The sequence below is a fragment of the Brachypodium distachyon genome, chromosome 1 (genome assembly GCF_000005505.3).
Source record: "Brachypodium distachyon strain Bd21 chromosome 1, Brachypodium_distachyon_v3.0, whole genome shotgun sequence".
In the NCBI taxonomy this organism is placed as follows: Eukaryota; Viridiplantae; Streptophyta; class Magnoliopsida; order Poales; family Poaceae; genus Brachypodium; species Brachypodium distachyon.
Genome location: NC_016131.3, coordinates 329564 through 440764, shown reverse-complemented (window position 1 = coordinate 440764; position 111201 = coordinate 329564). Strand labels below are relative to the sequence as shown.

The 111201-nt window shown below is 45.8% G+C and overlaps 16 protein-coding genes, 1 long non-coding RNA gene and 1 pseudogene across 33 annotated transcripts; 9 read left to right on the top strand and 9 right to left on the bottom strand.

Moving 5' to 3' along the window:
• Positions 1-339: 339 nt before the first annotated feature.
• On the bottom strand, positions 340-2138 carry LOC104581777 (heavy metal-associated isoprenylated plant protein 9). The gene is made up of 2 exons (XM_010230324.3): positions 1824-2138; positions 340-1706 (listed from the first exon to the last, which is right to left on the bottom strand). Exons 1-2 carry the CDS (start codon positions 1845-1847, stop codon positions 567-569), a joined length of 1164 nt encoding a protein of 387 aa, XP_010228626.1. The 5' UTR covers positions 1848-2138; the 3' UTR covers positions 340-566.
• Positions 2139-4040: 1902 nt separating this feature from the next.
• Positions 4041-8678, bottom strand: LOC100838523 (rhodanese-like domain-containing protein 8, chloroplastic). Of its 3 annotated transcripts, none has more exons than XR_001405879.2 (9): positions 7187-8678; positions 7026-7079; positions 6406-6555; positions 6043-6208; positions 5792-5883; positions 5583-5686; positions 5170-5466; positions 4790-5042; positions 4041-4389 (listed from the first exon to the last, which is right to left on the bottom strand). XR_001405879.2 is itself a non-coding variant. In XM_014898237.2 (9 exons), the coding sequence occupies exons 2-9, from the start codon at positions 7031-7033 to the stop codon at positions 4886-4888; spliced, it is 1065 nt and encodes a 354-aa protein (XP_014753723.1). In that variant the 5' UTR covers positions 7034-7079; positions 7187-7264; the 3' UTR covers positions 4587-4885. The 3 variants fall into 3 exon arrangements, 2 of the variants coding, with proteins under 2 accessions (XP_014753723.1, XP_010228507.1); XM_014898237.2 differs by lacking the exon at positions 4041-4389 and adding an exon at positions 6839-6929 and having other exon boundaries at positions 4587-5042; positions 7187-7264; XM_010230205.3 differs by lacking the exon at positions 4041-4389 and having other exon boundaries at positions 4587-5042.
• A 2793-nt stretch (positions 8679-11471) lies between these two features.
• LOC100837927 (heterogeneous nuclear ribonucleoprotein Q) lies at positions 11472-17132 on the top strand. Of its 4 annotated transcripts, XM_024456125.1 has the most exons (13): positions 11472-11681; positions 11756-11887; positions 11976-12667; positions 12787-12876; positions 12955-13197; positions 14234-14458; positions 14592-14703; positions 14792-14965; positions 15047-15231; positions 15313-15487; positions 15592-15653; positions 15737-15833; positions 16915-17132. In XM_024456125.1, the coding sequence occupies exons 1-12, from the start codon at positions 11576-11578 to the stop codon at positions 15803-15805; spliced, it is 2265 nt and encodes a 754-aa protein (XP_024311893.1). In that variant the 5' UTR covers positions 11472-11575; the 3' UTR covers positions 15806-15833; positions 16915-17132. The 4 variants fall into 4 exon arrangements, with proteins under 4 accessions (XP_024311893.1, XP_014752604.1, XP_014752603.1 ...); XM_014897118.2 differs by having other exon boundaries at positions 11756-11866; positions 15737-17118; XM_014897117.2 differs by having other exon boundaries at positions 15737-17118.
• Positions 17133-17389: 257 nt separating this feature from the next.
• On the bottom strand, positions 17390-20046 carry LOC100821843 (luc7-like protein 3). 7 transcript variants are annotated; one of them, XR_729837.3, is made up of 7 exons: positions 19722-20046; positions 19305-19380; positions 19020-19217; positions 18717-18926; positions 18237-18622; positions 18087-18144; positions 17390-18024 (listed from the first exon to the last, which is right to left on the bottom strand). XR_729837.3 is itself a non-coding variant. In XM_003557057.4 (5 exons), the coding sequence occupies exons 1-5, from the start codon at positions 19931-19933 to the stop codon at positions 18299-18301; spliced, it is 1020 nt and encodes a 339-aa protein (XP_003557105.1). In that variant the 5' UTR covers positions 19934-20046; the 3' UTR covers positions 17407-18298. The 7 variants fall into 7 exon arrangements, 1 of the variants encoding a protein (XP_003557105.1); XR_002961267.1 differs by having other exon boundaries at positions 17390-18011; XR_001405331.2 differs by having other exon boundaries at positions 17390-17940.
• Positions 20047-24507: 4461 nt separating this feature from the next.
• LOC100844753 (F-box protein At4g00755) lies at positions 24508-26469 on the top strand. Its single transcript, XM_003564121.3, has 5 exons — positions 24508-24773; positions 24862-25260; positions 25347-25522; positions 25706-25824; positions 25904-26469. The coding sequence occupies exons 1-5, from the start codon at positions 24635-24637 to the stop codon at positions 26202-26204; spliced, it is 1134 nt and encodes a 377-aa protein (XP_003564169.1). The 5' UTR covers positions 24508-24634; the 3' UTR covers positions 26205-26469.
• A 51-nt stretch (positions 26470-26520) lies between these two features.
• LOC100837316 (pentatricopeptide repeat-containing protein At5g52850, chloroplastic) lies at positions 26521-29774 on the top strand. 2 transcript variants are annotated; one of them, XR_002962343.1, is made up of 2 exons: positions 26521-28889; positions 29637-29774. XR_002962343.1 is itself a non-coding variant. In XM_024457676.1 (2 exons), the coding sequence occupies exons 1-2, from the start codon at positions 26642-26644 to the stop codon at positions 28300-28302; spliced, it is 1509 nt and encodes a 502-aa protein (XP_024313444.1). In that variant the 5' UTR covers positions 26521-26641; the 3' UTR covers positions 28303-28447. The 2 variants fall into 2 exon arrangements, 1 of the variants encoding a protein (XP_024313444.1); XM_024457676.1 differs by lacking the exon at positions 29637-29774 and having other exon boundaries at positions 26521-28036; positions 28189-28447.
• Positions 29226-31421, bottom strand: LOC100837010. Of its 2 annotated transcripts, XM_024457677.1 has the most exons (7): positions 31182-31421; positions 30921-31076; positions 30669-30783; positions 30502-30583; positions 30251-30302; positions 30083-30137; positions 29226-30003 (listed from the first exon to the last, which is right to left on the bottom strand). In XM_024457677.1, the coding sequence occupies exons 1-7, from the start codon at positions 31386-31388 to the stop codon at positions 29828-29830; spliced, it is 843 nt and encodes a 280-aa protein (XP_024313445.1). In that variant the 5' UTR covers positions 31389-31421; the 3' UTR covers positions 29226-29827. The 2 variants fall into 2 exon arrangements, with proteins under 2 accessions (XP_024313445.1, XP_010228113.3); XM_010229811.3 differs by having other exon boundaries at positions 30921-31421.
• A 261-nt stretch (positions 31422-31682) lies between these two features.
• On the bottom strand, positions 31683-33744 carry LOC100836696. The gene is made up of 2 exons (XM_014903052.2): positions 33627-33744; positions 31683-33538 (listed from the first exon to the last, which is right to left on the bottom strand). The coding sequence occupies exon 2, from the start codon at positions 33504-33506 to the stop codon at positions 31683-31685; it is 1824 nt and encodes a 607-aa protein (XP_014758538.1). The 5' UTR covers positions 33507-33538; positions 33627-33744.
• Positions 33745-33876: 132 nt separating this feature from the next.
• Positions 33877-39104, top strand: LOC100825490. The gene is made up of 10 exons (XM_024457675.1): positions 33877-34218; positions 34358-34447; positions 34562-35496; positions 35905-35993; positions 36484-36587; positions 36693-36789; positions 36868-36943; positions 37038-37152; positions 37221-37752; positions 38293-39104. Exons 1-10 carry the CDS (start codon positions 33990-33992, stop codon positions 38765-38767), a joined length of 2742 nt encoding a protein of 913 aa, XP_024313443.1. The 5' UTR covers positions 33877-33989; the 3' UTR covers positions 38768-39104.
• On the bottom strand, positions 38975-41561 carry LOC100842114 (glutathione S-transferase T1). Its single transcript, XM_003563944.3, has 7 exons — positions 41383-41561; positions 41217-41293; positions 41011-41071; positions 40675-40728; positions 39910-39989; positions 39455-39660; positions 38975-39370 (listed from the first exon to the last, which is right to left on the bottom strand). Exons 1-7 carry the CDS (start codon positions 41550-41552, stop codon positions 39194-39196), a joined length of 825 nt encoding a protein of 274 aa, XP_003563992.1. The 5' UTR covers positions 41553-41561; the 3' UTR covers positions 38975-39193.
• Positions 41562-44534: 2973 nt separating this feature from the next.
• On the top strand, positions 44535-52596 carry LOC100836389 (ABC transporter G family member 48). Of its 3 annotated transcripts, none has more exons than XM_014896972.2 (19): positions 44535-45213; positions 46175-46257; positions 46553-46637; positions 46745-47035; positions 47123-47213; positions 47328-48228; positions 48325-48485; positions 48610-48713; positions 48818-48983; positions 49072-49161; positions 49296-49402; positions 49555-49887; positions 50000-50290; positions 50383-50466; positions 50837-50970; positions 51128-51355; positions 51476-51647; positions 51715-51969; positions 52067-52596. In XM_014896972.2, exons 1-19 carry the CDS (start codon positions 44731-44733, stop codon positions 52334-52336), a joined length of 4329 nt encoding a protein of 1442 aa, XP_014752458.1. In that variant the 5' UTR covers positions 44535-44730; the 3' UTR covers positions 52337-52596. The 3 variants fall into 3 exon arrangements, with proteins under 3 accessions (XP_014752458.1, XP_014752459.1, XP_010227927.1); XM_014896973.2 differs by lacking the exon at positions 44535-45213 and adding an exon at positions 45638-45796; XM_010229625.3 differs by lacking the exon at positions 44535-45213 and adding an exon at positions 45850-46074.
• Positions 52597-53301: 705 nt separating this feature from the next.
• LOC100842425 (TBC1 domain family member 15) lies at positions 53302-57108 on the top strand. 2 transcript variants are annotated; one of them, XR_002961020.1, is made up of 11 exons: positions 53302-53741; positions 53838-53933; positions 54015-54118; positions 54244-54503; positions 54614-54736; positions 54818-54906; positions 54986-55091; positions 55186-55283; positions 56051-56311; positions 56392-56748; positions 56852-57108. XR_002961020.1 is itself a non-coding variant. In XM_003563782.4 (11 exons), the coding sequence occupies exons 1-11, from the start codon at positions 53640-53642 to the stop codon at positions 56870-56872; spliced, it is 1344 nt and encodes a 447-aa protein (XP_003563830.1). In that variant the 5' UTR covers positions 53303-53639; the 3' UTR covers positions 56873-57105. The 2 variants fall into 2 exon arrangements, 1 of the variants encoding a protein (XP_003563830.1); XM_003563782.4 differs by having other exon boundaries at positions 53303-53741; positions 56665-56748; positions 56852-57105.
• Positions 57109-61099: 3991 nt separating this feature from the next.
• Positions 61100-67029, bottom strand: LOC100827254 (annotated as a pseudogene).
• Positions 67030-68322: 1293 nt separating this feature from the next.
• LOC100834691 lies at positions 68323-69586 on the top strand. Its single transcript, XM_014897304.2, has one exon. It carries the CDS (start codon positions 68357-68359, stop codon positions 69479-69481), a length of 1125 nt encoding a protein of 374 aa, XP_014752790.1. The 5' UTR covers positions 68323-68356; the 3' UTR covers positions 69482-69586.
• Positions 69587-70293: 707 nt separating this feature from the next.
• LOC112270018 (glycine-rich protein DOT1-like) lies at positions 70294-72854 on the bottom strand. Its single transcript, XM_024457634.1, has 2 exons — positions 72333-72854; positions 70294-70550 (listed from the first exon to the last, which is right to left on the bottom strand). Exons 1-2 carry the CDS (start codon positions 72666-72668, stop codon positions 70452-70454), a joined length of 435 nt encoding a protein of 144 aa, XP_024313402.1. The 5' UTR covers positions 72669-72854; the 3' UTR covers positions 70294-70451.
• Positions 72855-83333: 10479 nt separating this feature from the next.
• Positions 83334-85746, bottom strand: LOC104581595. The gene is made up of 4 exons (XR_729624.3): positions 85406-85746; positions 84717-84951; positions 83912-84270; positions 83334-83726 (listed from the first exon to the last, which is right to left on the bottom strand). It is a non-coding gene; the product is annotated as an uncharacterized LOC104581595 (long non-coding RNA).
• A 12839-nt stretch (positions 85747-98585) lies between these two features.
• On the top strand, positions 98586-101045 carry LOC100835774. Its single transcript, XM_010229464.3, has 2 exons — positions 98586-100099; positions 100721-101045. The coding sequence occupies exons 1-2, from the start codon at positions 98704-98706 to the stop codon at positions 100828-100830; spliced, it is 1506 nt and encodes a 501-aa protein (XP_010227766.1). The 5' UTR covers positions 98586-98703; the 3' UTR covers positions 100831-101045.
• Positions 101046-104840: 3795 nt separating this feature from the next.
• On the top strand, positions 104841-106433 carry LOC104581568. The gene has a single exon (XM_010229420.3). The coding sequence runs from the start codon at positions 105094-105096 to the stop codon at positions 106327-106329; it is 1236 nt and encodes a 411-aa protein (XP_010227722.1). The 5' UTR covers positions 104841-105093; the 3' UTR covers positions 106330-106433.
• Positions 106434-111201: the final 4768 nt, after the last annotated feature.

Sequence of the window (111201 nt, the reverse complement as noted above, 5' to 3'; positions counted from 1 at the left end):
TTCCATCTTGTCGTCAAGTACCTTCCTCTAGAAAAAACAGAGAGTCAAATGCCTTGATCATGCTGCAATATGCATGAACCTCTCTATTATTTCTTCATGGGCCGATCAGCATTGCTTGGTTTTCCACTTCATCGATCTCTGACTAATTTTACGAACAAACGAACCAAATTTATTGATTAAGTAAGTTGTAAACACAAAGTTACATGATCGAGATCGCAGAAACTAACTTGTCAACAAACCCACGTACTAGATGATTTCTTCATGTATGGTTTGCATCTTGATCGATGTTTCTCCATCCTTTGGCCAGGATCAAATTAACCGCCAGTGACAAAGTCTGCATAATGCTAATTTGTGGTTGATAATCGGCGCGTAATGCAAACACATGACCAAATACATTGCTATATCGCCAATCAAAATAGGGGCGATTTATTTATTGATTTTTTAATTGGTCCCCTTAATTTCCCTTTAACTATACTAATGTACTCATCATGTAGTAAAGTAGCAGTACATATTCATCAAATCCAAATCCCCTGTCCAACTGATAATCTGATACGGATGGATGGATGCTAGGAGATGACGCAGGCATTGGGGTTCTCATCGCTGAACATCTGCGGCGGCCGCTCCATCATCATGTAGTTGCTCCCGCCGTAGTAGGACGGCATGGGCACTGCCGGGGGCGGAGGAGTCCATTGGTGCTGCTGCATCATGGCGTAGGCCGGGTGGGGAGGCATGGCTGCCATGGGGTGCATCCTTCTGGCCTCGTCGGCAGCGGCGGCATGATCCGGCAGCTGCTGGTGGTGCTTGTAGTAGTGGTTGTTGTAGGGAGGAGGTGGCCAGTACACCATCGCCCGCTTCATCATCTCCTCCGGCGCCGGCGGAGGGAATCCCTCCACCATCACCACATCCTCTTGCTTCTTGTCCGGTTTCTCGTCGTCGCCAGCCGCCCCGCCTTCCTTCTTCTCCTCCCCCGGCTCGTCCGGTTGCTTATTCTCTTCTTCTTTCTTGCCGCCGTCAGGGTGGTCTGCCGGCTTCTGATCTGCAGCAGCTTCCTTGTTCGCTTCCTCCTCCTTGGGCTCTGGAGGCGGTGGAGGCACGGCGGCGGCGATCTTGCCGGTGCGCCGGTGGATGAAATCGACGATGTCGTCGTCGCTGACGACACCGTCGACGACGACGGTGAGCTTGCCGGCAGCGAGGTCGGTGGTGGCGCTCCGGACCCCTTTCATCCTGAGCATCTTCCTCTGCAGCTGCTCGGCGCAGGCGTCGCAATGCATGTTCACAAGCAGCTCCACGCTGCGATCCACCTCCTCAGCAGCCTTGGTTTCCTCTTTCTGGGCTAGTTCAGCAGCAGGGTCGTCGGCCGGTGGTGGAGGCGGAAGGGGTGAAATGACGGTGGCGTTGCGCTTGGTCCTGTCGCGGAGGCGGTTGCAGAGGGCCTGCGGGTCCACGGCGCCGGCGCCGGCGGGGGTTAGCTTGACGGTGACGGTGTTGGCAGCCATGTCCGTCTCCACGGATTCGACGATCGATCCTCCTAATTTGCAGAAGCGCAGGATGGATCTCTTGATCCGCTTGGCACATCCCGTGCAGTGAACCTCCACACCAAGAACGATGATCCCTGCTGGTTCTGGAGGATCTGCAGCTGCTGGTGGTGCTTCGTCTTTGATCTTCTGCTCTTCTTCCGCCACCTTGGGATCAGCTGCTTCCTTCTCCTGAAGTACACATACATATACGGTGCTCGATCGGTCAATTGATTACAAAATTTCTATGGATGAATGGATCAACTGACCCTTAAGGCCTTAACATACATTAATTTTGGTACTACATACCTTGGTAATTACTTGCTCACCCATGGTCGATCGGATGGATAGGTGCTAGTACTAGTACTACCAGCTGATCTATTAATTGGTCTCTGCTACGTACAGCAATTGTGCTAGCAGGCGGGAAGGAGTTGAGGAGGCCACTGATGTGTGCCCTCCAACGTGATCGACTTATATATAAGGAGTACTATGCATGTGCACCTATGGCAATATGGTAGCTAGATTCCAAGAGGGTGACGACTATATATCATGGATTGGAAATAATTTGAGATTGAGGCCAGTGGTAGAGTAGATTCCGCTGGCCGGTTCTGTCGAAATTAAACAAACACTCCAATCTGCAAAGCACTTATATATACTTGCCGTTAATTAGCTAGCTACCCGCCCCGATTGAGGATTACTAATTCCCAATTGCACATGCACGCACGCACGCAACGCCCACCTAATCAGTCGCTCTAATTCATCTTTACTAGTACGATCAGCAGTGCACTGAATTACTAGTTTACAGTTACAGTACTGAGTTCTATCGGCTTCTCGTCGACCTAGCTAGCTAGGTACATCCGTGTTAATGTGTTGTGGTGAATTAATCGATGATATCGATCCAGATATATATACACTTTCGGTCTCTTTTTACCAATTTGTAGCTATCGATCGATCTTGCATTGATCTGCGTGCTCCTTTTTTCGAAACGAAAATATGCATATATGCCTTCAATTCGTCTCCTGGATCTATCTGACCGGCCGCCGGAACAAGCTCTACGACTAGCTCATCTACGCTTGGAATCTTGGCCCTCTAGCAAGGCTATAGCTACGCATGCAAATTAATTGATTAGCTTTGCTGCATCAGGCAGGGGCAAAACTCCATTTTAATTAATTTGCAGACGTACTAGCGCTGTCAGTCAATTTTCACATGTAATTAAGCATGAGAGAACGACGGCATGCGTGCGTGGGAGATTGGTAGCAAATGGCCGGCTGTTAATTCCTGGAGTTGGTCGGCTAACATAACTAACTACTTGAGAAAATATATATGACTGTTCGGTAGCGCGTGCGCGCAGGATCGGACGCTGTCAGGTTCAGGACTGAAGAAAACGACATTTCCTCTTTCTGGTTCAGTGTTCCTTAATCAGCTAGGATTCAGTGCTGCTGTAGCTCAAAGTTTGGAGAAAGAAAAAAAAAGAGAGCTGGCAGCTGCGCGCGATGATTTGCCAAAAGAATAAAGATGCATTGGATCGATGGATGGAGATGGCACATGGGTGGTCGGTCTACGTGTTGGGCGGGACTTTCCTTGTCATGCATGTACTTGCTCTTTCCTTTCCATTTCTTCCATCCTAAGTGTGCTAACACGATCGATGGCCACTTCATCGTGACTCATCACCTATATGTACATGCTCGATCTATCTATCTAAAGTCTTGGAATCGATGCATATATAGAAGGGCTATTAACTGGTCATACCAAACCAATTAATCCGTTGAACGATCGATGGGAATGAAAACCCTCCAACAGTGTATGTATATGTCAAGCTAGCTTTAAGCTCTAAGAATACTCACACCAAGCTTAATTACATGCATGCACTTGCTGAAATGGCCGGTCAAATTAATCTGCATGTATGTATACAAGATAGAGATTCCCTCTGATCTGATCCATGTCGACATATCTAGATGGGCAAGGCATGCACCCACATGTACGCAACCGCCTTTTAATTCCCCATGCATCAAGTTTTGCACTTACCATTAATTGTTTACACCTGCAGCTATTCTTGCCGCTCATCGAGAAATCTACAAGGACATGTACTTATTACGGAGATCCATGCATATGGGTAATAAAATAGATTAGCCCGTCCGATAAACTCAAAGTTACATCCCGAAAAGGTTACTTTAGTTCCAATTTACATCCCGATCGAGGTTACTGAGTGGAGTATATACTATGTAGCTTCGAGATTCTCAATGTGTGCGTGTACTTTGGTTCATTCGTCGATCGAATGTCTATCTATGTGTATATAAGATGGTTCTAGAAGAGCTTTAGATGCATGATCGATCAGCTGATTAATGCTTAACTGTAACAACTGCCATGTGTATATGCTCCTACATGCCAATGATCATAGGAATATCGGTACAGTCCAACACTACCAACCAAACCCATACGATACGACCAACTGTTCCCGGCCGTCCACTAATAATACTGCAACTATAATCGATCAGGAACAATGAAACTGCAGGTCTTAGAAAATGGTGAAGATTCAGAGTGCCTGAGAGTGCTGATTGGTAGATGAATCATAGTCCATGCATGATTAGTTAGTTGCATGTGCTTGCTGTCATGAAATCCAAAAACCTAACTAGCTTTTGACACCTGTGCTGTGCTTGCCTGCAGATCAGAACGATAAAATGTATCCAAGGCACAGGACTTTGGATCTTCTCCCTCTGATTAGGGTGCATGACAAGCTAACCAGCTGGGGAATTATAGCTAAAGGGTCACCTACTGCTGCTTCAAAGGAAGACTGCTCAGTCTGTAAAGCTTAATCAGGAGTATGGGAGAGACGCGTCCATCGATCATGTATGCTTCTTTAATTAATTAACTGTACCTGTCGATCCAGGGAATATACGCAGTCAGCAATTTAATTAAAGTTTGGCTGTTGGAGCTGATGCATGCGCAAGTCTAGCTAGCGTAAATTTGTTCAGATTCAGGGTGGTGATTTCCAGGTAATTAAGTGAAAAATAGAAAGCATTAGGTTTTCATGTAATTTGTTCAATCAAAATCGATCAGTGACTCAAGATATCATGCATCGACCGTCTCCAATTAAAGGACGACCGGCTTTCTCTTGATTTCAATAATTAGAATGAACCTGACTAATTAGGTAGCCAGCTTTACAGGCAGGCAGGCTGCTGGATTGAGTGATTCAAGAGAGGAATAACTCTTTAAATCTAGCTTAATGACTGATTTAATCATACGATGGAGCTGAGGCTGCTAGTTTGGATACATGCCTGTTCCCTTCATGTCTCTCTGTTTTACTTCAGCTAAGCCCTTGATTATTACACAGGGAGAGACTCTGCACTGCACTGCACTGGATGCTCAAGCAGCTAGCTAGAGATATGCAAGGTTGAGGAGGTGGCGTCGCGGTAGAGATGCCACTTGTCGTATCTCTGGTGTCCCGGCAGAAGCGGTCGCAGCCTTGGCGCGCTTCTGCACTCCAAACAGCAGCAGCCCCTCAGCTCCTCCAAGCACCACCTGCAGCACCTGCAATGCAATTCGATCTGCAGCTCAATCTATCTATTTATATATTACAAAACAATGCAATCTCATTATCTATGAAATACGAAACGGGACGCGATGCACTAATATAGGATACTGCAGGCGCACATACAGGAAGAGGCGGTTGCAGTCGATGCTGGCGCAGTTGCGGTGCTTCAGCTCCTCCACCTCCGATCCACACACATAGCACCGGCCCAACCAGCGCGACGGTGACGACCTCCCAGTATCAATGCCACCTTGTTCTTGTGCAGCATCTTCCCGTTCACCTTCTTCAGCAAACTTCGCCGGTGGCAGGGACAGTCGGTCGTCAAACACAAACAGATTGCCCACCCACTCCGCACATCCTTCACTCGTCAGATAGTTAGACACACCCCCTTTCAAAGTATACAGATTTCCAAACCCCTTCTTCCTGCCAAGCCAAGGACACACATATCATATAAGCACTATGTAACAACAAATTAATGGCACCTCAGGATATAAATATACACCAGCGGAAGAACTCATTACAGTTTCATCTTAATTCACCTAAGAATTGTTGAATACACATCGCATCTGATGCCACCTGTGCAATACATTAATATGTCTGTATTCTCTTTGTCTACACCATGTAGAGGATCCGACGAATCCATCTGCATATCCATTGAATAAAACAAGATTTCCATCTTGAATATAATATGCATTCCATTACAGCAGACCAGCCTTAATAAACCGTAACTAAAATCTGGCATATATACCTCTTGCTCCGACAGCCCAAACGAAGTGCTTCTGAAGCAGTCCACATTAGGCCTCTTAGCTCCTTCAAAATGCCCAATGTCCCATTCATAGCCTGGCAAAACACAACAAAGGCCATCAATATATAGGTAATTTACTACTCCAGACCAAATTGAGCGACCAAAAGGAACAAACAGATTCATCAAAATTGAGCTTCTTGGCAGTCAAAAACGAAGGGAACTGACTGATTCGACACTAACAGAAAATAGTTTACCGTTTCTAACATCAAGGAGCAAAACATTTCTCCCAGAGGTATCTCCAGCTGGCTCACTTTCAAGGCGTTTCCTAGCTTCAAGTTTTTCCCTCCACTCAGATGGAGTCAGTGGTGAAGCACGCATACTAGATTCCACCAAAGGAAGATGACAACTACCTCCTTCCAACTGCAAGTTTAGTTTCCAAATAAGATGTGTGAAAAGTTAATTGTAAATTGAACGTTATCCCTGGCCAGCTCTCAAGCATGAATACAGTAAAGTAAACAAATCTTTGCACCTCTACCAAACAAGCTCAGATAAAACAAACTGCAGTCTTTCATGATGAAACAATGTCCCCTGTGCAATAAACAGCAGGAAATGCTTACCTGAACAAGTGATGGTTTGTACCGCAGTTTCAAGCGAGGAAAAGCGTGCCCACATGGCGCTGGCGAAACTTGGACGAGTATATCAGAAAAGCGATGGTCTCTTCTAAGCCAGTCCGCATATGCCATTGCATCTTTGCGTGGACCACTGTACTGTGACAAGAGCAAAAAGTTAGAATAGGAGTTTATAAACAATGATGTTACAACATTGTTCAATTGTGTAAACATGGGTCCTAGCACATGAGCACGCATTAACTTGAACACTCAACTAGGATCCCTACGGCACATTAACCATCCTGAAACCTGCAGTGCTATATAATCACTTTTCGGACATTTCAGAAGAACGTACTGTATAAGTTAAGAGTTGTGACATTTACTATGGTGATAGTTGTAAATTCATTGCTGGCTAGTGTTAACAATTGTTGGGTTTAATTACCTGGTTGTGAATTTGGTATTCAGCATGAGTGTATTTACAGTGGAAGAACGTGCAGTCTGAAAACAGTTGCTCTTGTACGCATTTGCACGTGCTGTTAATTAGGGGAAACATTGCTGAGGTATACATACACACATGCTAATGTAAATGTGAAAAATAATGGATGGAGATGGCGCAGAAGCTCATATACCTGAGCATTGATGCCCTGCTCGTTCATGTAAATGCGGCCGTGTATGTCGTGTCCCTGTATAGATATGAAAAATGCAATGCATAAGTCTCTGTTTTCCTTCAGTTATTTGCAACAGTTGTAAACGAAGAAGGTAGGAATTGAAGGAAGAAGGTAGACAGAACCTGGAGGAAGTGGAGGTGCGTGGCCACCTCGGCGCGGGGATCCTCGACGGGAACCAGCTTGTAGAAGGTGACGACGACGAACTCGTCGTCGACGAAATGCTGATCTGCGACGGCGGCGCGGTGGCAGGAGGGGGCGGGGAGGGAGGAACGGAGGCGGACGGGAAGCGGATGAGGGGGTGCGGGCCAGAAGAAGAGGCGGCCGGGTGGGCGCGGCGGCGGTGGAGAGAGCAGGCGGAGGAGGTGGTGGTGGACGGCGGCCGCCATGGCTTGGCTGCACACCAACTGATGCTATCCTCTTCGGGCCAGGAAGATTTTGGGCAGCAGCCTCTTCTTCTTTTTAGATTTTAGATTTATTAGAATAAACAACTAGTAATATTGCACATAAATTTTGGAGATAAAAGTATTTGAGGTATATTTACGAACGTCCCGGCCGACGGGTGGGCGTGGAGACCGTGGCGTGGCGCCGGTCCCGGTGCTCCTTCGTCGTCCTACCACTCGCCCGTCCCGTCGGGATTCCGACACCAGGGTGACCCCTCTCCTCCCGGCGCGGCCGGTGGCCCCGGGCGGCGAGCTCATCCTTCGTCCGGCTCGTGCGGTGCGGGTGTTCGCACGCACCCCGAAGGTCGACGCGGCAGAAGATGACCTCCAACGGGCAATCCTCGCGGCGATTGCTGGCACCAACACGTTAGTGTCGACGGCGGATGTTGCGGAGGCGCTCTGCTCTATCTCCGACATCTCGTCGGAGGAGTTTTCGGTTCACGGCCACATGCCCGAGAAGTTCTTGATCTTCTTCGCCGACCGCGCTGCCAGGAACCGGGTGCTGCTTGATGGGAGTGTCCAGACGCCCTCTTTCAGGCTCGTCCTTTCGCCGTGGTCTCGTCGCGCTCACTCCTCCGCCGGCGGTCTGGGGTTCACGTCAATGTCGAGATTGAGGGACTCCCGGCTCATGTTTGGAGCTTGGCGGCGTCGGAGAACATCCTGGCGCCGACCGGGTGGGTCGAGCGCCTCGCCCCGGTGACCCAGACGCGCGCGGACATGGCCCTGTTCCGGTTGACGACATGGTGCTCCGACCCTGCGGCCATCCCCTGCGCCTTGGACTTCCACGTCGTCGAGCCGGACGAGGCTCCACCTCCACTGGACATGGCGGCGCCGGCTGAACTGGTTGTGCCCCCGAATGTGAAAACTAGGGTCTACCCTCTATTGGTTCACGTCACTTGGACGGTCGACTACCGCCGTCCGACGGCCGCCGACGGTTCGGATTCCGTCACTGCCGGCGACTCTGGACCAACTCCGGGTTGGCCCACCACCCGCCACTAGGACTACGTCCCCGGCTGTTGAGGTCTCCGGCGAGGTACAGGGCGCCTCCGGTGTGCAGTCTAACGGGGCCCACGCTGTCCTCTTGCTGGCTGGAAAGGAGAAAAGGAAAAGACGAAAGCGAGGAGGTTGGAAGCAGAGGGACGCAAGCCGGTCTGTCCCGCTGCTTCCCGAAGACCAGACGGAGCCTATCCAGGGGATTGGTCAAAAGCTGGCCCAACCACCTCGCGGGGAGATCGTGGCCACACCGAAAGTGCTTTCGGGATCCACCCCTTCATCGATGGACTCCCTGCCCTCCCCCTCGGTTCAGCCTGTTCTGGTGGCCCAGGCCCATTCCGCTGCAGATACTGTGGCGGCCCAGGTTGAGCCCCATTCTGAGGTTGCTGATGCGGCCCATTCCACTTCAGTCGTTTTGGCTCCCGAGGCCCACCCCGACTTTGCCCCAGACGCTGGGATTCTCTCGGGCTCGGCCTGCTCAGCGCCAGGCTCGCCACCCGCCTGTGACTTGGGATCGGTCTCACCCCTCCCTCCCTGCCCAGGCAGGGACACCCGACACTGGATGCTCGCTCGGGCTCACCTCGGGAGCTGGCCTCGCACAGGCTGGGACGCTCGCTCGGGTTCGCCTCGGGGGCGTTCGCTGTCGCCCGCCTTCGGCCTGGCAGGGGCGCACCAATCGGGACCCTCCCGTTCGCGCTCGTCCCTGCCGGCTTCTGCTGCTGCAGCACCCGCGTGTGGATCGCCATCCTTATGTACACGGCCAGCACCCGCGTCTTATTGAACGGGGGGGCCGGTCCGCCAATCTGGCACCGTAAGGGGTTACGTCAAGGAGATCCGTTGTTGCCCATGTTGTTTGTGTTGGTGATTGGCACGCTCAACCGGCTCTTCTCCAAGGCCTTTGAGCTTGGTATCCTTAGGCCGTTGGCACTCCGCCGTCTCTCGACGGGGGTGTCACTCTATGCTGATGATGTGATTATTTTCTGCCACCCTGATCGTTCTGAGTTGCTCGCGGTCCGCCACATCCTCGCTCTTTTTGGACAGGCATCGGGGTTACAGACTAATTTTGCCAAATGCTCTCTTTCTCCTATCAGCTACTTGGACGAGGTGGCGTTGGAGGCGGCTACCACGATGGGTTGCCCCCTTGCCCCCTTCCCGGTTGTTTACTTGGGGATCCCCTTGGCGTTCCGAAAGCCCTCCCCGGAGGCCTTTACCCCCCTGGTGGACAAGATCGGTGATCGCCTCCCTACCTGGAAGACTGGGATGATGACTAAAGCAGGACGCCTAACGTTGGTCAAGGCGGTCCTGTCGGCCATCCCCGTCCACCAGATGACGGTGTTAGGCCTCTACCGGAAGGTCCAAAAGCAGGTGGAGAAGATCCTACGTGGCTTCCTTTGGTTGGGCCTCGCAGATGCTCAAGGCGGCCACTGCCACGTAAACTGGGCTAAATGCTGCCGACCTTTACAATACGGTGGGCTGGGCATCCCTGACCTTGCCAAATCTGCTGTCAGCTTTCGCACCCGTTGGATTTGGCGCATGAGGAACGACCCCCAACGCCCCTGGCGGGGGCTCAATCTGCAGTTTTCCCCCACCGAGCGGAGCATCTTTTTTGCCTCAACCACGATGGTGGTCGGTAATGGCTCCTCCACGCTTTTCTGGGAAGACCAGTGGTTGGACGGCCAGGCCATTTCGGAGCTTGCCCCTGCTCTTTACCTGCTCACCTCGAAACGCACCCGCAGGTTGCGCACGGTCGTTGAGGCCCTTGCTGACCGACGTTGGATCCGAGATATCCGAGGGGCTCTTGGGGCGGTGGCCCTGTGGCAGTACATCCAGATTTGGAACTTGGTCCGGGGTGTCCAGCTCACGGACGCGGCAGATGTCCTTCGTTGGAGATGGACATCCGATGGACAATACTCTTCTAAGTCGTGCTATGAGGCTCTCTTCTTGGGGGGGGGGGGGATTACCTCGGACACCTGGAAGCTGAATTGGAAGGCTTCGGCCCCTCCCCGTGTCAAGTTCTTTATGTGGCTTGCTTGTCAGGATCGTTGCTGGACGGCTGAGCGGAGGGCACGCCATGGGCTGCCACACTCCCCCAGATGCTTGCTGTGCGATCAGTCCATGGAAACCATGAACCACCTCCTGGCCGACTGTCCTTTCTCCCGCTCTATCTGGCATGAGGTCCTCTCCTGGATCCGATCCACCTGCACCCCCCCGGCCGCTGGCGCCCCTTTTGCGACTTGGTGGCAGGGAGCTATCCGCTCCTCCCCTCCTTCTGCTCGGAAAGGCACTAAGTCTGTGATCCTACTCACGGCTTGGTCAATCTGGAAACACCGCAATGCTGCTGTCTTCGACAACACCCCCCCCCCCCCAACATCGCTTCCCTCCTCGACCTGATAAAGGCGGAGGCTCGGCAGTGGTCTAGGGCGGGAGATGTGGGCCTGGGGACGCTGCTGCCGCTGGATTCTAGTTAGGTGCGTTGTGTTGTAATCGGGTGTGGTCCTCCGTGACCTTGTACATAACTTTTTCTTTCTATCTATACATCGAGACGCAAAGCTTTGCGTTTTCTCGAAAATATTCACCTTTGTGCTCTCGCTTGTGAATGCTAACCTCACGTAGTCTAGGGACTTGATGTATAAGAGAGAAAGGAATATCGAAAGACTTATGGATTCATGACATGTTTTAGCTTTTGTGTAACTTAATCCTCATCATGTGCACCTTGATAACATAAAAAGCTCATGCTCTCTTTGGTTACCAGAAAAGAACATCTCATAAACCGCCAAGGAATTCCTGTTTACTCCTGACATCACCACAAACATCTACTTGAGAAAGTACCCATCGTTTTCCATGTTTTCTTTTCTCAGCAGATGGTGATTTTCAAATTGTGTCCTCTCAAATTTCAAAAAAATCTTATCTAAAAAAATGAAAAAGAAAAAGTCAAAAGAAGAAGGGTAAAGAGAAAGAGACAGAGAGAGAAGCATGTAAGTGAAAAATCTGTTGGCTTCGTCTGAAGAGATCAGAAGCAGGAGGATTTGGCGGCGCCGCTCATCCGAACCGAAGACAACCCTAGCCGGCGATTCCAGCATGACCTCCTCGCCGTTGCCCGGCCGCGGCCGAGGACGTCGAGGCCGTGGACGCGGGCGCTCACCCAGGACACCTCCCCCCTCCGCCCCTCAAGCCCCGGACCCAGGTACTATCTGTCGCTTCCCCTCCTCTCCCCGCCCTCCAATTTACCGAGGTTTCTCACGCTCGATCCTTTGCTAGATGCCGCCGCGTCTGCTGTGCCAGAGAAGAATGAGGTCCCCGCTTCGCCAGGCGCGGCCTGCGCTGCTGCGTCAGATACCAACATGGCGGCTCAACAATCTGTTTCTTCTGGTCGAATGATTCTCTTGTTTGGTCTCTGATTTCAATTACCTATCTGGCTATCCCATTTCCGATCCGAGGAGCTTTGCTGTGCTAACCGTTTGATGGAATGAAATGGCAGGTTCAACAATCGAGCAGAAAGCTGGGCAACAAAGTGAGCCTGACATGCTGTCGGCAACCATTAATCCAGTGCAGCATCAGGTGGATGGTGGAGAAGCCGATGACATGGTCGTCAAGGATGCTCCCCCTGCACAAGAAACACAAGCATATAAGCAGGAAGTGGCAGTTGCCGACATGAATGAGGAAGCGGCAGAGAACAAAACAGCAGAGGTGAAGGAATCGGAGGTGGAGGGTGGAGGAGCCAAGGATATGGTGACAGATGTTGATGCACAGAGTGCAACTGTTGCAGCGTATGAGCAAGGCAATGAAGGAGAAGTGGATGCTGAGCAAGAAGAGGAGGATCCCGAAGAGGTGGTTTTCGAGGAGGACGAGGAGCCTGTCAGTGAAGGGCAGGCTGCAGCTCAGGACACAGGAGAAAAGGATCGTGCTAGGGTGGAGGAGCATGAGCGGATGGTTATGTCAGACATGGCGAAGAATAGGCAGTTAAAAAAGGAGCTAGAGATCTTTGTGGGAGGGCTGAACCGTGACGCTGTTGAGGAGGATATTAGGAGCGTGTTTGGACAGGTCGGTGATGTTGTGGACGTCCGTCTCCACAAGGATTTATTGACAAACAGGAATAAGGGATTTGCGTTTGTGAAGTTCGCGACCAAAGAGCAGGTGTCACGGGCACTTGCTGAGATGAAGAATCCTATGGTAATACCTCAGCTCCTCTTGTATCATCTTGAGAAAATGTTAAAATACAGTGTCCTTTAATACGACATCATATCATTGTTTCTTTGTTCTGATGTCTGTATATTTTTCTTTTACTGCAGATACGTGGCAAGCGCTGTGGCATCGCTGCTAGTGAAGACAATGATACACTATTCTTGGGCAATATTTGCAATACATGGACAAAGGAAGCTGTATGTTTTCCATATATCTGCAACCATGAGCCCATAAAATTACGTAACTTGTTAAGTTTGTACCTTGTATTATTTCAGATTAAGAAAAGGCTGCTTGACTACGGGATAGAAGGAGTTCAAAGCTTAACCCTTGTTCCTGATACTCAAAATGAGGGACAGAGTCGGGGTTTTGCATTTCTTGAGTTTTCTTGCCACGCAGATGCGATGCTTGCATTCAAAAGGCTGCAGCAACCAGATGCTATGTTTGGTCATCCTGAGAGAACTGCAAAAGTTGCTTTTGCAGAACCAATAAAAGAACCAGATGCAGAAGTTATGGCCCAGGTGCCTGATCTGCTTTCACCATCCTCCTGTATTTAATCAGAATTTCTGCATAAGCAAGTTGCCCTAAATTTATAATGGTATGGTCAGGGAAAGAAGCAATAGTGTAGAAAGATTCGATCGTACCTTCTATAATGGACTTAATACTACTTAATCCCTGATTCATCTGTTTGCTATCCAAGAGTTATGGTTTACCATTATTTGTCATATTTTATGCATGTCACCTGCCATGCAGTATAATCCAAGTTTGTGCATTTCCTTGAAATGTTCCAGTGTGGTGATATATTGACCATGGTTGTTATTTGGATGTCCTTGAAATATCCCACGTTTTGAGGCAAACTATAATAGTATGCATGACTTACCAGTGACACCTTTATTATGATTGTGTTTTAAACTCATGTTAATGAGCTACTTAGGATGCTTATATGTATATTTCAGATTATTTAGCACGGATCATCTATTTAGAATTTAAATTTTACTTACTCCAGTCTGCAAAAAGATGATGTTTTGGACATTGTCAGTCTCCAAAATGTGACTTTGTCTATTAATTTCTACTTGCGTATAATGTTAATTGTTTTAATATGGAAGTATTTGTGGAAACGACTCTATAAATATGATTTTCGCACATCCAGTAAAAATATTTTACAAAATGTTGCTGGTCAAAGTTTTGCCCAAAGCGTTATGTTTTTGTTGACTGGACGGAGTAGTTCAGACTGGGATCATATTTCATCTTCTGCAGTGCATATAATCTGTTCGTACTTCCTTAACTCTAGATGTCTCCTTATGAATCAAGTTAATGCCTATTGACCAATAGATTATAGCCTCTTTTTTTCTTGCCGCAAAAAAAAGATTACAGCCTTTTTTCGTATACCCTTAATTTTTTATCCTGGTATTGTGGCGGGAAATGACCGACAATCTTCTCCAGTACCCTATTTTTACACTTAAGTTGTTTTCAATTATTTGTCCTTCATGTCCGTCCATTGTGCAAGTAGCCAAGTATATGGTTTGTCTTATTGTGAAATACTTTTTGATATTGCAGGTTAAGTCAGTTTTCATTGATGGACTTCCACCATACTGGGATGAAGATCGTGTTAAGGATCGATTCAAAGCTTATGGTGTGATAGAACGGGTTGTGCTTGCTAGCAATATGTCAAGTGCCAAAAGAAATGATTTTGGATTTGTAAACTTCTCAACCCATGAGGCAGCTCTTGCTTGTATTGAGGCCACTAACAACACTGAATTGGGTGATGATGGAAAATCGAAGGTATTTCCTGATTTAGAATGGTGCTGTGTTTATTTGCATGTATACCTCCTTATATTGAGGCCACCAACAACGTGTGCAGTGCACATGTCCTTTTGTTGATGATTAAGTGATTGTTTTTGTGTTATTACCTCAGGTAAAAGTAAGGGTTAGACTTTCGAACCCTTTACCTAAAAGTCAGGCTGTCAAAGGTGGAATGACTGGCGGGTTTCGAATTGGATATTCTGGGTTTGGTTTTAACAGGCCTGGTAAGTAAATGTGCTTCCTATCTTCTCTAATTTGGCCATTGCTGCTGCTATATGTAGATTGGTTTGTCATCTGTTTATGATTGCACAGGTAGAGGTTTTAGTAAGGGGAGATCTGCCCCTCGCCGGGCAGGTTTCCATGGTGGTAGGGGTTTCAGTAATCATGCCTTCGCTCGTGGTGGGAGATTTAATTACGCAGCGAATAACAACAGTTTCGAAGCTTCGCCCTCTAATTTCCAAGGGAGGCAGGGATCTGGGTTTCGAGGTGGACTGCCTAATTTACAATTTGAAACGTTATTCATTGTTTCAATCTTTTGAACACATTTTATACTGCTGACTATATTAGCAGGGGGTAGATGGCAACCTTCGTCAGTAAGGCATGGTTCCTTTAATAGTGGGTTGGGGAGAGGATACCCTCCATCTAGAAGGCCGTCATTTGAGCCTGAGGGTGATTTTGGTGGACCCTTCGATGAAAATCCATATTACTATGCAGATGTTGGACCTTGTGTTAAGAGGCCATACTCTCTGATGGTTTGTAACAATATTTGTTACTATGTTAAGTGGTAAATAACTTCCTTGTTACTATCTCTGAACTTGCATTTTGTTTGATAGGAGCCTGATCTTGGATACTTTGAGCCTGGTCCTCCTCGTGTTCGCTCTCGCTTTGACCATTATGAGCAGCCATTTTCTGGGGGGCACAGCTTTGATCAATATGATCAGCCATTTTCTGGGGGCCACCGCTTTGATCAATATGATCAGCCATTTTCTGGAGGCAACCGCTACAGAGGTTGTGATTGTACCTTGGATGGAGCCCAGACACGCCCAGACATATTTTACGATGTCCTTTGATACTTATTTCTGATAGTTACTCATGGTATGCTGTCATTGCAGATTCTTTTGGAATGGAGAATGTCCGTTCACGTGACTACTATGGCCCTGGTCCTGCTCCAGATGTAAGTACATGCCATATTTCTGTTGGCTATCCCCCATCTACGCGTCTAATTTTCCTTGTACTTTTCTCTCCGATGTTATGCAGCAATATGGCCGGGGCACGTTCCCATCACATTATAGAGGCGGGCATTCTGGAGGCGGGTATCACTATTAGGTGGTAACACTGTGTCTCTTGTCATCTGGTGCGACTTTCTTTTACTGGTCTCATTTTATAGTTGCATCATGTAGCACAAGCATCTGTTTATATCTGCAGACTGCAGGTGGTGCTCCAGGGCACTAGTGCTTGCGTTGGTAGTCAGAAACATCATGCCCTCTATGTTAGCTACTCCGTTTAGCTGTCAGTTGTCTTGAGAATTACCATTGCCGTGCAAAGCAATAATTGTTCTAGTTAAGTGACGTGTTTAGGGCCATGAATCTCCTTTGAGGATATTGCTGGATGCCTTGATGATATCATCTACTAGTAGCATGGCATGGATTTACCTCTGTATCTGACTGGTTGATTTTGTCGATTATGGATGTCAAAAAGGGACTTCGAACAATATATGTGATTTTGTTGAAAATTACCTGAGATTATTGATCTTGATGCGAGCACAGGGATAATTGATTTGAGGCTGTTATTGGTATATGATATTAAATGCTCGTCTTGGAGGTGTTGGATGATTATGTAGTGGATCATGCAGTATGCATTCATGTGAGGTTGTCTGCACGATACTGCAGTTTATGGTGTCACAAATCTTGGGAGTTAGTCAAGTTGTCTCAAGGTTCATTAATAGATTCAGGTTAATCCATTACAGTTTAAGTAGTTAGCCTCCTTAAGGTGTGTTCTGTAGGGGCATGTGTTTGTTTAGATGTGGGAAGACAAAAGTTCAGGATGGATTCAGTTGTTTTGGTGTTACAGTGCTTTTAAAATGGTTCTGGTCGATACCGTGCTAGGGAGAGTTGGATTTTCTGTGCGTGCAGTAATATTTGTCATATGGAAATGGACGAGATATGGGGATTTACAGAGATTCGATTGGATTCATTTTGGTTTATATCTGCTTGAATGAGTTGGGCATCGGGGGTGGGTATCACTTTCTCTTCTTTCTTTCTTTCTTTTTGTAGCTTGCTTGTGCTAACTGATAGTGACAGTGCATGTTCAACAAACTAGCGATGGTTAGCTGATTATCTTGTTGCTTAAGTTCTCTTTATGGATCTGCTGCCCTGTTTTAACACTTGGAACCTCTTTTGCTAACATAGTTTTTAAGTGATTCATTTGGGTGCTAGAAGTCGCAGATGCAGGTAAGAAAGGTTCGTTGATATGCTGTTGGGCCAATGAAGGCAGAGGTTTCCATCGGGTTTACGCCAAGCTTCGTATTTGTTAGCTACATATGTTTAATAATGTACATGTACAAAAGCGAAATATTTGATGGATGCATGTTTTTAGTATACTTTGTGTTGTGGAAAGACTCAGGTGCTTATTCATTTGTATTGTTGTTTGTTCATCTGCTTCCGTTCAAGTGAAATAAGCTGGATTCCACAAGTTTCAGGACTTGTGAAGTCAAAAAATTCTTGTTGCTTAGGAAACAGTACAGACCCATAGGTTAAAGCGCAACTTCGCTTCGCTTGCGAATCATACCAAATACCGTCGTGTCTGATTCACCCATTTTTGTTTTCCTTGAATCAAAGTGAGAATTGCGTGTTTTGCCATTAGATATAAAACAAGATTAAAGCAGCACAAAGTGTGTCACTTCGGAGCATATCAGTCAGCATACACTATTTGTTTTCCACTCCTCATATAACTCATTTGGCAAACACAGCATATAAAGGCTCAAACAATCGGATGATTTTACATCAAGTATTAACAAAGCATAATGAAATAGTGTAGGCCTGTTCACGGTTCTACAGACAATCCGAACTAATGTGCAATTTCAAATCTAGCACCGGTGACTTAAACCTCTGTTGTGTAGGTATGTACCGCCAACATACTTCAAATCTTCTGGTAAGAAAGGTTCTGATCCCTGCCTCTAATGATTGCAGACACATACCGCATGTACTAATGACCACCATATCTGAAGATACCTAGTGCTTGTCTCTTGAAAATGAACAAACGCATAATGTGATGCACAAAAGGTCTATACTAGCAATGGAGATTAAATGTACAAGATCGACTCTCCAAAAACCAATGCCTAGTAAAGTTTACCTGTTCTTCTGTCAAATAATTATTACCTCTGCCTAATGTTTCTTCCAGGTCCTACCAAACCATGTCCGGAGTACATCAATTTAACATGTAAGACTGAGGTCACGGATTACCTGTCATACGCTGATAGTATATCATAATACGACTTTCAGCTCTACCACATAACGATTTTTCAGTTCCTAGACTGAAAACACAACCTGAGAATGCACATAATAAGATTTATAAACAACGCACGAAATTAGATAAGGACAGATGGTACCTTCCTCTGTTTTTCCCACTAAAAAGGAAGACCATAGGGTTTCAAACTTTCAACAAAGCTGCTAGAGCAGAGTAAGGATTGATGATGACAACACTCAGATTTAAGCCCATTGGCACAAGATAAACAAGTAAAGGGGGCATAATGGTCTACCTCACGAGTTCCCATAACTTCAAATGTTATAATTTTCAGTTACTGACTGGGCTTCATGATTATTAATAACCATGCCTGCTTGGAGACCGGGACCTGCTCCTCATTCTCCCCGGGTTTCTTCTCGTATCACCATTCCAATCTCTGTGCCTCCCCCTTTCAGAATCCCTCCAGTTGTTATAGGAACTGCTTCTATAGTCTGACTCTCTACCTCCCTGCTCATAGGGTCTTTCTCTGTCACGGCTTCGCTCATAATACCGCTCACGATCATGCTCTCTAGGTCTCTCCCTAGGGTCATTCCGTTGGCCTCTATTATCATACCCTTTCTCCCTCTGATTCCGGCGCTCCTCTGCTTCCTTCTCCTTTGCAAGCCTCTTTTCCCTTGCAGCCTGAAAAGAAATCAAGTAACTATCAGGACTTGATGTGATAAAGCCGAAGATTGTTTTTCCTTTTCTTTTTTCTTTTGGCAGAACAATTCCTTACCTTGTATTCGACAAGAAAATCCCTGACCATACCAAAACCAATGTGTTGTTTGCCAGTAACATGGGACTGTGTCCTCTCAAGAACATCATTGATAACTAAAAAGGAACCACAAGTCTCACAGAGCTCCATCTTCTTCTCTTGTGGAAGCATGGCAGCCTTATTCTCTGCTTGATTAGTTAGAGCCGCCTTCTCAACATTCAGAAGGTCGACCTACAAGGCAGGGACAGAAAGGTTATTTCCTTGGTTCGCGGTGAGTAGTAGTAAAACAGAGAGGACATGGGATTTTGCGGGATCAGTCAGTACCTTCCTCATAAGTGCCTCAGCTTCATCAATTTTGCCAGTTTCACCAAGCTGTTCAATTTGCTCGAGTAGCTTCTTGATCTTCTCTTCTAGCACTGAGAGCTGCTCAGATTTGTCACCAGGGATGGGAGGTGGTAGTACCTCTACATCTTGAGCCAACCTGTCTCGGCCACGCCTAATTTTCCTATCCAAGTCTTGCACCTGCGAGTAAAGAGTTGAATCAAGCAAACACATGGTATAAGTGTGTTCATCCGATCCATCAGCAAATGTGAGGAGAAAGAAACTGACCAGTTTCTCGCAGCGGTGTGCGAGCTCCGCCTCGTACTTCTGGAGACAAGTCTCATGCCTAGGGGAGTTCTCAAAACTGATTTTTAGGAGAAGAAAATTAAACATTGTGAATACAACACCGAGAATGAAAAATAACTAGACATTGTTGCAGTATTGGTATATGAGTAAAAATAAATAAACCGGTGGTCTATGAACTTTCAGACAAAATTTGCCCAAGTTAGCGACAGGATAACCACATTTGCTCAACTTGTTTGGACTAAACTGCACACACATGACAAAATTCATAGATCACCAATGCAATTTTACTCTTGATATATTTACCTACCCTAAGAAATAAAAAAAAAGGTCCTGTGTCGAACCAAGGAATTCCACTAATAAGATAGATAGATAGATAGATCGATCTTGAGGGGTATATACCTTAGCTTGAGGTTGGGGTCGTGGATCTTGGGGCAGGTGCCGAGGTTGCTCTTGGTGTTGATGAAGAGGTCGTGGGGGCAGAAGCGCGCCATGAAGGGGCCGCAGACGTCGGGGTCGTCCCACAGCACCTCGCGGTGGTCCTTCTTCTCCTCGTCGGTCAGGTTCCGGGACGTGCCCATCAGCGCGTCCAGTAGAGCCCGCTGCGCATCCATCTCCTAATTCTTCTTCCCTGCTCTCCTCCTCTGTTCCGCGTAGCAGCAGCCAGGAACCCTAGTAGCCGACCCGACCGAACAAGGAAGAAGAAAGGGAAAACTAACTCTGATTGCTGCTGGGCTTTTGGGCCATTGACTCCGATCTGTTTCTGGGTCTGGTGGGCTTTGGGTTCGTTTCCAAACCCAACTGCTCTCGTGCCCCAAGCTCACCCGCCGTTCCAAAACATAAACCTAACATATTTTAATTTTTTATATTGTGTTTTTGGTAAGACAATCGTATTTAAATTGAATTAAAAGAAGGGTGTGGCTATTCACCTGATTTTGCCCCTGATTTTTAAAATCAGAACCGTTTGATTAATATCTATGATATTTTTCTCTTCTTTCTTTATCTAAATCTTAAAGGACAAATCGTAGGCAGCCGAGGAATCAACCTATCCTCCCTAACTAAAAATTAGACTATTTTTTGGATATGTTTTTTTTAAAACAGACGACACAGATATAGCAAAACCCTTAAAACAAACGCGGTGGGATCAACTGATGACTCATCTCGTTAAGTTACCGAGCAATTCAACTTCTCTACCCTCAGAAACTGTAGCGGAGAGAAGCTCCTGACAAACTTGCAGTCCAGTTCTTTTCAGCTTTTGGCATCTCAGCTTATTATATGAACTGTCTATTGGAAAGTCTGTAATACCCCTGCTCCGAAATTGTCTTAGCTATTTGACTAATTGTAATGCACGTATATCGGATAAAACGATAAAATAAAAATAAAAATAAGAATAATAATAGCAAAATATTAAAATTAATAATGCGTGGTGTCTTTGATACTTCAGAGTACCCAAAAATATTACATAAATGTTGGATTTCCACAAAAGGACGTTAAATATAAAAACGACATAACAACTAATCCGAAGGCACGATGCTTGCGGCAATAGCATCACATACTGTCGCCATTGTGCCATCATCCGTCGGTGCTTGAGCATCTACACCTGAATTCATGAACATATCCTCCTCTCTCAACCTCATCAAAATGCTGATCACGAAGCTTGCTATCACAAATGTAGTTATGGAGACATGCGCGTGCAGTAACTATCTTGCTCTGAGCCAACATGCTGTACCGTGGTATGCCAAGGAGTATTCGCCATTTCATCTTGAGAACACCAAAGGATCTTCCGTAGAGACGAATGGCGATTATTGAAGGTCTCTTTTCTTCCAACCGGAGGGTTATGCTCAAACTCAGGCACATGGTATCGCTGCCCTTTGAATGGTGCGAGATATCCAACTCTATTTGGGTACCCGGAGTCGACGAGGTAGTATTTTCCTAGCGAGAAGAAAACAAACTTTAAAAATATGGAACTTGGCAAACATACTAGACATAGGAAATAAAAATTATTACCTGCCGGTGGGTGTGGATAATGGTTATATTTGACCATAGCATCTGACCATACACGGGTGTCATGCACTGATCCGGGCCATCCAGAGACAACAAAAGTGAATCTCATGTCAAAATCACACATTGCCATCACATTCTGACTTGTAAACCCTTTCCTGTTCATGTATTTGATCTCCTCTTCTTTAGGCACATCACAGGAATGTGTGTTCCACCTATGGCCCCAATGGCATTTTTGAAATGAGGCCAAATTTTTTTCTTTTTAAGTCTGGGATGCACATGGCTGTGAGTTGGATCATTCAGTCTAATATAATCACCAGCCATGCGATCCACACATTCCAAAACCTCATGAAACTTCTTGTTAATGACAGACCTACTATGTTCAAACCGATCTGCTACATTGTCCGTGGTCTGACATGTCCCCAAAGTCCATAAAAAGAGTGCCAATGCTTCTTTGGTGGACATATTGCAAGTTGGAGTGAGTCCATACTTCTGAACCAACAAGTCATGTAATGGAACAAACACGGACGTGCGCATCCTGAACATAGAGTAGAAAACTTTTGGATTGTTTGCCTTATCTTCAACCCACTGTATGCCTGACATCAATGGTAAACGTCTTGGAGCATACGGAATCTTCTGTACCTCCTGTATATAACAAGCAACCGCAACCATGCACATCTCTAATTCCTCGTCTTCTTCATCAAAAGATTTGTCCATCTGCCACATGACCAAAATCAAATAATTAGACTAGACAAACAGCAGGTCCATACACAAATAAGGAAATCTGAAAAAAAAACAATTTGACCAAACAGCAAGTAGATACACAGATCTGAACACAAACAATAGGTCTATAAACAAACAGCAGGTGCATACACACATCTGAACACAAACAGCAGGTGCAAACAACATGTTCCATTGAAACACAAACAAGAGGTCCATACATAGCAGGAAATAGTCTCACAAGTTGAGAATTAATAAGGTTCAACACAAATAAGGAAATAGTCTCGCAAGTCGAGAATTAATAAGGTTCAACACAAATAAGGAAATCTGAATGCATATGTTCCAGATTTAATAATTAAATCTAATTATTATTATTCCTCTCCTCCCATGTCATCTTGAGCCAATCAACCCGCTGTTCAGGTGTGGCCTCTTCCAAGCAGCCTGAATGCATCACGGTACTCTTTCTTCATGAAGAGTTGGGAAGCATAGAAGTGTGCATCACTGTCAGGCACACCTCCATCTTGAACCACTAAAGCCATCATTTCTTTCAACTCTTGCCTCACTGGATCAACCGTCACTTGAGATGTCACGGAGTTTTTGCTATTCTCCCTCCTCTCAAATATCTCCACCATGCGTTCCAACGCCATTTTGGAAGAACTCTCGGTTGCAATCTTTGCGGCAGCGGAGGGACTAGGGGAGTAAGGACAGAGCCTCTTCTTCAGTTTCTTCAAACGTGGCTGAGCGGGGCTTTCATCATCCCATTCACAACCTGAGTCTCCTTCACCATCCAAGTTGACTTGTGATGGAGGTGGCACTCTCGCATGCTCATTGGTGACACTATGGAGATAAAAAATCTCTCACATTTTTTCCTCATCCGCAAGAGGAGCATGCCTAAACTTGGCTGCATCTGGACGTCTCTGTGAAGAAATGAAGCAACAATCGGATTAGTGCAACATTTGGTATAAAAAAACTGAAATGAATATGGAAGCACAAATACCTTTATCTCAGTTTCCCACCAATCATCACTAGCAGCAATGGTCTTGGTGACAGGATCTCTACCGAGACCCGATGCTTGCTGATTCAGTGACTTCCACAAATTATAGTCTTTCTTTAGTGATTCCCATCTGTTTTTAAATTGTTTCCGCTCATACTTCCTCTTTGTACGGTCATTGAATTTCGAAATCAGATTGGCGTACCCAATCGGGTTCAAACAACCAGTAGGGCGGTTATTTGCCCACACTTCTTCAATACACACATCCAAAAAAACTCTATGGGCTAATGCATCCCAAGTTGCTTTTTCACATTTTCCTTTCTCCATCTATGACAAAATGAATATGAACTCTCAAATGAATTTACTCAATGTCATAGCATGCATATCATATGCTTTCACCACAACAATGCAAACATTTGTCATTCATTGGATACAAAGATTCAACCATCATATTCTTCCTATAACATTGCATATAATTTTCAATCATCGCACACATTAGCCACTGTAAAGAACACACATTTGCCATGGGAAAACTATCACTGCAAAGGATGCAACAACTAGAGAGAGGAGAGAGGAGTACATACATGTTCTGCTCGGAGAGGAGCACGGGCGAAGGGAGAGGAGGCCGGCCGGGCGGAGGAGGGAGAGGTGCTCGTGGCGGCGGCGGCGCCTGGGTTGGGATGCTCCCAGGAACCCTAGGCACGCGGAGGAGAGGAGACGGCTTGGAGGGAGAGGAGCTCGGCCGGGCAGAGGAGGGAGAGGAGCACGGCCGGGCGGCGGAGGGAGAGGAGGCCGTCCGGGGGGAGGAGGGAGAGGAGCTCGGCCGGGCGGCGGAGGGAGAGGAGGCCGGGCGGAGAGGGCGGGGTCGTCGGGGGCCTATCCTGGCTTCATGGCCTCCGGTGGCCGGGCGGCGGCGGCGGCGCCTGGGTTGGGATGCTCCCAGGAACCCTAGGCGCGCGGAGGAGAGGAGACGACTTGGAGGAGAGGAGCTCGGCAGGCGGAGGAGGGAGAGGAGGCCGGCTGGGCGGAGGAGGGAGAGGAGGCCGGCCGGGCGGAGGAGGGAGAGGAGCTCGGTCGGGCGGCGGAGGGAGAGGAGGCCGGGCGGAGAGGGCGGGGTCGTCGGGGGCCCTATCCCGGCTTCATGGCCTCCGGTGGCCGGGCGACAGCGGTCGGGTCGTCGGGTGGCGGCCGGGGCGCCTGGGTTGGGATGCTCCCAGGAACCCTAGGCGTGCGGAGGAGAGGAGACGACTTGGAGGGGCGTTCGCTCGGAGGAAAAAAGAAAGTCGTGAAAGGATACGGTGACAATTCGGTGTAATTACGGTGTTCGGGATTTTTAGAAGCTCAAGAACCTGATCTGGACCAGCTTATTTCATACCAAGGATTTAGGATATTGGGCCGAGAAATTTATTTTCGGCTGCATCTTTTAGGTCCTCTCTGGACCCAGAAGCTGAAAAGAACTGGTGTGTCGACCGACAAATTTTACCGTGTCGTGCCGATTCGGACGTCCTCATCCATCTCCTGGACGGACGGAGGACACAGTAGAGGAGAGAGGCAGGCAGATCCTCATCCTCAGGGTCCGTCGGAGCTAGGGTTTCGCGGGGGGATGGAGACGCCGGAGGAGTTGGGGCTCGACTTCCTCGACTGCCTAGGCCCGGACACCTCCATCACCATCTTCGCCTTGCTCGACGACCCCGCCGACCTCGCCCGCGCCTCCGCCGTCTCCCGCTCCTGGCGCCGATTCGGTACGCGTCCCTTCCACTATTTTATTTCTGTCTGGATCTGCCCCGCGATCATCCTCGATTCCATGCCAAATCTATCAGTATTATGCAGTAATCGCGAATCAGTTCAGCAAGATCCAGTGCCTGCGGGCCTGCCCAGAGGTCTCCAACCTGTCGCACATCGAGGTAAGCAGTTCCGGCGGTACCAGCGCGATTGCACGCCCGGCCCCGGATGTCAGGGATCACAGGGTGTACATGCACCTTGGCCATGGCCTCCTCTCGCCCTACAAGCCCAGGGACTGCATCATCCACTGCATCGGCGCCTCCAGCACCGACAACTTCCCCGAAGAGACCATCGAGAACACCCTCGAGCCGGTCGATCGTGTCGAGACCAGGCCGTCTTATTGGTCCAGCGGCGGCCAGAGGGATCCCGCCGTGCCTGAATGCCTCATATACAAGCTTCAGTCCGATCTCTGCCTCGTCGAGGAAATCAGGATGCAGCCCTTCAAAGGTTTTTTGTCCTACCACTGCAATCGTCTTTGTGTGTGTGTGCAAAAGGGGTCTGCTGTCTTTTTAAACACCTTTTTCACTCTGCAGCATTTTTCCAGTATGGTGATCCAATATATTCAGCAAAGTACATCCGGTTCCATATGGGCTATCCAAAGTCACCTCTGCGACCTGAAACACTTGTATGTGATGATAATGAAGGGCAGCTGATTGCTGATTGCAACTATACGTGGACGTACACATCTCCAGGATTTACAATGTTGCAGGTCAGTTGAATGGAATTACTCAGCCGTATTCCTTTTAACCCATCGATCAAACATAGAATCTCGTTGGAACCACCTTCCGTACAAATGAATCAGATAGATAGCTGTGTTCTACAAGTGCTCATTACAGAGGTCGTTGGTAGAGAATCTAGATGTTTGGAAGCTAAATTATGTCTGCTATTCCAGGAAAATGTTTTGCAATCCTTTAAGCTACCACGCCCTGTTCTATGTATTGGTGGGGTGGTGAAGATTGAACTTATGGGGAGGATCCAGAAGCAGGCAATAGATGGCCTGTACTATATATGGTGAGTCATGGAGATAGTGTGTTTTGTTGCTGTGATAATTAATCTCTTCCATTGCACTGACACCTATGCTTGTTTCCAGCGTATCTCATGTCCAAATAGTGGGGAAGCCATTGTCGCGAGAACTTGGGGTCGTTCCTCGTGGGAACGGCGTGGTCCTCAAGTACTATCCGGACACTCGCGGATGTGTCGTTCCTTGCATGAGTGAGTCGTCTCGAGGTGATGGCGGTCGCAGCAAGTGGCATGGCCTCGCGTCGAGGATTTGGCACTCTGGTCCGTCTCGAGGATCGAACGTGTCGCTGTTCACCAGGCTGTTTGGTGGTCAGTTGCATTTGGTGGACGAAGACGATGAATCGGAGGATGATGAGGAGGAGCTTCCTTAGAAGATAATGTCAAGCCTCTTTTTCTGTTTTGTGTTTTCAACAAGAGACATACTTGTACTACATAAGAGTATGAGTGTCCTTTGTGTGATGCTGTGAGACAGACAGCAGCAGCAGTATTTGTTTTGTGTAAACCTGGCTGCAGTGCAGACAGCACAAAGAGATGCATCCATCGTCATCGCCTCAATTGTAATCAAATGGACCAATTTACTAGTATTAGCTACAAGGATGAACAATAATAATACATCCACGAATGAATGATTCTCAACGTTCTTCAATCTATCCAATGCCAATATGCATGAGCGAATGATTCTCAACGTTCTTCAATCATGAGTTGAACAATACGCCGATTAGCTTAGTACGGGGTATGCACGTATTTGGAAGAAACAAAGAAATAATTTCCAGTTGAGCGGCGGCAGCCTGACGAAGAAGAGGAAATAATGCCGCTGCGTCACCGCCGCCGCCTCTTCTTCCTCGCACGAGAAACACCGTCTTGTCCAGGGCAAGGAAGACGTGCTGCGTCTTCGTGGGCGGCGGCCGTAGCTGAGCACGCCCGCTCTGGCCGCCACGCCGCCGCACTCACCGTCTTCCGGCGCGTCCTCGCCGCTCACCCTGACGCCGCCGTCGCCGACGTGATCGCCTACTCAGCGCTTCTCCGCTGTCGCGACGCTGGATTGGCCCACCAGATCCACGCGCAGGCATGCCGCCGCGGCTTTGCTTCCTCCAACCCCATCCTCTCCTGCTCCCTGCTCGTCTTCTACTCCTCCGACCTCCCGGCTGCCACCAAGCTGTTCGACGAAATGGCGCACAGGGATGCCTTCTCCTACACCGCCATGATGTCGGCTCTCCTCCGCGCCGGGGACTGGGCGCAGGCTCTTGCACTCTACACTCGCATGCTTGCTGCTGCTGTGCCTCCCACCCACCACACCTTTGCCACCCTGCTTGCTCTCTGCGCCTCCAGGCGCCTGTGTCGCCATGGGAGGCAGCTCCACGCGCAGTTCCTCCGTTGGCAGGTCGACCTTAACCTGGTGCTCAAGACCGCACTCGTCCACATGTACTCCAGGTGCGGCTTCATGGACCATGCGCACACCGTGCTCTGCTCCACGCCTGAGACAGACGTCGTGCTCTGGACGGCCATGATTTCCGGCTACTCGCAGGCTGGAGACCTCCAGACCGCTCTTCAGATGTTTCGCTACATGGAACATGCCGCGATGCTGCCCAATGCCTTCACCTTCGCAGGGGTCATCACCGCCTGCTCATCCTCCGTCCAGCCCCTGGCGATACAAACTGGTCGGCAGCTCCATGCCCGCGTGTTCAAGTTCGCCCTGGAGCATGACATCTCTGTCTGCAATGCGCTTGTGGACTTCTACAGCAAGTCCTCCACCTGTTTGCTCGACTTGCTGCACACGTTCAATGCCGTCGACAGGCCGAATGTGGTGTCCTGGACCGCCTTCATTGCTGGACTTGCACGCCATGGCAGAGACGAGGACGCGTTTGCAGCGTTCGCTGAGATGCGGGCTGGTGGGGTGCAACCTAACTCATTCACCATCTCCACCCTTCTCAAAGGCTGCAGCTCCTCACAGTCTTTCCTACATGCTACAAAAATACATGCTTATGTGCTCAAGACCAGCTCTGAGTCTTTGAATGTGGCTGTTGGGAACTCGCTGGTTAATCTTTATTCCCGGTTTGCAAGAATGGACGACGCATGGGCAGTTGCGACAACAATGGCCTTTGTAAGGGACAGCTTCACATACACAAGCCTAGCCAAGGGATTGAATCAGATTGGCCTTCCAAACAAGGCTCTTGGGATGATAATTCACATGTTTCATGAGAAGGTACATATCGACGGTTTCAGTCTTGCCTGCTTCCTTTCTGCTGCTGCGACCTTGGCATCTGTAGAGCCTGGGAAGCAGTTGCACTGCTGCTCGGTAAAACTGGGATTGAACAGTCAGCTCTCGGTTTCTAACAGCCTTATCAATATGTACAGCCAATGCAAGTGTTTGGAGGATGCTACGTGTGTTTTCCAGTCAATCAAGGAGCCAAGTGTTGTGTCATGGAATGCTCTAATATCAGGGCTGGCATCCAACGGATGTTATTATGAAGCACTGTCCGCTTTTGAAGACATGGCATTGGTTGGGGTTCAGCCTGATGGCGTCACTTTCTCCATTGTGCTTTATGCCTGCAGCCATGGTGGCTTTATTGACATTGGGATCAGCCATTTCAGCTCTATGAAGACTTTGTTTGGTATTTCCCCACAAAGGAGCCACTACACACTCTTTCTAGATATGTTAGGACGAGCAGGTCGTCTTGCAGAGGCGGCATGCACAATTGATACCATGCCTGTGCAGCCAGACTTGTCGATGTACAGGAATCTGTTAGCATTTTGTGAGCTCCATAACGATCTGGTTGTCGGCGAAACCATTGCAAGGAAGGCACTGGAATTATACCCATCGGATACTGTCTTTCAGAATATACTTTCAGGCATATATGGTGCTCCTTGGAAAGATGAATTTAGTGCACGTACCCACATGATGCAGGGGGATGCAGATATTCAAGCTAAGGCCTAACAAACACGAGCTAAAGATCAGTTTCTGTGTACTGGTTCTTGGATTCTTTCTATATCGCTCCCAAGAGCCACAAGGATTATTTCTTGGGCCATTTCTTTCGACATGTCCACATGAGCATGAGGTGATAAGAAGAGTAATGCAGGATTCACTGTTTTTGGGGCGTTTCCCTCTTCAAATGTTTACAGAAATTGCACTTCATGGAAAACACCTTGAAATGTTCTGTGAAATAAATTATGTTCCGCTCCCTTTTAATTAATGCTCTTTTGGAGTCATGGTGGAGTATGGTATCCACTGCCTTCACATAGTCGTTCGCAAATAAATTCATCATCCCTCTCATACAACATCACATTTGAGTTCTGGTAACCGGTATGTGCTAAAAGCTGAATATTTGCACTGCCTTGAAGTGTTCTTTACCTGGATATTTTACTCCCATGAAAAGAAAAACAAATCAGGAATATGGATTCAATTTCAGGCTTCAAATAGAATATTTGCTACATATTGGAATAAATAGTTTTACATTGCTGCCAGGGAATATGGCATTGGGCGTGTAAGTGTTTGAACTATCCTGCAGAGCGCAGACCGTACTGTTTTGTGTAGTATACAGATTGTGGGGGTAGTGTCCCCACTGAAAGGAAATTCACATTGCACAAATAGGCATATATGATAAAATGGTACAGCAGCTGTCGCACAGGAATGCGTAGGCAGAATTTCTATGGTACATTTTCATCTAAGGTTATCAAGGAAATATCAGAACATAATAATAGCATCGCTCAGTATTTCTTACAGCAGTTTCCTGTGGGTATATACATCTCTATGCTATCAGTCATTTTCCTTTAGGAATGAAATGATGTTCATTTCTTTTTCGCAGGAGAAATAATAGGACAAGCCGTGGTGAGCAAACCAACATGATGTGTAAATTCAGAATCACTGACGTTGACAGTTCGCTTAGGTGCTTCAGTGATCCATCACTCGTGGTGTTACCGGTAATTGATTATCACCACAGGGTATCTTCGATGGTTTCTTTCTTCTGAATATAGACTTTTCAGTGGTATTAGTTAGTTACATGAACCGTCTGAATATGTTATACAAAATATTGAGCACCATAGTCAATCCTTGTGCCACATATGACCAAAAGTGGGTATAGTAGGCAAGTAGAGGGACGAGAAAAGGCTTCACACAGAATTTGTAAAATCTTGCAAAGGACTGAACTAGTGCTTCTGGATTCTTTAGGAAACCTGCATGTATAGTTCCATGATTAACTGAATTTTAACAGTAACAGTTTATATTAAAAAGTTGATGTTATGGAGCACATACATTCAGCTATATTTGGGAGTGTGTCGAACAAGTTGGTAACCAAATTAAGTATTTCCTGTAAGCATTGAATATTTCATGGAAGACTATTAGCAAGACGTATGGTTTCGCTAAATTGGACAAATATAGTTGGATGAGCAGGAAAAACAAGAAGCTCATTTGCATGCCTACCAATGCCATCTTTCCTGGTTTCAGCGGTGATTCGTCAAAGATATGAACTTTCCTGCAGTGTGGGTGAAAAAAAAATCCATCTCAGGTCAAGGGGAATATTTCTTCCAAAAGAAAATAATCTAGAGGCTAATTCCTTGTTTCAAACAATGCATGCGAGATATAATCACCACAGCATTATTGTTCCAAGAGCTTGCCTGACATGGATCGAAACGAGGAAACACAATATTATATGGAAATGGAGAATATGATACCTAATAAGAGGAGCTTCTCCATCTGCTGAACATATGTAGAAACTGCAGCCCTTGGCAAATGGGATGGTCTTACCGTTCCACTCTGCAACAAGCAACATGATGGTATCATTATCCTCTAGAAGATTGCCTGCCACTTTTCTTTCGAATCCCATGCTGCAGGGTCTTACCAAGGTGCCACATTACTGCAACAGTGGGTTCTACTCCTTGACAAACCTCGTCGATGGCAAATTTCACATTCTTCCCCATAGCTTCCATAAGCCTTGTGAAGTAGGTATGAGTATTCTGCATGCAACAAAGATAGTTTTTGTGAATTCTGAGTATGGAAACCTGGCTTTAGATTAATAGCTTGATGGTCAAATATGCAGAGGACTGAAGCATAAGATATTAGAGCAGATGAGAAAATGAGGTGCGAGTAAAACCTTGATGTCCAGTGGTTTATAATATGCAGTGTCCTCGATAATGCAATCAGGGGAAATCAGCTTCTTGAGCTGTGCGCTGTCCTTGTCATTGAGGGATGAGTAGAACTCCTGAATGACATCTGAGAGGGGTGAAGATGGTAAGGTGTTGCCTCTGCGGTAAGTATTGTTGACTCCACCAGTCGCATTTGGCCCTTGTATAGGCTTTAGCGAGAAATGTCGTCTTCTTCCCCACTTGACGGTAATCTGCTGTTGCCGGGACAGCGGACGCTGTTGTAGGTTGAAAGAGGGAGATTGGAAGGGGGTGCATGTGAAGGCAGAATTCATGTTTGAATGCAGAAAGAGGTGAGGCATAGATGAATGAGGTGTGATATAGAGGTTGGTGGGCACTTTTGATTGCTTGGCTGATGGTTGAAGAATAAATGCTAGTATACAGGGGAAGCTTCCAGGCATGGAATGTGTGCATTGCATTGTTAAAGCATAAATATCTGTTTGCTGTATGAAGTAAGGTATTGCTTCCTAAACTTCCTATAAAGGCAGGCCAGGTAAGAATCGTTGTGAAAAGGTATTGCTAATTTTGTTCTTTGGTTTTCCCTTTGCTATGCTTTGCATTGAGTTGCAGGGGGAGTATATGCATGTGCTTTGTTGTATACAGAAGAAGAAGAGAAGAGACCTGAGAAGAAAGAAAGCAAAAGAAAGAAAAAGAAAGAGAAGAAAGGGAAGAATGTACAGGGGAAGAGCAAGTAGCAGCCCAGAGTTATGCCGTCACTTGCGGAAGAAGCCCAGAACTGCTTTCTTGGAGGGAGGCTTGTACTTGATTGACTTGCCGACTCCTTTCTCTTTCGAGCTAGCAGCAGCAAGAGGTGGAGCTTCAGGAAGAGGAGGAAGAGCAGGAGTCGGGAGGATGTCTGGCTCCTTGATCTCGGAGACGTCCTTCCCCGTTGTCTCCTCCAGGTTGCTTGGTGCCATCCATGCTTCATGCGCCGCATCTTCTGTGAATACTCTTCGCATGGACGCCAGCTTATTAGGCGGCGGCATCACCATTGCCATCGCCACAGGTTGGTCCAATGGCTCCTCCTGTTTCTTCTCCGCGGTACCAGCTGACGGGCTATAGTCGTATGCAGGATCCAGGTCCAATTGATTGCCTACTCTCCGTATGGACGTCAGCTTACTAGGTGGCGCCACAGGTTGGTCCAATGGCTCCTTGTGCTTCTTCTCCACCTTACCAGCTGTCAGGCTATAGTCGTACGCGGTATCTGTATCCAATTGCTTCCCTTTGCCTGATGAAGCTGCTGCTATAGCTACTTGTTTTGTGATGCTCTCCACTTCGAACGACTCCCCGTCGTCGTCTGACACTGCCATCACCTGCTGCTGCTGCACCTTCATTTGCTGCTCTTTGTGACCATCACTGCCAGTCAGCAACATGTCATCGTCCGAGGAGTCACTGATGAGCTCCACGTCCACTGCTGCCACCATGCCCCCCTCGTGAGGCCTAGGCTCATCACTCTTTTTCACCTCCAACGTTGCTTCTGCTTCTTCCAAAGCTTCTTCTTCTGCTGTGGCTGCGGTTGCTTCTTCTTTGCTGGCATAGGCATGGGCACTGGCAGACGAGGAGGAAGATGAAGAGGAGGAGCTGCTCTTCCTGCTGGCCTCGGGAACACTAACTGGCTGGCCCTGCATCTTCTCAATCATGAAGTAGGGCCTGAAGCGGGACTGCCTCGAGTCACTGGGCAAATGCGAGCCCACCGCGAAGCTCTCATGCCGTGTCAACATCAACGGGTTCTTGCGCACCCCTGTGGATACCAACTGTGGTGGCGGCGGCGCATGAAGATGAAGACCATTGTTAGTAGCAGCAGCAGCATCATCATCATCATCATCATCGAAGAAGGGGTTGTGCGACGGGTAGAGCATGGAAGGAGCGGAGCCGGGGAAGTCTTCCTCATGGTAAGGCACGTCGAGGTCGAAGGGGTTCTTCCTGTCCGTGGTGTGAACCATCAGGTCTGTGTGGCGGCGCTGCCTGCCGGCAAGCCGTCTGTACATGAGCTTCTCCACGGCGGCGTTCCTCTCGAGCTCCAGCGAACCGATGTCCTCGATGCTCTTCTCATCCTCCATCGTCCACGCCACCGCCCTCACCACTTCCGCCTTGTGCTTTTTTTCTTCGGGAGGCTCGTCTTCCGATTCGGACTCCGAATCGTCGTTGTCGTCATCATCACCGCCACCAGCGTCCAGGACGGACGACATGGCGAGTGGGTTGTTGTTTTCTTCGCCGGATGAAGAGTCGCTCGAGTCAGAACCACCACCACCACCACCATGGAGGGAATGGTGCCTACTGGTGGTGGTGGTGGTTGTGTTGGGTCCGCGGATCTTCTTGTAGACATGGGCATGATCCTCGGGCACGTTGGGCTCGCTGTAGACGAGGACGACGCCAAGGAGGAACGCCGTGAGGAGCAGGACGGGGGAGGAGGCGAGGACCAAGGCGAAGAGGCTGTAGAAGAATGTGTAGAGGAGAGCCAGGAAGAAGAGAAAGCAGAGCAGCAGAGGATGGCGCCGGAAGAACGTGGAGGTTGGCAGCGTCTCAATCTCATCCATGGCCGCCCGGCTCACTATTAATTCCTGATCACCTGCAAAATGTCCGATACCTGGATTCAATCTTCAATCCTCATCGCTAATTAATAATTAATTAATTAATTATAGTGCAAGGATTGATACCTGGATGGATTTGCGATCCCTTCTTACTTTTGTTTTGTTTTGTTGATCCAGGCAGGCAGGCAAGGCAAGGCAGGCAAAAGAGAGATTCTATTCTAGTCGGAAAGTTGGGGAAAGAAGGAAGAACAGTTAGAGAGAAATACGATGGACCGCCCAATCCGGACTGACGAAGCACCAAAGTAATCGAGGCCCAGCCCAGTGCAGCCCAGTTCGGTCCGGCCTAGCAAAGAAAGGCAGGCCCATGCTGTCGAGGTCCGTCCCTTCTTCTTCCAGCGGAGCCTCACCTGCTCCGTTGGCTCTCTGGAATTCCCGGAGAAGGAAAAAAGGAAAAGAGGAAGAAGGTCTCGCCGTCGTCCTCGCTCGGTCATGGCGATGGCGCCCACCACCCTCGCCGCCTCCCCTTCCCTGCCCTGCTGCTCTCTCCAGCTCCACCTCGTCCGCCGCCCCGCCCTCCTCCTCTCGCCCCCACACCTCCGCCTCCGTCTCCGCCTCCCCGTCCGAGCTTCCCCTTCGCCTGACCCCTCGCCCGAATCCTTCGCCGGCTGGTCGGACGGGGAAGAAGAAGACAAGGATGCTGCTCCAGGACCATTTCGAGGTGACCTATCCCTTCCTTTCCTTTCCTGTCTCTACTCCCCATCTAATCTCCTAAAGCAGCAAAGGGATAAGAATTGTTACACCTGCTACCTGCTAATGACCTACAAATTCATGACTCTCCCATGGTAGCTCATTCTCAGGGCTTCTAGGACCTGGCCTTGCCGGACTCTTCTTCCTTGCTGGTATCACCTTCGCTGCAATCTCTATCAGAACCAACGGTTCTGCGAATGGTATGTTATGTCTCTCACCTTCCTTTCTCTTCGCTTACCCATTATTTCATCGTTACAATGCATGTATCAGAATCATCTTGAGAAGCTCTGGGCTCGCTTTCTCATTCGATGCAGGATCAAGGGCACAGCTCGAAACACAGACCCAGACTGCAGCTTATGACACTCATAATCATACTCGTGAAGAAGAGGATCATGTCCAACATACCCAAGTTTTGTTACCAAATGTTAGTGAGGATGCCACTCCTGCCAACGACGAGGATGGTGCCAAAAAGCACCCATTGTCTCTAGAAACAAATCAGATATCGGGGGAAGCACCTGAACATGACTCGTTGGAAAGCAGTGATCTAGTTCCTAATGAGAAGCACATTGCTAGTGATCAAGCAAGTCCACCCGATGATCTTATTGCTCCAGATGGCACTGAATGTCTGGGACCAGCTCCTCCCATGTCCAATTCAGCTGAATCTATGGCTACTGCTTATGACTCGTCTGACAAACTTAGTGGTGCAGACCCCTTCGAGGGAACTCCTAAACTACAAGAGACATTAGGCTCTGAAGCAGGTTCGCCTGAAAACCGGTATATGGATGATATGTCAACGTCAGATGCTATAGTGCTAGATTCAGGTCATGTTGTGCCTATCACGAAATTTTCGGACACGTCAGTCGAGGCTGCATCTCATCTAAATGAAAATGATACCGAGCAGAATCATCAACTCTCTAATGAAGACGAAATTTCGCCACCCAGATTGCCTGATTATATAGAACATGGGAGTGCTGACCAGATGCTTCCATTTGGCTCGAATGATTTACCCGCTGAACCAGGAAAAGTGCATCAACCTTTGGCATCAGATCAAGATGTAGGAGAAAGTCAACTAGAAAACCAAAATGAACTAGTCAAGTCTACAGAACCAGGCAAAGCTTTCTCTTCTGCTGGATTTCCTGCTCCGTCTCTGCTCTCTGCGGCTTTACAGGTGCCAGCTGGGCAGATTGTTGTTCCAGCAGCAGTTGACCCAACCCAAGGAAATGCATTAGCTGCGCTACAAGTTCTAAAGGTCTTTTTTTCCCAATGCATGCCTTTCTTTCTGAGGGAAACCATTCATTATTTCATTGTCTTCCAGTTAAAAATTCTCGTCAGATCAATTTTCATCATCGAGTTATTCCTTTAATTTGTTGATAATTCTAGGATGTTTGTAGAAAGAAACAGAAAAGCCTTATGTAGTCCTGAACATATCTCATTTATGTTTGAGGTTTTGGGCCTTCCGCTATCTTCTATTTTCTTCGTTGATAAGTAACTACCCTACTATATGTTACATCACGCCTCGCTGGTCTTGCAGAAATCACTAGAACCATCTCTAAGGAAAATCCCCATTTCATTTGCATAACGTAAACTTGTAGTATGGGGCTGGTTGTTACACAGACCACTTACTGAATTATTTTTCCAACATTTATTCTCTTTGAAGGTGATTGAACCTGGTGCTCAAGCTGGTGACTTGTGTACCCGACGTGAATACGCTCGATGGTTGGTAGTTGCAAGCAATTGTCTTTCAAGGTACACATTTTCCTTGCTGTATGTTCACCTTCCAAGTATTGCTGTATGTTTGCAAGCAATTGTATATATTTTCACCTTCCAAGCATTTTGTTGTATGTTTACTTTCCAAGAAATCTTATATATTCCACTTCTGTTAGTCCCTTTAGAGAAAATCCTGTTTATTTCAGTTGTTCACTAGTCCTCTCGCTGAATTATTTTACTTTTTCCGTATCATATGCTTATTTTGAATTACGATTTAGCTGTTTTAGGTTATCTTCTACTTCCTCTGTTCCATAATTCTTGTCGCTGTTTTAGTACAAAATTGAACTAAAACAGCGACAAGAATTATGGAACGGGGGGAGTATTGAATTTTCTGGGGAATATTGCTTGTCACAGAATATAAGAAAAATAGGACAGAGTAACGACATGAATTCACATTTTTTTTCCTTTTAACTTAAATTTGGCCTGCTAAGAAATTTCTTGCCTTAACCAGAGTATTGTCCAACTGCAGGAACACTTACTCAAAAGTTTATCCAGCAATGTATGTTGAGAATGTGTCCGAACTTGCATTTGATGATGTCACCACTGAAGATCCTGATTTTCCATTTATACAAGGTGAGAAATAGGAAATGTTCAGATCATCTCTATGTAAGCATGAGTAAATCACTAAATCTCGTCCCATACTGAATTAATGATATGTTTTATCTTATTTATCTGTAGGATTAGCAGAGGCCGGGTTAATTTCTAGCAAACTTTCAAGATCTGATACGAACCCTGAAAATTTTCAGAACAACCATTACTGGTTCTACCCAGAGAGGTAATGATCTCTTCCATGCATCCATGTGGCTCTCCATGTGCTGTATGTGTGACTCATAATCGACTTTCATCATTGTAGTCCCTTGTCACGTCAAGACCTTGTGAGTTGGAAGATGGCTTTGGATAAAAGGCGATTACCTGAAGTTGACAAAAATGTGAGAAATAGAGAATTCCCTACCATAAATAATTTGGTCTTGAAACCATCTGGTTATGCTCATATTGGTACTCTCTGTGTCTCTGTGTGACCAGTCCTTGTACAAGACATCTGGCTACATAGACATCGATAAAATAGATGCAGCTGCATGGCCTGCTTTGGCAGCTGACTTGGGTGCTGGAGACCAGAGCATTACCGCTCTAGCATTCGGTAGGCTTATATATATATTTTTCCTCGTTTTTGGCTCATGTATGATCACTAATCTCTATTCTTAAAAGGTTTTACAAGACTTTTCCAGCCAGATAAACCTGTGACAAAAGGACAAGCTGCCCTAGCACTTTCAACTGGTGACTCTGCTGAAGTGGTTATGGAGGAGCTTGCTCGTATCGAAGCAGAGAAAATGGCTGAAGCAGCTGTAAATGCACATGGTGCATTGGTTGCTCAGGTTGAGAAAGATATTAATGCAAGTTTTGAAAGGGAGCTTGCAAGGGAAAGAGAAAAAATAGAGACCCTTGAAAAACTAGCTGAAGAAGCTAGGTTTGAATTAGAAAAGTTGAGAGCAGAAAGAGAGGAAGAAAAGAATGCTCTGATTAGGGGCAGAGCTGCTGTTGAATCTGAAATAGAAGTTCTTTCAAAATTGAGGTCTGAAGTAGAGGAGCAGCTGCAGAGTGTGCTGAGCAAGAAGGTAGAGATCTCCTTTGAGAAGAATAGGATTGACAAACTTCAAAAGGAAATAGAGAATGAAAACCAGGCTGCTGTGCAACTTCAGTATGAGCTTGAAGTTGAAAGGAAGGCTTTGTCTATGGCTAGGTAAGAGTCTGCAATACATGAGATTTCCTCTGCATTAAAAATGTTGAGCAATACCCTAATCCCATCTTTAATTGTATGCACATTTCTTATCTAGCTGAGGAACGTTTTTTCTTTCTACTGCAATTTCTTATCCAACATATCACTAGCATTGCAGGTTCCTAAAAACAAGGAATTATGATACCTGCTATAACACATTTATAGGCTTCAATCTTATAGCAGGTATCATAATTCCTTGTTTTTAGGAACCTGCAATGCTAGTGATATGCTGGAAATGGTAGAAGAATAACAGTCCCCACAGCCGAGAGAAAATAGTAAATTCACTGGCAATTTCTATTTTAGGCACTGCAAAATTAGTTAGTAACTGTTTAACTTGCTATGTTGTTCAAGATCATCCTCTCAATTGAATGCTCCTGCTTGTACAATGATATTCATTCACACTGGCTGTATTGAGTTTACCTAATAGGCTCCACCCGCATCACTTATTTGATAGTATAACTGCCAACATTTCTCAAACTCACAAATACACACATTTTCAACCAGGGCTTGGGCTGAGGATGAAGCAAAGAAGGCCAGGGAGCATGCCCGCGCACTTGAGGAAGCCCGGAACCAATGGGAGCGACAAGGAATCAAAGTCGTTGTGGAAGGAGGGCTTGAGGATGATGCATCGGCTGGAGTTACATGGGCTAATGCCGGCAAAGAACACCCAGTTGACGAGGCAATCAACAGGGCAGAGTCTTTGCTCGAGAAGCTGAAATCCATGTCTGCCGACATGAAAGTCCGAGCTTGCCATGCCCTGCAGAGAGTAATGCAACATGTGAGATCTTTCATATCAAGCCTGAAGGAAAGAGCAGCTGAAGCAAGGCAAGGATGTATAGATTTTGGGGCTGCTGCAGCCTCAAAGGCAAATAAGCTGTCATCAGAAGCACGGGCATTTGGTTCAACCGTTGGGGACAAGTCCAAGAAGGTAGTAGAAGACTGCAAAGAGAAGTACGCACACCGATTCAAGACTGACTAGCCCTAAAAAAGGAATTGTCAAGTAAGCTTCATGCGGTCATGCCTTGTGTTTGCGTGTGTGTCTGTACCAACAATTCATAGCCGAAGAGAGAAGAACCGTGGCAGGAATAAGAGTATTTTGCAGCAGCAGGGGCACGGTAGCACCTGCTGCTGCTCCTACTTTTTGGGTGCTGTTGTAAAGAAGAAACTGGAGCTGGACAAGGTTACGTGGAATAAGCCCCTTTTGCTTTGTAACGTGATGAAATCAATGTATGCATACATCAGTCTTGTTGAGTAAATGCTGAAACATCACAGGAAATACCTACTATTTATATAAATGAGTATGATAGATTTTCTTACATTCATACAACGAAAGTACTCTTTACTCTTTCCTTGTAGTATAAGTACATTTGTTTGCAACAACGAGGTAAAAGGTGTGAATCGCTGTTCAGAGCTTCGATGCTGTTTTCAAGTGAGGAGCAGATGATAACTGTGCCTTCACTTTAAAGACGAGCTCATGGACTTCCTCAAAATGAGGGCTGGTGGCCTTCTTAACATTCTCTATCCAAGTACGGATCTTCTCATGAGGTCCCAGAATTCTGTCACGTCTATCATCACCAACAAACTGCAACCAACCATACTCCATATTTTTCAGATATTTAACCGATGGCAAAGATCACACATATTATCCAGGAAAATAAGTGCATACCTCTAACTGCATTATCTCGCACACAAGGCTGAGATCTGCAATTGATGGCTGGGGGTTGCCATTCAAGAATTTTGCATCACCTTTGAGCCATACATATTCAATTGTTCTCAGTGACCGCACCAGCAATTTCTCACCCTCTTTTGCAGCCTCGGGGCTTGTCGGAAGACCAAGAGAAGGACCCAAGACGGTGTTTAGTACAAAGGTTACTGCACAGTTATGCAAGGATCAGATCCCTCAAAAAGAAGTATGCAATGATCAACAGACCTCAAAGGGCTCAATTATCTTTTTACGAAATTGCCAAGATGGTCGAAACGAATTCGAACCAGGAAGTTTTTCCCTTCAGATCGTTTTTAGCGTGTTTTAACTGCATTGATGGATGGTAACTAATTCGTCCTATGATTGCAAGATTCCACTCGAAAACATACTGCTTCAGTACATTAAATAAGGTTTCTCACCTGCACCGCGGCGCAAATTTGAGTGATGCCAATCCAAGATGGACTCAATTTTTGCTCTGGTAAATAAGTCCGCAGGATACCTATGTGAGACAACAAGTAATAAAATAGTGACTTTACGAGTTGAGGCTATCAATGAACTGCCCCTCCTCCAAGAAACAGGGCAATGGACTTTAGTCCATCCTTTTTCTTTGCAAAGAAGCTATAGCAAAAAAAAGAAAAAAACTGTCAATGATCAAACTCTAGCATGTAGCAACTACAAAACATACCCTGGAAGTCCTTAGCTGTAACTGACTGAAACAAGTCAATTTTCCATGGGCTTCAAAAGTTATCTCCTCAGAACTAACCCAAAGGAGTTGACATTTCTGAACTATAGAATGGTGAATCCTCACCATCTCAAAACTAACAAAAAATATATTAACTCTGGTCTATTGCTGGGAAGTCAATCCTATAACTCATTAGCTCAGTTTTGACCATAGCAAAGCAATCTATATGGGCTATAGCATTCACAATCACATCCACTCCACAAAGAAAATAGCTAAAAGCTGACCAAAAAAAGTCAAACTGGTTACGCGTATTCTAAGACGCCGGTATATAAAGGTTCCAGGTGTCACCCATATAGTTTATGGAAATGTGTGGATAGAATGCAGAGTTCAAAGGTAATCGGACAGTAGAGGAGTGCATTATTGCCAGGGAAACCCAACTAGAAGAAAAAAATAAAGTAGAAACTACAAAGGAATTGAACTACAATACTACAGCCTAACGCACCAGTGATCTGGAACTCCGGGGAAGACCGACGCAAGATACCTCAAAATGGCATGACTGTCACAAAAAGAAGTGAAAGTCTGATCAGGAATTAGTTTTGAGACAAAAGTGAATTGGTTAGCATATTTTTGGGAAAAGTCTAGAGCTATTATGTAATAATTAAGTAATAACGTTAACGGGCTGCGTGTATTAGTCATCAGAAAGTGTACTGAAACGGTACACACAATCTTATTGTGAGTGTAGTCTGACTTTGAACAAGTATGCAAAGTGGATGGACTATCGGATATACTATGCTAGAGTATATAGTGAGTGAATCTTTAGGTAGAGTAGGTTGTATACCTTTCAAACAGTTTGAATCTTCCATCAACAATTGCTGGCACTTGTCCCATCGGGTTGATTTCTGAAGAGGAGCACGTTTAGTTAGCACAGTTAATTACACTAGACACTAGACAGCTCGCCATGGGCGACTAATCCGAGACCTTGAATTAATCCAGGGGAAAGAAAGAAAGAAAGAAAACAACAAGAAGGGGGAACCGAAATAGTACTGCTCTTGAATTCAGGGGTGAGATGTTGGGCCTTGAACAGATCCACCGTGACCTCGTCGAAATCGATCCGGTTGGCCCTGCAGGCACGCGCGTGGCGCCATTAGTGTGAAATTAAAGGGGAATTGATTGACGGGATACTGGATGAGAGGAAGGCGACGGTGCGCACCTGCAGAAGATGATGATGGCGCGGGAGGGCTGCGAGCGCCGGTCCGCGTAGACCTTGAGCGGCTGCATCGCCATGGCGGCTGGTTCCCTTTTGCCTAGCAGGAGAGCCGGCCGGAGAGGGACAAACAGAGACTCCTTCTGATTCCCTTGACACGCAATCAGTGACGTCATGTCGTCCGTCCACCATTCTTGGTAACGGACGCACTCTACATGAGAAATACCACTTCTTCAAAGATGTTAAAAAAAAGAAACACTTGTTCTACCTAACGAACCCGGTACTAACTACCCGGTCGTTGTTATGCATAATTCGTTTTTGATTACCTTAACTTTGGAAGTTTGGCAAAAAAAAATTGAATTTGTTTCACACGTAAGACCGTGAAAACGATGTTGGGTTGACCAATGCCACCAATTGAAACCTTCATAAAAGTTTAAAAAACTATTTACTGAATTCAAAAATAATTGTAAAAGAAATACACAAATCAATTTTTGAGTCATTTGCATCTCATATAAAAACAACTTTTTTGCGGAAAGAACACATATATATATTATAACGGTTTTGCTATAGACAAGTCGCCCGTTTTTTTAGTTAAAGATCAATCGACATGTTAGCCATCGGATTTTAATCCAACGATTTTGAAACGTCGATTGATATTTAAGATCCATTTCTTAAAAAACAGACGACTTAAATATAGCCACACCCATATTATAAAGGGACACATATATAGTTTAAAGATTCGCTCGAAGTAAAAAATACCTCAATCATAATAAAAATTACATCAATATCTCTGCACCATATTAGACGACCACTATCGTTGCCAGAACAAACCGATGAAGCGTTGTTGTCACCGCTATATACCTGAACCAGACCAGACCAGTGACGACCGAGAAGTCCTCATAAGGACCAGTGTTCTGAAGCCGTAGATAACTCGTTTCTAGGACATTGAATTCTTTTCCCCCCCCCAGAAATTTTCATGTACGATTTCTATTTTTTAGAACTTTTTGACACTTATAAGTATTTTCCAAAATATCGTTCATCTTGCGAAGCCGCCCCCCGCGCTCTGTCTGACTTTTTTTTTTGCGCTGTCGGTCACGGAATTTTGTATGGATGGTCGTCGTCAGCTAGGTAGCATCGAGAGCAACAAATTAACAAGTCCAAGGAACACTTTTGATTAATTTTGCGGCAGCCGGCCGCTCGGAGTACGCAGACCGTTGATTAGTGTCCAAGCCCCCCATTGATCGATCGAGTTCGTCCTGCCAAAAATAAAAATAAAAGATTTGATGAGTTGTTCGTGCGTCCGTCAATTTACGAATTGAATAGTATAGCTAATGGAGTAAGTAGCAATTTGATGATGAGCTGATCTCTAGTATTACGTGTGGCATGATGGATCAATGGAACGGCGTACGTCATGCATGGCGGCTAATTAGCAATCAGGAATCCGTTCCTGATCGAGGGGATGAATTAATGTAACTCTTGCGAATTCAGAAACTTTGGAGATAACTTTTGAATATTCGGAATCCGCCAACTGATGAAAAGTTGACCTGTCCCATTATAATTTAATTTAAGGTTGTTTCTGGTGGTTGACCGTGCATGCATGCATGAGGCGCTGTCATTTATTTTTGTCAATCTCTCGTATTCTCATTCTACTTCTAGAAGCCCGCCGTATCCTGCACGTACGTACGTATGCCATGATGGAAGATGCATGGACAATTCAATTCAATGAGAATTCTTTTCGATTTAATGTGAGATTGCTCACCATGATATATATGCCATGTGGTCAATTAATTCAATGGGAATTCGTACGCATTAATCTGTACAGACTTATTAACGGATCAGGTTACTTGCGCAAGGGATCAAGGACACGGTCGATCTGGAGCTAGTACTCGACTTAGTTAGTTGTTCTGTCCTTTTCGATCAGTTGCATTAACATATACTGTATGTGCACATGTATACAATATTAGTTGTACAATTAACTAACACATTCTTGGTGGTCAAGCTTTGCTGCGGTCATTATCCATCGGTCGATTAATTAATCTGGAGTAGTTATATCTGTGACGTATAGGAGTATCACTTATAAGTATATATGCAAAAACAACTTAATTGATACGTTTGCATACGTACAAAATGAGATTAAATTATTGCAAGTGAAAGGCATATCCTCTCTTTTCGCAAGTCACGTCGAGTTTTGTCTCTTCTAAGCTATACTAGAATATTGTTTCAAAATGGAAGAAGCTATACTATAAGTATATACTGTATGTACTAATTATATACAGATCGACACACGAGTGCCTTGAGCCCGGCCGGTACTGTTTACTTACCAATGATCGATCCGGACATGCGTATCTTTGTGTCAGCAATAAAGAAATCATGAATAAAAATTATTAGTGGTGAGCATATATACGTGCCCTATAGCTGGGCAACGTTTGAGTGTTTGACTTGCCATGCATGCACGGAATATATGGGATGTGACTGTGTGGCTGCTGGCTGGCTGGGGTTCTTGTTGACTAGTACTACTAGCTAGCTGCAGCGTGCATAGGCAACCAGCTGATGGATCGATGCATGCGGGCAAATTGCGGCATGCCTAGCTATCAGCTAAGCCATGATTCAACAAATCAATTGAGTAACTTGGCGCTAGCGTCAAGATCGATTACTGTAATTAAGAGTAAGACGTACACATGCAGGGTACTCGATCTACAGTACTCCGTAGCTAGCTAGGAAGATGCTGCTTTGACTTGTCATGTGCATGGATGAATCTACATACTACATATGATGTACTCCTTGTTGTTGACACGTATATTCCTAGTATAGGCAGCCAGCCGATGCATGAAAATGAAGCATCACATTCAAATTAAACTGTTGCTTAGCTTGCCGCGCGCGTCAAGCTCTAGCCACTGCACAGTATACGTATAAGATGGATCGATGGAGCCAGGAAGCTGCATGCGTAAAGAAAGAAGAAAGAAAGAAATATGCATGTTTGACTGGCGAAAAGAGCTGTCCATGCATGCTCATGACTTAATTTCATGCATGTGCACCTTCCACGGATACTACGTAATAGTATTAATCTGAGATCAGTTTTGATAGAGGAGATCAGCAGCCCCCTCTCAGAGCACATGCGTCGTCTCCATCTATATATACGTGTTGCAAGGCAGGCGTCTCTCCACAGCAGCTGCTTTAGCTATAGAATACTCTCTCTCCCCAGCAGCAAATTTACAAGATGATCACAGTGATCTGCACAGACAGCCATGCACATGCCTAGATCTCGTCAACTGCTCCACTACCAATACACTCAATATATACTGAAGAAGACTCTTCCTAGCTCTAATTAATTGCTGGTGTCGATCGATCGGGAAGATGGAGACGGCGGCGGTGGTGAGCGCTAGCGCTAGCCGGCGGCGGAGCACGAGCTGGGGGTCATCCATGACGCACTCGTTCCGGCAGCAGGCGGACACGGAGGACCCGTTCGGGCGCGCCCAGTCGCAGCAGGGCCACGACGACGACGAGGAGAACCTTCGCTGGGCGGCGCTCGAGAAGCTGCCCACCTACGACCGCATGCGCCGCGCCATCATCCACCAAGACGACGACGATGCCGGCGGTAATCAGCTGCTTGACATCGAGAAGGTGGCCGGCGGCGAGGCCGGCCGTGCCCTCCTGGAGCGCGTCTTCCAGGACGACAGCGAGCGCTTCTTGCGCCGCCTCAGGGATCGCGTCGACAGGGTCGGCATCGACCTCCCCGCCATCGAGGTCCGCTACGCCGACCTCACCGTCGACGCTGATGTCTTTGTCGGCAGCCGTGCGCTCCCCACGCTATGGAACTCCACCACAAACTTCCTCCAGGTACCGTAATACCAATCCATGCCGATTTTAATTAATTTTCATTTCAGTTTTCTAACGTTTTTTTTTATAGCTAGCCTTCCTCGTCTGTCTGAAAATATAAAGTGCGTGCACAATAATCCAAAATTTATACTCTCTCCGTTTCATAATTCTTGTCTCAAATTTGATAAAAAATGGATGTATCTATTTCTAAAAAGTGTCTAAATACATGTAATATTTCGACAAGAATTATCAAACGGAGAGAGTACAATCCAAGCGCTACTATGTCATGGCATCCATTTTGTACCAAACAATTTATTCTGGTCAAAGTTAAATTCCATTTGAAAAATAAACAAACTCATGTTTTTTTTTCGAATGAGATGGGTACAAATCGTGTGCTTGATGGGCCGGGCCAGTTATTACTAGGAGTAAAAGGAAAATGATTTCTTCTCTCACACAAGTCAATGTCTCGCTTGGATTTGGTTGCAACACAAGAACGCCCGTAGATGGGTAGGGTAGGGCGGCCGCCGTCGGCGAGGAAAAGGGAGTCTGGTACGGCGGCGGCGGACGAGAAGAAGAAGATGCGGCGGCGGAACTACTACAGCAGGTCCATCCATGGATTCCCTACCGCCGCTCTGCTTCTGCATACATCTCTCTAGCTATCTATACACAATTCCTCACCTTCTCCATCCAACGGAAATGGAACGAGTGCATCTGCATCTGCAGCTTTGATGAGATCTTCCCCTCTCCCCTCCCCACCCAGCATCCCCCCATCGATTCCTATCACTGCCTTTTGCTTGTATGCTTCTGATAATTAAGAGCACCAGTACTTCTTAATTAATTAATCGACGAACCTAGCAGCTGCTCATTGTCACATTTTTTACTGTAAGCATACATGGATTGCTTTGATTCTCTATGTGTGTCATGGTTGGATTGAGCATGACGACGATGCTGATTTTGCTTAATTACCTTACGACGATGACAGGGTCTTATTGGACGATTTGGTACCTCAAACAAGAGGACCATTAACATACTCCAGCACGTCCATGGCATCCTCAAACCATCCAGGTAATTAGTAAATCGTCAAATTCTACTTCCTTCCTGCTAGGTACTGTTTCTTATCAACTCGTTAAGACTCCTTATATAAAGCCCCAGTCATAGCAGGCCCATAAATCTCTCTCATACATCCTGAGTCAATATCAACTTGTTATTACCTTGCATCTAGTTTTCAGAATCTAGCAACCAACCTTCATGCAACAAAATCCACTCGTTGGCCTCTAAATAATTAATCACACAAAGTGAAAGAGTGGCCGATTGTACCTTCTCAAGCAAAGCATGTATTCAACATGTACGTTGTTTTCAGGATGACCCTTCTTCTCGGACCTCCATCTTCAGGAAAGAGCACACTTATGAGAGCCCTTACCGGGAAGCTTGACAAAAGCCTCAAGGTTTTAACTCATCTTGTTATTTTTTTTCTCCTTGCGCATTATAGCCACATGCAAACAAAAAATCATATAAAAAAATCACCAACCTATGGATATTGTAACCCACCCAGGTATCTGGCAACATCACATACTGTGGTCATACATTTTCGGAGTTCTACCCAGAGAGGACCAGTGCGTATGTTAGTCAGTACGATCTCCATAACGCAGAGATGACTGTAAGAGAGACATTGGATTTCTCCAGGCGATGCTTAGGCATCGGTGCCAGATATGACATGCTTGCAGAGCTCGCTAAAAGGGAGCGCGATGCCGGCATAAAGCCAGATCCTGAGATCGATGCTTTCATGAAAGCTACTGCAGTGCAAGGACAAGAGACTAATATTATAACAGATCTTACTCTCAAGGTGAGATTCTGACTGTTCTGTTAATTACATGGAGCTCTCTAACAAAAAGGCACTCATTCAGTCTAAGAAAATCTCTGCCACTGTCAGGTGCTTGGGCTTGATATTTGTGCCGATATCATCATTGGTGATGAGATGATCAGAGGAGTTTCTGGTGGCCAAAAGAAGCGTGTCACAACTGGTATGCATGCACATAGAATAAGCTCAACTGCTCAGTTTGTTGTGGAAATAAATTTGTCACTTAATTAATACAGTTTTACCATGCTTATCTGATTTTTACTTTGGTTGATGGCAGGGGAGATGCTAACAGGACCTGCAAGGGCTTTATTCATGGATGAAATTTCCACTGGTTTGGATAGCTCTAGCACATTCCAGATTGTAAAATACGTGAGGCAATTGGTCCATGTGATGAATGAGACTGTGATGATCTCCCTTCTCCAGCCACCACCCGAGACCTACAACCTGTTTGATGACATAATTCTGCTATCAGAAGGATACATTGTGTACCATGGGCCACGTGAGAACATCTTGGAATTCTTCGAGTCTGCTGGTTTCCGGTGCCCTGAAAGGAAAGGAGTTGCTGACTTCCTTCAAGAGGTCTCTTCCAAGAAAGACCAGCGACAGTATTGGTACCTTGAACAGGAGCAGTATCGGTACGTGTCAGTGCTGGAGTTTGCTGAACGTTTCAAGTCATTCCATGTAGGCCAGCAGATGCTCAAGGAGCTTCAAATTCCTTTCGAAAAATCGAAAACCCATCCTGCCGCGTTGACCACCAGCAAGTATGGGCAATCCAGCTGGGAGTCACTCAAGGCTGTGATGTTGAGAGAGCAGCTGTTGATGAAGCGCAACTCCTTCATCTACATCTTCAAGGTCACCCAGTTGATCATCCTTGCGCTCATGGCCATGACTGTATTTCTCAGAACAGAGATGCCCGTTGGCAAGATTTCTGATGGCACCAAATTCTTTGGAGCTCTGGCTTTCAGTTTAATCACCATCTTGTTCAATGGTTTTGCTGAGCTACAACTCACCATAAAGAAGCTTCCCGTGTTCTTCAAACATAGGGATTTCTTGTTCTTTCCACCATGGACATTTGGACTGGCAAACATCATCTTAAAAGTTCCTGTTTCGCTTGTGGAGTCTGCAGTATGGGTCGTCCTTACGTACTATGTGATGGGCTTTGCACCCGCTGCAGGAAGGTATCCATTCGTATATAATCCTTGTGGCCACTTGACCCTTTACCTTTTAAAGTTTTGCATTTAGAACTTCATTATTCATATATTTTCTCATTGTAGGTTCTTTCGCCAGCTTCTAGCTTTCTTCGCTACTCACCAAATGGCGATGGCTTTGTTCCGATTTCTTGGTGCTATTTTGAAAACAATGGTTGTGGCCAATACTTTTGGGATGTTCGTGCTCCTTATTATTTTCATCTTTGGTGGATTTATCATCCCTAGAGGTAAGCATGTTGTCATGGAAAAGTCATTTATATTTTGCTAGCTAGGCATGAGAACTCCGCTATCTGCACTTCAGTTTCATGTATATTCAATAACTATGTCGCTCCCTGATTTTGATGCGGACAGGTGACATCAGACCATGGTGGATCTGGGGTTACTGGGCATCTCCTATGATGTACAGTCAGAATGCCATATCGGTCAATGAATTCCTCGCCAGTAGGTGGGCCATTGTAAGTTTACTCTCCTTATATTTTCTTCTTCTTTAGTTTCTCTAAACTCAGACAGCGAGGGGACCCATATTTCAACTAATCCGATGTCTTTCTTTTTACTACAGCCAAACAATGACACAACTATTGATGCACCAACAGTAGGCAAGGCTATTCTCAAATCTAAAGGCTTGTTTACTGAAGAGTGGGGCTTTTGGGTTTCCACCGGAGCCATTGTAGGATTCACTATTTTGTTCAACATCCTGTATCTTTTGGCCCTTACATACTTGAGCTGTAAGCACCATTATTTTATTTTGGGAGATTATGCTTTGGTGCCTCAGTGAGCGAGGTACTTACTCTACATATGATCCCTTTCTTCCAGCTAGCAGCGGCTCAAACACACTAGTTTCAGACGAAGAGAATGAGACAAATGGAGAGGAAATGTCTACTATGCCATCTTCAAAACCTATGGGTGAGGCCTTCTTCAATTATACATATATTAGACAATTTCAGCCTCTACGATATTCCAAGTCAAGTTTGTTTATGGTTTGTTGACCCTTAATAGTAATACTAAATAGTCAACGTCTGCACGTGTATTTTCTACAGATACCAATGGAGCAGCAAATAGGCCAACTCAGTCAGGAATTGTCTTGCCTTTCCAGCCTCTTTCACTATCTTTCAACCATATAAACTATTACGTGGATATGCCTGCAGTAAGCCTACCTACCTTCCTCACAAATAGCTTGTTAGGATATGTGTTCGAGAAAAAGGACATAAGTTCCCCACTTTTATGATAAACTTATCTCCAGATGTGAACTGAAAGTATTTTAGGTCCAACGTTAAAATGTGGCATCTTGTGTTTCAGGAAATGAAGGAGCAAGGATTCTCAGAAAGTCGTCTCCAGTTGCTCTCTGATATCAGTGGTGCTTTTAGGCCTGGTGTCCTGACAGCATTAGTTGGCGTGAGTGGAGCTGGGAAGACCACTCTAATGGATGTCCTTGCAGGGAGGAAAACTACTGGAGCTATTGAAGGAAGTATCGAACTCTCCGGTTACCCCAAACAACAAGAAACTTTTGCCCGCATTAGCGGCTATTGTGAACAAACTGATATACACTCACCAAATGTTACTGTATATGAATCCATTCTCTACTCTGCCTGGCTGCGTCTTTCCTCAGATGTTGATGACAGTACGAGAAAGGTATTTATTCAAGCCATGTTTCTGAGTCAAGTAAAGATGCAGTGTTCTATATATTTGAAACTTCAAACAATAATTGTTTCTTACCCAAGCTAATTAAACTCCAACCGCATAGATGTTTGTGGAGGAAGTCATGGCCCTTGTAGAGCTTGATGTGCTGCGTAATGCTCTGGTTGGTCTCCCTGGAGTTGACGGGTTATCGACTGAACAAAGAAAGAGACTAACAATTGCCGTGGAGCTGGTAGCAAATCCTTCAATCATATTCATGGATGAGCCAACTTCTGGGCTTGATGCTAGAGCTGCAGCAATTGTCATGCGCACGGTGAGAAACACAGTCAATACTGGGCGTACAGTGGTTTGCACAATCCATCAACCCAGCATCGATATATTCGAGTCTTTTGATGAGGTCAGCTCTCTCTTTGTGTTTTTGTGTGGGAATTGTTTTCTAGCCATTTAGTTCCAGAAATGTAAGTAGCTCTCAACTGGTTCCATTTTCAGCTTCTGCTTTTGAAAAGAGGAGGGCATGTCATCTATGCTGGTGAACTTGGTCGCCATTCTCATAAGCTAGTTGAATATTTTGAGGTGAGTTCTCTTTTCTTAAACGTTCCAGTTTGGGGTTAGCAAAAGACTTTGCTAATTTTCAAATTGAATGGTTGGCTGGTTGCGCGACGCATGCTGCACAACCTTAGGCTTAGTTTAGCTTGTTTTCTCTGTTACCTATTATAGTTAGGTCCTTCTTGCCATTTTTCTTTTGTTTTGGTTGTACTTTGTGCCTTCTTGGTGTCCTATTCTAATTCAAAATGACACGTGTTTTGATTAGTGTTTGAGGAAACAAAAGTCTGCCTGTAAATATGATCAGAGAGCTCGGAAAATTATTTGACTAAATAGGCCTTGTATCCCTGTAGGTGTAGCAAAAGTAAAATATAATAACGAGGTTGTCATTCCATTGTAGGCAATTCCAGGGGTTCCAAAGATTACGGAAGGATATAATCCTGCAACATGGATGCTCGAAGTTAGCTCCCCTCTGGCTGAGGCTCGCCTGGACATAAATTTTGCTGAAATTTATGCTAATTCTGTGCTTTACACGTAAGAGCTTCAATTGTTGAACCAAGCATTTGTCTGTCACCATTTTGAACCACTGGTGGTTGTTTCCATAAAAAGAAGTACATATTCTCTGGAAATGGAATGCCAAAATGTTTTCTTTACTATCCATACTAAGTCTCCGTTTCTTTAATATGACCAGGAAAAACCAAGAACTTATCAAGGAGTTGAGTGTTCCACCTCCAGGCTATCAGGATCTCTCATTTCCTACAAAGTATTCTCAGAACTTCTACAACCAATGTGTCGCAAACTTTTGGAAGCAATACAAATCTTATTGGAAGAATCCACCCTACAATGCCATGCGCTATCTCATGACGTTGCTCAATGGCATTGTATTTGGCACGGTGTTTTGGCAGAAGGGAAAAAACTTGTATGATCCTATTTTGTTGCTATACTTGAGACTCGAGACGAGTGCTGATGAAAGATGATATATTAAGCTTCTACGGAGGCACTAATGCTTTTTCATGTGTCTGATTTTTGATGCGTGCAGAGACTCGCAACAAGATTTGTTCAACCTACTTGGAGCCACTTATGCTGCTATCTTCTTCCTTGGGGCTGCGAATTGCATCACAGTTCAGCCTGTTGTGGCAATTGAACGAACAGTTTTCTACCGTGAAAAGGCAGCGGGGATGTACTCTCCATTATCCTATGCATTAGCTCAGGTAATTTCTGGATCTTGTTAATTTTTCTGATTGAAATGTCATTAACATTGAATGTTGATTTGTGCAGACGGGTGTGGAGGTCATATACAACATCTTGCAGGGGATCCTATACACACTGCTCATATATGTGATGATTGGATATGAGTGGAGAGCTGACAAGTTCTTCTATTTCCTGTTCTTCATTGTTGCAAGCTTCAACTACTTCACATTGTTTGGCATGATGCTGGTGTCGTTGACCCCGTCTGCGTTGATTGCAAACATACTCATATCCTTTGCGCTCCCACTTTGGAACCTGTTTGCTGGATTCCTGGTTGTCAGAACGGTAAGCAACGAGATTAATTGTACACACGTCAATTGAATTGAATGACCAATCGTTTTTGTCATTGAAGAATTTTTGAATCTGAAATGGTTGGTCGCAGGCAATACCAATTTGGTGGAGATGGTACTACTGGGCAAACCCAGTGTCATGGACAATCTATGGAGTCGTTGCGTCGCAGTTTGGGGAGAACGGTGGTTCTCTTACGGTCCCTGGTGGCAACCCTGTGGTGGTGAAGCAATTTTTGGAGGACAATCTGGGCATCCGCCATGATTTCCTTGGCTACGTTGTGCTAGCCCACTTTGCCTACATCATTGCCTTCTTCTTCGTCTTCGGCTATTCCATCAAGTTCTTCAACTTCCAAAAACGTTAATAAGGCACTAGCAATTATTTTCATCTTTCTTTCTTTTTTTCTTTCCTGCAATCGGAAGCAATCTACCACTCTCTCTCTCTCTCTCTCTCTCTCTCTGGGTGTATATATATTATCATGTTGTAAAGTAGCCAGCCAGTAGGATTAAGAAATGCTCCATTGGGGTTTTTCTTTTGAGGTACATTTTTAGTTTTACTAGCAGAAAATTTTATTCTACTTGATTATTAATTGTCTTCATGCTTCCATTAGGGGCATTCCTCTTTTGTGTTTTGAGGCGCATGTTATCTTACTAGATAAGCTGTATTATATACGTTAAATATATGATTAGTGTGTTTTCTGACAGAAATTATGAGTTTTTTTTGGTTCGACACCAGGGGACGTGTCTAAGTTAAATAGGTTGACACGTCAGATTATTTGATTAGTTGGCATGTTTTAGATATAGCACACGCATTGGGACTGCTAAGAGCGTCGTCTCCCGGTGCAAATGTGGTACGGAGCATATAAAAAACTCAAAAGCTCTCACAACCTATTTTTTTTACGGGCAAGACAGGAGCTCTGTCATTTCATTAAGAAAGGGACCAAAACAACTCTCACAACCTAGCGATGTTAGTTTGAGGATAGAGTGGATCTGCACTACATGATCAACTATCGTCACATCGACGGCGAGCCTCCATCTCATATTAAATGTCGCAACTTTAAGATGTTTAGCTCTAATTTTGGCATCTGACTTGGAAGTTGAAAAAAGAAGCACCGCAAAGCCTTGTGTTTTTCTTTGACAGCAAGCCTTTTGTGTTTGTATTGATTGTAACCGCATTGACTTGAATATATTCAATGTTCAGATTAAGCTTCCTCCTACCCTAAAAGAAAAAAAAAGAAAGAAAAAAAAGAAAAAGGTAATTTCCACAGTTTGACTATGTCGATGAAAGTCTTTTTAGATGCCACAAGGACTCCTTCACCTTCCCGGTCTCCCAGGGGAAGAAGAAAGAGACGAGACGAGAGAGGAGGGAGGGAGGGAGGAAGGGCGGCACCAGCGGCCGGGGGTTGGACTTTGCTTGCAAGCCCAATTGTCACCCACCGCAGTCCGCATCCAGGATTCTCTTTGGAAATCGTGAACCCTTCCTGGCCGGCTGAGAGATTGGTTCTTGCTTCGGTGGGCAGGGCAGGGGTGTGTTTGATTTCTTGGATCAATCTGCTCTGCTGCTCCGGCTAAGACGTTCGAGGGGGAAGAAGATCAGGGGAACGCAAGTGCTGGCTGTTGCTGCTTACAACAAGATCGAGCAAGTCAAACAAGAAGAAAAGCAAGAGGATGATGATGAGACTCCGTGGGAGCAAAGATCCGGATTCCTCCTTCTACCAGCTGCGCCCCGATTGCACCCACAACGTGCCCGACACCAAGTTTAAGATCAAGGTCAGCTCTCCATCTACCATTCCCCACCCCTACTTTCCAGTCTTCCTCCCGGACCCGGATGGATCTTGAGCATGTGGTATTCTGTGTCGATTTCAGGCTGGCAAAACGTTGAGCGTTCGGAAATGGCATGCTGCGTTTACGCATCAAGGCTTTCTAGACATTGCTTCTGTCCTCAACCGGATACAGAGTGGGGTAAAGTTTTAACAACTCCAACATTCCCTCATTTTCACTATCCTGATCTCAGCTTGTCCATTTATTTATGTGGTTTATTAGGGCGTACACCCTGCAATTAGGGGAGAGGTTTGGGAGTTCTTACTTGGTTGTTTCGATCCTGAGAGCACCTTTGATGAGCGGGAGCAGATCAGGCACACAAGAAGGTACTACCTTCTCTGCTCTGCCTGCTCACCCCTTTCTGCAGTTTTCTTCACTACACAACTGAATGCTACCTTCAACAAGTACCTGCAGAACTTTCACTTTGTTTAACAGCATGTGATCTATGCAGAATACAATATGCTAGATGGAAGGAGCAATGCAAAGAGATGGATTCTCACGTTGGCAGCGGTAAAATTATCACAGCCCCAATCATAACTGAGGATGGTGTACCTATTAAGGACCCTTTGGTTTTGCTCGAAGCCACTTCAGACCAGAGTACATCGCAAGGTGGTTCAACTAGCAGCAGGAATGGAAACGAGGTAGACGAGTCTGTAAACCGTGTGATGGATAAACAAACTATCGAGTGGAAGCTTACGCTACATCAAATCGGTAAGGTGTAAGCACTGATAATTGTGTGTTTGTACTCCCTATTGCCTGCCACTGTCCCCAGTCTTATATTTTTATGGGTGTGTGCGTGTGTCATGGGGTGGGGATAATAGGTCTTGATGTTCTACGCACTGACCGTTCCATGGTGTTTTACGAGAAGAAAGAAAATCTCTCAAGGTTATGGGATATTCTAGCTGTTTACGCGTGGATTGACAAAGAAGTTGGTTATTGTCAAGGTTGCAACCTCCTATTTCCATAAAGGGCTTATTTATCACTTGAAAAGATTCTTATGTATGTACTTTTCACATCTCAAACAGGAATGAGTGATTTATGCTCACCGATGATAGTGCTACTCAATGATGAAGCAGACGCATTTTGGTGCTTTGAGAGGTTGATGCGTAGACTGGTATGCACTGCTTCTCCATCAGCCTTTGGGTGACCAGTTGTTTTAATTTCACTAATGGTTTTCCACTTGTGATTTAAAGCGTGGGAATTTCCGATGCACACAGCAATCTGTTGGGGTTGAGAATCAGCTTCAGCACCTTGCTTCTATCATTCAGGTGCTAGACCCAAAGTTACATGACCACCTAGGTATGTAACAAAGACATAGAGATCTGTCAATCAGTCATCCTGGGTTTCCATTTGATGTTAACTGTTATTGGTGCTTGTTGACTCCTGAACACAGAAACACTTGGTGGGGGTGACTATCTCTTTGCATTCCGTATGTTCATGGTATTGTTTCGGCGTGAGTTGTCATTTGGGGACTCTTTGTACCTTTGGGAGGTAAATAGTTCTTTTGGCATGGTGCTAAATCACAAACATTTTATCTATTCATTTCATTCGGCTGAGGTTAGATCTATGAACCAAATTGGACACAGTGGCAGTGTATTATGCAGTCGGCCTAATGCCTCCTAGTATCAATGATTGAAAATCCTTTAGTTCAAATGTGCTTTCATTTTTAGATGCCATTACTCATGTCGATTCATTCACTTTAATGATATCATGACTGTTCAAAGCTGTGGAAGACCAGGTTTAGTCACTGAAGTCATCCAACATAGTGCATATTTCCTTCTATTTGCATGGTTAGGTTGTTTTCATGTCCACACACACATGCACATGCACATATACAAGCACAAAAGGAACGGGATAATCAGGGTTTCAGAAAACTGTCAAGATGGTTACCACTGGTAAGTAATCATATCCTCAAACTTGGTTAGGTTAACTACTTTAACATATAGAAGAGTACATGGGATTAAAGCTAAAGATGTATTATTTTGCACATCTGCTGATCAGTTCAAATAGACTGAGAGAGCTTGATAAGTCCACGGTATTTCTTAAAAGCTGTCCAGAACTTGTGACGATGGCTGAGCGAGTTCTAGATAGTTATTGACTAGCTGTGCAGAGACCAGGAAAGACCAACAAACTGTGACCCTGGTTGCAAGGTGCCAAGGTCTAAAGGAGCAGTACTGCATGTTTATTGAAGTTTTAATGCTCATTTTCAAATAAAATGGGTTTGATTGTTGAATGATGATCATATTTGCTGTCTGCAGATGATGTGGGCTCTAGAATATGATCCTGACATCTTCTCCACGTATAAAGAAACTGGTGATGCAACTGACAGAACTCAAGGACATAAACCAAAAGTTAAATCGACCCGTCAGTTTGGCAAGTACGAGAGGGCGAATATGAAGAATGGTACTAACGGTGTTGATGGCCCTGTCCCTATTTCTGTTTTCCTGGTTGCTAGTGTTCTGAAGGAGAACAGTCAGAAGCTTCTGCAAGAAGCCCGAGGGATAGATGATGTTATTACAGTAAGCTGGATGAAGCCATTCATTCCTTTGAAAACTCTCTGTTTTTCCTTGTTTTAAAATGGAATGCATTATTATTTCAGACTAGGAAGGAGAGAAAAAGGGGGTAAACAGAATGAACAAATCCTATGGCAAATAAAGGGGCAGAATCTCGAATCCACTCTTGCATCTGTCTTTCTTTTCACTATACTATTATTTATACTCAAACAATGGGAAAAACTGGATTACTCATATGTTAGGAAAATGCTAGAGATGGACTATAAATGAAACTAGATTTGTCATAGACTCAAATAGACCTGAAATTTTGTTTACCGATTAAGTTTAATGTGTCACTTTCTTTGTTTTGTTTATTTGAGATACTGAACAATGTTAACGGGAACTTGGATGCGAAGAAGGCTTGCGCTGTCGCATTGAAACTTCATGTGAAGTACCTTAGAAAGGTAACTCGGCTTTTCCCGTTCCTTTGAGTAGTATTTGATGCATGAATAATATTTGGTAAATGAATAGTATTTGATGAACGGATAATATTTGATGTGGTAGCAGATGCAGGGAAAGAAACCCTAACGGCAGGACACAGGATACGGGGAAGGCTCTGAGAGGTGCTATTTGGATGTAAATTTGGATGCAAGGCAGAGTAAATATTGAAATACTTGTTTGTATGTAAATTTGGATGCCATGCAATCCACCTCGTTATTTTGAAACCCCAAGTTTAAGAGAACCCTAAAAAAACATGTATGCATTAATTGTTCTCTGGGAGAATTTACAGCTCTTCAATTCTCTTTGATAATTAAAGAAGATGATATGCTGGTCTTCTCCTTTCCTGTACGTTAAAAACGTACATCTTAGGAAAATGCGTAACTGCACACGGTGGCGACCACTCCTGAATTCTGTACCACGCAATGCACGTTGAGATTCGTGTTGCTTTCCACCAGCCTTTATGTATACCAAACCGTATGGAGCGAGCATTGATGTATTTTCCAATAGTGGCACGGGAACATATTGTCAGGGGCACTGTACGTCAGTAAAGAATGTGCCCACCTACCACACCCCTCCCCCGTGGCTCAGCACACCATCCGCAGTTACTGTTCAGCTCCACCCTCTCTCTGGCGATCCCCTTCCTCCTCTCCCTGCCGATCCCCCCCCCCCCCGCCCCCCCCCGGAGATTTGCCTATTTTCACAAAATTCATCTCCATGTTGCACGCATCACCATCCGGCACGCATCATCTCCATGTTGCACGCATCATCATCCGGCCCCGGAGATCTACCCCTTGATTATGTGCCCTTTCTGTGCCCGCGCCCGCGTTATAACGTTCATCGCCGACACTGCTGCCAATCGGGACCGAAGGTTCTACAAGTGCCCTCATCACAGCGTGAGTATGGCCAGTGTTAGACCACTGCATAGCGGTTCCTCGATCTGTGCTTATATCAAGGGATTTTTGCAGGACATCAAGGGAACCCGCGGCGATTGCGATTTCTACAAGTGGGAGGACGAGTACGGGCTTTTCTTGGCGTCCTTATTCGGTGCTTCAGTAGTCCCCGGCGGAGCTAGCATCGGTTTGGATTCTTCATTTTTCCGTGTCGTTGCTTCAGACCTGAAGAAGATAGAGTCCGATATCGCTAAACTGCTTGCCTTGGTACTTCCCGTACTAGTAATCCAGATCTGTTCCAAGATGGGTCCCCTGAGGCAGGTTTAGTTGGCTCTTAATAATTTCGTAGATCCTTGTAGCTGTGTAGCAGTGCCCGCAGTAACGTGACGTGTCGTGATTAGTGGATTGTTCATGGATTATCTTCGCGAATTAGATTTCATGCTTGTGTCCCATGCCGGATGATTTTGGTAACGATCTAGTGTGTTGATATCTGGCAGATCTAAGAAACATCCTAGGTTAATGTCTCTTACACAATCTTTCCTAGATTCAGGCCAGTTGGAGACGATCTCTTTCATCTCGAACATGGAGAAGCTGCTTGCGACGCCCACCGATGGCGTCCGACTTTGCTGGCCTTCCGCGCGCACGAATCTCCGCCTGTGAGTCCCACGCATCCTGGTATCCGACAGCGTCGCCTGTCACCATGAAAGAAACACGAAGAAATGAACGAGAGCACATGGAGGGGGTGGACCAGCAACCGATGATGATGCATTAGTCATGGACCATACCTTCGATAGCGGCTTGTCGCTTTGCCGTCGCTACAAACAAAGGAGGTGCTGTCGCCCTGGTTTTCGCCCTCTTTGCTCTCGATGGGGAAGAGATGGGGATAGATCTGGTGTATGGTCACTGTGCAAGCTTCCCCTTCTGCCCTCTTATCTCTCCTCCTTGCTCCCGTCTGCACTCCGAAGCCACACCGGCCAATACTACAAGGTACAAGATGTGATAAATGTTTCTACCCCTATTTTGGTTTTCCTCAGGCATAGGGGTGCACGCGGAGATATTATTTGGCTCAAAACGAGACCACCTGGGAAAGGAGTGTTACCATGGCGGGAAGCATCCAGAGCCACTCATTTTTTTCGTTGTCCATTGATGCCGTTTGGTTAAAATTGTGAAGATTGTGTATGCGATTGCTCATTGCATTGCAGTGTCGATCATAATATAGCTTAGTCGATCACTGATGGGAATGATTAGTTCCATTAATTTACCAGAACTCTATGAAATTTACTAGTTCGAGTAATATAGTAGTTCGATTAATTTATGAGCTCGATCATTTTACTAGCCCCAAAGTCTCATGCTAAGCCCGTATTAGTAAGCGCGGGCAAACTCCCTTCAACGAGTTAAGAGGAACAATAGATTTGCAGCATCTTAGCCAGCCCATTAATCTTGTGCCTAACAGCACGTACGGATACATGTTAGCTCGTTATTCTCGTGGTCCAATAATGGGCCACGACAGCTACAAATGTTCCTAATCCTGCCTAGACTTCTTGCTACTCGCCTCATCTCCATCTTCTGGGCCGCCGTGGACTTTAGCCGAAGTCGCGGATTCGGCGTCACCGTTGTCCATGCCCTAGTGCGTAATAGCAAACAAAAATGGCTATAAAACTCGTAAATGACGATTATTTGACCATGCGTCTTGAACCGAGTTTTTGTGTCATGACCCTAGAAATCATCACATGATCCCAAAAAGTGCGCAAAAGCAAACGAAAACGGCTATAAAACGCGTAAACGACGATTATTTTACCATGTGTCTCGAAATGTGTTTTTCGGAGTCACGGCCCTAGAAACCACTACGGCAGAAAGTGCTACCAGTGACGGGCGGATAATGGCTACCACTGATGATAGAGGTGTTCGTCGTTACACTCCAGTCACGGGTATTTGCTTACCGGTGACGTCGTTCCAGACGTCGTTGCACTCAGAAAGCGCGCGTCGCTGGTATATATGCATTCATCTGATGAGTTATTCGTTCATCCGACGGGAGCTATTAGTACAGATGATGAGCCCTGAAGTACGAATGACGCACATCTGACAGAAGCACCGAATTCACCAATGTCTAGCATGGTTTCAGTTGACCGTCATCAGTAAGTAAACCCTAAAACTACCCCGCAACCGGTATAAATCTAGTTTTTCGCATGTGACGACAGCAATGATACCGACGAGTGAAGCTCCGGCCGCCGGTGAGCGAAGACCCCCAAGTCCTGCTGACTACATTCCCCAGCTAGCTTAAATCTAGTTTCTGTTGTCTTACTTTTCTTTAGTTTCTGCTATATGTGATGAACTATGTCGAATTTTGCTAGTGATCTGTGGGTGTATGAACTTTATCTGCTAGTAATCTGTGTTTGAATATCTAGCACAAGCTTTTTGTTTCTTTTTGAATTTGCAGTACAATTATGCTGTATCTGATCGGCTGCACTACGTTTCGAACCGCAGTATGCCATGATGCAGGGTTTTGCTAGAGTTGCTCTAACAAAGCCGAAGAAACCGCACGGACATGATTTGATTATTTGTCCAAGGGGTAGTCTTGTCCTATCACATTGATTATCAGATTTAAGGAAACTAGAAAATCAGTAAAAGGGAAGAAAGGGCAAATCAGCATACAATCCAACCAAAACGAGGCAAATAATCAAAGCCGATCTAAAGTCGGGGCAAATAATCAAAGGTGCAAAGGGTTATTTTTTTTAGGGGAACATCAAGCTTTATTCAATTCTCAACAAAAAGAGGATACAAGCAATGTCAGGAGTATCAAGGAGCCACACGCAGCGTCCGAACGAGAGGGGTGAAGCCGCCTTAGCTAAATTATGAGCATCAAAGTTAAAGACTCGTTTCTCATGCTTGAACTTCACTTCATGAAACCTCTTCTTGTGATCCTCGATGTCCTTGAGACTGGCACTGTAGTAGCAAAGATTAGCAGCCCTCAAGTTCTTGATCACGGACAGGCAGTCTGACGTGACCACGAAGCTTTGGAGATTAAGATCTTCGGCCAAAGATAAGCCTTCGTTGCACGCCAATGCCTCAAGCGCAGCTGGGTCAGTAAGACCGGCGACCGTCACTGCCGAAGCGCCCAAGAATTTCCCATGATCATCTCGGCAAACAGCAGCACAAGCACCTCCCATACCAGACCTAGCAACCCCAGCATTCACATTAATTTTACATGTACCTTGGGGCGGAGGAATCCAGCGAGAGCGAGGGCCAGCTCTGATCTGGCAGTTCGCACTAGGTCCCTTAACAAGATTAGGTTTCTCTTCGACAACCATGGAAAGATCCTCCAGAAAACGTTGAATAAATGCAAAGGTGGATAGCGGGCTTTGATATTTATTTTCATGTATAACCTTCCGTCGTGCCCACCACACAGCCCAAAGTGTCGTCAGGATGATAGCAAATTCACTAGTCGGCATAGACTCCATCAAAGGTGCAAAGTAAACAGGGCAAATAAGCAAATCCACCTGCTACAGACCATAACTGGGCATGGGGAAGCCCGGCCCAAAAGATTTCAGGCCGGGGCCTGAGTAACACGGCCCGATAGTCAGGCCAGGCCTGGGACTTACATTTGTCCAGCTCAACAAAGAAGCCTTGCTCGCGGCCCGACGGCCCAGCGGGCTTTTAAGCTTTTTGCCTAGGCGGTGCCAGGCCTGGGCCTAGATTTTCTGCTGCAGGCTTTTTTACGGCCCGGCCCGAAGCTTGGCCCAACATATGCACAGGTGGTACAGACTACAGAGAATTCTCAGTTTCACATCTCCATGGCGTCCCGAGCCTTGTCCTGCAAGTTCTCCTTGGTCAAGAGCGTCTTCTGCCCGCTGCTCCCCGCCTTGTCGGCTGCGCCATCCTCCGTAGGAACTGTTACAAAACAGTTGCAAGCTTATTAATTTTTTGAATAAAACTAGATGGTTCATGGTTAGAACAACATCCATGAACGCTGATACAAAAAGGAAAAAAGAATGGCTACATGCTGTCAAATGGCTACAACTATGATAATCTGCATCGCAAGCATGCCTGAAGCATTGTCAAGGCATTGCTTCATCGGTAACCAAGATGGCTTCCTCAATGTCCCAGAGCAGCAAAACGGTGCTAGGGAACATACCTCACGGGCAGTATGCAGAGCCATGTCGGTGCTCAGATTTAGGTGTGCATCGTGCAAGTGTGACAGTATCCACCCTGGCAATTTAGACCGTTTATCATGCCGACTGTATCTGCAAGTCACAAATGGCATGGCACTTAGCAAGCAGGAGTACGGTGACCAATAAGGAGGGAAATAGGCAGAACAAGTTCTATTGAAATGATGAACTTAAAAGACCCTTGATCAAAATAACTAGAACAGATCTAGCAGAACATATTTATGTTCCATGAGCACTATATGTTTGATATATTTGTTTCGAAAAAATATATGTTTGATATAAGGTGTACCCAAGCCCAGAGCACCCAAGAATCAGATGAAGCAATTATTAGAGCCAGTTCTATTTGCCAAAAACACTGACTAAAAGTGGACTTCTTAGTTGCAAAGCCCAATTTTATGCAGCATATCTAACTCCAAAGGGCATTTTACTAAATCAGATTAGTTTCTTGCTGGTTGACCACCAGTGTATCACATGTTCCATGCAACATACTTTGAACTTGCTATTTCAGCAATACACAGCTCAAAAATTGCTTGACCAATCTAAAGAGCAAAAGGCTTGAGTTTTTGTCTCAAGCATACTACAGTTGTCAACTATTTACGCCCAACAATATGTCAGGCTTTCTTGATGATCCTCTAAGTTCTACATTCTTAACCACGTCAAGGCAGTATCAAGTACCTCTTGTCAGCAAATATCATCATTCCATAATCTGCTTTCGAACGGATCACCCGGCCAACACATTGAGCAGCTTGCCTCTGCCATTCACAGAATTCAACATAAAATCAAGAAATCAGTACGCTCTTCTCCCATGTAATTGAAGCAGAATTAGTACCAATGCGTCAAATGTCAGGAAGTCACCCTCCTGTATCTGAGAAGTTTCTCTTAGGTACTCCAACCTAGCACGCAATATCCTGCTCAGACATAGGACATTACAAGAGAAAGCTATTATAAAGATACCAGTACAGGCCAAAACATTGGGATGCCATTCTGTTGACATAGTATTACAATTTTGTGTATGCATATGAAGAACCACTCACGGGCAAAAATAACTAGAAAAGTACTACTCCCTCCGTCCCAGAATATAAGATGTTGTTACAACATATTAACTCCTATACTGGTTGTAACAACATCTTATATTACAGGACAGAGGGAGTACTATCTTATTGGCAAGACCAAGGGTGCACAAAATTAAATCTAACTGTATAAAAGTAAAGTGGTCCTTACTTGCTGAGTGTGTACTGGAATGGAACACCAAACATGATCACCAGTCTTCCATAGTGTCGATCGAAATCAATACCTTCCGCAACTTTGCCCCTGATTAGATCATATTGTTAGCAAGAGTGAATTATTGTTGTTGCGATAATCTTATTATTATGCATGTACATCTTGCATAGTCATGGCAACTCATTATTTAATATTAAATGAAAGTTGTCAATCAGCAATAACTATACTTTAGCATATGTAACTCGATATAGTAACTCATAGTGCCAAAGGAATAATGCATCATATCCTACTGATCACAATAAAACAAGCTACTCCCTCCGGTTCCAAAATAATTGAACTTCTGGTTTTGTCCTAACTCAAACTTCACTAAGTTTGACCTGATTTAAAGAAAAATTTATCAATATCCAATCGACATTATATGAGAAATTTAATAAAACTAAATTGGTGTTCTAAAATCTAGATGTTGGTATATTTTTCTATAAAGTTGGTCAAACTTAAAAGTAGTTTGACTTAGGACAAAACTGGAACTTCAACTATTTTGGAATGGAGGGAGTAATAATGAAATCATCACAGTACTAAACTCTATTCTTTTTTGCCAATTCAAGTAAGCCTCTTTCATTCCCAAGATACTGGAAACGCGGGAATAGGAAAGAACGTGGGATTGCAAAGGCCTGCACACTTGAATCCTATATGACTGAATTTGCAACCAAAGTCTGTTTGATTGCAGTACGGGAAGAACAAAGGATTATTTCCAAGAGGTTTGAGCAAATAGAAATTTTCCTTGATCACAATATAACAATAAATCACTATTAATAGAGTGATAACTACTTTCATCGATGTCAAAAGTCAAAACTGGATTCTATGCTGTAACAGTTTCAGGAGATCCTATCATCTGTTCAGCTGTATACTGGTAGTGTTATTTTGAAGGGTGGTCTCAGACTACAATTAAGAGAACAAACCTGGCAACTGAGAAGAAGACTGCACCTCTTCCACAATCGCATGCTTTTCTGTAATTATCAAGAGCCAGTTGTCTCAACAACATCTGGTGTTTCAATGAATACCAACTTGTGCTGCATGATGTCCTGGACAATAGCATCATAAGATGTTCATTCTTAGGGGACTAATGTGTTATATTTATCTTGGCAACATGAGCCAACTACAATATCATACAAGAGGAAGAAGGGATGGATGCCGTCAAGAATGCAGTGTAGAAACTGAGGGTGGCATGATTTTAGTAATATTTCATCTTTTTATATTACATGACCAAACTGCATATACAACTAACGCGATTCTTAATTCGTTGCTGAAAGGTTACAAATTATCTGTCTAGTGGTACTACCTAATCAACTTCATATGTTTTGGTGATTGTAAAAACACAGAAAATCTCTACACAAGCAGTTGATACTCTTTAGTCTTTAATGTGAACCCAGCTCAGCGCACCATTCACCGCTTAGCGGTACACAGGTGCACGGAGAAATTTGCATATTACAAAAATATGACACTAGAAGGCTTAAACAGTAGAGAAAGTTAAAACCCATTTGATTTACTATTTTATTTATAATTGACAGTGTTCCAGAAGATCTAGTCTAGTTGTCCAATTGAGGTGGTTGATTTACGAAATTGGCTGACTTGCTCATGGTGATATAACTAGATCTATTGCAACAATCTATTGAGTTACTTACATTGGACTAATGTCTAAAACTCTAGACATCTCCATAGCAGAATAATGTACTGGTGAGGGAAATAACCTGTAAAATTCCCATGTCGTTCCAGCTGCTGACAATGCCATCCATATAGGAGTAACTGACAAAGAAACAGACTATCCCATCTGGCACAGCAGAAGCCATTTCTAGCAAGAGGCGGCCATAATTCCTCACAACACCAGGATCACTGCGCATGTCGAACTTCGTACTCACAGGTAGCTGATCACTGAAAATGATGCAATGATTCAAGTTACACAACAAGATTCGCAACTACACCAGTAAAACAAGAATTTTGAGAACTAAATCGGTTGCAAAAATAGCCTCATGTTATTCTACTACGATAAGAAGCAGCTAATATGTATGTTTCCAAATATTCAAATTTGAAATACAAAACTCAAATTGATCCAGATCATACCTTCCTCGTGTCAATACCATGGGACATATGCAATCCCTTGTTAGGGACATTGTGAAGCTCCTGCTTATAACAGGATTAAAATTCAAAAGACGAGGATACAGATCGATTGGGCTGAGAGTTCCTGAAGTGATGACAACAGTTTGAAAACGATTGAAAACAGGCTGTATTGCGAGTGAAGCATCATGGCAACTGAGCTGCAACACATAGAACCTCATTAGCACATCAACAATGTAGTTTGGTAACTATCACATTAAAATCTTATAGGATAGGCTGAATACCTGAATCACAGGATCACGAATGTCAGGCATTCTATCATCATAGGGTTCAATTATTATAGAAAACCCCCGTTTATAAGTTCCAATCAGTGTGGCGAAGTCACAATTTTTTTGGATGTGCATGAATTCATCTGTATCGGTTATCTCCAGGGTAAGCAATAGAGACTGTAAGCGGTCATACAAAAACCTCAGCGTTGTCGTCTCAATTCCAGCGAGAGAATAGATTGAAGTAGCAAAGGAAACAGGCCTTTCATTCACAACATTTCTGTATCAAGCCGTTCATCTAAGTTCCTCACAAGTCTCCACAAGACAGCGAGAAAATGCTCAGCTTTTCTGATATTTCCAGGTACGGCTTCCTTGAGAATGTCATCAGGCAAGGTTGGATTTGCAAGCCAGGCATCCGATACTTCATGAAAAGAAATACATTATTGTAAACTGTCCTGGTAGGGGCATAATAAACAATGCAATCAGAGGGGATTGCGACAAGAAAGCTCACTTGGCAGATTTCCCCTTTGTGCCAATCCATCCACAAGCCTCCTGTATTCCGCATTAAGCCTACTGGCATCGGTGGCCTTGAACCTTCCAACCAAATAAAAAGCAGTTAGTGAGCAACCTTTACCAATACATCTAACTGTTTGATGATTTTAAAGGAAAAAAAAACCATAATAATCCTCAAAAGATCCAGTATTTTTACTTCTTGGATGCTCATTACCTATCAATCTGTTGCGAGATGTGCCGCAGGTTTCCCTTGGCACCTTGTATCGTCTGCTTGCGAATGCTGACGCTCAGCGCCTCAATGCAGACGTTGTCGATGTTATGCGCCTCATCGAAGACAACCACACAGTCCTTGTGCATCTCCGAGGAGACGATGCTGGCCACCCTGGGGTCGAGCAGGTACAGGTAGCTGTAGACGATGACATTGGCGTGCTTGACCATGTGCCTGGCGAGGAAGTAGGGGCATATCCGGCGCTCGCGGCCGAGCGAGCGGAGGTCAGCGAGGGTGTAGACCCCGGGCTGAATGTACAAGGCGAGGTCGCCTTTGCGGGCTGCGGCGTCGAAGGTCTCGAAGTAGTCGCAGAGCGGGGTGGCGGATTCCCGGTCGTAGGCGGCCTTCTCGCGGACCTAGGACGCGGTGAGGCGTCTGCAGCCGGTGTCGACGGCGCCGGATGCCGACACTTGTGGGTGGATGCAAAGGTTCTTGCGGGAGGATAGGCCGAGCGCGAGTAGGCGGCACGCGTCGGCGGGCGGGAGGTGGGAGAAGAGGAGGTGTAGCTCGGCTAGGGTCTTCTCCATCTCGTGGACGGTACGGGTGCAGTAGAGGAGGCGGAGCGGGCAGGAGGGGTTGGCAAGGGCGTAGGAGGTGATGAGGGAGATGAGCGCCGCCGTCTTGCCGGTGCCCGTCGGCATCTCCGGTCGACATCTCCAGCAGCGCGTGGCCACGGGCGTCCAGGGCGCGCTTCAGCTCCCCCATGTACTCGTGCTGCTCTGGGTAGATCGCGTCGTACGGGAAGCACACCGGCAGGCCATCCAGATCGAACCACATCGACACCGCCGCCGCCGCCGCTTTCGCCGCCTGGCTGCCTGCCTGCACGGCGCAGATTCTCTAGCGTGGTGTGGCTAGGCCTGAGAATTGGGCCAAAACCTGCCCGTAACTGAACCAAACTATTGAAAATGAACTGCACTACCTCACCTGGACCAAACCACAAATAAATCTAAAAAACCAAAACCAAACTACACTATGCGGATTTTCCACCTAAACTAAACCAAAACCAATTCAACACTGCAGGTTTAGCCCATGGGTTGATGGCATCGCGTTGAAGCCCAAAACCAAAACCAAACTACAGGCTGGATGCGTTGATGGCATCGGCGTAGAACTGCAGCGGCTGCTACCTCGGAGGCCAGCGGCGGCTGTAGGTGTAGAGACGGGGGCCAGCGAGCGGTGGCGGCTAGCGGCTGTAGTTGTGGAGGCGGGGGGCAGCGAGCGCTCGGCGCTGCTACAGGGGAGGCCAGCGGCGGCTGCAGTTGCGGAGGCGGGGCAGGCGAGCGGCGGCGGCCGCTACCAGGAGTCCATCAGCAGAATCAGGAAGGCGAGCAGCGGCGGCCGGGGGGAGTACGCAGCTCAAGAAGGGGCTGCGTGTGGTGGTGGCCGGCCATGGCGGAGTGGGGAATCGAGGAGGAGGGGGAAGAGATCTGCGAACCAAGCCGAGAACCGGGTCGTAACCCAACCATTTAAAACCGGTTATAACTGAACCATTCTCAGGCCTAAGCGCCCCTCCAACTCGTCTCCTCTCCTCCGCGCGCCTAGGGTTCCTGGGACGAGCCAGCCAACCCAGCCGACGACCCAGCCGCCCGGCCACCGGAGGCCATGAAGCCGGGATAGGGCCCCCGACGACCCCGCCCTCTCCGCCCGGCCTCCTCTCCCTCCGCCGCCCGGCCGAGCTCCTCTCCCTCCTCCGCCCGGCCGAGCTCCTCTCCCTCCTCCGCCCGGCCGAGCTCCGGCGACACACGGCTCGGCAACTCCGGCGGCGACCAGGTGACCCATTCTTCTTTCCCCTCCCTCCCGATTTCACTCTCCACGCATCTCCTCCAACCCTAGTCCCTCCTTGTCTGTAGGGTGTTCTGTTCTGTTCCCCATTGCGGTTCAGCTCCGACTCAGATTCCAGGAAGATCTGCAAACCGAGCCGGTCTCCGGATCCGATTTATACAAGTCCAGCAACGGGCTCGCCATATAAGCAAGGAGATGGGATCCAAGACTCTCACCACGTTGCCAGATTAGCGGGGCCTATTCCTTAGTCGCAATCAAAAGTCGGAAATTCTATCATCTCTGTATACATACAAAGTCAGAGGAAAGCATAGATACACAACAGACCACGGCCGGCAGATTGACTGGATTTGGAGACCATGTCTAATAAGCGTCAGCACCAGCAACTTGACGGCGGCCGCGCCGTCAGAAGGCCGCGGCCTGCGCCAAAGAAGCACCTCTATGTCGTGCTCGATGATTGGGACAAGGGCTTCAGCATCCACAAGATTGATGCCGACACTTTGCAAGACACCTGCACCACCGACCTGCAGGCTGGGTTCCCTGACCACGCCGTCCTCCGGTTGCCGGCACCGGTGCATGGTCTTCACATGGGCTTTGCCGCCCTGGGCAGCAACATCCTCATCGCCACCAACACATGTTGTCTACAGACTCCCGCCCTCGTCTACGACACCGAGACAGCAGGAATCAGCGTTGGCCCTCGCCTGCCGCTTTCGCTGCTTGGTAACGACACCATCACCATAGCTGCTGGCGGTATGCTGTATGCACTGACACGTCACCATATCAACGAGCAGCACCATTTTCGGGCCATTTCCTGGGCACCAGTGGAGAACGACGATGATGAGCCCTGGGATCCAAGGCCAGCCATGAGGTGGTCCTGGAAAAGCGTGCCCTCGCCGCCGACATTTGACATGGAGGATCATGAGATTACCTCCTACGCGCTTCACCCGGATGGGCACGCTATATTTATATCGGCGCACGAGAGGCGCTATCCGTATCTTCCCAGTGGCACCTTCTCCTTCGATACCAAGCATTCTGAGTGGAGGTGTCATGGGGAATGGACGCTGCCATTCCAAGGCCAAGGTTACTTCGACAACGAGCTTGATGCATGGGTTGGGCTTCGTAAAGATGGCTACATTTGCTCCTGTCAAGTCGCCTCCCGCAGCAACACAAGTACTGTGGAGCCGGAGTGGAAGATGGTCAAGGAGAAGTTGTTCCTCAAGGTCCCGGAGAGGCAGCTGAAATCGGCAAGGGCCACTCTAGCGTACATGGGCAACAGGAACTTTTGCCTTGTGGAGTTTTTGCTATGCGAGGGAGGCGAGTTTAAGTACGCCTTTGGTGACCGTGATGGTTGTGTGCTCCAGATGAGCATGTTTGGCCTTAAGTATGATCGTAAGGGAGAACTGCAAATCATGCGCCACCGCACGGACTCCTTTGTAGTTTCAAAGCATCTCCTGACAGTTTCTCCTGTAGTGTTCTGGATGTAAACCTGTTTTATGTTAACCGTGTCCCAGTAATGTAAGCGATATTTGAGGCATTTGATGAGGTGATTATTTTACACTTCACATATAAATTTTTCCAAGATTCTCTCAGACACTAAAAAAAATTAAGTAGTAATGTTAGTTTTCAAGGTGTAAAACATATACTCCCTCCGATCCATAATAGGTGTCTTAGTACAAAATCTGAGACACTTATTATAGATCGGAAGGAGTAATATAGTTTCATCATATATAGGATTATAAGGTGGTTGTATTGAAGAAGATATCAGAAATCAGTTTTGGTCAAATCAAACACGAAGTAAACAAGTGTTACAACTTCATCCTGAAATTTCTATGAAGCATTTGTTCACCTTCCTGGAACAATTGTAAGTAGCCAGGTCCCAAGATTATTATCAGACAAGGAATAAACTGCATGATACCTCAGATAGAACTCTTAACACTTTATCTACCAGAACTGGAACCTATCATGCCCTGACTGGATACTTAAAGGACCCCAAAGTAAGTCCAATAGTTACCTTAGTTGGGTTTAAACGGCCGATTAATCAGGTGTATCTGAGGCGGTGAGGGAACAGCTGCGTTGGTAACAAAGGCAACTCCGTTTTTTACATGTGTGTATATTCTAATGTATAACCATCCAATCGCATGAGCAATTCAGCTAGTTCCATATAACTTAACATTATTGATCAGAAATTCTTGAAGCAAAACAGTTCATGTAGAAGTGAAGTACAATACTTACTAATTAGCTTATATTATATATATGTAGTTGATGCTGATGAAAAGGGGTGGAGTTGATATATGCTGGGCCACTTGGACACCATTCATGTAAGATCATCCAATACTTTCAGGTAATTGGCAATCTTAACTTATCCTTACACAAAAGTCATGCACATATCTATATCATCCATTGATGATGATATTAGTACAACATCCGTACACTACCATGGACTTAAAAATTACTTCATACCATCACGGCAAGATGAGTGGCCTGCTTGCAATTATACCCTGTAACATATGTTCCACCTAATTCTTCAATCTTCTCTTTATAAGCTTCGAATACCTGCAGCCAAAACCACCTCTTGTCATTATCTTATTATCGGACAGCAACCACAAAGATTGAAAAACTGCAGAGGGAACACCACTTTCCATACATACAAAAACAGGTTTCATTTCTCTACAGTTTACAGCACATATAAAGATTTAAGTAAAACCACATTGCATCACCTGATAATGAAAAAATATACTAGATGGTCATCCCACACCTCAGCAACAAAGTATCTTTGATCCGAAATACAGTAAAGAGACAAAACAAATTGCACAATAAAGGGGAAGTACCAAGTGAAATGCCATCTACCTTACGCCCTCCACTACTTAGCTACCTATAAGCAAAGTTGATTACCAAACCCATTTACAGAATTTACAAATACCCTACAACAAGACAGAAGATTAACACAATGGTTTGGATTTGACAGCAAGAATCTGTTGTGCTGGGTGAATAACTAAAACTGTTTCAAACTTTGTAAAATTTATGCAGTGAACACAGTCATCCATGACAAGATTTAGTTATATAAGTATGTCAGAGGATAAATGTTCATAAAAGTCATAATCTGCCCTGGATGCACAAAATATGACCACTGATCAAAAGCCAACCAATATGGAGGTACAGAAAATCAGTCGATATTTGACTAAAAATAGTCACAATGTATATTAATTGTGTCTGTTCATTGGCAAAGCCTCTCGAAGATTGAACTCCCTTATGATTCTTATAATAGTCTTCCAACATTCTTAGAAACAGCCAGGAGCTCCCAGCCTACCATTTACAGTTGACCAATCCAGGAGATACCTCAACTCACATGTCATTGCATGCTGTGAGCAGGATAATCCTATTAACTGGATCCCACCCTAGACTTAACAAGATTGTCTAGAATGCTTAGAACTGACATAGGTTGTTCATTGACTTTGCATAATATAAAGAAGTACAGAAAATATTCATTTCAAGGTTGTCCAGCCAATGATGTGAACCTAAGTTCATATCAGGGGAACCAACAACAGATGGCGAGACAGCGGGGTTTATGGAGCAGAGGGATATACATAGACTCCGACAAGAGAACTTCAGATATTTTTTAGACGCATCTTCTTCTTTGAAACAACATACATGGGCATCCATTTATAAGTAGTTGTTACACTACTCCTGACTCTGACGCAACTCCTACATTGACACGACTCACCTAAAAGAATCAACCTGGATAAGGATGCCTGATAGACTACTTGCACATATGGAATCTACTTCCAAATTCAACAGACTATATCTCTACACCAATTCCAAAACCATTTATCTATTATTCTTGGTGTCAGTTTCTTCCTGGATGGCTTGCAGGCCAGCCGCTGGTATTGGTCTCCTCCTGCCCTTACACGAATGTGCTGCTACCTGGGCCATGTTCACAATGATGAATTGTATGCAAAGGTAGTGCGACTCGCTCTGGTACTAATCCAACAGCATCATCAATAACATAATTGCATTATACAGCACTCAGAGTCACGGCACACCAACCTGCATCTTCCAGACACAATACAGGGAAAAGAGGACATGATAATGACTGAACTCCAGAAGAATCTCATTACTTATGGAATGGATTTGATATTCGGACTCAAACCGCAACAGGATCGAAGGCAATGACCAGTTAGCATCTCTGATATTATATAGGGTTACTTTGAAGGAATTTTCAGCTCAGAAGGTTACTGGGGAAAGTAAACAGGCCTTAACAAGAACTCGCGCATCAGTTTGTACCACACGTACCAAGAACCGAATCCAAGAAATTGGAAGAGGATTGCGGGATCTAACCTCGTCTGCCAATTTTGACGAGGTGAAGTCCACACACAGCATCAGAATCCCCGAGAAGGGTCCATCCGCCCTCTTGGCCTCGAACTTCACCGCGCCTCTTTTTCCACCGCCATGGAGACGGCTTGTTCCCCCTCCGCTGCCGGCGAGAATCCCGCCGCTCCCTGCCTCTCCATAGCCTCGGGGAGTCCCTCCGATCTCGTCCTCGCTCTCGCCGACCCGAGCCGGCCTTCCGCTGGCTTCCTCGGCATGGCCCTTGCCACGACGGTGCAGCCCTCCTCCTCCACTGCCGCCGGGAGTCCCTCCGATCCCGCAGGTGTCGCCTCTCGGGGCCGGCATTCCGCTAGGTTCCGTGACATGTACCTTAGTATCACCAGGAAGGCCCCCATCCCCCCGCCTCCATCGTCGGCGGGAAGCCCTCCCCTCCCGGCACCTCCATCGCCGGCGGGAAGCCCTCCGCTCCGTCCACCTCCGCCGCTGCGGGGTGTCCTTCTGGTCCCGCGATTCCGCTTGATCTCCCCCATCAGGCGGCGAATTTCTCCGCTCCGCTCGGGAATTGGATTTGGGGGAAAATGGGTTTTCGACTCGGGGGAGGGAAGGGCGACAGGGGTTTGAACCGGTGGGGAAGATCGATTACGGATGGCTCCCTGTGGTCATGTGTTGCTCGTGTAGGCGGCTCATCCCAGAAAAATATACTGCTCCGTAAATCGTTTTGCCCATGTAACCAGACCTGCGCGTCTCACATGGGAGTACGGGAGGTTAGAGTCCTGAAAAAAAGAGTCAAATAAGTGTGCCTGGCATGTACCAATTGCATATAGCTTCTTCTTTTTAAAATGTAGACGATGAGATCTTTTTAAAATGTTGACGATGGAATTTATTCTTGCTCCTCGGCTTACTTGGGCTAATTCGAAGGCACCATCCGCTCACGCATGGATCAAGTGGTTTGAAAGATTTGGGCCCCCTAAAATGCAAGGATCTTCTCTTGGCTCAATAATCCAAAATCGTGTTTGGACTTGTGATAGGCTGGCGCGCCGCGGTTGGCCTAATGGGGGGGGGGGGGGGGGGGTTGCCCGTTTTGTAGATGCCAAAATGAAACGGCTTCCCACATCCTCTTCAAATGTCACTACTCCGTTCGTATTTGGAAGATCGTCAAAGATTGGCTTCAACTTGTTGACTTCGACCCCGACTCTTGGTCTGATTTTGACGACGTTGAACATTGGTGGACCACCATCGCCTTCGCCCATGAAAGCCAGAGGAAATCTATAGCCTCCCTCCTCATGCTCGTCACTTGGGTACTTTGGAAGGAGCGGAACACGGGGACCTTCAACAATGTGAGCACCATGCCCACCATCATCTTCGACAAGATCAAGCTTGAATCTAGAACTTGGGTTCTTGCGGGTGCTAAACACTTGTGTACCTTAATTTTGGGAGGGTAAGCTCTTTTTTTTTACTTTCGTGGGGCTGTAAGCCCGCTTATATATTGTACTCTAAACTACTTCTTCTTCTTATTCAATGAAACAAGGTGAATCTTTTGCCTTCTTTTAAAAAAAAAAGATCTTCCATACGTAGATCACAATTGCATATGTTTTGACAATTTTTTAAGAAATTTGGTATGCGGCAATTCATCTTTGACGCACGATAAATTTTTTCTGTTGAACAGGGTCTTCAACAATTAAAATCAACTAGTTGAATACCTATGTGTTGCTACGAAGAAATAAATTTATATTTCACGGATTCAGGCCTCCATAGATCCATAATAGGAAGCTACATGCGATAGAATATACGGGTGTTCTTATTGAGCCTTTGCTGCATCCATTTTGTATCTTAATTGGCTCTTTTGAGATATTAATGGTCTATCCCATTTTTGGGAAATGATATGCTTGGGCATTTCACAATCCAAAAAATGAGAGTACATGAGGTCTACCACTAAGAATTGACATTTCAAGATTATCTAGTCTCTTGTGGTATGTCTTGCGCATGAGAAATTCAAATTCTATAATGTCCATTAATCATCTCTAGTTGGTTTTATTTGCCTCTTGTGAGAAGAATTGTGTTATCACATTATGGGGGAGTAATATTCTTTGTGGATATTACAATCCTAGAGAATGTGAATATTTGAGGTTGTACCACATATTGTTGTATAGCACACGTTTTTTGGGTTCCTAGCCGACTTTTAGACACCGTGTCCCCCAGATACACGGTTTCGGGCAGTTTCGGCGCGGGTCAGAAAAATCAACGTTTCCGCCGTTTTCGTGGGCTATAGCACACGTTTTTTTGGGTTCCCGGCAGATTTTGAGATACCGTGACCCCGGGTACATGGTTTCGGGCAGTTTCGGCCCGGGTCAGAAAAATCACCGTTTCGGCCGTTTTCGTGGGCCACGTTTTTTTGGTTCCCGGCCGATTTTGAGATACCGTGACCCAAGGTAGATTGTTTCGGGCAGTTTCGGTGCAGGTCAGAAAAATCACCATTTTGGACCGTTTCGGCCGTTTTCGTGGGCTATAGCCCACGTTTTTTGGGTACCCGGCCGATTTTTAGATACCGTGACCCTAGGTACACGGTTTCCGGCAGTTTTGGCCCGGGTCAGAAAAATCACGGTATTGGACCGTTTCGACCATTTTCGTGGGCTATAGCCCACGTTTTTTGGGTTCCTGGACAATTTTGAGATACCGTGACCCCGGGTACACGGTTTCGGGCAGTTTCAGCCCGGATCAGAAAAATCAACGTTTCGGACGTTTTCGTGGCCAGAGCCCACGTTTTTTGGGTTTCCGGACGATTTTGAGATACCGTGACCCCAGGTACAAGGTTTCGGGCACTTTCGGCCCGAGTCAGAAAAATCACCGTTTTGGACCGTTTCGGCCATTTTCGTGGGCAATAGCCCACGTTTTTTTGGTTCCCCCCGATTTTGAGATACCGTGACCCCGGGTAGACGGTTTCGGGCAGTTTCGGCGCGGGTCAGAAAAATCACTGTTTTGGACCGTTTCGGCCGTTTTCATCAGCTATAGGCCACGTTTTTTGAGTTCCCGGCCAATTTTTAGCTACCGTGACACCGGGTACAAGTTTTCAGGCAGTTTCGGCCCGGGTAAGCAAAAATCACCGTTTTCGTGGGCTATAGGACACGTTTTTTGGGTTCCCGGCTGATTTTGAGATACGGTGACCCCGGGTACAAGGTTTCGGGCAGTTTCGGCCCGGGTCAGGAAAATCCCCGTTTCGGCCGTTTTCGTGGCTAGAGCCCACGTTTTTGGGTCCTCGGACGATTTTGAGATACCGTGACCCCGATTACACGGTTTCGGGCAGTTTCGGCCCGGGTCAGAAAAATCAACGTTTCGGCCGTTTTCATGGGCTACAGCACACGTTTTTTCACTTCCCGACCGATTTTGAGATACCGTGACCCCGGGTAGACGGTTTCGGGCAGTTTCGGTGCGGGTCAGAAAAATCACCGTTTTGGACCGTCTCGGCCGTTTTCGTGGGCTATAGTCCATGTTTTTTGAGATCCCGGCCAATTTTTAGCTACCGTTACCTCGGGTAGACGGTTTCAAGCAGTTTGGGCCCGGGTTAGCAAAAATCACCGTTTCGGCCGTTTTCGTGGGCTATAGCACACGTTTTTTGCGTTCCCGGCCGATTTTGAGATACTGTGACCCTGGGTACACGGTTTCGGGCAGTTTCGGCCCGGGTCAGGAAAATCCCCATTTCGGCCGTTTTCGTGGCTATAGCCCACGTTTTTTGGGTTCCCGGACGATTTTGAGATACCGTGACCCCGGGTACACGGTTTCGGGCAGTTTCGGCCCGGGTCAGAAAAATCAACGTTTCGTCCATTTTCGTGAGCGACAGTACACGTTTTTTGAGTTCCCGACCGATTTTGATATACCGTGACCCCGGGTAGACAGTTTCGGGCAGTTTCGGCGCGGGTCAGAAAAATCACCGTTTTGGACCGTTTCGGCCGTTTTCGTGGGTTGTAGCCCACGTTTTTTGAGTTCCCAGCCAATTTTTAGCTACTGTGACCCCGGGTACACGGTTTCAAGCAGTTTCGGCCCGGGTAAGCAAAAATCACCGTTTCTGCCGTTTTTGTGGGCTACAAGCACACGTTTTTTGGGTTACTGGCCGATTTTGAGATACCGTGACCCCGGGTACACAGTTTTTGGCAGTTTCGACCCGGGTCAGAAAAATCACCGTTTTGTACCGTTCAGCCGTTTTCGTGGGCAATAGCCCACGTTTTATTGGGTTCCCGGCCGATTTTGAGATACAGTGACCCCGGGTAAAAGGTTTCGGGCACTTTCGGCCTGGGTCAGAAAAGTCACCGTTTTGGACCGTTTCGGCCGTTTTCGTGGGCTATAGCCCACGTTTTTTTGGTTCCCGGCCGATTTTGAGATACCGAGACCCCGGGTAGACGGTTCCGGGCAGTTTCGGCCCGGTTCAGAGAAATCAACGTTTCGGCCGTTTTCGTGGGCTACAGCACACGTTTTTTGGGTTTCCGGACGATTTTGAAATACCGTGACCCAGGGTACACGGTTTCAGGCAATTTCAGCCTGGGTGAGAAAAATGACCGTTTTGGACCGTTTCCGCCGTTTTCGTGGGCTTTAGCACACGTTTTTTGGTTTCCCGACCGATTTTGAGATACCGTGACCTTGGGTACACAGTTTCGGGCAATTTCGGCCCGGGTCAGAAAAATCACCGTTTTGTACCGTTTTGGCCGTTTTCGTGAGCAACAGCCCACGTTTTTTGGGTTCCCGGCCGATTTTGAGATACCATGACCCCGGGTACAAGGTTTCGGGCACTTTCGGCCCGGGTCAGAAAAATCACCGTATTGGGCCGTTTCGGCTGTTTTCGTGGGCTATAGCACACGTTTTTTGGGTTTCCGGCCGATTTTGAGAAATACCGTGACCCTGGGTACACGGTTTCGGGCAGTTTCGGCCCGGGTCAGGAAAATCCCCGTTTCGGCCGTTTTCGTGGCGAGAGCCCATGTTTTTTGGGTTCCCGGACGATTTTGAGATACCGTGACCCCGGTTACACGGTTTTGGGCAGTTTCGGCCCGGGTCAGAGAAATCTCTGTTTTGTACCGTTTCGGCCGTTTTCGTGGGCAATAGCCCACGTTTTTTGGGTTCCCGGCTGATTTTAAGATACGTGACCCCGGGTACAAGGTTTCGGAAACTTTCGGCCGGGTCATAAAAATATCCGTTTTGTACCGTTTCGGCCATTTTCGTGGGCAATAGCCGACGTTTTTTCGGTTCCCGGCCGATTTTGTGGTACCGTGTCCCAGGTTAGATGGTTTTGGGCAGTTTCGGCGCGGGTCAGAGAAATCATCGTTTCGGCCGTTTTCGGGGGCTAGCCCACGTTTTTTGGGTTCCCGGATGATTTTCAGATACCGTGACGCACGGTAGATGGTTTCGGGCAGTTTCGGCCCGGGTAAAGAAAAATCATTGTTTCGGCCGTTTTCGTGGCCTACAGCGCACGTTTTTTGGGTTCGCGGACGATTTTGAGATACCGTGACCCGGGTACACGGTTTCGGGCAGTTTTGGCCCGGGTCAGACAAATCAACGTTTCGGCCGTTTTCGTGGGCTACAGCACATGTTTTTTCCGTTTCCGACCGATTTTGAGATACCGTGACCTCGGGTAGACAATTTCGGGCATTTTCGGCGCGGGTCAGAAAAATCACCGTTTTGGACCGTTTCGGCCGTTTTCGTGGGCTATAGCCCATGTTTTTTGAGATCCCGGCCAATTTTTTGCTACCGTTATCCCGGGTACACGGTTTCAAGCAGTTTCGGCCTGGGTGAGCAAAAATCCCCGTTTCGGCCGTTTTCGTGGGCTATAGCACATGTTTTTTGGGTTCTCGGCCGATTTTGAGATACGGTGACCTCGGGTACACGGTTTCGAGCAGTCTCGGCCCGGGTCAGAAAAATCAACTTTTCGGCCGTTCTCGTGGCTATAGCCCACGTTTTTTGGGTTCCCTACGATTTTGAGATACCGTGACCCTGGGTAGACGGTTTCGGGCACTTTCGGCGTGGGTCAGAAAAATCACCGTTTTAGACCGTTTCGGCCGTTTTCGTGAGCGACAGTACACGTTTTTTGAGTTCCCAACCGAATTTGAGATACCGTGACCCCGGGTAGACGGTTTCGGCCGTTTTTGGGGGCTAGCCCACGTTTTTTGGGTTCCCGGACGATTTTGAGATACCGTGACGCAGGGTAGATGGTTTTGGGCAGTTTCGGCCCGGGTCAGAAAAATCAACGTTTCGGCCGTTTTCGTGGCCTACAACACACGTTTTTTGGGTTCCCGGACGATTTTGAGATACCGCGACCCGGGTACACGGTTTCGGGCAGTTTCGGCCCGGGTCAGACAAATCTCCGTTATGTACCGTTTTGGCCGTTTTCGTGGGCTATGGCCCACGTTTTTTGAGTTCCCGACCGATTTTGAGATACCGTGACCCCGGGTAGACGGTTTCGGGGAGTTTCGGCGCGGGTCAGAAAAATCACCGTTTTGGACCGTTTCGGCCGTTTTCGTGGGCTATATATAGCCCACGTTTTTTGAGTTCCCAGCCAATTTTTAGCTATTGTGACCCCGGGTACATGGTTTCGGGCACTTTCGGCCGGGTCAGAAAATTTCCATTTTGTACCGTTTCGGCCGTTTTCGTGGGCAAAAGCGCACGCTTTTTGGGTTCCCGGCCGATTTTGAGATACCGTGACCCCGGGTACAAGGTTTCGGGCACTTTCGGCCCGGGTCAGAAAAATCACCGTTTTGGACCGTTTCGGCCGTTTTCGTGGGCAATAGCCCACGTTTTCTGGGTTCCCGGATGATTTTGATATACCGTGACGCCGGGTACACGGTTTCCGGCAGTTTCGGCCCGGGTCAGGAAAATCCCCGTTTCGGCCGTTTTCGTGGCTAGAGCCCACGTTTTTTGGGTTCCCGGATGATTTTGAGATACCGTGACCACGGGGACACGGTTTCGTGCTGTTTCGGCCCGGGTCAGAAAAATCGTCGTTTTGGACCGTTTCGGCCGTTTTCGTGGGCAAGAGCCCACGTTTTCTTGGTTTCCGGTCGATTTTGAGATACCGTGACCCCGGGTACATGGTTTCAGGCAGTTTCGGCCTGGTAAGAAAAAATCACCGTTTTCGCCATTTTCTTGGGCTATAGCACACGTTTTTTGGGTTCCCGGCCGATTTTGAGAGATACCGTGACCCTGGGTACACGGTTTCGGGCAGTTTCGGCCCGTGTCAGGAAAATCCCCGTTTCGGCCGTTTTCGTGGCTAGAACCCACGTTTTTTGGGTTCCCGGACGATTTTGAGATACCGTGACCCCAGGTACACGGTTTTGGGCAGTTTCGGCCCGGGTCACAGAAATCTCCGTTCTGTACTATTTCGGCCGTTTTCGTGGACAATAGCCCACGTCTTTTGGGTTCCCGGCCGATTTTAAGATACGTGACCCCGGGTACAAGGTTTCGGAAACTATCGGCCCGGGTCATAAAAATCTCCGTTTTGTACCGTTTCGGCAGTTTTCGTGGGCAATAGCCGACGTTTTTTCGGTTCTCGACCGATTTTGAGGTACCGTGTCCCAGGGTAGATGGTTTCGAGCAGTTTTGGCGCGGGTCAGAAAAATCACCGTTTTGGACCGTTTCGGCCGTTTTCGGGGGCTAGCCCACGTTTTTTGGTCCCGGACGATTTTCAGATACCGTGACGCAGGGTAGATGGTTTCGGCCCGGGTCAGAAAAATCAACGTTTCGGCCGTTTTCGTGGCCTACAACGCACGTTTTCTAGGTTCGCGGACGATTTTGAGATACCGTGACCCGGGTACACGGTTTCGGGCAGTTTTGGCCCGGGTCAGACAAATCAACGTTTCGGCCGTTTTCGTGGGCTACAGCACACGTTTTTTCCGTTCCCGAGCGATTTTGAGATACCGTGACCCCGGGTAGATGGTTTCGTATAGTATCGGCGCGGGTCAGAAAAATCACCATTTTGGACCGTTGCGGCCGTTTTCATGGGCTACAGCACACGTTTTTTGATTTCCCGACCGATTTTGAGATACCATGACCCCGGGTACACCGTTTCGGGCAGTTTCAGCGCGGGTCAGAAAAATAACTATTTCGGCCGTTTTCGTGGGCTATAGCCCACGGTTTTTTGGGTTCCCGGACGATTTTAAGATACCGTGACCCCGGGTACACGGTTTCCGGCAGTTTCACCGGGGTAAGCAAAATCCCCGTTTCGTCCGTTTTCGTGGCTAGAGCCCACGTTTTTTCGGTTCCCGGACGATTTTGAGATACCGTGACCCCGGGTACACGGTTTCAGGCAGTTTCGGCCCGGGTAAGCAAAAATCACCGTTTCCGCCATTTTCGTGGGCTATAGCACACGTTTTTTGCGTTCCCGACCGATTTTGAGATACCGTGACCCCGGGCAGTTTCGGCCCAGGTCAGAAAAATCTCCGTTTTGTACCGTTTCGGCCGTTTTCGTGGGCAATAGCCCACGTTTCTTGGGTTCCCGGCCGATTTTGAGACACTGTGACCCCGGGTACACGGTTTCCGGCAGTTTCGGCCCGGATAAGCGAAAATCACCGTTTTCGCCGTTTTCGAGGGCTTATAGCACATGTTTTCTGCGATCCCGGCTGATTTTGAGATACCGTGACCCCGGGTACACGGTTTCAGGCAGTTTCAGCCTGGGTCAGGAAAATCCCCGTTACGGCCTTTTTCCTGGCTAGAGCCTACGTTTTTTGGGTTCCCGGACGATTTTGAGATACCGTGACCCCGCGTACACGGTTTCGGACGGCCCGGGTCAGGAAAATCCCCGTTTCGGCCGTTTTCGTGGCTAGAGCCTACGTTTTTTGGGTTCCTGACCGATTTTGAGATACGGTGACCCCGGGTACACTGTTTCAGGCAGTTTCGGCCCGGATTAGGAAAATCCCCGTTTTGGCCGTTTTCGTGGGCAATAGCCCACGTTTTTTTGGTTCCCGGCCGATTTTGAGATATCGTGACCCAGGGTAGGTGGTTTCGGGCAGTTTCGGCGCGGGTCAGAAAAATCACCGTTTTGGACCGTTTCGGCTGTTTTTGTGGGCTAGCCCACGTTTTTTGGTTTCCCGGCCCATTTTGAGATACCGTGATGCCGGGTACACGGTTTCAGGCAGTTTCGGCCCGGGTCAGAAAAATCACTCCCAAATGTTTTTTGCATGCTTAGATATCCGTATGAATAGTGACTGCCTGTATTTTTTCGTGTTTTGAACAAATTCGGACATGAATTCACGCAAAGATGCTGAATTCGAATCAAACTTTGAACAGCCGTAACAAATTCAAAAAAAATCCAAACATCTTGAAACCTACGCGGAGTGTCATCAACCGAGCCCTAGATGCCGTGTATGAAAATTGAGGACATTCGGTGACGGTCGAAAAAACAAGGTTGCTTCGGAAAGTTGGGTTACATCAAACGTCATTTCGGAAGGGAGATCCGATTTTTTGACCTTCGCGGAATTGTCCCAAAAAAAAATACGCATGCTAAGATATCCGTATGAACAGTGACTGTCTATTTTGTTTCGTGTTTCGAACAAATTCAGACATGAATTCTCGCAAAGATGCCGAATTCGAATCAAACTTTGAACAATTGTAACAAATTCAATTCAAAAAAATTGAAAAATCTCGAAACCTACGCGGAGTGTCATCAAACGAGTAATAGATGCCGTGAAAAAAAAATGAGGACATTTGGTGACGGTCGAAAAAAAGAGGTTGCTTCGGAGAGTACGTTTAGGTTACATCAAACGTCATTTCGGAAGGGAGGTCCGATTTTTCGACTCCCACGGAATTGTCCCAAAAAAAATTCGCATGCTAAGATATCCCTATGAACAGTGACTGTCTATTTTGTTTTGTGTTTCGAACAAATTCAGACATGAATTCACTCTAAAGATGCCGAATTTGGGTCAAACTTTGAACGGCCGTAACAAATTAAATTCAAAAAAATTGAAAAATCTCAAAACCTACGCGGAGTGTCATCAAACGAGTAATAGATGCCATGTAAAAAAATGAGAACATTCGGTGACGGTAAAAAAAAAAAGAGGTTGCTTCGGAAAGTACGTTTGGGTTACATTAAACGTCATTCGAAAGGGAGGTCCGATTTTTTGACTCCCACGGAATTGTCCCAAAAAAATTTCGCATGCTAAGATATCCGTATGAACAGTGACTGCCTATTTTGTTTCGTGTTTCGAACAAATTCAGACATGAATTCACACAAAGATGCCGAATTCGGGTCAAACTTTGAACGGCCGTAACCAATTCAAAACAATTCAAAAAATCTCAACATCTACGCAACGTGTCGTCAAAAGATTCGTAGATGCCGTGTAAAAAAAATGAGGACATTCGGTGACGGTCGATAAAAAGAGGTTACTTCGGAGAGTACGTTTGGGTTATACATCAAACGTCATTTCGGAAGGGAGGTCCGATTTTTCGACCTCCACGGAATTGTCCCAATTTTTTTTCGCATGCTAAGATATCCGTATGAACAGTGACTGCTTGTTTTGTTTCGTGTTTCGAACAAATTCAGACATGAATTCACGCAAAGATGCTGAATTCGGATAAAACTTTGAACAGCCGTAACAAATTCAAAAAAATTCCAAACATCTCGAAACGTACGCGGAGTGTCATCAACCGAGCCCTAGATGCCGTGTAAAAAAATTGAGAACATTCGGTGACGGTCGAAAAGACAAGGTTGCTTCGGAGAGTACTTTTGGGTTACATCAAACGTCATTTCGAAAGGGAGGTTCGATTTTTCAACTTTCACGGAATTGTCCCAATTTTTTTTTCGCATGCTAAGATATCCGTAAACAGTGACTGTCTACTTTGTTTCGTGTTTCGAACAAATTCAGACATTAATTCTGGCAAAGATGCCAAATTCGGATCAAACTTTGAACATCCGTAACATATTCAGAAATCCATTCGACTTTTCCTTCAACGAATCATGTAGCAAGCTAGCAAGATATGTGTTTCCACTACATCTCCTTTTAGTACACCCATATCTCTCCCATAACCATGCAAGGAAGCACAAGTGTGATGCTGGAAATTTGATTTCATTGAAAAGGTGCTTTGCATTTTGAATTAAACAAAAACAGAAGCAATACCATTCACTACATACATGTATACTATGCTTTTTCTAGATCTAAGAAAAATGTAGACATGAAGGCAGCACCTTAATGCATACCTTTCATGTGCTTCCATCTTCCACCACTACTGCATCCATGAATTTCCCCATGGCAACAGTAACAGCAAGGTTGTATTTCTTCTGTGAGGGCCTGGAAAGTTCAGTCATATGACCAGGGACTCCAGGGCATAGCCTCTTAAGACTCCTAACAGTTTCTGAGAATCAGGCGTCCCGCTCACTTTCATGCTTGTCAGCTTTGAGTTCTCGTAATTCTTTGCTTCGATATTTGATACTTAGCCCTGCATAAATTTTGATACATGGTGTATTAGACACCAAAACTAGCATCTGTAATGGAGCAAAACAATGATGTGCTAAAGGATTTCAAGAAGAACTCTATCAAGATCAAAGGACTTTGGTAATACGCAATTTGAATTAGCATCTGTAACGGAGCAAAAAATTGATATGCTGAAGGATCCGAACTAACCCTGAAGATTGGCGTTCCTTTGCAATTTTGTTACGTTCCTCACGTAAACGTGTGAGCTCATCTTCATGTTTGGGGATTGAGTTAAGAGTCTTATTAAGCTTGGTCTGCAATTCACTCTCCTGTTGTGATATCTCATCCACACGGCTATAAAGCTGCTGCATATTCTCCTCCATTTTGTTGGCTTCAACATCAGCATTTAACTCTTTGTCTGATACTTCCTCCGATCCATAATAAGTGTCGGGAAGTTAGTGCAAATTTATACTAACGTTAGTACAAATCCCTGACACTTATTATGGATCGGAGGTAGTACTTCTTTCACATCTCTCAGCTTTGCTGTCCTCATTCCTGCATCTTCCTTACTGCCACAGAAGTAATACTTTGAGGATGCACTCACGTATCAAAAGAATGGAATTAAGGGAGAAGTTCGAATTTATCCATACTATGAAATTGAAAAAAGGTATGAGACAGGTAATTTTGCCATAATTGTCAACAGATTTAAAGGAAGACAAAACTACTCAAAAGGCTCCTTAATTTTGTGGCAAGAAGCACGTTAATTTTACACCTAGTATCTACCTGTGGGATGCAGTTATCAAATACTCATCTATGATCACAAATACATGTTGTTCTAACATTCAAAATTTGTTCCCAGATACATGTCACTCTAAGTTGTTGAGATAACATTTTATCATCATTACCTGGCTCATTTAAGATTTAACTACCAAATATATCGCATTCCTAGAATCATACACACAAGATGAAAAAATGTTCCATCTCCTTAGATGGTAGACATGAAGATGAGACTCACATTCTATGATACTCCTTGACTTGATCATCAGCTAATTGCAGTTTCACGCTTTTATCTTGGCCTTGCTCATTCAACTCCTCAATAGCTTTTGCGACATCAACCAAAGCACTATGCAGCCTTTTCATCTCTTCCAAATGTTTCTTGCTATCATCCTTCTTTTTGTCAATCGCTTTGTTGCAGCTTTTGAGGACTTCAGACGAGATATTTGCTCCTTCAATCTAAGAAGCTCAGGTTGCTGAAGAAGAAAAATATATTAATTAGGATGTAATTAACTTGTCTAGTTCATGAAAGTCAATAGTATTGGTACATCACTCTAAATCTCTAGAAGGCGAGCCTTGAGGCTATTAAGAGTGTTGAATTCTGATACAAACTTTGAACTGCGAGAAGCTATAACTTGACAATGAATAATTAAAACCAATCAGTTGTATGAAGAGGACGAAGACTTTGGCCATGTTTGGGTAAAACACATGGGAGGACAGCCATTAGGTGATGATTATTTGGTACAAGATGGCTATCTCTTCAAGAATGATCGTTTGTGCATCCCAAGAAGTTCTCTACGTGACAAGTTAATTAGAGAACTCCATTCAAGTGATCTCAGTGGTCATGTTGGACGTGACAAAACTATCGCTAACTTGGAGGCTCAATACTTTTGGCCACAACTAAAAAGAGATGCTCATCATGTGGCAAACCTGTTCTTTCGAGAAGTGGTCAGGCTTCATGGAGTTCCACGGTCCATCGTCTCAGACCATGATAGCAAGTTTCTTGCTGCCTTTTGGCTAACTTTGTGGAAGCAATTCAACACCGAGTTAAAATTTTCTAGTACAGCTCATCCACAAACAGATGGTCAGACGGAAGTAGTGAACAAGTTTTTGGGTAATCTGATCCGTTGCATTTGTGGAGATAGGAAGGGACAATGGGATTTGGCTTTATCACTTGTTGAATTCTCATATAACAACTCCAAGCATAGATCAACAGGAAGGATTCCTTTTTCTATTTGTCTACACTAAAGTTCCAACACATGTGGTGGATCTGGTGAAGCAACCAATGAAGGGGAATTCAAAATCAGCACTGTCCTTTGCTGATAACTACACCGAATTATTTGAAGAAATTCAAAGTGTCTTAGAGGCACAAAATCAGAAGTACAAACAATTGGCTGATTGCAAACGAAGGCTAAAATCATTCCAAGTTGGTGATAAGGTCATGGTATACCTCTGAAAAGAAAGGCTGCCTTTAGACATCAAAGGGAAGCTCAGACAGCGGAAATATGGACCTTTCTCTATCCTAAGGAAGATAAATGATAATGCCTATGTGGTAGATCTTCCAGCTGAGATGGGAATATCTAACACATTCAATGTGGCAGACTTGGCTCTTTTCATCTTCTTTTCCATCTTGCCAATTACCTCGGGATGAACTCATCCGAAGCCCAACTCTCTCCACACCATTTCTAAAGCTTCAAAGTGCTATATCTCCCTCCATATAGCTCCCCCCTTGTTGATTCTTTGAGGATTGGAGGAGGAGATCTAGATCTAGGGTTTCACCAAAGCAAAAAGTTGATTTCCCTTGTTTCCTTTGGGATTTTGGGATCCCTAGCCGGGAGGTGTCTCCTCAAGGCCACTAATCTTGTGAGACCTCAACTTTGTGGTGTTGTGAGACCTCATCCCACCTTTGTGGTGTGGTGAGTTGGAGAATAGAGTGAGCATTTGTGGCGCCTCTACCTTTGTGGTAGAGCACTCCTCCATACGGAGACGTACACCGACCCCAATAGGTGGAACTCCGGTGAAATCTTCGTCTCCCCGTGTGGTATCATTCTTGCCCCTTTACTTACTCGCAAAGCTTAATTGTTTATCTTGTGCTTCGGCTATCAAGCAAGTTTCAATTGGTTATCTATTGCTCGTGCTCGTGCTTCGGATATTGCATCATACTAGGGGTGTTCATCATTTAGATGTTTTAGTGAACCCATGTATTGATGCTTGTATCCTTAAAAGTGAAAAGAAAAAGTAAAATTGTTAGTCGCCTATTGGACATGGTCCTTCTCCTTCCCACCGATGAAATCACTTACCATTCTAAACCCTAAGGGCGTGTACAATGGGGTGACATCATGTAACAGCCCAAGAGCAACTTTTACATTTAAGCCTTTGTTTGGACCTGTTTGTAATTTATTTAAATGCTGCATGACAATTACATTTGCATCCATGCCATGCCTTGTCTATTATTTGTGTCACATGAGTTTTAAATTTGCATCTCAAATTGTGGTTAAAATTATTGTTGTGTAATTTTTGCTAGAAGATTCAAATATGAATCACCCTTCTTTGAGTTTGAATTCTTTTCCCTATATTTTTCAAATGAGATTCAAATGGGTTTTATTTTAAACCTTAAACCCCATTTGAATATTTCCAAATACTAGTACCATATTTGAATTCTACTACTTCTCAGCTTTTCAAAATGGTATTTGAAATTTGAGTCCAAAAGCATTTGCAAAAACAGAAAATAGAAAAGGGAAAAAGAAAAACAAAACCTTACCTGCTCACTTGGCCCGAGCCGGCCCCGCCGCCTCGGCCCGCCTTCCCCGCGTGCCGCGCAGCCCCGCAGCGCGGCCCGGCCTTTCTCCTCGCGCGCACGGCCCGCCCGCACCCTTGGCCTAGCTTCCTTCGCATAGCGCCCGCGTGCCGTTTCCCTGCAGCGAAAACGCATTCTACGAAATACGCCACCTCTCACACGCCCGTCTTCCTCACCTTTTCTCCCTCCCGACCGGTGAGCCCCCCAGCCACGTCCTCTTCGACAGCGACAGCCACGCCTCCATGCCGCCTTTATAAGCTGCTCCGCGCCCCTCCTGCTAACCCTAGGCCAGCAAAACCCTAGCCCAACTCCCTCTCTCTCCGCGCGGCGCCGTTGCCCGTCCTCTGCCGCGAGCTCGTCGCCGACGCGCCCCCGTCTCCGGCCGAACGGCGGCAAGCCGACCGCGTCGTCAAGCACGCCTCGTCTTCCTCTTCGTCCGCGTGCAAGGAATTGGAGCGCGGCCGTCTACACCGACGCCTAGGTCATCTTCCCCATCTCCGGCCGCCGCCTCTTCTCCGAAAAATTCCGGTGAGGTCGTCGACTCTTTCCTCGCCAGCTTCCTCCTAAAGATCCGGGGTGAGATTCTCTTCCTCCTGCCTCTTTCCGCGCCGCTTTTCATGCACCGTAGCATCGTAGCCAAGCGCGCGCGCCCCGTTGTGCCGCCGGCGAGCTTCGGCTCGTCACCGCGCCGTCGTCTCCTTAAGGATGCTGTGATGGCCTTCGTGGCATCTAGACCCTCTCCGCGCGCCGCTTCCATTTTTTTTCCCTTGTTAGGGAGCCCCTACGCCGCTAGCTTGGTCGCCAGCGTCCATGCTCGCCGTGGCTGCCGCGCGTGCTCCCAAGCCGCCCGCTTGGGTTGAGGTAAGAGGGCTTGCGCCCGGGATCGAGTAAGATCCGTTCCACTACCTGCCTGGTTACCACACTCGTCCGTTCGCTCGGTCAGGCCGACCCGGGTTCGATCTCCCGCGGCCGCAGGGGTAAAAACCCCAAATTTTTATGCTTTAAACCGGCCACTGACACGTGGGCCCCATGGACCCACCTGTCAGCCGCCTGGTGCACCGATGCGCCCGATGGACCGAGTCCATGCGCCGGATTCCGAGTGGTTTTCTTTTGGTTTTGTTTAAATGCATAAATGGAGTTAATCTTGTTTAAATCTTAGAAAATGCATGCTATGTCCAATTTGAGCAAACCATATATGTTTTGGAATCAGAAAAATGCAAAGAATTTAACTGTGCTACTATATTTACATTTTGAGGTTTCAAATTTCCAATCTGTCTCAGATTCAAAATTCAAACGTATGAACTTGTTTAGTTTCTAGTTTAAAATTGGTAACTCTTCTGTGGACAGTGTAAACATCAAAGTTGATCACTGTAACTTGTAGAACACAGTAGCATACCTGGTTAAGCCATTTGTGTATGTTAAAGCTGTTGTTTACCATGTTCTTGTCACCTAATGGTTAATTTTGATGCTAAATGGAATCATTTCACTTGCATCTTGTTGCATCATGTTGTCACATGTCATCTCATGTTGTATTGTGCATTGCACCTATGAATTGTTACTTATTTGCGTATTGTGTGATTTGGATCTTTACGATAGCGACTCCGACTTACTCCGTCGACGATCCGGGTTTCCCCACTTCTTCGGATCCCCTCTCTCGGTGCCCAGCGACCGAGAATCCAGGCAAGCAGCCATTCCTTGAACATGTTGATTACACCCAATGCCTCTCTCTCATTCTTGCATTAAGTTACGTTCTCAGTTCTTGTCTCGATGCCTCTAGGACTGCATAGCTTTATTCAGCTCTACAAAAATGCCTGTTGTCTTGTTCCTTATCCTATTACCATGTCACATGTATGTTGTTATCCTAGTTGGTCATTAGAAGTCTGCTTAGATTGCTAGTCTAGTGTCCTTACTTGGGGTTAAGCAATTGCTACATCCACATGCTACTTTTCTGTATTTAATTGCAATTATTAAACCGTGACCTGTTTTTACCTGCACAAGGCAACGATGGGAGGCCGTGCTAAGGCATTGGTGTTTTGTTCCGTTGGCGCCGACCTAAGGACTGAGTTCTCGTTTTCGCCGACCCAAGAAACTTCGCGCTAACCGCTCGTGGGAGAATATATGGGTTCCCCCTCGGCTTAGTACTCGTTTCATAGCTCTTCCAGGGGCCACATAGTTCGGGCGTTCCATTTGGCATATCGCATATACACTGGTGTTGTGTTTGGAGACTTGTTGTTACTTTGCATACATATAGGACTGCGGCACTAGTCTGGAGTGGTTATTCTGCGGACACTGAACCACTACCAGCTGTCCACGCAACTCTTGAGTCCGTACGACGCTTCGGCCGGGCTCTCGTTTCGGATTAGACTCAGTTGGGTGGCCCCCTGGATTAGTTGTGGGGCTTGGAAACGTCGTGTCGCTCAATCCTGCCGGCACATGCTTTTGTGTGTGTTCCATGCTAGTGGCGTCAAGGGTTGGACGAACGTGTACGGGTAAATTGGCACCCCCTGCAGGGATAAATCTTTCGGAAAGCCGTGTCCGCGGTTATGGACGACTTGGTTGGTCATTACTTGATCATAGAGAACTCATACCAATTAATCAACTTAACCTCTTATACTTGAGTAGTAATTAGCCTTAATCATGGATATGCCTAAAAACTGTTTAAGTGTGAGTACCTTTGGATCATTTCCTCACAAGGGGTTGAAGGGGTAATAAGAGGTTGTGTTTGGTTGGTGTTAGTTATTAGGTTATCACCTCACTTGGTAGACGCTACTTATCCTCTATCTAGACGATGTCATTAGCGTGTCTCCTTATATCTCGCTGCTGCATAACCCATCTTTTAACCATCCTTTGAGACTTGTTGCATATCTAGTTTAGATCTCCCGTAAGTCTTGCGAGTACTTTGTACTCAGTTGCTTTGCAACGTTGTTTTCTCCAGAGTTTCCGGAGGAACAGGTGAGTGGTTTCTACGTGGAGTTTGACGACGACAGCTTCAACGTTTAGCCAGAAGATTCCAGAGCAGGGTTCTAAGAACTTGCGGTGGCTCTCCTTTTCAGTTTCAGCCTCTTAGGCAATAATTGTAACTTGTCCGTACTCTGGCCTATTTTGCTTCCGCTGGTGAAATGATGATTGTGGACATGTGTCCGTGAGTTGTAATAACGTTGCATTTTGCTCTATGTATGAGCTTGACTTAATTCTTGTGTCTTAGAGTGATGTAATGATGTCATTGTTGTTCCAACCTGCGGTGAACACATTGCTTGTATGTGGTGAAGTGTTCATCATAGGGAGGCACTGGGTCTTGATTTATGCGCGAGTTAGCATTTGGGGCTAAATTGCATAAATCCAGTCTCGGGGTCTCACACATCAACTCTTTATTAAGGCCGCAATGTAGGATAATTGCTGATTTGTAAGAGAGAGACGTGAAGAAAAGGCATGAGCTTTCTTTTACCTAAGAGATGATCTCTTCACAATAAGGATGAGGCAAGAAAAGACAAATTTCTCATTGTACTAGATTTCACCTTTCATTATATTTATATGATTGATTTTATTCATCTAGATATTAATTGTAAGATATGATATGAAGATATGCCCTATTGCACAACATGATTCATTGTTTTATCTAAATGACATGTAACACATGATAGAAGACGGTCTTATCAACCATTGCATATGGCCTAAAGATAAAAACGCGTACGAGGTGCGCACGGTGGCGCTGGGGCGGCGGCGGCGCGCGAGGCTGAGAGAGAGAGAGCTTGAAGGCTTGAGAGCTGAGGGTTTTACCCCTTTGATTATTTCTTTCTTAATTCCAAATGATTATAGATCCCCTTGTATTTATAGTCCTGGGGAGACTTGGCTTCTAAGCAATCTAATTCCTATTTCCTTTTATTTTATTTGTTAAATAATATTGCCTTGCACACTAAGCAATCTCTAAAGGTTTCCTTATAGATTGGAATACCTTTTACAAAGCAAATCCTGAATTCTTATCCTAATATATCTCAATCTATTTCTTTCCTAAATATTTATTCCCTAATATTTATTTTGACGAAAATCGGATGACGACGGCGGCGGCGGCCAGCCATAGGGCTGCTGCCCTTGCGTGCGCCGCAGGCCTCCTTGGGCCCTTTGATAGGCTGTGGCAGTTACATAGAAGTGAAAAAAAATGATATCCCTAAAACCTCTTACTAACACGAAACGAATCGGGGTGGGGAATGAAGCCAAAGCCTATTAGGTTAGCCCAGAAAATGGAAAACGAAATGAAAATAAACACAAACAAACCCTAGAATAGTAGAAAAAACACATGGAAATGGGGAAAAATTCACACGCAAAATACATTATGCTTCATGAAACAACTATGGGGTCCTGTATGCAACTCGAATCGAGTCGATTCGAAATAGATTGGGAAATTTGTAGCGGGTTACCTCAACAAAGCGCTAGGGTGCTTCTCGGAGGAAGAGATGCCGCTGTCAGGGACACCGATAGGCCGACCGGTTGTCGTTGTCGAGCCGGAGAAGAAGGCTAGATGGGGGAGATTTACCTCTGCGAACCACTAGGAGATGGATTTTGACGAGAAACGCAGGGATTCGAATCAATTGATTGAGAAAATTTGGGGGGGGATTTACCTCTGCGAACCCTAGGCGATGTATCTGGGGGAATGGATGAGACGCCGAGGAACACAACCCGTCGACAGATCGCCGTCGCAGCCACTGGGGAGAATAGCCCGCAAGCCAGGCCTGTGCTGGAGCACTAGGTACGCCTGCTAGTGGGCCCATGGGCTGTTATTCTTGGGGCTTTTATGGGCTGTAGATTGCAGAGGGCGGGGTTGGCGTTGGGCCATACAAAACGAGGGCTAGTATGGGCTGGACACGGAGATGCCATACAAGTTGGAAAGGGGTTCAGCCCACGGGTTGAGGAAAAGGGTCGCACATCGAGGGTTCTCTCCCCGGACTCGCGATTCTTTCTCCGCCGCCGCCGCGACCTTCTCCTCTTCTTCTCCGCCGCCGCTGCGGATTCGCTCCTCCTACGCGTCTCCACCGCCGCGGCGCCGCCACCACCACCGGTGATCTGGCCGGCGCCGCCGTGGCGGCCTTCTTCGCCACGGATCTTGCCGCACGCAACGCGGTGAGGGCCAGCGACGAGCGACGGCGCCGGATTCGCCTCCTCCACCGCCTGTGAGCCACCTCCATAACTCCGTTCATTCTCTTCCTTCCCCTCCACTTTCTCATTGAGTTTCTCTCTCTCTTTTTCCTGCTGGAAGGGGATATGGATTTTAGGGTTCTTGCTCCATTTGTAGTAATAAATTATCTTTCTGTATTTCGATTGATGACTGCCCCTCCCGATCCCATTGATGACCTGCAATAGGTTCTTGTTAATCTGTTGTATCTAATTAATTATTACTCATGTTAGGTTTATTCATGTTGGGTTTCTTGTGCAAATAATTACATCTGGAGATGCCAATAACATGAGACTACTAATTGAGTTGTACTACTTATAAGTTGCCTATTAAATTACAATGTGCTCCACGCCGATTTGATTTTGGAACTCAAATTTTATATTTAATCTGCTACAATGGTTGTGACCATGTGACATGATCAAATTCCCTAATCTCTGACCATGTGAAAATATGATATATGCAGCCTTTCCCCACTTGCTAGACTTCTTTTTTTTTATTGTTTGGCTGCAGTTTTTAGGGAGTAGACCATAGTTGTAGCAGCAGCAGTAGGTCAACAGTGGCCAGTGGGCAAGGTAGTAGGCTTTAGGATTGTTTTATTTGTGTGAGGACTTCCCAACAGATGATTCTGAGTTATGGCTATTGTTAAGCTAGTTTCTTTTTACTGTAGTACCTGAACTTGAACTGCTCTACCCCATTTGCCCTTGTTTTATATTTGATTCCAAACATAGTCCATACTGAACCATAGGTTGTGATGTTTTAATCTACAGATGTTTGATATTTATTCCTAGACAATAGCTGCGATTTATGGTACCGTTTCGCTTATTTGATCAGTAGTTGACATATTACATATGCTGCACTTAAAGTATTGTACTTATAATTTACATTTCGCTAATGTTTGATTTGTTTTCTTGATGTAGGTTATGCCACAGAAGGATCTAAGATTGGCGACTTGGAAGAGGATCTCTAGAAGATTTCAATGTGAGTAAAATATGCTCAGTTGTGTATTGCTCATATTAATTTCAGTTTCAGTTTTCTCTGAAACTTGATTGTTAATATTTCAGTTGGCATTCAAGTGGTTACTGAATATATATATGATCCTTTATGTGCTTCCAACTTGTAGTGTCCATAACTTGAGTCCTAACAGTCCATTGGATGTTTGATGTGGTAAGACTTTTCAGAGACTGAAGCTTTTTGGGGCATTGGGTGACTTCAATATCGTGTGGCAGTTAAGATCATTGAAGAGGTAATTTTAGCATGTTGGTTTGTAAATTTGTAGAAGATTGAATGGGGTAGCTGAGTAGTACAGGTCATTGGGGAAGTTTCAGAATGGAGTGGATTTTCCTTTCATGTTGTAATGTTGGCCACATGCACATATGTACCTCTAGGTTTGCTACTTCAGTCATTTAGACCCCGAATCCCCTTACAAACCTGTAATTGCTAGGGACTGATTTCATCAGTTTGTTACTGTTTAGGGGTTAAGACATTTTTATGTAGCTGAAAACTGTTTGGAATGGACGTTTGTACTGGTAGATTTATAGATGCCCTGTAAGATGCAGTTGATTTTTTGTAGTTTTTTTTTTTTTTGAATTTGGTTGTGCTATCTCTTTTTAGAAACACGGTAGAATGTCTGTCTTTTCCTTGTCCATAGTAAAAGCTCTTAAGTTACATACATGGACTTTTGCCTTATTTATAGAGTTGTGAAAGCCCAGGTATAAAAGGCAAAATAAACCAGCCTTCTATGTTGTGGGATAATAGAGTTGTTTTTATGGGATGCCTTATTAATAGAGTTGTGAAAGCCCAGGTATAAAAGGCAAACTAAACCAGCCATCTGGATTGTGGGATAATAGAGTTGTTTTTATGGGATGCCTTATTAATAGAGTTGTGGAAGCCCTGGTATAAAAGGCAAAATAAACCAACCTTCTCGATTGAGTTAATAAAGATGTTTTATGGGATGCATTTAAGGCAACATAGATAAAAAGGTGATCAGGGCCCGTCTAGGCTGGATACAGAATTATGAAGTCCAGTATTATGTAACTTAAGAGCATTTAAAGCCCTCCTGCATAATCTCTTTCATTTGATAATTTCCAAATGATTCATGTTAATTATATTGGGATACCCAAGACATTTTTGTGGCCTCGTTCATGCTAATATTTTTTTTCTTTGCTATGATATACTGTTCTCAAGTATTTCTGTTTTGATTCAATGGTATAATCTTGTAGGATTGAAATCATGGCTGAGTATTAGATACTAAATATCAAATCTGATGGAAAGACAAAGCAAATTGTCTGTGACCATCCCGATGGGAAATTCCTACTTGTTGCAGTGATCAATTACCTCAGTTTGCATCGGAACCTCTCCATTGAGGACAATTGGGAGCAAGTAATTTCTGAGAAAGTTCTTCTCGAAACAATTCAGAATTTATTGGATTCAATTGATGGATGGAGTCCTGAGGACAATACGAGCTGGAATCAAGTGTCTACTGTACTACCAATGTTAGCAACAAAAATCGATCTGGATCCGTACTTGAACAGGTATGCTAATGCTTGTAGCTAGTTACTAAATTTGGGTCGGCGTGCATAAAGCTATCGCTAACTAGCTAACTTGATCTGTTTTGGGCTTTGCCATGCAGCATTGATGGGTTTGGCAGTTCTAATGCAACAGCAGCAGTGTTAGAAGCTATCAAGGTCTTGGAGATTCCACTTTTTCATGGTTGTCTTATGGTATGGTGTTTTTAAATATTAGGAATATAGATATTTATCCATCAATTATAATCTGGTATTAATGTTGTATTTTCATACGTTTTAGGATCCTAAGAAAGCAAGTGCCCTTCATGGGTGTGCATATTCAGGCATTCTCGAATTGTATACGACAGAACCGTTACCTGGAGCTAAAGCTACTGATTTAGAACAATGTGAGATTTTTTTTTATCCAGATTTCTTCCTGTAAATGTTATCATTTGTTGTTGCAATATAGTGTTAATTTTCCTTTTTATAGGGGCATTGGTTAGAGAATTTGTGGAGACGACAGATAAACAATTGAACTCTTATGGGTATGATTGTGCTGCTCATATAATAAACCAAGAAAGTTTTATAGTTTCTATTTTTTACTTTTAAAATTTTGTAGGATCTCATGTATCCGTGACCACATGATTCTAAACAACCAGAAGTTTGCAGTTTTATACAGGAACGGAGAGTTTAAGCTGCTGGGCTTGGTATGTATTTTATCTACATTTTGATGTTCATGAAGGTTTTGCATGTCCGTATTTTTTTTCTTACTTTGTTGTATTTCTTGAGCATCATCATGGAATTATTCATATTTTGCAAACTGAAGCTGGTGACTTCGAGGATGTTGACTTCGATAGACTTTGTGTATGGAAGACATTGTGTAATGTAAGACATTATTATAAAATTTGACTGACTGCATTTCATATAATGGAACAATTACTTATTTTCCAATCAATATTGTTTAGGTTGATGAAGATGGAATTGCTGTGACAGGCAATTTTTGTGCAGTTGATGACGAAAATGCGAACGATGTAAGTTTTTGGTGATTTAATTTTCTTGCCTTTGCGTTTTTATGTAACTCTAAATTAAATTACACAACAACACAACAGGTCCTAAAACTTTACATGGAAGGATGGAGGTACAATAAATCTCTTCCTCAACGAATCCATGATGAACAACTAGCAGAACGAATAGCAAAAGCTGAACAAAATGCCAAGGAGCTCATCAGTATGGAACAACTTGAAAAAAAACAGTAAGTGCATTTACTTTTTTAAAATCACTCTTTCTTAAAACATGGAGCAATATTCTCAACGAAGTTATTATCTGACTTCTTTTTAGGAGAGTTAAGAAAGCAGCAGCAGCTAGTAGAAAGAAGTGTGAAACTAGCAACACTCCTGTATTTCAACCTAGTGACATGTCAGCTGATGGAGAACAATTTCCACCTCTCTTGCCTTCTCAAGCTGCTGCTGAAACCTCTGAAGCTGCTGACACCCCTAAAGCTGCTGCTGACACCTCTGAAGCTGCTGACACCCCTGAAGCTGCTGCTGAAACCTCTGAAGCTGCTGACACCCCTAAAGTTGCTGAAACCCCTGAAGATCAAAATGCTGAAACCCCTGAAGATCAAAATGCTGAACACCTCTGAAGCTGCAAGCACAGCTTCTCAATCTAATGCTTCCATATTGTTTCGTGTTTTCCTTGATACGTATGCATCTACCTTGCTCCTTTTATTTTGAAGTGTTTTTCTTTTTTGATTCTGTATTGATTGACTATTTTAAATTTTACCCTCCAGTTCACATTATTGTGGAAGGAGTGAAATACCTTACTTTGTGGGTGAAGTAAAATTGATGAAAGAGCGGAATCTTTTTGAGCTGAGTGTAGATTACTCACATATTAAGGATGACTGCGAGGAACTTAGTGTGCTTATCCGTGACGACATTGATGGCAGGTACATTTACTCTTGTCTCTTAAGCTTATTCAACATGCTCTAAAATTTGCATTATTGAAGTATTCATTCTGCTATCTGTTTTCAGTGTGCGCAAAGACCTAGAGGAATGTCTTGTACAATACTTAAAAGATAAGGGTGTCGAAAATGAAAAGGCTGAAAAGGCAGTGCTTAAAATATTGGAAGCGCGCGAAGGGTAAGTTTGTTATGTTATCAATTTTGGTAGATCTTTCTTAGCACTAGATTCTTTCCTAGCACTAGAGTAGACCAAAAGCAACTAACAATCTTAGAAAACAAAGTATGAAAACGTGCTGCAACAAAGCTATAAGGCTGTAGCCACTCAGTTTTCGCAAGGAACAAATGTAAACTTGCTGCTGCTGCTGCTGGAACAAACTAGATAGCACAGCAATGACTGCCTCTCTTTCTTTTTTTTTACTACAGTGCAAAAAAACAGGTGGAGGAGGAATGGGGGGAAGAATCAGGCGGCAGAGTTGAAGGCACCAAACAGGTGGAGGAGAAATGGGAAGAACCATTTGAGTTGCTTTCCGATTTAGATCTACTATACTCGCATCACCTGGACATCTCTCTTCCTATGGTTCTGGAATCGTTACTAAGCAGGCCTGATATGACACCAGAACTATGGAAATGGTGAGTGTCAATACTAGCACTGAGAACTTCAGTCTAAGAAACTAATAATCTGATTCTTCTTTTTTAATCTGAATTGCAGGGTGAAGGAGGTATTGCAGGAATATGACAAAGCAGAGGCAATGGATCCTGCCCCGTGGGACCGCTGATGATGATATTGAGAAGCAGGTGTGGATGTTGGAGCCACTGTCCTTCATCATTAGTAGTTTCCAGCCTGCTTGCTAAAGGCGTGGTGATTTGAAGCTGGAATGAAGCCTGGTCAAAGTCTTGTTTTGTCTCTTTTTTTGGCGCATTTTCCTTTTGGGCAAGCATGTCTCTAAAACTTTCTGGCTACTAGCCAACCTTTTCTGTTTTTGCTGCTTAGTGAAGTGAGTTTGAGAGGTGCAAATGTATCTAGGGGTGATCTTTTGAATGCTCTGTCATGTAAGCTGGTGTTCCCAGCAGCTACCTTTTGATTTCAATATAAGCTGGGCAAAATTGCCTTTTTGGTCAAAAAATTATTTTCCTGCTAGTGTACTTTGTGCTTGTTGTTCAGAGCGTAAGACACAAATAAAGAGGACACAAATTATTGATGAAAGGATAATCTAATTTGTAGGGTTTTGTCAGGCATATGCCGGTTGGGGCCGAGCTGTAAGGCAGAGGCAAAAGCAAGTACGAAGGAGCCTGGTTGGCAAGACGAAGGGCATCGAATATTCATAAGAGAACACATCTCCATCTTCAGTTACTGCTCTTCTTCCTGCGCTGGCTTCCATCTCTAGACTAGATCTAGAGCTCTCTTCCATTCTTTAGTTCCAGTTCTTCATTTCTTACAACTTGTACCCAACTGAGAAATGAGTGTTGTTGCCATCAACTTCTCTTAGTTTTTTTTTCTTTTTTGAGGGAATTTAATTTTTGCCAATAGTTAAACTATGGGTATGTTGTGGCCCAGTACTCACTTGGAATAAGTTGGGCCGGGCATGAAGAACCGTCTTATTAACGTAGGCTTCGATGGGCTCTCTTCGTTTCCGCCGTGTGATGTGACGGGGAGACGCCTTTTATTCTTGACCGCGTGTAACGGGGACCTCTCGTCTTGGCTGCGGCTGAAAAAAATCCCCAAAGTTGAACCCTAGACGCAGCCCGCCGCCGGGGCCTGCCATCCTCTCGTCTCTTGCTGGTTTCGTCTTCTCCTCGGCTATGGCTCCACCTACTGTTTCCTTGTGGATTCCGCCGCCGCTTCCCGAGTCCGACGGTAACGCCACCGCCTCAGGATTGGTCCTCCTCGACAGGTGGTGCTACATCGCCAACTTGGTCAACGACACCACCGCTGAGGGTACCACGAGCACCGGCGTGCGCATCCAGGTGACCTTCCGCGCCGCCCGCCCGCCACTTGTCTCCCACTTCTGCGTCCACTGCCCCGGCCTCGACTTCCTCAACGCAGTTCCCAAGGTCATCACCACCGACGCCGATCTCATCCTCCTTTGCGTCCCCGTCTACCCCACCATCGGCCACGGACGGGACTGGGACTACTTCGTCTACAGCCTGCGCGCCCGTCGCCTAGATCTGATTCCAAACCCGAACCCCACGTGCCTCTGCGACCCCGCAACTGTCCTCCTTAGCCGCGAAGACGAAGACGGCGCCAGCTGGTATGCCGTCGCCGCCCTCGATGCTACGTTCCCCGTGTACCATGGCCGAAGCGCTCTCGTTAGGCGCGATTTCTACCTCTACCTGTACAAGTCCAATTCCTCCGAGGGCTGGATCTCCAAGGTGATGTCTTTGAGCGATCTTGTGAGGGACAGGCTAATCCCTTTACCTGATACCGTCGAAGACAGGCTGTACCACGAGACGGACAAGAGCATCGCGATTGGCGGTGAGGGTGGCACAGTCGCCTGGGTGGACCTCTGGCGTGGCATCTTGTTCTGCGACGTGCTCAGCGACTGCCCTGTGCTCCACGACGTCCCACTGCCAGTGCCGGCCAGGGGCAACTGGAATCGGCTCCTCGTAGAACTTGACCCTTTCATTTTCCGCGATGTAACCATCAGCCGAAACAGAGACTCAATCAAGTATATTGAGACTGAATCCTGGTCACCAAGAGATGAGCAGCCGAATACGGCACCTGCTTCGTACACGGAGTGGGTGCGCAATAAATCAAGGAAACTCAGGGTCTTCCGTGATGGATGGAAGGCAACAACATGGACCATGACAATACCAGTTGATTTTGATGATTCCCACCCTTTGGAGAACTGCTGGCACCGTCACCACTCGGGAATTGATGTTAAAGATGTCACCTTGCAATTGGATGCCAGCAACGCATGTCCTTCTAACTTGTTGGATATGCTGTGCTGCAGTAACACCACAGAAATGTTGAAGGGGCTTCAGATGGCATGCCCCATCATAAGCATGGATGATGATATTGTTTACTTGATTTCTACAATCGAACCCAGGCATATGGACAAGTTTGAAGTGGTTCTTGCTATTGATGTGAGCAAGGGAGTGCTTCGGGGATTGGCTGAGCTTGATGCCCAGAAGGACTTCATTTTCAAAGACGACATCGTCAGCAGTGATATCTGCTGGTATCTGAGCAAGGTTACAGGTAACTTCTGTACCCTGTTAGGTTCACTATGTGGTTTTGTGTGTGACTATGCTTGTGATGTTTAAGGTTTAGGGAATTATTCTGTTGGTACATTTCTGTTCTGTAGGATCTAGAGCTTAGCAAGTTAATGCACTTAATACAGGAGCTAGGGCTTGGTGACATTGATGCTATGGAAGGTTATTTATATGAGTACATTATTGCCAGAGTTGTATATCAGTTGATTATACAGATCCTCCTGGCAATTCAATTGGAATAAGTTTGTGATTTGTGTTTTTCTTAATTTGTGTTCTGGTTATTAGCCTGTCTAAACATTTTAGTGGCAGAGGATATGCAGCTAAGGAATTATGTTCAGCCTGTTCCTGGCTAGAAGCAGCACCTTATGGGACATGTTATTGAATTTGCTTTTATGTCAGAAATTAAGTTCCTCTGTGTTTTTAACTCATATGGCAATATATATTTCAATATTTGACGAAAATGATCCTGGATAATTAATTCCTGCTTTTATGTTTGTCTACCTTTGTTTTTTGCTAGTTATGACTAACATGAGACATGAAAAGAGTTCTTGCTTTAGAGATTTTTTTCCCCTCCTGTTCAAAACATGAGATATTCTCTTTGATGCAGGCACAGTCGAACCATCTAAACGAACTGCAAAGCAGCACAATATGGGACATGGTATTAAGCCAACTAAGCAAGAACTGGGTGAACCGTCTGCGGTGCATGTTAAGAACTAATCAGGAATTCAGGACAAATAAGCATCATCTCAACCTGTTCGATGGAATATGGTGATGAGAACTGTTCAGCTTCTGATATATTTTATTTGCTGTCAAAATTTATCCCAAGCAAATAGGTCATCCCAAAAAATTTAGATCAACATGCCATTTATTTATCTTATCGAGCTTAACGAGCTCTTATCGAACCGAGCCGAACAATGGTTTCAGATCGTTAACGATAACGATCTTAACGATCCGAGCTCTTAACGAACCGAGCGCGCTCGTTAGCGAGCCCTACTCTTAGCTGACTCTTAGTCGATTCTTTCCTTAAGTGTCTGACTCTTCACGAAGAGTCAGTTCTCTCTCTCTCTCTCCAATTTTTCTTTCCTTAACATAAGCAAATTTTAAATAAGAGTCGGCCATTGCGGATGCCCTAAGTAGACCTGACACCTTGAATTATGCCTCTATCTAATATAAACTCGATGTAGATAAAATTGTATAAGCGATTTTTTTTATTTTCTAGATTTGTTAAGAGTCAGCCATTGCGGATGCCTTAAGCGATTTTTTTTAGACTCAGACCATGCATGACAAGAATTTTTCACTATTTACGATTTTGTATTCTTGTTACTAGATGCTCCATAATAATAAGAATAAATTGCAACTCCTTTCCTTTACACATAAAAAATGATTTTGGAAGTCCCTTTTTCTCCAGAATCCTCTATTTTTGTTCTTCCACCCATGAAATAGGGAGCAAAATGGGAAAGATGGGGTTATTTTTATTCCATTTTTTCCATAAAAGATGGGCTGTGGTAGAAATTTCAAGATTTTTGAGAACTTTAACATTGCCCAACCCTTAACGTGCGCTTAGGTATGCACGCGAACAGAAACCACAACATAAAATGTTCTAGGTACGTTGTAGCATGCAAATGATATGATAATACCTCCGTCCCCTTTTATAAGGCATGCACGCGTTCCAAGACCATCCAATTAACTTGCAAAATACAAGTTATGTGACATAAAAAAAAACACAATTCAAAAGTTCATTTGACTATGAACCTAATGATATACTTTTTGCGCAATATAATACATATTTTGCTATTTAAATTGATGATTTTAGAACGGTGCATGCCTTACAAAAGGGGATGGATGTAGTATTTGTATACATAATCAAATAGGACAACCATTAATTGTATATCTTTGGGATACGCCAATTTGTACTAATTAATTGATAATGTATACCAAGGATATACAATTCATGTTTTCAATTAGTTGTTTTCAATTAATGTTTCTCATGCATGTGGCATGTCCTATATGTATGGATATACAATTGATGTATGCAAATAAATTAAACCAGGATAAAGGACAAACCATTATACGACACCTACCACCATTTAATGCACTGTATACGAACCCAATCATCCCAGCCGAATCACTCACCGAAAGCACACGTACGTCTCCTTTGCTAATAATTTAGAATTTGACACTCATAGTACAAAAGAGACAAAAGACCGATATAGCAATGGCAAAACTCCTAGGTACACTTTTGGTTCTTGCTATCGTACGTAGTAGTAGCCGTGTCTGCTAATAGCTGCGAGCAAGACACAGAAGACAGAAGACATGATCGGGAGTGCCAGCGTTTCCATACGTGGCCGGCGGAGCCAAAGCTTGTCCCATCAGAGGCATGTTGTGCCGTGTGGCAGAGGGTGGATCTCCCTTGCCTCTGCAAACAGGTCGACGAGGCCAAAATGAAGGTATTGTGCATGGACAAGGCTGTGTGGGTTGCCAAGTACTCCAAGAGGCCATGAACTCCTGGATCTAAGTGCGGAAGTAAGCAGCGACGGAGCCAGAAATTTGGCATGAGTGGGGCAAGAAAAATTAAAACCGCAGAGACGAACTCCAAAGAAAACATAGATAGTCAAAGTATCAAAGTACAATTGAGCAACCAAATAAATTTCTTAATCTGAAGTTCTGAACACAATCTCCTATGGTCTATGGACAAACACGAAAAGACAAATATAGAAGATGAAGTGGAAGTAGATCAACCTGCAGCCTGCTTGATTAATCTCCAGGCTACAGGTCTTGTTCGGCAGACACCAGACGGTAGCATCAAATTTTATTTTCGATCTGAAGCAAAATTGGGGATTTGGGGCGTTGCATTGGCTGCGTGTGCGTCCTCGCTCGCTATGGAGTCAGGCGGCTATGCGCTACGACTTCTAGCCTCGAGCAGCTGCATCTAGCGAGCGCATCGAGCCATCGATTCAGCCAGAACATCATCTGATCGGGCTTCTCTGTACTGGGCTTTAGTAGTAATGTGCAGTCCTAGATGGGCTTGTGGGGGACGAAATTAGAAGCCCAACTTTGTTTTTAATCACGTAACTAACCGCCGTTTGTATCGAGCAGATCGTCCCTGGAAGTAAGTGAAACATACTAACGAAAAAATTACATACTCCTATTTATGTATTTTGGTCAAGGTGACGTGGAGTTGCTCTTTTGGACTCTTATGGTTGATAAATATTTCTCTTCTGAATGTTTTTGCAGTCTACACAATCCCAGATTATCTTCGATCGATGCTTGCTCTTGGTACTATGAAGAGAAGAAATGGGTCCAGCTCGTGACTATGCTCTGCATTTTTCTTCTAATATTTGTAATGTCTGATGTTGGATCAAGAAATGTTTGTGTTGGGCAAACTTCGTAAGAGAATATTGTTTTTGGCAATATTTGTATTCTCTTGGCAAAGCGGTCCAATAGCAGTGTCTCAGAGAAATAATTAATCTCGGAAGCCATCATCCTCTTCAACCAAGTAATCACCACAATCTTCCCCGTTCAAAAAATAAATAAATCAAAATCACTTCACTAAAATCTTGTACCTGCAACCAAGCAGTGCGTATATAGCTTCTAAACTAGTGCCACCCGCGAGATGGCCCGGCTCAGTCGATCACGCGCGCAGCCATGGCGGGTTCGCTGTCGTTGGTGCCGTCGCGCCGCCATTACGCCGGCAGGGGAGCAGCTCGCACGCCCTTGGTCTGGATCGATGTTTTAGCTTGCCGTGCGCTCGGGGCTTCGGGCTAGGGCGATTCGAGATGGCCATTATCACCAAATTCACCACGCCATCTTCTCCACGGCCAATCTCTCCACCGCGGCAGCAGAGGAAGGCGGAGGCGGCGAAGGACGTCGCGGAAGCGGTCCTCGTCGCAGCAGGGCGCGAGGGGGCCGGGGGAGGACGGGAAGAAGCCGCCGGGCTCCTCCTCCGCCTGCCGGCCGGAGCAGCTCCCGGAACGCCGGGTGGTTCAGGTGCGCCGCGCCGCGCCGCCACCCCGACGCCCACGCACTATTTGCTAGGTGTCTGATCCCTCTACGGACTGGCAAATTCCAGAAGAAGATACAGATCGAGATTGTATCCATGGCCCATGGGTATTTTATTCATCTTTCTTCTTGATCTTGCCGCTCGCCAGCCACATTAATTGTATATATCCATGTGTATCTTCGGCTGTCCGGCGGCCCTGGCAGCGCCGAGCAGTTACAAATGGTCTTTTCGGCGATTCTTGATTTGTCTGTTCTCGACGTTAGTTAGTCTGTGAAGAATGTGTGTGCAAACACTGCATCACCTTTTCTTTTAATGTATCTGCACCGATGATTCAGTACAAATGCTACCAACAATGATGTGGCGCATGCACGGTATAGTCAAGTAAGCACCAAATTAAAGGTCGGAACATTAAAACCAAAACAAAAAGGAAATATCGTGGACAAATTTGCTAAAGATTGTCGGGATTTAAAAATGAAATGCATACTATTCGTAAATATATTTGTGGACAGGTGTGATTAATAAATGGAAAATCTTGGAGCTCAGCACGTACGTACCGGAGTGGGGCATGAATGTTGTGTTGAAGGGCAGGCACTGGCCGGGAGGGAATTAAGGCGAGGAGCGCGGGCGGGCGGCGTCCTGAGTTTGCTCCCGGGCATCCCAGTGATTCCACCCATGCACTAGTGTACGTGCATGCCATACATTCAGTCGATGGGCTCTATGAGTGAGTGAACGTTGTTGGCTCAGCACAGCATGTACAGCGTGCATGCCATACGTTGGTTGGATCCAAGACGACGATCGCATCCATCACATCGGCAGGCCTCAAATTTGCATGAACTAGCAAGCTAGCCAGCTGAATCGAATCGAATTCGATCGATCGATCTGCTTGCAGGGCCCGCGCGCCGGCCGGGATCTTGTTTTAATCGACGTGCAGGGGCCGGCCGGGCGTGTGCATGCATGTGAGAATCTTGTTATCGTAATCGATGAAGCTCAAGTCTCGGCGTGGCATCGTTGGGGACGAGGAATCGGGTGCAACAGAGGCGGGCGGTGGAAAGGTGGCGCGCAAGGACAGCTGGTGGTCGTCGGGGCTGGCCAAGGCCATCACCGCTCTTCTGATCCTGATGACCGGCGTCCTCATCGGCTTCGCCGCCAGCGCCAACATCTCCCGCTACTACTACCACTACTCGTTGGCCGATCTGGACCAGCAGCAGCAGCATAATCAGCAGCCCTCGACGACGTTGCGCAAGGAGGAGAGAAAGCACAAGCAGCAGGGCCTCAACTTGAAGTCGTTCGTGCATCCCGTTCCTCCGTGGGGCCACGCCATGTCGGACGAGGAGCTCTTCTGGCGGGCATCCATGGTGCCCCGCGTGGAGGAATACCCGTACCAGCGCGTCCCCAAGGTGGCCTTTCTGTTCCTCACCCGCGGGCCGCTCCCCTTCGCGCGCCTCTGGGAGCGCTTCTTCCACGGCCACCAGGGCCTCTACTCCGTCTACGTGCACGCGCTGCCGGACTACAACACCAGCAGCTCCAACATCTCCTCCTCGTCGCCCTTCTACGGCCGGCAGATCCCCAGCCAGGAGGTCTCCTGGGGCTCCATCACGCTGGTGGACGCCGAGAAGCGCCTGCTGGCCAACGCGCTGCTCGACTTCTCCAACGAGCGCTTCCTGCTTGTCTCCGAGAGCTGCGTGCCCGTGTTCAACTTCCCCACGGTGTACGAGTACCTGGTGAACTCGGCGCAGAGCTACGTGGAGTCGTACAACATGGACGTGCCGCAGTGCGCCGGGCGGTACAACCCGCGGATGGCGCCCGACGTGCTGGAGGAGCAGTGGAGGAAGGGCTCCGAGTGGTTCGAGGTGAGCAGGGAGCTGGCCGTCGACGTCGTCTCCGACCGCCGCTACTACGCCGTGTTCCGCAAGCACTGCACGCCGTCGTGCTACCCCGACGAGCACTACATCCCGACGTACCTGCACCTGGTGCACGGGCCCCGGAACGCCAACCGGACCGTCACCTGGGTCGACTGGTCCAGGGGCGGGCCTCACCCGGCACGCTACGGCAAGGGCACCGTCACCGCGGAGTTCCTGCAGGCCATCCGGAACAACGGCACGCAGTGCCTCTACAACGGCAAGCCCACCACCGTCTGCTACCTCTTCGCTCGCAAGTTTGCGCCCAGCGCCCTCGGAACGCTCCTCAACCTCACCACCACGCTACTCGACTTCTAAAACTCTCCTTAATTACTCCTCCTTATATATATACACATCCATCGACTCGTTGTGTTTTTCAATCTTACATATTCCGGACTAGAGTTGAGACGGCTTAGACAATGGCACAGCTCTAGTAACAGCCTCATAATCGCCAACTTTAGACAATGGCACAGCTCTAGTAACAGCCTCACAATGGCCAACTTTAGAGATGGTGTCGGGCAGCATTTTCAGCTCATTCGAAAGCCATTGGAAGAAATATCCCAGATTCCCGGACCCAGGAAAGTTTTGCGACTGAGCTCCAAAATGTCGACTCCACAAAACTGATTAGCAATATGGCGTCCTTGGCTACAAGCTGTTCACAATACCACCAACTTGGTTGTTTGCTTGCTGGGGGCTAGACATGATTTGCATAGTGCGGGGCGGGGCGACGTCTGAGTGCGGGGCGCAGAGCGGACGATGTCGGGGTGCGGGACATAGGGCGAACGATGTCTAGGTGTGGGGCATAGGGCGGACGACATCTGGTGCGATGCTCCACCGGGCATAAGGGCGAGCCGCGTCACCGGCGAGGCGCGGGCGATGCCCGCCACAGCCAGCAAGGCGCTCTGGGGGACCAGGGGGGCGCGCACCGACAGCTAGGAGCCAGAGGTTGGGAGAGATAGAGGTGGAGTGTCGGCACCAGAGTTGGGAAGCTCGCCTCTGAGTAGTGGCAATGAATGGAGAAAGATGGGCGGGCGGAGTCTGTTCCTACTTGAGAAGTAGAAGAATAGAAAATAAAATGAACCGATATGAGAGGGAAATATATGTAACTAGCGACAATGGTGGGTATTTTTCTCCAACTCGACCAATTTGAGCTTGGTGGAGCACCTTCTGAGGAGCTCCACCGAAATAGTGAATCTGATCTTCGGATCCACCAATTGGTGACTCTGGAGTGTTTGGTAAATTTTTGGTGCAGTGGAGCTAAAATTGGTGGATTTGGAGTTGTTGAATCCCTACCAAATAGGTGCTAAGATCGTGTTTAGTTCGTTGGAGAAAAACTTAACAGTGTCACATTGAATGTTTCATGAGGTGTAGGAAGGAGTGTTCAGATACAAATAAAAAACTAATTTCAGAACTCGCCTGAAAATCGTGAGACGAATGATAGGAACTAGGGTGCCCGATCTTCCGTCAGGTAAGGATAACTCTCGATTTCGTGGAGTAGAAACACACTCGATCCGGCTTCTGATCAGCAAGATCCGAACCCCGCAATCGAAGCACCACTTCTCCTCTGGTTATCAACCGTGCACAACCCTATTGACCTCGCCAAGAAGGCTAATCCCTGCCTGCGAATCGAAGAACACAAGCAAGAACAAGGTAGATGCAATCTGAATATTGCTAATAATATGAAGCATACGAGTTGGGGTCTCACAAACCGACACGGCGGCGAAACTGTTCTTGACAGAATAATCTAAGCAAAACCCGAGCATCTAGGGCGGCGGCTACTAACTCTTATACATCCAAGAGGTGGTGGCCAAGGGGGTGGACGACCTAGGGCACCCTTGGGGCGTGCTCCTCCTGGTGGGGGCGCACAACAACTTGGGCCTGGGTCGTGGCCCAATAAAAGATGACACAGCACCCTGGCAGATTCTCTACGTCGACTTGTTTCGATAATTCCTGTTGACTCTGATGGAATTTGGACATGATACCGGTGCCATTGGAAAGTGTATCTTCTCAGGTTTCCATACATATGTAAAACGTCCAAATCCAAGCCCGTATTCGACCTGGACGTCCGTTTTAGCGCAGATTGCTCCTGGACTCCGAGATGGACTCGAAGTCGACTTGATTTGGCCCTCCATCTTTACTTGCACGTCCCTTGCTGGTCCTCTATGCCGCCATGCCTCTCTTCAAGTCATGGTCATCTTCATGGTTCCTAAACATATTTATATTATTAGGTAGCAACCTATTCTTAAAATTACGAAAAGTATGTATGAACAAGCTCACCTTATCATCAGCTTGAATGCTTGTATCTACATGATTCACGTCCTCATCAACGAATTTTTTAAAACCTAATTACTTCATCATTAGCACATGTTTACTCTAGCACGACATTGTGAGATTGTGACTAATTTTTAAGCTTAACAAATTCGTCTTGTGAAGTTATTATAATATGTATAATTAATTATTATTTTACATTAAATACGCTATGTATGTGTCCATGATATGTGACGGGTGAATAATATTCTGTAATATGTTTCAATGAAATTAGCAACGCCTAGGAGAAAGGGCAAAAGTGCAAATATTTTTGACCCCTCTTCCAGGTAGGCCTTCTCCCGTCGTGCCGCGTTTTCTCTCTCTTCCTCGCACCTCACCCTCCTCGACGCTCCTTCTCCATTTTTTTTTCTGAAACAAACTCTCCTTCTCCATCTCCCCGAATCTACCTCACCGCGTCGGCGCACGGGACAACACCTACCAACCCTAGGAGGCAATCGAGGCGGAAGAAGCGCCGCACCAGATTTCGACGGGCACCGCAAGGCATAGAGCAAGATGAAGGAGGTAGTCGCGGGATTCGGATCGGGCCTTAAGGACTTCCCCTACACCATCGGCGAGCCCTGCGCCTCCGCCACCGCCACCGCCTGGGGATCATGGACGCACCACCGCGGCACCTCCAAGGTATGCCGTCCGCACCCTTCCCCTTCACTCCCGATTGATCTGATCCCCCATAGGACCTGGCGGAGGTATTCGCTATGTCGCTGATTAGGTTGGAACTCTTCGGTGCGTCGCTGGTTCTGTTGGTCGACTTCGAGTTGGAACAATCATGTGCGCTATGCTAGCGTGTATTTTGGTGTGCGTGTGAGAGTGTTCTGTGGCCGTGCGCTATGTAGCAGATCGAACTCTCCGTGCTGTTTTGGTGTGGTTTCGATTGTGTTGGACTGTTGCTAGATTTAGTAGCTCCTAAGGATCAAAATTGGTTGATCAATTGTAGAGTTGACTCGAGTTAGGTTTTAGCGGATGGAAGGTATTTGGTTGCATTTGGTTTACATTTTTTAGGATAGCTGTGTGCAGTTGTTCAAACCTGGATATGATAGTTTGATTATGGAATCCATGTGGAGCTCACGCGCCACAACATGCCATCCAACTTGACGTGGTTCAAGGATAATGAGGATATTACTGCTACCAGCACTTGCGTTGCTTATGAGTTTTTGGTGTCATATCTAGATTTCTTCATGATATTTTGTTATTTGGAGCAATGCTCTTGATTTCATCTGGTGCTATTGGAGTGTACGAGCATGAGGTGGTTTTTGGGATGTGATGCCTTGGGATGCATGTGACTGTGAGTATTGCAATCACTGATTTTGACCTGAAGGTCTCACACTAAACTTTGCAGCAACTGACTTATTGCTTGTGTGGAGTTACCCAAAACCTTTTTGATTTTTTTGGTCCAACCCGTAGTTCTTTAGAAACTGTAAGCAAGTTTGAGTCTCTACAAAGTGCACACAGCTTGTTTCGCTATTACATCACACCAGCAGTAGGCTGAGAAGATGATTAAAACAAATAATTACCAAACCTAGGATGAATTGCAATCTTAGTAATGGTTAATATATTGTCAAGTATGCAGAAGTGTAGGGCTCGTGTGTGAATATGTGATGTTATGATTCTGTTGATTATGAGCAGTTGATAGATTTTTATTATTCATCCTAGGTCTACCATTAATGCTGATTTTTCTGACGCAGTTTTGATTTCTTATGCTGTTATTATATTTTTCACCAAAGGATTAGTTTGTCTTAATTTTTGTTAGATATGTATGTCCTTCCCAACACTATTTTTTCCTTGTCTTCTCCACGATGATGGATCGTCCGTGTCATTTTTTTTCTTTGTCAAGGAGCAACCCTCAGGACAGACATGTGGTTGCGTGTCGCAATGGTGTTAAGAGATTACAAATGGTAAGCTAATAACTTTAGTCATTCAGTTTTAATGATCTAGAGTGCTGTAGATTTAGAGTTGATACTTAAGGTGCAGTCTGTTGTGTGTCGTGGCCAAATGTCGAGGCTTAAAAAGATCTCGGTGGCAATCGAACCTTTTTTTACTGAAAATCTTAACAATCCCTTGAATATTCTGGACCAAATAGAAGGCAATAATTTGTGCCAAAAAAGAAGAAAAAGATTCTTGCGATATTTCAGCATTACTTCTATGTGGTGTTTTGCCTGCTAGAAGTTCTTTACTGTTAGAAGATCTTTCACCTCACGTGCACAGGCTAGGTGGTTGCTAGGTGGTTTATTTGTGCTGCATAAGATTCAGTCTTTGTATTGCATACTTCTATATATATAGGGGTACAAGGTGGCTGACCACTAGTTCTAGAAGGGTCTACAAGCTACTACAGGTTACTACCTAAGCTAGACATGCAAGCACAGGTTCTAGAAGAACCTACAAGCTGCTACAGTTTACTGCATTAATATTTATCCAAGCACTAGTTCTAGAAGAGTTTACAAAACCCTACAAGCTGTGTGGTTTTATGTGTCGGCCCGATAGGAGGCCCCTTGTAATTGTCCATTTAAGCAAAGCAATAGTCTAGAAAAGCTACCCAGTTGACATCACAAATTGTGTCCCAATGCTAGTGTGTGTTGCTTTGGCCATAATTTAAGATTAAAATTGATGAAAGAAATTAAAAATTGATAAAAGAATTAATATAATACCTAACTGCTCCTTCTCCCATAACAACGAGTCTTTCTCCAACAAAAGTGTATTATATTTGTGATTCATATGTGCTTCAGAGACCTCCTTCTCAAGTAGGAGAGCATCATATTTCTGACGCAACAAAGATTCATTGTGGAAGTCCTTAACGGGTTCTAAATGCGACTCCTGCACCTGGAGGATCTTGTCAATTTTTTTTTTAAGTTTATAACAGAAGATACCTAT

Excerpts from the sequence above, each read along its gene's own strand:
- LOC100825490 (XM_024457675.1), top strand. The coding sequence starts at position 33,990 with ATGGCGATGGCGCCCACCACCCTCGCCGCCTCCCCTTCCCTGCCCTGC. Across the intron at positions 36,588-36,692 it reads TGATTTTCCATTTATACAAG|GATTAGCAGAGGCCGGGTTA; the intron begins GTGAGAAATAGG and ends ATTTATCTGTAG. Across the intron at positions 36,790-36,867 it reads TACTGGTTCTACCCAGAGAG|TCCCTTGTCACGTCAAGACC; the intron begins GTAATGATCTCT and ends TCATCATTGTAG.
- LOC112270018 (XM_024457634.1), bottom strand. The coding sequence starts at position 72,668 with ATGCCGGCCCCGAGAGGCGACACCTGCGGGATCGGAGGGACTCCCGGC. Across the intron at positions 70,551-72,332 it reads CGTCAAAATTGGCAGACGAG|GTATTCGAAGCTTATAAAGA; the intron begins GTTAGATCCCGC and ends TTTTGGCTGCAG.
- LOC100842425 (XM_003563782.4), top strand. The coding sequence starts at position 53,640 with ATGATGATGAGACTCCGTGGGAGCAAAGATCCGGATTCCTCCTTCTAC. Across the intron at positions 53,934-54,014 it reads TCAACCGGATACAGAGTGGG|GGCGTACACCCTGCAATTAG; the intron begins GTAAAGTTTTAA and ends GTGGTTTATTAG. Across the intron at positions 54,737-54,817 it reads AGAAGTTGGTTATTGTCAAG|GAATGAGTGATTTATGCTCA; the intron begins GTTGCAACCTCC and ends CATCTCAAACAG.
- LOC100834691 (XM_014897304.2), top strand. The coding sequence starts at position 68,357 with ATGTCTAATAAGCGTCAGCACCAGCAACTTGACGGCGGCCGCGCCGTC.
- LOC100844753 (XM_003564121.3), top strand. The coding sequence starts at position 24,635 with ATGGAGACGCCGGAGGAGTTGGGGCTCGACTTCCTCGACTGCCTAGGC. Across the intron at positions 24,774-24,861 it reads CCGCTCCTGGCGCCGATTCG|TAATCGCGAATCAGTTCAGC; the intron begins GTACGCGTCCCT and ends AGTATTATGCAG. Across the intron at positions 25,261-25,346 it reads CAGGATGCAGCCCTTCAAAG|CATTTTTCCAGTATGGTGAT; the intron begins GTTTTTTGTCCT and ends TTCACTCTGCAG.
- LOC100836696 (XM_014903052.2), bottom strand. The coding sequence starts at position 33,506 with ATGGATGAGATTGAGACGCTGCCAACCTCCACGTTCTTCCGGCGCCAT.
- LOC104581777 (XM_010230324.3), bottom strand. The coding sequence starts at position 1,847 with ATGGGTGAGCAAGTAATTACCAAG. Across the intron at positions 1,707-1,823 it reads GTGAGCAAGTAATTACCAAG|GAGAAGGAAGCAGCTGATCC; the intron begins GTATGTAGTACC and ends TGTGTACTTCAG.
- LOC100821843 (XM_003557057.4), bottom strand. The coding sequence starts at position 19,933 with ATGGATGCGCAGCGGGCTCTACTGGACGCGCTGATGGGCACGTCCCGG. Across the intron at positions 19,381-19,721 it reads GACCCCAACCTCAAGCTAAG|TTTTGAGAACTCCCCTAGGC; the intron begins GTATATACCCCT and ends CCTAAAAATCAG. Across the intron at positions 19,218-19,304 it reads CACACCGCTGCGAGAAACTG|GTGCAAGACTTGGATAGGAA; the intron begins GTCAGTTTCTTT and ends CTTTACTCGCAG.
- LOC104581568 (XM_010229420.3), top strand. The coding sequence starts at position 105,094 with ATGAAGCTCAAGTCTCGGCGTGGCATCGTTGGGGACGAGGAATCGGGT.
- LOC100835774 (XM_010229464.3), top strand. The coding sequence starts at position 98,704 with ATGGCTCCACCTACTGTTTCCTTGTGGATTCCGCCGCCGCTTCCCGAG. Across the intron at positions 100,100-100,720 it reads GTATCTGAGCAAGGTTACAG|GCACAGTCGAACCATCTAAA; the intron begins GTAACTTCTGTA and ends TCTTTGATGCAG.
- LOC100842114 (XM_003563944.3), bottom strand. The coding sequence starts at position 41,552 with ATGACGTCACTGATTGCGTGTCAAGGGAATCAGAAGGAGTCTCTGTTT. Across the intron at positions 41,294-41,382 it reads GCCATCATCATCTTCTGCAG|GGCCAACCGGATCGATTTCG; the intron begins GTGCGCACCGTC and ends GCGTGCCTGCAG. Across the intron at positions 39,990-40,674 it reads CCCGGAGTTCCAGATCACTG|GTATCCTGCGGACTTATTTA; the intron begins GTGCGTTAGGCT and ends TGTCTCACATAG.
- LOC100837927 (XM_024456125.1), top strand. The coding sequence starts at position 11,576 with ATGACCTCCTCGCCGTTGCCCGGCCGCGGCCGAGGACGTCGAGGCCGT. Across the intron at positions 12,877-12,954 it reads ATACATGGACAAAGGAAGCT|ATTAAGAAAAGGCTGCTTGA; the intron begins GTATGTTTTCCA and ends GTATTATTTCAG. Across the intron at positions 13,198-14,233 it reads ATGCAGAAGTTATGGCCCAG|GTTAAGTCAGTTTTCATTGA; the intron begins GTGCCTGATCTG and ends TTGATATTGCAG.
- LOC100836389 (XM_014896972.2), top strand. The coding sequence starts at position 44,731 with ATGGAGACGGCGGCGGTGGTGAGCGCTAGCGCTAGCCGGCGGCGGAGC. Across the intron at positions 48,229-48,324 it reads TTTGCACCCGCTGCAGGAAG|GTTCTTTCGCCAGCTTCTAG; the intron begins GTATCCATTCGT and ends TTCTCATTGTAG. Across the intron at positions 49,888-49,999 it reads TTGATGACAGTACGAGAAAG|ATGTTTGTGGAGGAAGTCAT; the intron begins GTATTTATTCAA and ends CCAACCGCATAG.
- LOC100838523 (XM_010230205.3), bottom strand. The coding sequence starts at position 7,450 with ATGGCGGCCGCCGTCCACCACCACCTCCTCCGCCTGCTCTCTCCACCG. Across the intron at positions 7,080-7,186 it reads CGCACCTCCACTTCCTCCAG|GGACACGACATACACGGCCG; the intron begins GTTCTGTCTACC and ends ATATCTATACAG. Across the intron at positions 5,467-5,582 it reads GTGTATTCAACAATTCTTAG|GAAGAAGGGGTTTGGAAATC; the intron begins GTGAATTAAGAT and ends TTGGCTTGGCAG.
- LOC100837316 (XM_024457676.1), top strand. The coding sequence starts at position 26,642 with ATGCCGCTGCGTCACCGCCGCCGCCTCTTCTTCCTCGCACGAGAAACA. Across the intron at positions 28,037-28,188 it reads TTCACATGTTTCATGAGAAG|CCAATGCAAGTGTTTGGAGG; the intron begins GTACATATCGAC and ends CAATATGTACAG.
- LOC100837010 (XM_010229811.3), bottom strand. The coding sequence starts at position 31,388 with ATGCAATGCACACATTCCATGCCTGGAAGCTTCCCCTGTATACTAGCA. Across the intron at positions 30,584-30,668 it reads TGCAGTAATGTGGCACCTTG|AGTGGAACGGTAAGACCATC; the intron begins GTAAGACCCTGC and ends TGCTTGTTGCAG. Across the intron at positions 30,303-30,501 it reads GGAGAAGCTCCTCTTATTAG|GAAAGTTCATATCTTTGACG; the intron begins GTATCATATTCT and ends CCCACACTGCAG.